The sequence below is a fragment of the Xiphias gladius genome, chromosome 21 (genome assembly GCF_016859285.1).
Source record: "Xiphias gladius isolate SHS-SW01 ecotype Sanya breed wild chromosome 21, ASM1685928v1, whole genome shotgun sequence".
Classification (NCBI taxonomy): domain Eukaryota; kingdom Metazoa; phylum Chordata; class Actinopteri; order Istiophoriformes; family Xiphiidae; genus Xiphias; species Xiphias gladius.
This window is the reverse complement of record NC_053420.1, coordinates 9,399,200-9,543,378: the sequence shown is the minus strand read 5'-3', so window position 1 is coordinate 9,543,378 and position 144,179 is coordinate 9,399,200. Positions and strand designations below refer to the sequence as shown.

Here is a 144,179-nt window from a genome sequence, read left to right as displayed (position 1 = left end):
TATTAATGAAAACCAATAAATAACAATGAAAGCAGTTTATTTGCTTTTAGGACCAGTGTTCAGTGCTTTAGTAGTTTAGCTTTGTCTTGGGGCTGTGAAATGTTTATTAGAGATACATAGTAATCAGTTACACTATAAAAACAGGTGCAACAAAGTCATTGCTTTGGGAGTTACAAGTTAAGTCTTAAGTCTTAGCACTGAAGTCCAAAGTGAAGTCTTAAACTATGGTTTTGAAGTCCTAAACAAGTCCTTACTGTATGTGCTACTCACCACATTAACTATCATTATTACATTTCTGCAAAGGACTATTAATAATGGCAGTGATTAAAGTGATAGTATATTAATACCCTCTGACCCATGATAAGAGACCCTGTTTAACAACTTAATTTTTTAGCGGACTGAATAATATTCACTGAAACTACATAACGTTTTGCATTTAGTTTCTTTCTTTTTCCTTTCATTATCAAAGCACTTGTTCTTTGTAGACTTGAAAAGTGGCCATTTGAAAGTTGGCCTTAGGCATTATGTTTTCAGGTTGCCCGTCCGTCTGCCCGTCCCATTCTCATGAATGTGATATCTCAGGAATGCCTTGAGGGAATTCCTTCAAATTTGGCACAAACTCAAGGATGAACAGATTAGATTTTGGAGGTCAAACGTCATGGTCACTGTGACCTCACAAAACACGTTTTTGGCCATAACTCAAGAATTCATACGTTAATTATGATAATTGCAACTTGACTGATTGGAGGAGGCATACAACTGTGAAGTGGTAATTCTAGTTTCCTTTAGAGAACAGCAGCTGTGGTCAGTTTCAATTCCTGTCAGTTATAATTTACTCCAAAGGTAACAATTCATCACTGCAGAAAAAAAATCTCCAACCACCACTGCAGGATAAACCTTTACTTTGCTACTCAGCGTCATACTCGGTACGTTCCTCACAGTCATATTTTGCCAAAATATCGTTGCAGAGATCGGTTGTGTTTGTTGCTCACTAAAGGTCATTTGAGTTGTAAGTCTTTTTTTTAATTTTGTTGAGTAAAAATTCATTTGAGTCTCACTTGATTTCAATGGATGAAAAATACAGAACACAGACTGTGACAATCAAAGACATTATGTTTGAATGGTATCCATCCATTCAGTAACGGTGTCTTTGCAGATGTGTTCTAACTTTGCTTCACAGTATCGTCTCATTAGAGATGACACATTAGTGAAGTTGAGATCTGCTGTTGATCTGGGCATTATCCTGGATTCATCAGGCTGAAAAATGACAGGGCATTTCACATTTATAAGGAAAGGTGCAGAAGGGCAGCACCGTTACACCTGCAGAGGTGGATCTACTACGCATTCAGATTGTCCAGCTGTGCAAGCCCAAACAAAGCCCACTTCATCATAATGGCGCTCTGTCACAGTGGATTGAAGGCCCTTGTAATGAATAATTATAGCTTGGTGGAATACGAAAACAAAGAGGGACTGTGTATTTGTGTGTGTGTGTGAGGGGGGTTTTGCTGTCGAGAAAACAGGTGTATGCCATGAATTATACATCTGGAGAAATGCCACCATACTTCAGATGAATGCATTTCATATTGGCTTGTGGTTGCTTGTGTTTGCAGTCACAAACTGCCTCTTATTAGGTAGATGAATCCAAGACACGTAAAAAGGTAAATGAGGAAAAAAGATATATTGTAGTGGTTGTTTTCGAGGAACAAAGCACATTTTTAGATTCAAGCTAGTGATGCAGTCCACCTTTGGGGTATTTTGTTAATTATGCTACATAGAGAGATTAATTAGAGAGGACACATGCACTGCATGCACATGCTGCCTTGCCTGTGCAGTGACACTCACTAGACACAAACACAAACCACCAGCAATCCTACACACACACACACACACACACACACACGCGCGCGCGCGCGCACAGGCTCTGTCTGGTGTCCTTCCTCGAAGCCATGCTCCCTGTGCTTTGGGTCACAGAGGTGGGAGCAACAAGCTATGAAGCTGGGACCTTCTAGCTCAACAGTTCCACAGGCCCCTGACATCTCCCTCAGGCCCCGGTAATAAACCAAGGGGCACCTGGGCCAACTTATAAAGAATAATGATGCCACAATGCTTTCTGTGCTACAAGTCTTGCTATAAAAAGCAGCCAGATTAAATTCCTGAACTGTGTGAATCATGCCAGGTGATGCCAAGATACAGTCCCTCTGGCTACATGGCACCACTTTTCACTTTCAATGGCCCTACCTTTTCAATGTCCACTGTGGTACAGGGATGGTTTGCAGGCACATCAGTCACATTATTGTAAAAACAATGATAAAGAATAACTTGGTATCAACATCATACTTACAACTCAGCTCATCTCCCCAGTACAGCAAAGGATCTGGTGAAATTTATGGGAAATGAGGGAATAAATGTGCATGTTTTAGAAAAAGTAATCTTCTTAATTTCCCTACACATTTGGGTTTTTTTTTTACCCTAAAGTCAAACGGTTAAATTTAAATTGATGATTTCCTGGAATTACTCTGGATTTTTTTTTTTTTTTTTAAATACAATGATCGCTGGAAAAAGAAAATGCTATTTTTCATTCCATAATTATAACAATAATTTGTGCTATTTGGAATTCGCTTCAGAAACTGCACGTTTAGTTCTGGATTTCAGAAGTTCAGAATTTTAAGACAATTTGCTGAATGAGTAACATAACATATCGTGCAGAGATGTCTTGATATAGGAAAATAGTTAATGAGGTAGAGCAGAAGCTTTTTACAATGCAATAAAAGACTTCTGTCCACCAGGGCCATTGGTTTCATCTATCAGGCCATCTCGAAATGGTTAGCAAGCCTTGTTCTGAACAGGTTGTGTCTTACAGAATGTGACTCTTGCCAAGGAAACAATGCCGTGTTTGAGGACACATGATTTATTGAAGACGTACTAGAGCTTCATTGATATATTGGCCGACATCCCCATAAACAGATATGTCTGTATTGGTATGTACTGTATGCCGTGCCATTAAGTAACAAGTAATCACAGTATTTAAAAACCTCAAAGCTTCAAGATCACTTAGTTACACTGTAGCCATTTCCTAGTTTGTCCTCCAGACAGCACTGATAAATTCATTTTTCAATAACTAACCTTTGCGGATTTTTGTCATAAAAGTTTATTTAGGTAATTTTTTTATGTTATAAGCAAATATTGTTAGATGCAGCATTAGTAGATTCTTTTTTTCTTTTTTTCTTTTTTTTTTTTCTTAATTTTCAAGTATCTATTACAGTATCAGCCTTACAGATTACTATTGGTCTGTACCGGCTTGACCAAGCTAGTTTGTTATCTCCATAGTAGACAGGGCATAACAGACCATCTGGCTAATGGCAAGCTAGCTCAGTTATCTAACTGATTAGCGCAGCTACCGTTAGTCCTGCTCCCATGAGCTGGCTGTCTGACTACTAGTACCTTTTACTAGGTACGAGCATTTAAATAAAGATATATTTTAATAGTGTGATGAAAATGAGTGGGCTGAGCAGAATTATTACAGAACCTAAAAGCGTAGTTGACAAGCAAATGGTAGCTAGTGAGCATAGCTGAGGTTATAGTCAGGCTAGAACAACAAGTCTGTCTCTGATAATACTGGAAAAATTAATTAATTAATTAAAGAAATTATTCAAAAGAAGCTTAAAGCAAAACTTGGAAAAAAACATTTTCATTCAACCAAAAGATATTAGTTCTAAAACATAGCTCCAGGCAGTTTACACTGTTTTTTTTTGTGGCCTTTTTACACTCATAGCATGTTCTACTGATGTCTGCAGTGAATGTAAGTTTTATCCTCTGCATTTATTGTGTGCTACAGCATACGTACACTTTATCTATTCTGTAAATCACTTGTCTCTGTTCTCTTTTGAGAACAAATTAGAAACCAAAAGGGTGAAATTTGTATTTTTTGGTTCCATGATGGTTACTCCTAGTTTTGAAACCTACCCACATTAGATTTCCTGCTAAAGTCTCCTTCATGTTTGCAACTAACTTGCAAACATGAACACACGCACCTTAGCTTGTGAGAGGAACTGCCAAAAAAAACATTCACTGGGGAAAAGTGCACCGACAGCATCAGTTTGCACGTAGCAAAATCGTTGTTGCCACTACTCGGGCCACATATTGGGTTTCATCTGGCTCAATATATGCCCATTTCCTCAGCCAAAGTCCGGCCCACATACAGCATGACTGTCGATGCTACTTCCACATCTGGACCAATTCTGGTGCAAACACAGAAAATCTTGCTGGCTGTCAGCCAATGCTTGAGGATAACAGCTGGAATCATCCCAGATGTGGAAGTACATGGGCCTGACTCGGGCCGAGGACCAAGGGATATGTTGGGCCAGAGGTTTCTTTCTGCTACCTGGGTAATAATTCTGCTCAGCTGCAGCACATTGAACAGCATGTAAACTTAACCTGCAAGTTTAATTTTAGTCCAGTATGATGCTGCTGTTGTCCTCTCTCTTCAATATCACTGACAACACACTGTCTGCCTACGTAACCTTGTCTCCTACAAATTATGTATTTATACAACTAAAATGCAACGGCAAATACGTTTTGTACAAAATGTAATTACACTAACCTTTTCAATTAAAATAATGAGTAAATGTGTTCATTTATGTATCTGGAAGTCACAAATACGTTGATACTGAAAAAATCAGTAAAATGTTGACTGTATTTGTTTTCCACCAAAAAAAAAGATCTTATTCTACAATATCCACTTGACATGACAACAGCATTATTAAACTTTTTTTAAGGTTACGTTTAGGCACTCAAAGCATTTGGTTAACGTTAGGGAAAGATCGTGGTCTGGTTTAATACAGATGTTCACAGTGACTTCAGACACAACAATACATTTAAGCAAAACCACGATCTTTCGTGGAGATGAGTAAATGTTATTTGAATTGGACTTAAATACCATGTGTCCATGGTAGAAGACAAACCCAGCAGACAACGGTGTGGGGGAGTGCAATGAATCATGTTTCTTATTTTTGCTACCTGCACAGAAAAGGGTCGAATGTTAAATCGACAGTGTCAGTAATTGGTTGCCTTTCAGTTGTTCTTGTGCTGTGATTTGAATATGATCATCCATTCACAATCCAGAATGAATGTAATAGAATTGAAATCCCACTCAGGTAATGACATGGGGTTTACAGGATGGAGGTCTTTAATCCCTCTTTTTGTTGAATTGTGCAAAAACTTAAAGATTGGTGTACGTATATATGTGTGTGTGTGTGTGTGTGTGTGTGTGTGTGTGTGTGTGTGTGTGTGTGTGTGTGTGTGTGTTTATGTATTTATGCACATATACACCCACAAAAGACATCTCCTGCCTGTCTCCTGCCTTACCTTCGCCATCCTCTGCCCGTCCTTGACAGATCGCATGGATATGGGCTGCCTGCTTAAGAAATAACACCTCCCATCAAGTTGATAAAGGAGCTCTGAGGAGCCAGCTTCTCTTACTCTCTCTCTGGGATGTTTACATTCAGTCCTCCAGGTCGCCGTCTAAGCAATGATCGTGTATTCAGTGGGGATTTTGGGGGGGATAGTGGAGCGAGACAGGATGTAAGTGCTCCTACGGGAAATAAGGGTCACCTCTTTAATCTCCGATTCGGGGGATCTATCTAGCCTGTTTACGAAATGTGAGTGTGTTGTTATTTGGCACGTTGTATGGCCTACCTGCCAGCCGTTCTGTTTATACATTACACATGCGTTGTGTGTAATCTTACTGTTTGTATTGGTTCTCTTGTTGATGGAATAATAAGGGAGGTCACAGGCTGTTGTTGTGTAATACAGGCTTTGTTGATTACTCTGTGGATTACTGGAGGCATAATGGGAGACTCACTTCAGACTTGAATAAGGAAACTTGCTGCCCACATCTAATTATTGTGAATTTATTTGTCCAAGTGACTGAGAGATTTGCTTGGATGGGATCAAAGTAGTAACTGACTCAATAAAAGAGCTAACTAGTGACTAACAGTCAGGAAATAGGCAGTTTTGGCTCATTTATTGTATTCCACCTGGTGTTTTGTGGAGACTGTCTTCACCTGAAAAAGTATTTTTTTTTTTGAAATGGCAAAAAATTACCTATGTTAACGTTCAGTAACGAGCAGGAAGTAATTTGCCTTATACGTAATGAGGCGGATTATAAGGTGTGGAGGTTGGGGTGGTTGATGGGTGTGTAGCGAGTCTGACTTTCGTGCATGATGCAGGTGATTAACCTCAATCTTTACCTAATGTCAAAGTGGCTATAACCGATATTTCAGAGCAATCAGAGCAAAACTAAAGTGATATTGGACTTCCATTTGCCGGCTAGACAGAAAAATTACTTCAAATGAAAATGTTTCTCTGTAACTGCTCAATGTGTAAATAAGCAACTGTTTACAAAATCTTCATATCAACAAGGTGATGATACAATGACAGCAAAAACATAATGACAACCCGCCTACTATGCAGTTGGTCCCCTATGTGCTGCCAAAACAGCACCGACTAGCCAAGGCATGGACTCTATAACACCTCTGAAGGTGCCCTGTGGAATCTGGCACCAAGACATTAACAGTAGATCGTTTAAGTCCTGTAAGTTGTGACATGGAGCCACCATGGATCTGACTTGTTCCAGCACATCACCATGTCGTCAGTTTGTGGTTTGACCCACCTGGATCGTAGTTGGTAGGAATTCACAAGTGCTGACCAGGAGCACCCCACGAGCCTTCCTCTTTCAGATATGCTCCAACCCAGTCGTCTGGCCAAAACATTTTGACCCCTGTCAAAGTCACTCTTTACTCCTGCACATTTCTCCTGCATCCATCACATTGACTATGACGACTGACTGTTCACCTACTGTCTAATATACAGTATCTCAGACCTTGACATGGGCCAATGTTACAAGATAATCAACATTACTTGCTTCATCTGTGAGTTGTCATAATGTTTTGGCTCATAAGTGTGTGTTTGCAAGGTGGACAGAAACATGAGTCCGAATTAATCATAATGGTTTTTCCATAACTGCTGGATGTATAAATAAGCACTGTTTACAGGTTCTCCATATCAACAAGGTGATGTCCATGTAGTATTCATAACTTGTTCCCGCTACTCTTGAGTGGCCAAAAAAATCAGTTACTGCAGGTTTAACCATACCGTAGCTGCCATGTCCAGATATGGTAAAACGGGAGAACTTAAAAAACATTGGGACTAAACGATTTGTCCAATACTGATGTTCTTGTCTGGAAATAGGGGTGGCAAAGTATACATAGCATGTGAGTATTGTATTAAGATTTAAAAAAAACAGAACCTTTCCTTTAAGCAAGTAATTTTAGTTGTTTTAACTTAACATACCATATCCCTAATTGACTTCACATAACTAAAATCCTCCCATAACCATAACCAAATTGACTTGATTACCTAAATATGGAAGAAAGGCACTGCTGATTTGTCTTTGCCATAGTTATTAAGGCACCAGATCATCAAAATTCAAGTGTATGTAATGGCTTATTGGCTTATGGATCGCTATAATTTGGGCCAAGGTCTATTTTTGAAAAAACAGTGCAGTACTCAGAGTGGTTTTTGTTTGACGCATGTGTTTATAGGTGAAATTTTCAACTGCTCCTGTTGAGTTGATTACCTCAACCGCCACTTACCTACCAACTGACAGAGAAAAATGATCCCTGAAGAAAAAGGAGGGTACATTTAATAAATGGACACATTTTTAGATGATGGGTCCAAATGGCAGAAGAGGAAAACATGAGTATATTCCATTATACATTGATAAGTAGTGATGTGTCAGGGAAAGTGGATGAGAGACTACAGAGAGAATCAATGCACTCAGCAACACTGGTATTTTTCCTCCTATAATATTTCTAAATTTCTTTACAGACAACATTTCCACTAATGCTGTATAGCGATGCAAACAAGCAGCTGTAATATGAATGTATGTCTTTATTGCACTCTCTTTGGCTGACTTTTCATGCTTATTGGATGCTATTGGAACAGGAAGTCTAACTCACTGAAAGTATGGACTGTTATTTCTGACTTCACTCCCTCAGCTGCTTTGGCAGCTTTAGTGTAAAATCCTCAGGGAGTAGTTTCTACAAGAGTCACCAGCTTTTTAGGGTCAAAGCTCTTAATTATGCCGGGTGTAAATGAGAGGACTGAAGAGGGAGCTGGCGAGGCTAGCCAGGGGCCCCCATGTGAGGGTGACAAAGCTTGTAGCAGCACGGTGGCACTCTCAGCCTTAGGCTCTGCACAGATGAAACGAGGACAGAAAAAGAGACAGAACATAAGGCATGAACAGTATGCTAATGTGTCAACTCAGTAAGCTGGCAAGAGGATGAACAAAGCTGCTTCATCTCAAGCACTGCAGCGCAAAGCGGATACATTTTACAAATTAAATGCTGTATGTCTGCTTTTAGATTTATATGTTGTCTCTGATTTTGACATTGAATTTTACTTAGACCGACCGTATTGTAGATTTCGATTACCTATTACAACGAATACTGGCTGCAGACAAAGCCAGACACTCAGCTCGAAGTTGTTCCAGCTGCATGGGAATTCAAAGTTTCTGAATAATACAGTTAAACAGAAGAACCGAGAAAAATTTAAAGTATAATTCATTCAACAGTATGTCTCTTTTGTGAGTGATGCAGCCATATTGCATATCCATCTTTCTCACTGTGCCAAGTGCAGAAAAACGGTAAAAGCAATGTGGCTACAGTGAGCATTTAGATATAGTAAAGCCAGAGGGAAATTATACAGAAGCATAATAAAATAGACAACACATATTTAACCTTGTATGCCTGTTTATACATTACATCAGTGGCAGTGTATCATAAAAGACCCATCGCATCCCATCATCACACACACTCATGGAGGAGTGTTTTTTTTAATCAGTATTTAATCAGCTGAAATACAAAATAATTATGGAGTGAAGAGAATGAGCAGTGCTACACATTTGTATTGAAAACTGATCAGTGCCTTTATGTTTGCTCATGTTATTATTATTCCAAGCTTTTTCTCAAATACACAGAATGTGATGCAGCAGTCAGGATGAGTCTTCATACAGAAGCCAAAATGACATGTTAAAGGAATATTGTGACATTTGGGAATTACGCTCATTTGCGCTCTTGCTGAGAGTTCGATAAAAAGATTGACACCAGTCTTATATTTGGTAGCTAAATATGAAGCTACAGCCAGCAACCGGTTAGCTTATCTTAGCATAAAGACTGGAAGTGGGGAAACCGCTAGCCTTGTTCTGTCACAGGGTAACAAAATCTGACTACCAGAACCTCTAAAGCTCACAAATTTAATCTATCTAATTTTATCTAGCTCAAAATCATCTATTGTTTATTAAATCAAAAATTACAAATTAAAATGACAAGTTGTGTGTTAATGGGGGATATGTGCCTGACTATATCTTGGCCAGGAGCAGTGAAAAAACAGGAAAAAGAATGATGCACAGAGAGCCTTGGTAGCCAAATGGTTATAGCCCATGCCTCATAAATGGCTGTTGCATGTCACACTCCCCTCTCTCTCCCCTTGTTTCTTGTCTGCCTCTTTAGTATGACCTCCCTGATAAAGGCAGAAATGCCAATAGAAAGAAACAAAAAAAGAATATGCACTAACCCATGTAACAAACATTACAGCAAAATGACAATAATAAAAACAAATATGTTTTATGTTTTCTGTGAAAGCATTTGGGATGAATGGGGTTTGGACTGGGCCTTTTATAAGATACTGTAGCTATGATTTGATTAAACTGATGTCCAATTTATGCCTAACCAAAAATCTTGGAAATCTGCATTTCTCTTCCTACTAAATTGTCCCTCTGGTTCTAGGCGCCATTATACGCAAGCAATAAATTTCCCTACTTGAGTTTTCTTAGACAAATAAGTCTGAATGAGTGGACTCCATTAGTTATGTCATTTATTATTAATGTAATAAATGGATTGGGTGGGTTATAGTTTTTACAGGTATACTTCAGGGGTCTGGATGTCTCATTTTTCAGGTTTGTTTTAGAGCTCTGGGTGTCAAAACACTGAGCCAGACCAGCAAACACAAAGTCTGCGGGTTACAAATTCTTTCAGATAAATGCTTCACAAGGCTAAAGGATGTGGGGAGAAGGAGTCAGTCAGTGAGTGGGTGACGAAAAGGGAGGAAAATGCGGTAGAGAGGCACAAAGACAGAGAGAGTAAGAGATGGAGCAAGAGATAGACATAGAGATGCAAGAGAGACGGCGAGAAAGAGACTGAGAAGTTGAGAGAAAATGTGATTTGGTCTGGGTGTTTTGGGCTGCATGCTCCATTTGCCCTCCCTGACAGAGAGGGAGAGTGACGGGCATTGGCAGGAATTGAATCAGTAGATTAAACAACCCCTCCTCGTCCTCCTCCACCCCCTCCTCCTCTCTCTTCCTATCTTCTCTCCCCTCTCACCCCTCTTACCTCCTCTCCTATCCCCTCTCCACCTATTCTTCTGTTCCATTGAGGGCTGAAATGTGGTGGAGATTGCAGGCAGAGATGTTCTTGCCAAGCGTAGCTAAAGAACCTTTGTCACAGGTAAGATTGATTGGGTGATTAAATATCCAGCAGTAGAGTATTAGTAGCCACTCTTGACCATTAGTGCAAGGCGGCAGCAAAGATGCATTAAGAAAGTGTCTGTGGCAAAGGCAGAACCTCTACTCCAACTTATCAAATCCTCTGTGCTATCATGATTCACTTAAGCTCTGTAGCAGCAAAATCAGGATAGTCAGGATAATAAAAGCATAGTCCATACATCAAGGCCATCTGTGAAGGAAACTGATAACCCTCAGCACATACAGCAACTATACAACAAATTTTTTTTATTTTTTATTTTTTTTCTAAATATAAGACCATAGATCTGTATGTATGGTGAGTTGATTCAGATATGCTAACAGCCAGTCAGCAGAGATGCCTGTGGTTGAAACCTGTAGGCCAACTTCTTGTTGGACCACTCTTACGCCACAACATTGTGTTTCAAATTTGGCTGTTCAAAAGAATTTATTCCAATAGTCCCTCATTTTCAGAGGTCCCAGAAATAATTGGACAGGTGACTGACAATCAGTTTCATGGCCATGTGTCCCTCGTTATTTCATGACAAATTAAGCAGATAAAAGATCTGGAGTTGATTCAAAGTGTTGAATTTGTATTTGGTAGCTTTTCTTGGGAACTCTCAATATGCTGTCCAAAGAGTTGTTGATGCAAATGAAGGATGCCATCATTAGGCTGAAAAAACAAAACAAAAAGATTCAGATTCAGCCAAATGCTGCAAAACTCATAGGATGGTGCTTCGCAGTACAGATGGATAATGCCCCTAAGCATACTGCGATACTGCGAAAGCAACCCAAGAGCTTCTCAAGGCAAAGAAATTCTTCAATGGCCAAGTCAGTCACCTGACTTCAACCCAGCTGAGCATGCTTTTCACTCACTGAAGCCAAAACTTGAGTTAGACAGACCCACAAACAGACCTACAAACCCCTCCCACCCCACCTTCTTACAGCTGAAAGTCTACACTTCAATCTCATCTTGATGGCTTCATTTCTAATCCACTGTGATGGTGTAAAGTGGTAAAATAGTGAAAATTGTATCACTGTCCAAATACTTAAATATTACTAGTACCAGTATTTGTAAGAGGGTACATTATATTGTACTTACTTACAATTATTTACATACTGTACATTGGTGTTTAGTCCAATGACTGTCTTGTATCTATGTATGAGGGGAAAAGGAAATAATCCGGTGGAAACCCACTGTAAATCACTCAAGGAGAACATTCCAATTTATGTATGTATGTATGTATGTATTTATTAATGTTATGATGTCTCCGATGCCCAAAGTATTTCTTTGAACAACAAATATTTTGGGCATCAAAACACGAACTCTAAAGAGTTGGTAAATCTTCAACAAATTCTCTTCCCTCATATGCTCAATCATTTTTATAATGATTTCTTTGTAATGTAGACAACCCACAGAACTTGTAAAGCCCACCTTATTACCTTACACAAACACTTTTTACTACATCTCAATTCTAATTGAACTGACATAGCCATTACATCCTGCTCTTCTCATTGCTCAGCCTATTCATTTCATCACTCATGCTGTGATTGAACAATGTAAAAGAAATGACTTGTAACAGGATTTTCTTTTCCAGATCCTTTGGTGGTCCTCCTGAAAGATTAAAATTTTTGTCAGCCTGCTTTACTGTAACAGAAAAATGTTTACATTTTGAATTACATGCCAGTATGCTCACAAATGATATAGTGTTGTAAATGGCTAAAAGTTTTCATTTGTTTTCCTCTGAAGGTTTGAATCACTGTTGAATAATGACTGTAATTAAATGCCAAAATCCACTCTTGATAACCTCTCTTGAAAGTCCACTCTTGTGGTTTCTAAGGTAAAAATGTGTGATAAATGACATGTTTATAATGAGGAGCACAATGAACACTGTTTAGTCAAGCTTTTGTGTTGTCTTATTCTCTGCTGATTGCAATTTGTAGGTTTTTTTTTGTTTGTTTGTTTTGGTTAGCTGAACGTATTGTCACTAAGTAAAATCTGACAAAATTATTAGAATTACTTTTCTCTGGGGTAAAGCTATTGCCGACTTTAATCTTGCATTAAATGTCTTTTTTTAATTTTTTCATTGAACAATAAGAAAAAAACTTTTTGTAAAGCAGGTACAGCTGATGGACGAATGGACTTAGCATATTTGTATTTATTTTTCACTGTATATACTGTAACTGCACAGCTCTGTTCTAAATTTTCAGTAAGCGAAGTGGTGGTGGATGAAATTTAACAACATTCAGTAGACTGTGTTTCCCATCTGCCCTCTGATATCAGTGCATTGATCTCTGTATCTGTGAGGTGAAGTAAAAGACTCCAGATAAACAACTATTGTTGGAAATCAATGCGGCCATGCTGGAGGGGTTGAGCCAAAGAGTTGCATTGTCTAGTTTTTTAACCCTTATTTCACAGCCCTTAGTTCAGAAACAATCACATTTGTAGCTGTGGCCTTGTGGAGTTGTTCCACATGGAGGGGGCGTTATCTAAGCCAGCAGTACACTTCAAATGGATTCAAAATGTCTGTTTTAATATGACAGGAATTTTTTTTTTCTTTTTCTTTTTTTGCACCCAACGCAGGCCTCCAGCAAGAATTTTTAGACTTGTTAACTTGTTAATTGTCACCTGCAAATGGAAAAAAAAAAAAGAGAGATTAGTTTGCAACTTGGATCTGGGCTTGGATGGGGCATATTTCCAATTAATATGTTTATATAACTGAGCAGATAAATGGATAGTGACGCCTAGATGAATAAATCTGAGGCAACTTAGAAATCCATCTTCTGAATCAGGTCCCTAAATGTAAAACATCTTCCAACACCACTTTCTTGTTTTCCACACTGCGAGGCTTTACTTTCTTTTCTTTAACAGAAGGCGGCAATAATGCTGTGAGAAGTGGCAGTGTAGCAGTAAATGGGAGTTTAGTAAATATTATCCATATTTATTTGAAGAAAACACAGAGGATGGAGACAGTTTTGTTTATACCTAGCTAGTATTGGTCCCAGTCCTAAAATGAGTATTGTTCAACTATCACACTATCAATACTTTTAGTATGGATCCATCCGTCACAATTAACAAGGTGCTTTTTTCTGTAGCCTGCACAATGTGTATCAGTACAATCTGAGTTAAGTGTGACATTTTCTAAACCAGGACTTTTTTGAGATAAAAAGCCTTTTTTCTGCAGCCAGTAGTAGTCCTACAGCTGACTAAAGTGGACTTAAGCCACAATGCGGTAATATGTGATTTGCCAGGTAGATAACCCTCTTCACCATGCACTGGTTATCAGGGGGTTCTTGATGCTCCATACTGACCTTTACTTTGAGGTTGTTACGCTGACCCGGAAATTCCACTGTGCTGATTGGTTTAGAGGCTGGAGATGCAATCTGCTGATGAATACTGAAAAGGTCAAGGCAGCCTCTCTCAAGCAAAGCCGTTCCATTGGGTTACATGCTGTCCAGAATGCATCTGATAACGCCTCTTCCCCTGTCTGTGTCTTTCTCTCTCATTTATTTCCTTTCTGTCCGTTTGTTGAACATCGTGTCCTAGGTGCAACTTGTCCTCTGGTGACTACTAGTTAGTCTCTTAAATGATATTCGGTAAACAGAGAATACACTGTGCCCTCTGAGCATATCTATCAATCTATCTATCTACAAAGACCAGAGTTTGTATTTTGATACAGAATGATGAAATACTACTGTAATTATGAGCATAAATGTGCACTTCATGTTTGAATTTTTGTTTATATAGTTTGTCTTTATATAGTTTGTCTTATTTAGTAAATGTTCAGGCAGAACGTTTACTTAAAAGTAAAATTAAGCCTCACTCAGTATTTTTTTAATAACATGGACGCAAATGACTTACGTGTGCGGGTTCGCTCGTAGTGATGAACACAGAATTACCAACAAACGCTGCAGCTCTGAAGTCGATTTTTAGCTGACAGTTTGACCAAGCAAGCAGCTATTATAGAACTTTTGCAGGCTAAAGACCCAGAATGTTTTCTCAGGAGTTGTTTTTGGATCAAAAGGAGGCATAAGTAGATTGAACGCTGGACTTAATGTTTGCCAGGTGCCAATTTCAAATGTTGCTCTATGTCTGCTGGATGTGTAGTGATAGGCAACTGCTAATCGTCAGTGTCAGGGTTGCTCGTCTGTCAGCTTGTTTTAAAAAACGTTTAATTATTCCTCACTTAAAATTGTCTCCCCACTCTGTGCCAGTACAAAATGTCAAAGAATGAATTAAATAGATATAAAATAAAAATCATGTGTTCTTTATTTTTGCATATCTACTCACCTGACACCCACTCTGTGTTTTCTTAACATTTCAATAAAGGCAGAAAATATATCGGTCCCCATTTGCAGCATGTAATGTTGATACAGTATATCTCACTCAGAGCTTAAATGTCACTCCAGGAAAGTCAAGGCATTTTTGGTAATGGCATATGGTTGCAAATGTCAGGAAAAGTGCATTGCTGATGAGTGACTGTTGTCTGGCCAACAACATGACTCTGATGCAGCAACACAGAATGTCTTTGATATGGGAAAAATACTGGCTCCTTAATGTGAACTGGACGCGTATCAAGATCAAAGTTGGACAGGATCTATCTGATATGTGATCTTCATCATATACATAGGCAGGTGTTCCGTGTGTACCGTTTCTCTTCGACTCTAAAAATGGGATAATTTGAAGGTTAGGTATTAAACTTTCGGAAAAATCCTGAACTCAGATCACATGAACAGTGCACATCCCCTGCATATATCAGATTGCTGCAGACTTTGCAGCTGTGTTCTCACGTTGTATCTGTACAGCATTTTATGATTTCATATGGTCTTGTAAAATAACGTACCAGCCAAATGAATTCACAGTGAGTCTAAAGTGATTATTGTATCTAGCTTTATTACTTCAGCATTATTTATTTAGTCCCTGAAAATGTGGTTTATGTCTAAATGAGCAGTCACGTTTGAAGTTTGGAAAAACATCTGTATTATTCGTCTAATAAGATCTGTATTATTTATTAAGAGATTAAAAGTCCTTAAGCATGTAGTGACTATATGTGCAGGGCTAGTTTGTGAACTGTTGTAGCTGGCAAGCTAACCGCTAAAAATTTAGTGCACTTTACTCTGTAGATGAAGATTTCTGAACCGTTGTTCTTTTACTGTTCTTAAGCCCTACCACCTTGACACTGAACAAGATAAGGTGCTGTAATGCTGCTCAAATCATCTTTCACATGTATTGGGTCCCATCTGCCTCCTTTTTTGTACAAGTCAAGCCTCAGCTTTTTTTTTCCTACTGCTGAATGAAATTCCATAGGAGCCAAGATTATTATCTATATAGGAGGAATGATTTTTCTCTCTTATTCCCCCTCGACTTATCTGTCTCTCTCCTCAGTAGTTGACTTGCCTTCCAAGGCCTGAGAATGATTCTGACTTCAGAGGGATATCTCCCCCTCACATCCGTGGCTCGCACCCTGCCAATGCAGAGTTAGCCTTTCCTTTCATGCTGTGCCCCTGGGATTATCATATCAATCTGCGTGACCTGATTACCAGGCTGTGGTTGGCTGCCAGAGCTCCGGATCAAGCGATCCCTCCATTGCTGCCATCTAATTAACACTAGCGTGTCATTGCTGCACTCCCTCGCTGAATCCTCCTCAAAACGAAGTTTGGCAGCTAGTCTTGCCTCATCTGGAGGGTTGCGATTGGTCAGTGCTCACAGGACTAATAGAGAATGTGCTATGTGCAATAGAGTTGATGACTTTTCCTGTGGATTTGTACTATGTGCTGCTGTGTAGTAGAGCTGAAATGATTAGTCGATTATTTTGTAAGTCGATTGACATAAAATTAATAAGCAAAAATGTTGATAATCACTTAATCGTAGAACCGAAACGATTTCTCGGTTACTCAATTACTAGGCTGAGAGAAAATTAATAACATTTATTTTGAAAATTAACTAATCATTTAAGTCATGTAATAACCAAAAACTTCATTATAGCTTCTTCGGTATGAGGATTTGTTGCTTTTCTGTTTTCATCATTGTAAATTTGGGTTTTGGAAAACTGTGATAGAAATTTTTCATTTTTCCTGACATTTTATTCACCAAACGATTAATAGATAAATCAAGGAAATCATCTTCAGGTAATTTGCTGCTTTTATTGTGTTTTATATTGTAAATTTAATCTCAAGTAGGGCACCAACTAATAATGATTTTCATTATTGATTAATTTGCTGGTAATTTTCTTGATTAATTGCTTAAGTGTTTGGTCTATAAAGTGTCAGAAAATACTGAGATGTCAGAAAAGTTTCCAGTTTTCAAGACCACAAGGTGACATTCAAAACCCAAAGATACTTAGTTTACTATCCTAGAAGACTATTTGAGAAAGTAAAGTTAAGGTTCCACCTCAGCCTTTGAAACTTTGTGATGGGCATTTTTGCAAAGTTTTCTTTCATTTTAAAGACTAACCAGTTAATTGGTAAAATGATAAACAGATTAATTGACAGTGTAAATAACCGTTGTGTAGCTTAGTGGGTAGATGGCCGTGCTGTTGCTGTGCTTATGAGTGGTCTGATTCCCTGCTGGAGCATCCATGCTGAAAATGTAGTCATGCTACTGTGGTGCTTTAGATCAAAGCATCTGCAGAAACGGCATATGTTGCGGTAGTTAGCGTGATCATAGGCACATTGGTGTGTTTTGATTATGAGAAGTAACTACTGCCATAACACCACACCCAGATGGATATTAGAGGGAACTGTTCCAGTGGCCTGTCATTAACAGGTGTGTAATTAATTCCCCATGATGGGCCAGTGTGACATTAATGCGGGTCGACTGTGTGGTGGTCCGCTCTGTGGGACTTAAATGACGCTAGCCAGCCAGACGTGTCCTTGTCATCCTTGTGTCTGTGTGGCCTCATTACTTCTCTGGCCACTGACACTTCTCCTCCTCCTCCTACTCCTCCTCTGCTGCGCTCCTCTTCTTCCCTGGCACATTGTACCCCTCTCGTTGTTGCGTCGATCTGTGCCACCGGATGGGGGTTTATTTGTGGAGTTAGATTTAGTTTGAAGCGTTTGAGGACAGACGGTCTGGCCCCTTTTATTAGTATTGAACTAGGTAAAGGTAAATCAGTGTCTGTGTGTGGAAAAAAGGACAATCAGACATCACCTCATTAGGTTGCATAGGTTATGCATTGTACTAAAGACAAAGTTGTTTGAGATGTCTACCTATGCCAATAAATATTTGAATTATTCATAACAAAGGGAGAAATTCATAATGTCCCTGATCAGCATTTTAGCATAATTGATTCTCAAGAAAAGATGGAATAATAAATCAATGCCGGTCTCCTTTTACATGAATGATGCACCTACATTATCCACCCAACCCTTCTCCCCTTCTCAGCAATGCTTTTTTCATTTGCCATTTGTATGCTTTTCATTACCTATCTGCTCCCTCATGACACACCAGTAATAGCCTTGGAGGCATGCTGGTAAACAGTTTTGACAAATTAAAATCACCCAGCTCAAGTGAAAAGACCAAAACAGTAAACCAAGGGAAGGAGGAGGGCAGCAGCTCGGTTCTCGTGCAACAAGGCAAGCTCAAGTACACATTGTGTAGTTACCGACTGTGCTCACAGCTTTACTCAGTGAGCTGTGGCCACACAGTCATTCATTTCACTCAATCTACAGTGTAAGCCTAAAACAATTGCCCACTCAAATGTGTCATTGACGAGGATGCTAAGATGACAGAGTGGCATTAAAAATATTAAACTGTCTTAATGAATCTTGTCCTCTCCTACTGTGTGCTTCTGTTTGTGCAGGAGTTCCCCCTAGTCCCCCCCCCCCCCCGAGAGTCCTGGGCTTTCATAATGGGTAGAAATGAATGTGACGGTGACAGGCATGTAACACAGATTGAAGAGTAATCAATGAAGGATGAAAAACATTATTAATCCTGTGAATATAAAAACATGTTTTTGACAGGTGTTTTAAACCTAAAGCAGCCTTATTAATCTTCAGACCACTGTCAATTATTTTCTTCTCATATAGCTCTATCTTTAAAACACTCTTCTTTCTGCTCATTTTACAGTGTATATATATATATATATATCTAAACTGGGAACTGCAATCTAAACATAAATGCAAGCTGTTTATATGCAAACATATCAATGGCAAAAAAATAGAAATACATATGGTCACTAAAGTATAAAGCTATGGAAAACATTAACAATTGTTAAAAAATCAAAATGAAAGTATATTTGACTTTAAAAATGTTATCTAGAATTTATATCCTCAGTACCTCAAAATTCTGCACTGCAGGCGGTTATTGTGCAAGATTATTACTACAAAAACGTTCATAACTTCCTGCTCGACAAAATCACTTCTTATCCAAGACACTATCCATCTTCATTTCCTATCATGGATCACTGACAGGGGTTTCCATCATGTGTCATTATTGGTGCATGAGGCAACTCAGCGGAACAATCCGCCACTCTGGGAAATACATCAATCACCGACTCCTTGTCCCACCCTGACAGCTCAGCTCAGAGACAACAGTAGCTGTGTCCCACCGTAAGGACGCACTTGAACCTGAGCCGGATTGGCCCGAGCAGGCTCAGGCTGTGTACAGTTAGTAATTAAGATTGGTGGCTGAATACATGACAGCAATAATATGTGACTGAATGACCGTCAGGCTTTACCTCGTGACAGTGTCGATAGAAGAAGTAGGCATAACTGTCAGAGCAAAGCCTGAGCAGAGACAGGTCTTAGGACCCGCAATGGGGGAGGAAAACATTGGCGTAATAGATGAATAAGTCTGTACACAACATAAAGGCTGCCCAGTGATACAGCAGAGGATACAAGAGATCTCTTGCAACCTACAACCTAAATTGCAAAAATAAGCCATCAGTTGAGGAAACAGTAAAAGGCATGGAAGCATAGTCTTCCTCAAGCAAATGCATATTACTGCATTCATGGTTATGTATTTCCTAGAAAGAATCACAATGCCTTGAAATGATCAAAAAAGGTTTGATTTGAAAGGGCTATTGGGTTAAGCTTAAAGGATTTTTTGTCAAAAGTAGTACTACCCAGAATGTAAGAATAATAGTATATCTTCTACAGCTCCAGAGAGAGTTCTTAAAAGTCTGTGTTACAGACAAGGGGCATCGAATTAGGCTGTAGCACCACGTCTTCCAAACTTGGTCTGCTCTGGTATGACCAGTAGCTGTAATGTTAGCAAAGGTTTGTAAACTTTAGACCAGCAGTTCCTGAAAAGGATGCTGCGAAACCCTGGGATGCCTTGAGGGTGTGCGTTATATCATTTTTTTTTTTTTGGGCTTTTTACTGTATGTTCATAATACTTTTTCATTCCATAAAAAACAATGCAAAATTTACATTTGCTACATTTTTATATTACTTTCTAATAAATATCAAAAGCAAGTAAATAAATATCTAAGAGTACTACAAAGCCTGTTACATATGCAGTTATGCTACAGCTTAGACTGCTGATAACAGCTCACAGTTGCAGGAATTAAGGGTTTCCAAGGAAAAACAAATCATTATAAAAGAGTGTTGCGGTTTGAAAAAGTTGAACATGAATGCTATTTACAAGTCGGAAACTGGTAAATATGGTAACACTGACGTGACATGATCCCAGCTGTCTTTCCCAGGTCCGTCAGATTTACTGAATCTCAACTCCAGTACACTTTTAGGATGCGTTTACTGCATTCTCAAATTCGTAAGTTATATATTCACATGGAAGCTCAATTAAAACAGCAAAACTCAACATGCTGCACAAAAACAGTGGACTTTTATTGTTACTTGAGTTCCCAATCAACGGTGAGGCAGAACAAGCAGGTGGCTGCAGCCAACGGGGAGTCCTGGATGACATTCAAACTGATTTCACTGACATTGTGTATTTCAATAAATAAACAAATAAAAGTATGGGGAGGGTAGGTAGAGGCATACTGGTAAAAAATAGAGAATAAAAATTGAGTGTTACTTAGGTCATCCTTTAGATCTAAGATGATGTGACTTGGTTTGACTTCAATTAAATCCTGGGGGAGGCTTCCCAGTCAATCTGTGATCTTTATCAAGGCGCTGCCTCTCAGATCACTATCTCTCACTGCGACCCATGGGAAATGGAGACGACTTTCATGACAATGGTTTGGACTCCATGCTATTTCTGGCTGGCTCCTCTCCCTCCTCTCCCTCCGCTGCCTAACAATGCTGTGACTCTATTGACAACCTCAACCTTGAGCACCAGTCCCAAATCTGACCTGGGAAATTTAGCTGCACCGTATTTGATTATTCATGACTTAGAGGAAAAATATTTTAGCCCTTGAAATAGATTTTCAGTTGAGCATTGAAAAAGGATTCATATACTCTAAATCTCATACTCTGCTCTAAAAACAAGCCAAGTTAGAATTGAAGAAAAAACACAGACGCACACACATGAACCTAGTAAAGAAGCAGCTGCAGAGTGCCTTGCTTTTCACGCAGCCATGATCGACACAGTCCTTACTCACCCCCTTAATCTCTGGCTCTCCTCCCTCACTGGAAACTGTCCTCTGATGGTTAATTACATGCTTTGATCTGGGTTTGTTCCATCTGCATGATATTTCACGTTCTCTAATTGTGCTGAATATTCAGGGGGCCTGTCATCTGTGTCCGCTGAGTCCTAGATTTGCCGACTGGCACTGGGTGTCTTCGTTTACGTATACAGGCTGTTTGAATTTAAGGCTGATGGTAGTAGTTTGACTGTAAAATGCATAGGGAGGTGCTGAATGCTGTGAAATGCACCGCATTCACTAAACAGTGCTTAGATAGCAGGGCTTGAAGCAGGATGAGAGAATCTCCTCGATGGACTCAGAATGTTGAATTCACTATGGAAAAATCAATTCCTTAAACTTCTCCCTCAACACTCGAACCACATGCATTTATTGGACACATGAGAGGAATATGAATTTTCCAATACACTCAGCATACAGTGCAGTAACACAACATTCTTGCTTTGTAATCATTTCACACAATTGAAAGGAAACTGATATATATCTTTGTACAGTACTAATATGTCTCAGTATCAGTAAAAACAGCAAATAAATCAGACTAAGTGGTATCTAATGAGAGTAATTATTATAAAAAGTATGAAGATGTTCCTCTGTGTAATTTCAATTTATTTTAATTTAATGCGTCTGTACAAAGGGACTCTGAATACAAGAACTGACAAAACGTGACGATGAGGTGAGATCATCTATTACTGTATGCCTGTTTTCATAAACTGTGAATTGTGGTTATTTCTGAGGGTGTTATTAGAGGTGATTGTTGCCCCTAATGTATGCATAGGAAATTGGTTTGGAAAAAACACAAGAAATACTTTGCAATATAGTTCAACCTAACACAAATAAACTAACAGCAGCCTGAAAAATGACCTCACAGTTTCAGCAAAAACTCAACATAATGGGAGAGGATGTAATTAACAATTATTGTCCTTATCAATTAATCAACTGATGTTTTTCTTAATTAATTGATTAATCGTTTGCTCTACTAAATGTTTAGAAAAAAGTAAAAGTGCCTTTCAGCATCTCCTAAAGCCCAAGGTAAGACTTTCAAATTCAGTGTTTTCTTCTACCAACAGTCCCAAACCAAAGATATTCAGTTTACCTTAACACGAGACAGCTTTTTGTTTCTTATCCTTGAGAAGCTGAAATGAGGGGATATTTGGTGTTTTTGTGAGGGGAAAAATCACTTGAACCATTCATGGATGATCAAAATAGTTGCAGAAAAATTCTCTGTTCATGAAATATAATTGATTAATTTCATCTTAAATTGTGAGCATTGCAAATATAAGAATTGTTGGAGGGCTGTCGTATTGGGTGTTCTTATTCTTGTCATTTTCTTGTTACATTTAAGGAGTAAAGAGGCTACAAACCTTGTCGATGCAGTTGAATCTTATATAGTACTGTATTACCTAATGCCATGTTACTGACTTTTTTTTTTTTTTTTTTTCCCCCAGATAGCATGTACAGTATACTAGAGAGGATATTTCACTTTATCTTTACACACTGTGCTACAGCAGTGCAAGAGAAAGGTCTAGCAAAGCTCATTGGTGATACAAAGGTTGTGTGATTGTCAGAACATCTTGTACAGGTTAACTGCCTTTGCCAAATCGTACATAACAAGTGCAGAAGACCTACTGTAGAAGATACTGAGGTAAATACTGGTCTTTGGGCCACAAAGCACAAATTTTCGGCCTCAGAAAACTTTAATTTATGCTGAAATGTTGATTGTGGAGTTAATTATTCCCATAACAGGTCAATCTGACTGCTTAAATGATTGAAATGTGAATTGTAGCCTACACTGTATGTTAGAGATGTTGCAGCACAGACCAAAGCCAAAGCTAAAATGTATTTTGAAAATTCACACACTTCAAACACACATTAATATGGATTGCTTTTTTCTGTTTGGGTTGGAAAAATTGGAAGTTATTCAGTGTAAGCAAATGTACACTATTCATTAATTATTTCTCCTGAAATTGTGCCACGAGCTATGAAATCCCAAATCAGTCACATGTTGCTGCTTGAGAGACAGTGGCTCCTCTCTATCAACGCTCATTCGTAGCTGGCACATGATGGATTTCAGAGCATTGCTCTTTCCATCTCCTGACTACAGAGATTGCCTGGGGATGCTGGTAGGTCCCTGACAAACAGGGCCTCCTCCATGCCTCACCTTGATCAACATTCAGCGTTGCCCCCTGAATCCATCATGGGCTGTGACAACACGCCCCATTCTGGGCTTTTTATATCATAGTGGATAATGTGGCTGCTGCTGGTAGCTGCTGGTGGTGGTGGTGATGATTATGATGTAGTGCTGTTCTCAAAAATGGATAGAGAACCTTTTTTTTTTTTTTAAGTCCAATGTATGCATAGTATTTTTGATTAATAAATAAATAGATGTGCTCATCATTTAGATCCGTGTCAGGGTTGTAGCGGGATGAATAATGCATTATACAAGACAATGCAATGTCCTTAAGCGACCACAAAAGCAAGTTGAACCTTTTCTTTTTTTTATTGTTAAATTTACTGCTCTGAGGAATAATCATTATAAGAGATGGTTGAACAGGAAATCTCATGTCCTTCCTGTGTCCTGCCGGGAACCATGTGATTTCTCATATTACATTTTACCGACGTAAAATTGATTCAGACATAAAACCACAATACAGCACATAAAACAAAAACTTTAACAGAGAGCAGAATTTGAAACGGTGACAGTGGTATAAAAACACAATACAGCAGCTTTTAAACATTTCAGACTGCACAGCCTTTAAAAGTCTTAGCTGACACGGTTATAGATGTGCAGTAGTACTGGGAGAGATTGAGTCAAGTAAGTTCAAAAAATGAATTCTTTTCTTCATTATCGTTGCTAATAAGTGCTCTGAAATCAATTCAAGACAGATGACCCCAAAAACTAATGATATTTCTTTGATAATCACTTGTTTGATCTGATGTAATTATTGATTCTAATCTGTTCATCTGCATGAACCCATCTTGTGCAAATGTTTTTGTACAGATTAACTGCCACGGTTTACCTCATTAAACCCGACTTGTCAGATGGCTTTGTCATCAGCGGGACACTTTGCGAACGAGGCTGCTAGACAATTAAATATAAATCCACATCATGCAAATGCAATTCGTAATTGTGATCGTATGCCAAAAAAATAATTTGCATGTTATTTGATCAAACCCCCACAGACTGGACTGCTGCGGTGATGGAATGAATGATACCGCAGTGGTAAACAAAGATCTGACGGCTGACACAAGTTGTCATTAGTCAAGCACTACTTTGGAATAATGCTTTAACAATTATATTTCATGAGGGACGCCGTGGTGTACTTGTAAATCACCTCCCCATTAATATGTTGTACACAGCGCCGGATGTGAAAAACGTATTTATGATGAATGAAGTGTGTCGTGGTGAACAGAGTGTCATTGTTTCTTTAGAAGGAGAAATGACAGTCTTGTTTTGGTATAGAGAAAAAAACAAAACAAAACAAAAGTGCAATGGCTACAGGTTACAACCTGAAACGAGCATGACGTTGCCGCTACCTTATCCAGCACCTTTGAAGCTCATTTTCGCAAGAATACATATGCTGCCTTCTCGGGACGAAAACAGCTTGAAACAGCCCAAAATTTCCTCTGTGACTACCATTGACTTCAAAGACAAATTTCACTCTCCCTGTGTCTTGTGTTCCCTCACTGCAGTGTCGGTGCCATTCCCTCCAGATTACTGCTTTTATTTGATATTAGACTAATGAGATTTCCATTCTGAAAGCATATCCTTTCGCTCCCCAGTCTTAGAGAAGATTCCATTTATGTATATACCCTGGAATGTTATTTGTTTTTTGCATATTTACATAGACATATCCATCCTATGTTTTCCAAATGCCAATGTTTTATTCATGTATTTCTCTATAATTTGCTTTTCATATCCTCTGCCACTTAAACTGCATAAACTGTCAAAAAGAGTGATATGTATTATTGGTGTATTGAACATATAATTTAGTTTGCAGCTTATGTGGGTGAAAGCTTATATACTTGAATATACAGGCTCTCAATCAAATAGAGAAATTATAATTGATACTTTTTGAATAGAGGTTATATAAAAATTATTTTGTTCAGTGCTTTTCCAGGAAGCCTGTTTTCTTTGTCTTTGCTTAGAGGAATCATAAATTAAAACTGCCATAATTAATAGCACAATATGCAGTTATCATTTAATGCTGCTGCCTATTGTACTGTACCGTATTTGGAATAGAAACGAAATGAAAATGAAGAACATGTCTTCAGAGCTCCACTGACAGTCAGTGAGCACAGTGAACTTATACATCGAGAGTGATTGACATCCCAGCCAAGAACATGACAGTGTACGCTCAGCCAAGCTGGCAGACAGCGCCTCCTGTCTCGCTGAGGAAAACATCCGTTTGTGAGCGACAGGAATCATCTTTAATATTCATCTGTCTTTGGCCGTACACACACGCACGCACACACACACACACACACACACACAGGAATAGTCTTACATCAACAGACAGAATGACAGTGAAGTGATCAAAAATCCAAGTATAAAATATGTCCTCCATATCTGCTGGAATATGTCCAGGTTTTACTCTCCGCCTCACTTTGTCTCCCTCCATACGTCTCCTTTCCTTGGCACATCATACCCTCTCTGTTTTTACACATAGACAAACACAAAAAAAGCACAGAAGCACTGAATTATGGATAAACCTTGTGACACTGTGATGATACATTTGTCAGATCTATACAAAGTCATTCTTTAAAAGGATGTCCCTCCTAATGCCTCCTAGAGTTCACATTTTGGCACTTGACATTTACGGAGAGGCTTACGACGGCCCTAAGCATTGATGTCTCACTGCTGCTGACACTGAATCCAGACTCTGTGGACACCGACACAGACAGCACCTGAGGGCCTGAAATGGTGCAGAAGGCAAGTTCCATATTTGGACTCAGCTTTGAGGTCCAACTGAGCATTTGTTTTGTAAAGCAACAATACACTATTTTAAAACGAGACACCAGCCTAAACTAAATTTGGATTATAGAACTTCCTTAATGTTTATCTACATAGGAGCAATCATATTTAAAGATGCTCTCCAACGATTTCAAGCAAGAAGTTCAGTTTACTCTTTAGTAGTACCATTCAGCCTGTGAAAGCAGTTTTATGACGCTATCTGTGGCTCTGGAGGGAGCTTTCAAAATTCTAAAAAAATCACTTATTGGGCTTGAAACGTTTATTTGAAAGCCTTTCCTATAAACTGGGGTCGTAGGGTTTGAAAGAAGTGGGAATTTAGGAGGCAGGGTGAGTCTAATGAACTAATGCACCACTGAGTTACATTATGGGAAATGTAGGATCCAATGTTTCTGAGCCTTGACCCGTAGTAGGGGCAAAAAGTCAACATATCTTACTCTCTGCTACTCTGATTATAACCATCCTTCCCTTTTTTCTGTCTCTTATGAGTCACCCAAATATTAAATTTGTTTTTGTTTTTTTTAAATGAATAGCCAGACCTAAATGCTGACACAAATATGGAAAATACAGTATAAAAAGGTGTTTACTTCCATGGCTGATTATACAAATCAGCATAAAAAAACAAAATGAGCTAGGACTGGAATGTCATTGCAGCAAAGTGCATCAACATGCAAAGATTACTGTTGGCTTTTTGGAGTAACCTGATTTGTTAAACATCATGTTAACAAGGAACCAGTTTCTTCAAATTACAGAAGGGGATTACAGAAACCTGTTAAACATTTCTGATGAAAACAACCTGCTTTCTTGGGAATGTGTACACTTAACTGGGTTTCTAATGGGGTTTTTATACATTTGCAGGGACACCAGACAGGGAAAATGATCAGTTACAGCAGTGTGGCAGGATGAAAGGAAAAATCACTAAATTCTAAATAACTAAATCTAAACTAAAGTTGTACTATAACTGAATAACGTCTCTAAAATCAAGAACTGTAGCTTCTAGAAGTCTAAAAAAGACTATTTCCACAGCTGACGATCATAAATTCGGACAAATTTACACTGAGAAAACAGAGAGAATAGACTGTAGTGAGAGAGTGCACAATCGTTGTGCTCTGAGCAAGAAAAACAAATCTTCACAAAGGAAAATCAAATCAAATTTAACTTTATTATCTTAACAGGGAATTTCATTGAAGCAGAAAAAACACACACAACACACAATCAATCTAAAGTAACAATTCCTAGAAAGACAGCTATGTATATCACTAATACACTCATAACACTTGAATATGCCAGACTTTGTTCAACAATATGGTTGGGCCTAGAAATGAAATATGAAATATGAGTACTAATTTGCTGCAGTAATCAGGTCATTGCAGTGCAGTTAAACCAGATCTCCAGCCTTGAGGTTTTATCTTTTGTGCATGTAAAAAAAAAAAAAAAAAAAATCAATGTGACGTAGTGAGCCAAAGTCTGTATATACTGTACTGCATAGGCTAAATGATGAGGCCAGGTAGGTAGTATTATTAGCTAACTGGCTGAAATGGGTGACTAGCGGACAAGGTCCGGTATGACAGGGCCTGACAGGACAGGAAAAGATAAGTAAAACGCAGGAAAAGCACTGATACAAACACTAGGGTAGGTCAGCAGGAGAAGTGGAGGCCGACGAGGATGGAGCAGCTGTCGCCATGACAGAGTGGTTAAATTTAAAGTAATCACATTTTCAAACATCCATCCTTTTTAGCTCAGACCAGCATCCAGTATAAGTCACTGTGTGGGTTTGTCTGGCACATAAATTTTACTTACTGCGCATGTTCTTTTGCAGGGCACAGCTGCAAAGAGTGTACAGATCCTGTCTGTGACATCATTGTCTCGAGTTTAGTTTGTCATAAATAACGCGCTTGGCCTGACTAAAAAATCGATTAAATGCTTCCTAAATATTTTACCTCGGAAACCGGTATCTGATCTCTCTGCCAGTAAGAACATCAGACATTTAGGACTTTTTTGCCAAATAACACAAACGTTAATCTGATGCTGAGCCGCTGTGTTTAAAGCAATATCCCTTGGGAGTTCAGTCCTGGTTGATTACTGGCAGTAACAGGTCCCTGAATTAGGGGGGGGCAGTAGTTTTCCACAACAACAGGACACGGTAAAGTTGGTTACCTTGCCGACGAGTTCGTCTGCAGTAACCTTCATCTGACAGCTCACTGTGGCTGCTCCCTCTTGTTCTCTTACACTCTGCACTATTTAAAATCTATCCGCTGTCAAACAATGGTCCAAAATGACCATTTTTTTTTTTTTTGTAGACGATCCAACCAATGATCCATGTAGCAAAATACATTAGGTTTCCTATGTTTCACAAATTTTAATGTGAAGCAGTTGCAGTGGGAAACGTTCAGTTTGAGTGACATGATATAGCTCTGACTGTAGGAGAGTGAAGAGCAAACAGTGAGGCTATTAATAATTAGATAACATGTTTAATTGTTTTCCTGTGAATCCCTTGCACATGCAAAGGCATTACTAACAATAAAAACTACTTTATAAAGAGCTAATTACAGAATAAATATAATAGAATAAATATTTTAGCTTTAAAAACATGCCATAAAACTTGATTATACATTTACCTTCACTGCTCTTTATGCTGTAGCATCTCACTTCACATATCTCAGTCTTTACTTTGAAGGCTTAGTGCCGTCTTTGACAGTTTAAAAATGTATCTAAAATCTGCAATCCCATCATTTCCATGTGTTACTAAACACAAGTGCTGTAACACTGGTATATTTCCCTTGTTTGACAGGGTTATCGTCCTAACGCTTTTGCTAATCTAAAAAAAAGCTAAGAGATCTAAGATTTGACTGTACAAGTTTCTCTCAATAGAATTTGCTCCCTAGAGGTGATGTAGCTAATATGTCATTCTGTCCACCCACTAATACCCTGACATAATCTCTGTGCATGGGGGGGATCACATTGTTGTACGGGAACACAACAACAATTATATTGTATTAAATATTAAATTATGAAAAATTAATTATACTGAGATTTCTAGTAATAGTCAAACTGGTCAGAAACTGTGATGAGGAAACAGCCCACGAACCTGGAAATGGGCAATGAGACCTGTTTTCAGATCTTCATGCTTGGAGAATGTTTGTATTAAGAAGTTTTTCATTTTGCCAAATGGTGCCGGTCCCCGGGTCTCCTGTCTCACAGATGGCCAGTATGGCTCCCGACTGGCTCTGGGAAGGTGCGTTGATTCAAATGAATTTCCATTACAGAAAACTGGCTGGCTAGAATAAATCATAATAAAAATGGAACTTGTGGCCTGTCATCTCTCAGAGATCGGCTACCTTGGGACACTGCTGAAACCTCTCCCATCATATGCCCCAGTGAAGCAGAGACGATGGGAAAGGGTATGGAGAGGATTTCTGTGCCAGAGGGAAAGATTTTCAAAAGAGATTAAAATACAGTTCACTTTTTAAAGCCTTCCTCTTCTTCCAAGTATGTAGCCTTCTAGATACATCTGTGAATGTTGCTGTTTTCCTGGGAAAGGACAGTGCGTTCACTTGCGTGTGCTACTTTTTGCTATATTATTGTGACCATGACATCTGAATTAGTCTGATAAATCATCCATGTCATATGGGAACAGTCTCATACGCTGGAAGGTTTGAATGGTTTTTTTTTTGTTTTGTTTTTTTCACGATTGGTCACAAACCACAGACATGTCAGCTGTTGTCTGGAAACAGAATAAGGGTGTATGCCCCACTGAAATGCTTAGCAATTAGAAGGGATGGAGAAATGTCAGGCAGAGAAACCGTCGGTCCCTTAGAGCACTTGTGTGAATGTTGTATGTCACTTCTCACAGACATTAAGCTTGTCAGCGTGTCACACTGCAACCCTCTGCTTCTTCAAAATTGATCCTCTGGGAACGGGTGTAATGCACATTTTTTTTCCTTTTTCCAAATGTTGAGACAGTGGCCAAAATTCATCAAAAAAACTACATCCATCTTCCCTTACACCGCTCGCGGGATCTTTATGAGACAGAGGAATCCGATCCGCAGTTCCTTCCTTTAGTTTTACACAAGCTGATGCTGTTGTACAGTATTATAAGCAGTGGTTTAGTAAGCTTAAGGAGTAACTTTACACCCCATTTTAGTTTGACCATGCTCCCTTCACAAACTCTGAAAGCTGTCATATCGTTGTTCAAGTGTCTCTCAGTCTTTCCTTGACTTTTTACGTTCAGCATATATCTAGAGAGCAGAATTACTGAATTTTCTCTGGAAGAAGGGAGATCACATTTGTTGTAATGGATACTATAAAATGGCTGGGCTCTGTAACGTGTTGTTTGCAAAGTGTTACTATCTGAACTACTAACAACCCATACATCCAATTCATTATTGTACTGATATTTCAGTAGTACATGCACACGGCAGGTTATCTAAATAGTTCCTCATTTAAGTTCAGCTTTCCATCTGGTGGACTCCTCTGGCTGTGTTCAGATTATTTTGATCTTATTAGATCCCTTATTTTCTTTGTTATCATTGATTTATCATATGTTTATTATAGATTCACTAATGCTTACACAGTAGCTATGAGATCTAAAATTATTTACGTAGTTGTGGGTACTATAGTTTAAATGTGCAGTTTTGGTTTTTATTATACTGTGTGTATTGACAGCTGCAAGGTATGCTTTTGCTCCAAGAAATTTTATTTGTGGAAAATGTTTTACCTTGACGAAACAGCTGCAACATATTTTCATTCAAGTAGCTATATCATTATATCTGGATTCTGTTCTGACATTATGAGATTTCTTTCCAACTGCGGCTCTCACACACACACACACACACACACACACACACACACACACACACACACACACACACACACACACACACACACACACACACACACACACAGTCTGTGCTGCTATCCTTGTTAGGACATTGCATTGACTTCCATTCATTGTGCACAACCTAACATTAACCTCTAACCCTAACCTTAACCAGGATGTCAGAAATGATGTTTTGCCTTGTTAGAATTGGGCTTTGGTCCACATGAGGACCACTGGTCCCGACAAGGTTGGTGTTGATACCAGAAAAATTCACAAAGAGGTAAAGAAAATGCATACACGCACATGCACACACTTGTACTTCTATCTCTGTAAGGGCGTTCATTGACATAATGCATTCCTTAGCCCCTTATCCTAATCTGAACTATCACAACTAAATGCCTAATACCAACACTTACCCTGAACTTAATCTAAACTTAATTCTAACCCTAACCCTAAAACCAAGTCTTAACCTTCAAACGGCCCTTTGAATGTGTGTCAGAAAAAGAGGACTGGCCAAAATATCCTCACTCTGTAAGGTCTATAGCTCCCATTGGTCCTTCCAAAGATTAAAGTACAAGTACACACACACACACACACACACACACACACACACACACACACACACACACACACACACACAAACACACACAGGAGCTATTCCTTTTCCCTCCAAGAAACTTAAGGTTCCACAAATGACAAAAAATCTAAATGAACTGTATTGAAAAGGCACAGTTCTCTGGAGCAGCCTTAGTCAATTTAGTCAAGTAATAATGGAACTTTTTTGACTTGACTCAGCAAGGTATACTGCCAGTACCCAGCTCAATAACTTCAGTTGGACAAGTTTATGCCCCCAAAATTGTCACTCTATCTTGATGAGGAGTCTACATTGAAACATCTAGCCTGAGGCTTAGCATAAAAAAATCTGATCTCAGGAGATGAAGGAGCAGATGGCTGGCCTAAGATGCTGTTCAGTCCCACGGTGCAACTGTAGTTTAAGTACTGATATTCCTGGAATATTCAAGACAACGATGTCAGTCACCAATTTACAATATTATCAAGAAAAATACATTCACTACTCATCTCGGTTAGGTTTTATTAACTAAAGACAAAGTGACCTCTCTTTTTTGCATTTGTTTCTGCTGTTAGACGTTGTTGTTGCTGTCACTTTGTTTTTCCTTTATAGCCACAACCCAGCTCAACTCTGTGGCATTAAATTTGTCTCAATTCTGGGTGCACTATGGGACATTTTCAGCACAGAAAAAGATAGAGAAATTATTATCGCACTAAAAAGAATTTCATTTTTTAGCAGACAAAATCTACAGTTTAAGACATGTTACAATAATTATCTTTCTCACTCAGTTTTACTCATTTCTGCGCTCTCAAACCCTTGCAGACTTGCTTGCAGTGTGGCTCTTAAACCCTTAACATCCTTGCTGTGCTTCTTTCGAGTTTGCCTGTGCAATTGTCTCTACAAATATGTAAAAAATCTTTTTATGTGGTCACAACATTCCATCATGTACTCAGAATTGAGACAAAAAATTTAATTCCATACACTGCTGACTGACTGTTCACTACACCAAAAGATACTGTAAATACTCAAAAATACTTTCAGCAAGGTGAAAGCCAGCAAGGTCTATTAACAATGTATACAGAGTCTCTATTCACAAAGTGGAAAACCCCTAACAATTTATTTATTAACAGCTCTCCCTTCTTTATTGTAAGAGTGAAAATCACCCATGGGTGGACGTCCCTTGCGGCAGCAGCTTGAAGTCGATTTACAGAAACAGAGCAGTGATAGACAGGTGCAGGTGTTACTTACAAGCTGCCACACTACTGTGGCCACCGATGCCACAGGAGAGGTGAGAGAAGCAGACAGACAGAGACACAGAGAGGGATATCTTCCCATCCCTCTCGTCAGGGTACTTCCAGACCGAATGTGGCAAGATTTAAATTTATCTACATTGAATCCATGACCGAGTTCAGTGGTGACTGGTCACCGATTGGTGCCAGTTTCCACCCCTTCCAGCTGCAACACTTCATGTGTATAAACTTTGCCCTCAGAGCTGCCTCACCACCTCAGTCCGGCTGTAATCCCATCATGCTCATTACAAACACTTTGGCAGAAAATGAAAGGGAAAATATGGGGGGAAATATATGTAAATGTGTCGAAAAATACCACACATATTTCAAAATACATGCTGAATTATATTTCAAACTAAAAATGTATGATATTTCCATTGCTTTTCTCTGACCAAATGATCTTTAAATTTTGACATTCAGAGTATTTTTCATGGTAATGGTGTGAATATTGGCCAGTGAATGTTGAGGAATTTTTACAAAGTGGCATGACTTAACTGTCTTAAAATGGACAGAGTGGATTGCTAATAGATAGCTCTGGTTAGCATTTTTTGACTTCTGTTTAATTTAGCTATAATGATAATTTTGTCACCTGACAGTCATGAGAGATGTATTAAAAAATCATTACACTACTTGTACAATATAATTAGGAAAAGCTCCTTGGGACCCATGTTTTTTAATGGAATATTTAGTTCACTTTGGTCATTGGCCATTTTACATGTGGTATCATTGTCTCCATCAGTGTGAAAATTTAAAAAATGATACATCAGTTATCTTAGTTAACACTTGTACATTGGATTCACTTGTGTATAATGGCTTCCACAGAGAGAGGAAGCGAGAGAGAGACTGTGTTGAGTTGATGGGAACAGAGTTTCCTCTGAGTAGATCAGCCTTTTCTTATTGAACTCTACCATGAGAAGAGGAGATCATCTATCTCTGAGAAAGACAGAGTGCTATTACTTGTAGATGGACTGATTGTGATGGTGTTTACAAGTACAGCAGCTCATTCAATACCAGTTTCACTGATACAGTGTGTTTCTGCGCATACACAAGTGTGCTGATCATAAATGCTCACTTAGCACAATTGAAAATAAGATTAAATTAGTACATGTGATAGCCCTGATGTTATTTTTGGCCACTTGCATCATTTTATATATGCTTGGCAGGATGTCCCTAACCTGTCTAAATTACATCCCGAGAGCTGGTTCTTTTTGTCTGTAGCCCTCTATGAAGAATCGTTACTTCTTTCTTTAGAGAGCCCTCACTCTCACATGGTCTCCTGCCCTTAGGCCAGTGAAACCCAAGTACAGTCAGAGTACACCCACATCACATGTGCAGCCTTGGCTCCTGGATTTTCTCTGCGGTATACCCATTTTGCAGCAAGAAAATGTACACCTTTATGATCATTTTGAATATATGGAATTTGGAGACATCGGGATTCTTCCGTTCTCAGAATAGCTTTGTGAAACTTAAAGGGGAACTCCAGCAGTATCTCAGTTCTGACCTCATTTTGATGAGATCTCAATACGAGCAATACTGGTCAAAAAACATCTTGTGGCTCAAGGGAAACGGGGAAGCTGTACTTAGTCTTTCCTTGCAGAGGAAGTAGCCGTTTTTGCTGGACTTGCTTGACATAGCAGGAAGAGGCGGAGTTAGGTGGCCTCTGAACTTGTTGATTTTTTTCCTGTTTTAAAGAATGTGGCCAAACTGTATAGATTAAAGTTTTATTGTCATCTGTACAGAAACCACAAGGAACCTGTGCAATGTTTGACCATGGCACTCTCAATATAAAACTTAGCAATTCAGAATAAAAAAAATATAACATATATATAGTCTTTATTGACATACTGTATGAACCATTTAAAAAAAGAAAAAAAAAAAGAGGAATAGCCAGACCTCATCTGCCTGACAGCATTCAGATTGCAATTGAGGGCCCTATTTTACCCGTCAAGCGCAGCGACAAGTGTAAATCGGTAGGTTGTGGGCGCACAGACTGTGTGGACGCCTCCAAATGCTCCTGCTTAATATCTGTGGAGCAGTGCAAAGTAAAAAAAGGCTGGCCTAGGTGGATTATGACTGTAAATTGGAGGATGTGTTGTTTAATAAATTCACTCTTAGCCAGTCACATAATTTATCTCATTGCTTTGAAACAGCTGTGCCAATTACAGTGATGTATGATGACAACAGATCAACAAATGTAACGAGTCTTCTCCAGGAAATCATGTCGTGTCTGGATGTTGCAGAGCGGCACAACCTGAGCACATAGCAGCTCAAATCTGCAGCCAGAGGCAGACGGTGCGGGTTTTTATTTAACTTGTACAATGATGGTAGAAATAAGTAATAAAAAATGATGATGAGACCCTTTATATAACCACATCAATCCAAGGCTGTTTCAGTTTTATTTCTATTGTATCTCGCGTCAAAAATGGTCACATCACACTGTAAAATGTGACACAAAAGAATTTGCACCATAATGCATTTCGAAAATAAAACATTAAATTCGACATTTGCTAAAAAGAAAGCAGAGGCAATGAAGCAGGATTCATGAGCCAATGTAATCCGACATCTCCCACTTAAACAACAGAATACCGAGTCATAATGGACCAGTCTGATGTGTGTAGTATTGTCTGGGGGTTACTTTTTAGCAGCCTGGTGTCATTTTCATGGGATTTAATAAGGGCAAACAGAGTGGACAGCCATGCGTAATGGCACTGTGCTCTAGCATGGCACTTCTCAAATCAGAGGCTGCAGATTTATCAACATGTGTGTCCTGCTGCCTTCATGATGGCTGCAGGGATTTGATGAAATGACGGAGAAGCGTTTTTCCAAATATAAAGCAGGTGTGGACAGCAGATACTAGAAGAATCATCCATATTAATTTATAGAAGAATGCAGACTGATTTATTGACGTCTCTGCTTTAAATACGATAAATGTTAATTTTAAAAAAAAATGCGGATTGAAGCGCCTCTACTGGGTGGGCAGCGCAATGCCTAAGACATGTTTCCACCAAAAAACCTACACCACGCTTTGCACTGCCTCATTTGAATCAACCTCCCACCTGTATATACCACTCCTCGCATCCGGGGCCCTGTGTGCTCTGTGCATGGCACTAAAATACCACACAGACAGGCAAAGTGAATGTCAGGAATTTATCAGACTGTCAGAGCGCTGCTTGCGCTGGTCTTTGTGCTGCCATGAAAATAAGGTCTGCACAGCGCATTTACACCTGCATTTTCCTTATCCAAATGAGAGATCCAGATACAGACTGCATGTTAATACAAGGAGTCGTAGTCCCTAGTATGCATCAAGCTCTAACAACACTGGGTCCTACTTTTCCTAAAATGCAATCATATGAAGGTTTTCATCACACACTTCCCGCCTGGGCTTAGGTTAGGTTGTAGTTGTAGGCAGGGGGGAGGATAGGGTTCAGGTTGACACAAGAGACACTAACTGATTCGGAATATCAGACTTTGACACATCACCACTTTAAAGGTGTAGCTGAGCCAGGATCACCAGTTTGGGCTTTACTAACACACTCTCCGAACACTTTCTCTTAAACAGAGGCAAAGCAGCACTGAAACAGCGTCTCTGTTGGTTTACGAAAATAACCATAGAGAGGACCGTATCTGTGTAGCTGTAATTTGTCAAAGCTGGACGCATAATGTAGGTTCATTCAGCTGCGTAGATTAAAGGACATCAAGATGCATTCTGTTCAGAAATACCACCAAACAATCAGGTCCTGCCCTTTTTAACATGCATGGTACATAATGCAACAAAATTAATGATCTTATTATCTTAATGGCCATAATTTCATGCACAGCCGGTTGCTAATGCTGATCTGATGATTCCCCTTTTGGTAAATCATTTGACCATGAAGGAAGTTCATCCAAAACCAGTCGTCGCACATGTTATATCATTGTAAATATTCTCTATGTTTGTCATTCACAAATCACTTACACTCAATTATATGATTCCCAGCAGCAGAGAAGCGAAGGGACAGCAGCTCTCGCAGGAGGCCGCTGACCACATGGGCCTGTGGCCAAGATGTATCATTCTGTGGCATCATGGATAATTGAACAACAAAATTGTAATTTCAGGGACCAGTGCTCAATGTCCACCCTGTTCCCTTTCAAAGTGAGCAGCTGATTATACACATCTGATGTGGTTTCAGATTACCGTCTGACTCACTGTTGAGTTTAAAAGTATTCTCAAAGAGCTGCAGGGAAAAGACAACAGATCATGGACAAAAATTAACAGTTGAGGTCAATGACACTCCCGCACTGCGTGGCTTATTTTGCAGGTACATCCTCTGCTGCTCTTTCTCACAACAACTTAAAAAAAAGATACCCTAAAACAATGAAATAGAGAAAGTAAGTTGAACATTTTTGTTGTAGGTTTATTTAGTTTTTTTTGCGATTTGCTACAGCTCAATGTTCATAACAGTTCAAATCCTTTCAAGTGCAAAGCACAAGTGCAGATCTCTTTTATCCTCTTAGCACAAGCCTAAAATCACTTATAGCATGCAAAATAAAAACAAAACAAGTATGTCAAGTGAGGTACCATAGTGCGTCATATAGTAGGTTTACCCTGTTATCGCATACCGCTACAACACTGGACTTTCTACTTGAATTATAGTCTGTGCTGCATTCGAAAATGAAATGGGCATTGTGCAACTATGCGCAAACCGTGCCGACAATAAAAAAAAATCGTTTGAAAATATAATATACAGTGTTGGTTTCCTGACATTTCGATTATCCAAGCATAAATAAGAAATTTTGTTGAGTTATTTAAAATTGTTTAAATTAGTATATCCTGGGATATTAAGAACCTTTTTAACTATAATGATGTTCTCATTACTTGTACAAGACAAAATCTTTTCATGTCCATCAGGATCTAAGGAAAGGTTCAAAGAGACAGACTGTGCATTTTGAATCATACAAAAATTGTGCACTTAGAGCTTTAATGCATATAGATGTACCAAATCTGTTGGCTGTAATACCAATAAATTATTTCTTGAGACAACAGTGACCTAAGATGAAAAAAGCATTCGTTTTTGAATGTGTGGGGTTATACAGAGGGTAAAGCTGCTGTAAACTCTACAGACAACATATATTTAATATTTAATCTGAGCTTTAAATGGACTGTGTTCAGTTACCTATCTTGTTAGTTACATTGTTCTTTGTAAGAGGGGGCAATATGGGTAAAATTAAAATCCTCAATCACTTTACTAGATTTTATACTGTGATATCTACATACTGTATATCATGCAATAGGAACTTTATATCATTTGTAAAATCAAATGAGTAACAGTAGATAAATGGATAATGGATAAAAAAAAGCAGAAAGAAATATCTGGTATAATAAATGTGTTGCGTGGTCTTCCAGGCCTTTTGGTGTTGCTGCGCTCGCCAGTGCATTCCTTCTTTTTAAGAATGTACCAAATTTTTGATTTTGCCTCTCCTAAAGTTTCTGCTGTCTGTTTGATAGGTTTGTTTTGTTTTTCAGCCTAAGGATGGCCTCCTTCAGACTTTTTACTTGCTTAATTTGTCGTTAACAAGAAAAAACACATCAGGAATTCAGCCAAGGTCATTTGAGTCGTATTTCTCTGAGTCTTCATACATGCAGCATATTATTTCAGTTTAACAGTTTGTTGCCCTGCCACACAGGGTGCAGTGGAGTGCAGGCTGGGCCAGCTGGTAACTGAGAGTTACATAATGTTACTCTTGTACTATTCAGCACCTTAAAAGGCCTGTGAGAAACAGAGTGAGTCTTCTCTCTGCTGCAGCAGCAGCAATCTAGGATAAGCCAGTTTAATACCAGCTTCTTCAAACATAGTGCCAGTACGAGTCAAAGGTTAATGAAAGGGCACCTGGTTGGGAGGATGAAGACATAGCAGCAGCCAGAACTAGAGGGATTAGCCCTGTTCTCATATCAAAGAGATCCCTAGCCAGTGAGGCTCAATCTGGATTTTATGTAGAAATCTGTCTCCATTGCAGATATACTGGGTCCAAGAGCAGGCTAGCTGGGCTCTTGATCTTCTTTCACACCCTCCACTCTCATATATATATATATGTCTGTGTGTGTGTGTGTGTGTGTGTGTGTGTGTGTGTGTGTGTGTATTCATATATACAGAAAAAAAATGTATACTCACATTCACTATGTTAATGCTATAACCCATTAGGCTGCGGATTAATTTTTTTCAATTTTGACAATATTTCAGAGTTTTTCTACGAGTGTACAAAACATTTAATGCAGTACAAACACTTCAGCTGTACAGCAAAAAGGTTTGAAAACACAATCTGCAAATCGCTGTTAGAAAATCTGTCTAAATTAACAACAGCAAAATGTATTCACTGCTGGTAACCACACTTTTTATGAGTGAGTCTTGTGCTGTGTACAGCTTTATTTGCTCATTTTCAGTGGAGCCAGTTTCACTTTGTCAAAACCAAAACACTGTATCCAATAGATCTGTATGTGTCCTTTAGGGCTGCAAAGAACAGTTATTTTCATTATCAACTTTTAATCTGCAGATTATTTTCTCAGTTAATTGACAGGTTTATTTAAATCACAATATCCTAGAGCCCAAGCTGACATCTTCAAATAGCTTGTTTTTGTTAGATCAACACCCCAAAGTCCAAATATATCAGTTTGCTTTCAAACACAGTTACAAAATACAACAAAAAACACATTTGATAGACTTGAAGCAGTGGATGTTTTGTATAAAACAATCCTTAAATGATAATTGGTGAAAATTTTTCTCTTGATTAACTAATACATTAACTGAATAATCTTTTTAGCTCTACTTCCTGGTAAACACAAGAACCTAGAGTGCTAAGTGTGATTGAATGAACCATGTAGGAATTGTAGCCCTTTTAAATTATGCATATTATCCTGTCAATGACTGAGGTCTAAAGCCCATAAACATCGGCAGACACTCAGAATCAGCCCTGGCGATGCCAGCCCTCTCGTTGCTTGTTTCAGATTAATGCCTTCACTCTGGTCTTTGGCGAGTGAAATACACATTCAAGTGGAGATCAGGTGACTGATGGCCAGTCAGGAATATTCCTCTGTTTGGCACAGAGTTTTAAGCAGGTACATAGTCTGGCTGCTTATTCTGTGTATTTAGGATCGTTGTCCTGCTGCAAGAAGAAGCATCCAGAGTTTTGATGCATTTCTTTGAATCTGAGTCCAACAGATGTCTCTGTATACTTTCAACGAACATCGTCCTGCTGCCGTCAGCAGTGATCTGATCAAAAAAAGTGAACCGGTTCTACCTTGCAGTCTACATGGTCAAGCCAAAACACCACGGCCAGTAAGTCTGACCTGGGGTACGTTCAATCTGAAAACGGTGCGCCCCGTGTTGCTACGGTTTCCAGGTTGAACGACATGTTTCCTCGAAATTGTGTGAAACCGCGTCCAGTCGGCTTCGAGGTACGTTTGCTCTTTTTTGGTGGGTGTGTCAGACATGTTACCCAATCAGCAGGGGACGTACGTGAACCCCACCGCGTACAAAAGGCAGTGCGCATGCGTAACACAACAGGGTGTTCAACTCACCACCTTTTCCATTTATCTAAACATTTTGTTAATTTTTTACAGGGCTGAACATGCCACCGATCACCCAGTGTGCCTCAAATCAAGAGCTGTTCCTTTTTTTCTCTATTTTTTCATCTCTTTGGGACAGTTTGATCTTTGTCAGATTTTTTTCCAGGGGGAGGCATCTTGACGTTTGCCTCGGGTTAAGCTGGAGTAGTCTTCTTGTCCATAGTTCTACATCTTTAGAACAGTTGGAGAGGAGTTTTTCTTCACCACCCTGTATCATAACCAATACTGGTCTTCTGTAGCTTAGCGGGTCATTCACAATTGCTGAGCTCAGCAGTGCATTCTTGCAAAAACTTGATTTCATCCCACTTACTATTTTGACTGTGTCTCTGATTTTGGCAGAATCTGATTTTTTTTATCCTCATCGTACTCATCCTGCTTTACATGTTTTAACACTTTTGTGGCCCTCAAGTTGAGAGACAAGATTAGAGAATTACTCAAAACAAAAAATGTCACAACTCTAAACATATTGTTCAGCTCTTTTACATGAGGTAACAAGTAAACTTAACACACCTGCCCAACAAATATTTGAGCAGCCAATCTTCCAGTTAGTTTTGGTATAAAAACTGCTACAATTCCTACATTGTTTGCCCAATATTGAACGTAATGTCCATTAAATTAAAGATGAAAGTCAGACTTTTAACCTCGCATAGCACATCTCTGTGTGTTTGTTGGTATAAATAAAAGTAAATATTTATTTCTGTGTGTAGAGACATAAGGGAGCTGTTGTGGCAGAGATGGATCTGCTGTTCTATAGCCGTCCTTATAAATTGGATATAGCAGCGTAATATCGAGCTACTTAAACACTTTGCAGTCGCTCCCTGTGGTCTCACTGTGTGACAGCTTTTCTCGAATATGCTCTTTAGAGATAGGCCTACTGCACTTTCCTAAAAAAAGAGCCCAGTTGTTATGAGGAGATTTTAATGGATTTACAGCAAGTCATTAACATTACGCTTCAGTGTTTTTATAAGGTGCAATTGTCATGGGATGTCAACAGAATGAATAATTTTGAAAGTCTTTCTTAGTTATCTCTCTGTTCAGTGTCTTGTGAAAAGCTGTAAAACACACAGAAATGTGTATTTTTATCCTATGTCTCAGATGCATTGGCTATTTTGTGACAGTTTAAATTGGTCACGCTCGTACATATATATCGACAGATTAGTTGTGTAACACTGGGACTTAATCAAACTAAATTCTTCATTAATTTGCAGTAGCCTATTCGACTGTAATCCTTAGGCAGCAATCAAATGAACATTAACGTAAATGGATGGAGGGATGATACAGTTTGTGGAAATGAATTACTGGAACGATAAATTCCTCCATGGAAAAACAAGTGACGGCACAAGAAATTGGACACACCTATTTTCTTCTTTTCATGTGGAAAAGTGAAGCGAAGTTTGCACAAAGTTGAAGCAAACGTTTTTTCCCTTTAACCTTTTTGTTCAAGGCTCAAAGAAAGGGACATTTAAAGGGTCATTTTACTCCAAATAAAAATACCTATCTGCATGGGTAAGTACCACTGGAGCTAAATTGGAAAATATTTTTGTGATTTTGTGACTATGTATTTTTCTTATTGTCAACAAATCCTCTGAAAAGACCAAAGCTATGTATATAAACATATACTACTATGTGTTTGTCTGTCTGAGTACTTTCCAGCATCCTTACCCATTCTGTTGCACCCAGCCCTAAGCCTGTTCATCCCTTCTGATAAAGGGATGGTTTGGCTTTGGTTTGGTTTTTTAACACCATTCTAATACATTTATAGAATACAACAAGCCAATAGAACCATAGAGTGGTAGGTCCAGATCTATAAACAATGTGTTGTCTGGTGTTTTCATGGTAGAAAGCTTCTTAGCCAGGGTTGAGTTTTAAAGCTTTACTGTCAAAGTTGACAGGCTGGTTGGAAAGTAACATTACACAAATTCAGATTTTACATTGTCTTTTTCGAAAACGTGGTTGTGAAAATAGGTGGATACACTCTGAAGACATGGAAATATGTTTAAATTTGAAGAGGGTTTGAGCTGAACAAGTTATTTTCACTGTAGATCAAGATTGCAAGTAAGTTTTTACTCCCATCAGCCTGCCCACACATTTCAGAAAGGTTATGTGGCAGCCCACAGCAACAGAGGAAGTTGTTATCAAGTAAAACTATTATGTAAATGCTTCAGCCAAGTTTTCTTTTGATGTGTAACTCAGTCAATTTGTTACAGGATTATTACACCTGACCCTTCCTAGACGTAGGTGTGAGTAAAATCTCTGGAGAGCAGACAACAGGGAAAAATTTTGATCAACGCTATTCTACATTTCTTTTCCAATATGGTACGGCATGGTAGTGATTAATACAGTACCTTTTTATAATGAGTGGGAATTCTAATCACCTCACTGTGTAATATGCCTCAGAAGTCTAGAAGCAGGAGAGAAAATCCTTTCAGTTCTTCAAAGTGCTTCTGCTTCCCACCCTTTGACAATTTGTGAGGTAAATTTTTATCTAGTCAAGGTGTTTTAAATTTCTTTGCTGGCTCCCATTGCACCAATACTGCTGTTCTGGTTCAGCCCTTAATGTTGGTGGACCTGACTCTTCTACTGTGTACGTGGTCTTACGGTTCCTATTTGTGGACACATCCATCCACCCTAATCTCCCCCCAACACAGACTTTGCTGCTCCATAATAACATTACATGATTTCCTCATTTCTACAGATGCTAGAGGGCTTTGTCAATTGAACGTAAACATATGTTGTTTTGTGGCACTTTTTGAAATGACAGATGCTGTGGTTTTTCTTGGAAGGACAGTGTCCTTTCTTTAAGGCTGTCACAGGTGTTGCTTTTCGCTAAATATCATAAAAATATGTACTAAATGACTAAGATTATCATTTTATTATTACATTCATTACCTTTGAGTTCTGTGCTGTGTTAAAGCTCGTGGTCATATACAGCGTGAAATGAACCAGAAGCCAAAATACTCTTCAGAAAAGGGAATTTAGTGTGATTTAAACTAGCTGGAGGCAATTTATTACAGTGCATTTGTCAGCTCTGTAGACATATCATATTTAGGTCTCCACGGTGTTTTGCTTAGTTTTGTTCAGGTTTGTAGTTTTATCTCTATGTTCGCTTGTGAGACTGATTTATAAGAAAATAGTAAAAAGTGATTTAGAGCTTGGAGACTTTATTGTAGCGCTGCTATTAGAGTTACCATAAGTCTGTAAGGAGAGCAGAAAATATGTGTTTTCTGAGTTGGTGAAGATAAGAAACCAGTCAGTCTCACACCATGCATCTCAATCATGCCGTGTGCCAAAAGGTAATCTGTGATTCACGTCCTACCTGCTTCTCTTCACATTCTGCCATTAGGCATCTTAAACCCTCTGTCTCTTCTCATTCTCTGTCTGTAGTTGTCACACAGTGTAGAAGTTGTCTCCTTGGAAGGGTGCAACATATAAGGGCTTAGCCTGGAGGACTAAAGGCTTTTTCAAACTAAACACAAAACAAATTTCAGGAGTGGAAGTTGCATATAGAGTCAATGTAAAGACACGAGTTAAGATGCTAATCACTGCAAATTTGACCAGGGTGGAAAAAGGGCAGTGAAGAGCAGCTGCATGAATTTTAAAATGTTTCGACTTGAGACAAAAATTCACTCTTGTCCTGAGGCTGCATGCCTCCACTTTATTAATGTACAAACATAAGAAGAAAAAAGAAGGAAGAAACAGGAGGAAGAGTTTGAGTTGAGTCTGAGACCACTCAGTTTCTGAGCTGCCATGCAAACATAACAGACACACAGTCCAAAGTGATTAGTGCATAAATTAATAGCTAGATACTTACATTTGCACAGTCAGCACACTGGCTGTTATCAGAATCAGAATCAAGAATCACAATCAGAAAAACTTTAATGACCCCCGAAGGGAAATTGCTCTTTTTGCTGTTAGGGCCAAATTAAAACAGTCTGCAAAAACTATGTGATAAAATTTTCATAAAAATGGAAGTTTAGTTCAGATTACATTACAGATGAATGTTCTTGCTGAGAAGAACAGTGGAGTTTATTGACACCAGTCGTTTTTTAATTGGTCCACTTCATCTCATGAAGGACCTTCTGAAAGCACCAAACAAGTGACTTGCAGTTGTGGTTTTGGGATACTGAGGGTCACAAAAAGATACACTGGTTGGGTCCACCGAGTTTGGCTGCATTTCTCAGGCACATTCGAAGGAGCGTTTAAAACGGGACAACACTTTCGACTCGTTACAGCGTATTCTGTCTTCATACGTGGATTTCGAAGGAGACAGCTCTGAAATTGGGACACAGTTATCTCTCCCTCTCACTATTCTCTCCCACACTGGATCTCAGTGACACCACATACATGGATGCATTGTAGTAGTCCACCGAAATGCAGGGGGAAAGTTTGAAGAATGTGCAGATAGGAGACACTTTGAAACTGTGGAGGAGGTACACCTGTTATATCACCCTGCAAAGTCGTTCTTGGAGGGCATCTGTAACATAGACTGAATTTCTCTTTCTAGATTTTCGATTCGAGTGCTAAAACTTACTCTAATAATTGCTTGATGGCTTGAAGTAAAGGCAGTTTTTCACTGGCCCCCTACAGAACATAGAGGGGTGGATGGAGAACAGGTATTAGCCCCATAGATCATGTAAAATTAGCAGCAGGAACCGCTGTCAGCCCAGACATTGGCACTTAATCTTGGACTTTTGGCAGACTGTTGCCTTAACAGGTCAAATGATATCTATAAATCAAGGATCCCCTGGTGGAGAGTGAGAGGGAGCCAGGGAGAGAGGGGAAATGCATAGAGCTGGCACTGAAACTCCAAGGGAATTAAATCCCGGTCATAAAGCCTAACCCAAGGAAATAATCTAGTCTATTTCATAAAGGATTAAAACCTTTAAAGAAGATTGATTGCCTCTTTTTCCTTTTCTATGCGATATAATCCTAGATTATGGAGACCACTTGGGGTTAGATTTTAAAGAAATTTGCACAGGATTAATGGTGAAGGGGGCATTCGTTCTAGCTGGTCTGTCATAGAAAAAGATGCTTTTTTAGGTTCTCATCCTCCCCTCTGTCATAAGAGAATAATGTTTCTAAACTAAGGGAACAGAAAAAGGAGTAATCTTTTCCTTCTTTACCCCTATTTCTTTTATTGTGTCCAATTTTTCAAGGTCCAACATTGCATTGGTTGATAATAAGTAACTTTATTTAATCAGGTTGTCTCATTTAGATCAAAATGCCTTTTCCAAGAGAGAACCTGAGAAAAAGTCGTCATCAAACAATCCCCCAGCCAGCATACAAGAACATGTCTAAAGCAAGACAACTAACCATCAAGTGACAAAACAGAATTATTGAAAACAATAAGAAGAGTAATTTAAAAGATAAAACATAGTAAAACTTTAAAATCTCCAAGGGGAGTGAAAGAGTCCAGCTTGAGAGAAGTTCGTAGTTCCTTCCATTTCCAGGTACATAGCACTGTGAAAGTAGCTCTGCTAAGATTAGTGTGTACATATGGGACATCTGAGGCTAAAGGTGTAGTTTGACATATTTGCTTTCTTGCCCAGAGTTAGATGAGAAGATTGATACCACTTTCATATCTGTCAGTTAAATTACTACTACTACTACTACTACTATTTCTTTGAAACTTATAATTAAATTGTGGTCAAAGAAATCCATGCAAACAGGCCTGGAAAGATATGACAGGGAAAATTCAAACCATGGAACAAATACTTCCAAGTTAAGACGGAAATTACAATTACGTGAGAGAAGGTGGAGAAATGCTGTCATCGTGACAAACAAATAAATACTTGATTTTGAATTTGTAGAAATAGATAGACATACAATATTTTAATAAATGAATGTGCATTGTGTGCATCTGTTTTATTTTCGTTTTTGGTCGTTGCATTGTATCTCTATTATTTTTTCCATCCCATTTATCTTAATGAAGGGCAGACTAAACAAAAAACACCTCTCTGTATAATGCAATACAGTTCAACAGCACCACAAACTGCAGCCTCCAAAAATGATCATAAAGTTGAGAAGAGATGTGAGGTACAAATTGCCCTTCATACCAAATCATTCGGCCGCATGACAAAATTAGGTTGTCTTTCTGATACCGAACATAGTCGTGGATCTCGGGTGAGCAGAGCGTGTGGTGTCCACATTGGGACGGGAGAGGCACCGTGACAGACAGGCTGGAATATCAGGTGAAGAGAGACATTAGCGATTTGTAATCACAGAGTCTGGTTGGCAGCGGCAGTCGTAGTAAAGGAACGGGAGGTGGTGATGGAAATAGGGGTTTCTGGAGTGTGTGTGTGTGAGTGAGAGAGTGGAGAGAGAGCGGACCTCAAGCGAAATGCTCCACCACCCATGGAACTAATTTAAAGTCCTCGTTTAGAGGCTGTCACACGAAGGGCTCTGACGACCACTGATCTCTGCACATTTAACGGCACAGGCAGCTGTCAGGGAGTTGACAGACAGGCCCCACCACTGACTGATTACATACAGGCCCAGAGTGAACTGTGATCTGGCGAACTTTATTTTCCCTGGCAGGCCCAACGTGCGGTGCATGCCTCAGCTCGGAGGCCATTCGCAAGCCCGCTCCGCGTCAGACAGACGCTCCATCTCCTCCATTAACACCACATTCCCGTATAAATAATCCCCGAGAGGTTATGATTTATTAAATTTGTGGATGGAGACCCTGTAACACCTTTGAAAACTAAAATGAAAAAATAAACACTTGGACAGTTTTAGTGGAAGCCTAATAAAAGCACAAAAACTCTTCTCCATGCTCTTCTCCAGGGTTTTATGGAGAGGACTGGAAATTATCTGAACACCTCTCTTATCCTAAAGTCTGCATATTTTATTCCATGACACAGACATCCGAGTATTAAATAGGTTTCAACTTTCACAGAAACCATGTGTCAGGAAATTGCAAATGAAAGAATCGTGCCAATCCGTTCACCTGCTGCAAGTGCTGCCAGTCTGTCTGTGTGAGTGAGTGAGTGAGGCTGTAAGAAAGCTGTTTAAAGTATACTCAGGCACAGATTTATCCGCAACCACTGGGGATAGAATAATCTGAACTAATTTTAAGATTAGTCAGTAATTACCTCAAAACTGCACATTTCCCAGGTGGGACCACATTAGCAGATTCTCTAAAATTGTTGAATTGATTTCAAAGAGGCAGCCTTCTGAGTCTGACGTTTAAAAAAAAAAAAAAAAAACCCAACCAGGAATGTCTTTCTCTTTTTTAGAGTAAAAAACACATAAAAGTTGTTATTTTATGTGTCTATAATTGGTTTCATAAAATTCAGGTTTTAAACTCTATGTTGACAGTTAGTTTAAACCTTAAATGCATGGGTATATTACTTAAATCCCTGCATACTGTACCTCAGGTCTGTGGAGATCAGTTACTCATAAAATACAGCTTGAATTATGAATCAAAATAACTGCGTGTAAACATTTTAGTACTTTGTATCCTCAGTAATAAACCCCCAAACCATACTTCTCCCTTTCATTTGTGTTTTTACAATCACTTAGAACACTTTTTGTCATCTATATGTAGCCTCTTATATTTTAACTTATATACGTATTAAAGTCTGTTACACATTGACACAAGTTCAACTTGCCAAACAAAAATTAGTCAGTGCAGTAATCAGTAATCACACTGCCTTGCAGTCACTGCAACATGTTTTTAAACCCTGTCCCAGGTCTTGTTTGGTGGGTAAAGCCCCTGAAAACATGATTTTAAATCATTTGATCTCAGAATCTTATTGGTATTGAAAATAAACATAGTTGCAGATCTAGCATACACACAAAACAACAACATTCCCAAATTTGGATCTGTGTATTTTCACAGCTTTTTCAGGACTTTTCACATAACTCCACAGAGTTATGTGAAAACAAATCTTGAACGTGTTGACATATAATAACAGATCCTCTGTAAACTCTATTCTCTACTAACACTTGAGGTCAAATACAAACACAGAAGCAGGTTTCTTCATCTGTCACTATGCAAAAGGAGGCTGTTGACATCTCTCTTTGCCTGGAAAAAGAAAGCCATCAAATAAGAATTCCAGCCTCTCTACCTGCAAATCTCCCTCCATCTGTGGATTAGATTTAAGTCCTTCAAAATCTTGGGCTGGTGCTACATCAGAGAATGTGCGGTGCCGGGGAAGTTACGTAACTCATTAAGACCTCACTGCTCTCTCCTGGGTTGGTTCCTCATCCCTCTAAACTTGCAGCCTTTGAGAAAATAAAGCCATATAAGAAGGTTGAACTGTAAGACACCCGCAAACTCTGTAAAACTTTCTGATCTAACAGCTTGAATTCAACTTGAGGGCAGCACATTTGAACTGCGTCATTAAGCATCATTATGCCCATTGCTTTGCCCCATGCTTTGCTTTCTAATCAGTGGTGTTATTCCCATCCTGCGCAATATAGATTAACAATCCTACAAGAACCAATAGCACAAGGTTGGTCATGTTTTTAATTACAAGCAATAAATTATAATGCTCAGGTCTTGAACAACGTAGGGAAATGTGATTCTACAAGTATACGTAAGGACTATGCGACAGCTAGTTGTATTATTCTTCAGATTTTGTTGCAGAAGTGTGACAAAAATGTTTTTAATGGATATTTTCTCTTCCACAATCCACTTCTGTCAGCCTTTCTCTCCTAATAACTTCTTTGTCCTTCAGGAGGATCGTGCTTCCAGGCTTCCATTACCTGTCTTTCATACGGCACATTTGAAGAACATTGCTATGATTGGCATCCCCCATTAGCAATCCCCTCCCAAGCCCTTTTCCTATTGTCATTCTGCAGCAGTGCTGGGCTGCACTGTTCTCCCTCACTCTCTCTGAACTGCCATGACAACGTGCTGGAAAAGCCTGACGGAGCCCGAAGGCCTCGTCAGTCAAGAGGGCTCTGCTCGCCTCTGCAGATGACTGCACTGTTTCATTTACTTGCATGAAGGAAAACAAAAGGCAAGATTGAACAGGGGATAAAGCGGCCAAGCTAAACACGCCGGAGACACTGACCGCACATACTGTAGTTAGCGGCACACAATTTGCCACAGGAGTCTGTGCTGTCTGTAGAGACCAGATATGATAGTAATATTTCAGTGTGGGTTTAATTACAGCCTCTGCTCTGACTACTGCAAAAATGTTGGAGCTTTCAGCTTGAAGTTCATATGCTAAAAATTATTGTTGAAGATCAAAACTACAAAATTGATCTTTTTCCTAATGATAAGATATTTTATCACTGGCACATTATTGATGGATGATAGCTTTGGTTGAAATTCAGAGGAATAGATCAACATTTTGGGAAATGGACTTCTTTGCTTTCTCGTTGTGAGTCAGATGAGAACATTGATACCACTCCCATGTCTGTACAGAAAATATGAAGCTGCAGGGAGCGGCTCGTTGGCTTAGTTTTGCATAAAAACTGGAAACGGGCAACGAGCCGGGACAGCTAGCCTGGCTCTGTCCAAAGGTAACTAAATATGCCTACCATCATTTACACAGCTCACTAATCAACACGTTATATCTTGCTAGTTTAATCTGTACAAAAACCAAATTATAAAAACAACACGTTGTGGTTCTACAGAGAGTTACGTACTGGACTTTTTCTTGGCTGGGAGAATGACTTCCTGTGCGTCTTGCCATCACTGGCTCATTTTTACATTTATGATACATATGATGTATGTTTGTTTTATTTATTTTAATTTAGAGCTTCTGGCCGGGCGATTTTCTTTTTTTTATGCCATGGAGCTGGAGCCAACAGACTTTAGATTGATACCAATCTTCTCAAACTAACTCTTGACAAGAAAGCGAATGAGTGTTGTTAACTACCCCTTTGATCCACTGGAGGTCAGCAAAAACAAACTTCTGTTATGATGCTTTTACATGAATGATGAAGGGTGGGAGAGCTTTACTGGTTGTATTTTTTAGTACATTATCCGTTTTCATGGTGAACTAATCACTGGACATCTTTTAGCATGGATCTAAATCTAATTCCTGATACTTTCTGAGTCTGCACTCGACACTCAAATGGGTCGGGTACCCCCGCTCCAACCGGGTGGCCAGGTATAAAGATAAATGGAATAAAAGGGAGGCACATGAGAGCTGTTTTGTCTGTTTTGTGTTACACCACACAGTTACAAAAATCGATGTTTTTCAGCTAATGCAAAGATCTGCTACCCCTGTTAGCAGCACGTTATCATTGATCAGTGTCATTACAAATGATTGTGAACTTTACAGATGCTTCAAGTGACCTTTTGTTCACCCACCTTTATGCCTGGGTTTTACTCAGGTTAGAAAACTAGAACTACCCTTGGTTAAGGGTTAGGGGAAGATGTTGACTGTTGCGGAGACAAGACACACAGTAACACAAATTTCATTATTTGCACAGCCACGAGAAATGACCAAAATTGCAGTTTTTCTGATGAGGACAGTCTCGATAAGCAAAGGTCAGATACCTTGGGCTCTACTGTAGCAGGTAACTCTCACTGGCTCAAGGACACCAGCACACATTATAACTGCAGCCCCAGTGAAGAACCAAAAAAGAGAGGAAGTTGCAGTTGGTAGCCTGCTCTCCTTTGGAAGCCTTCATCCATGCCCACTTCCTAATGCTTTGAAATAGCTGCATCTGCCCGACCATCAGAGGAAGCGTGCCGTGGAGGCCTCATCTCTATGAGATCCCTCGCTGCTTTGATGCCTCAATAGACCTGCGGCCAATAAGACACAAGAAGAGGTGGAGAGATTACTGATGCAACTTATCTGAGTTTACACCTGGATGAGTCACTTCGGAGGAAAGTCAGACACTCGGACTGAGAAGAACTTTTTTTGTAGCTGCATCATATAATCACTCTTCACCTCAGTGGTGGTGGTGGTGAGATTTTATTGGCTGGTAATGACTAAAGACACAGCTTTCTGTTTGTTTTTATTTGCTAAATTGTAGCTGCCATGAAACATATCACAAAAACTTGGCCAAACCAAAAGGATTGGGGTAAAATATTTGGTCGAGTGAACTGTATTAAAACTTTAAAGTAAAATTGCTCTCAAAATCATCTAATTTGCATGCACATGAATTATGTTCGATTATTTGTCTTGTATGAACAAGGTTATGCTCGGAATTATTTAGAATCGGTTATGAGCAGCATCAGCAGATCTCACTACATATTTCGTTCATTATGCACCTTTAATTTGCTTTTCTGCTTGGATTTCTTATATTTCATTCACTAAGATTTTATTTTGCAACAAAAATGTTCATTTAAGTTTAAAATAAAATTAACTTCTGAAAACAAAGATGGGAGATGCAGAAGATGTCTGGGTGTTACTGTAGATAATCTCGGGGATATGATTGTGGATGTGCTTTTAGCCAATGTACCCTCTGCCTCAACCTTGCCCGGAGCTAGTGTAGAGTTAGGGCAGCATGCCTGAGGCCTGGTCATGTCTGAGTGATTAGATAAAGCAGGAGAGGCCAAGCGGTGGGAGCCAGAGCCAAGTTTATGCTGCAGTGGCCACTCTGCGACCGACATCACATCAGCGAGCACGACAGGAGGCTGTCACCGCTTTTATTCATTCACGACACCTTCAAAGGAAGTAAACACCGCAAGCGACCGTCTTGATTCACGTAAACATTTTCAGCGCTGATTAATTTTCCGAAAGGAAACCTTTTTATGCTCATTTGTGGCACTTTTCATGCCTCAACCGTGAGCTATGACAGCACAGTTGGCTGGGGGACACTGTTATATATTGCATGCTGCGTTAGTGCGCCTTTTTCTCTACCCTTCTTTATGGTAATGAGACTCTCTGAGGTCTCAAATACTGCTCTGGGCATATTCCCATCTCCCAGTTCAGGTCAGAAGACACCAACACTTTGACAGCGGCAGATTTAGCCATATCATGTTTGACATGACGGTGAGGATTGAAAATGCTGCAGCAAAACACTTTAGCCCTTTCCTATGCAAATAGGCTGTCCTTTTAAGTCCAGAATGCAAAATAATCTGAAAATTAGACAGATTTTTATATGCATATGAATCTATCACAGCCACATTTTCTATCCATTAAATCAAACCCCCGGGTGCTGAAATGCATTTGGGAAAAATGTGAAAATCTGTGAAATGACAAAAAAAGTGGTTCTGTTGCGAGCCCTATTTTATTTTCCTGAATGCTGACCATTAAGCAGAAAGGAATGTTTTTTAATGGGATTCACTGCACCAGACCAGCAGTCATGGACCTCAGAGTTGTCCCCCGCCACGATTCCTGTCTCTGCAATCAGATAGTTTTAGTTCAAATCTTTGACGAGAGCTACATGACTAATTTCACTGGATAAATCTATAGCTTCAAACAGTGTCACAGCACTGTGCATGTGCAGTGTCACAACCAAGATGTATGCAAAATCCTGCATCTCACGTGTTGCAGATCCAAACCAATAGTCAAGATTTTCCTAGGAGAAGAGAAGCTTATAGGAAAAGTAAGAATAAAGAATATGCAGCTTTCTTTGATGCAATAGCGTTTTCTTCTCCCTCTTTTTTTCTTTTTTGCTGTTGTCCCACAAGGATTCATGAAAAATGGATAACAAGGTGAATGATCTTTCTGGAAAAACATCTACAGATACGAATCACAGCATGTGTAAATGTACAAAATGATGACAATTTCGAAAAACATTTGTCACACAGATGCACGGCTATTTCTGAGCTAATTGACAAGATATAATGATAGAAAGTTATTTTTCTGAATTCCAGCCAAAGTGCTTGCACGCTCTGATGCCCACAGGAAAAGCACCATCTGTACAGCATTCCATAAACGTTTTGCCATTCTCATTTTTAGACAAATGCATTCTTGATGAGCAGGTTTTGTTTCATTATCTGCCGTAATGAGTCAGAGGTTTTGTCCCACAGCTTTATTGACATGTTTATAGAGAGCTGTTGGTTCTGTTTTGGACTGGAAAATGTATAAATTATAATAATATGATATGAGGCCTTCTGTTAGTCTGATTGATGGCTTTGTTAGTGTTTTACATCGTCTGGTTATGGAGTGGAGGTTTTTCTTTATCAAACAAAAGAAATTAGCAATATAGAAATCCAAGCCTCTCCAGTCCCAGTTCTTTTATTCTGCAAACGCTTCCTTTTGGACTATGGGTAGCTACATTCTTTTTAATCCCGTTACACTGTTCCCTGGCAGGTGTCTGCTTAATTTTTTGGCTTGCATGGTAGTAATTTACTTACTGTAGAAGCCGTAATAGCACAGAGCAGGTAAACAACAACTGCCTGTTATTGAAATTGTAAACATGAGTTGATATAGGGTCTAAAGGTGGGTCAGTGGTCAGACTTTTGACTGGAGCAGGCAGTATCTATACTGTACAGTAATATATTCCCGTGTATGTTTGTCATTGCATGCCACTGTGCCCGCTCAGTCCCCATGGGAACCATAGCATGGACAGTGCTCCCTACACTTCACAGATGGAGTTTGCAATTGCATACCTCCAGTGAATAATCTTCTCATTACTTATCATGATGAACTGTGGCATGCAAATATCAATAAGGGACTGTGGTGAAGCAATCCAATTAAGGCCTAAAACCAGGAGTCTCATTAGTAGTGAGTCTCTGAAAATGCAAATGACACCCTAGTAGTAATCAACCTTGAATGTTAATGGCCCCGGCAATTCCACCACTACATGATACAGGTGATGTCTACCTGGATATGATTAAAGACTCGAGACTTTAACACTGCTCTCTTTAAGATTTTGGAAGAGAAATTAGCATCCACCCCCTTCTGTGTAGATACAAAGGCCAGAAAACAGCGCCCTAAAGGAAAATGTGCTTGAAATATCACCTGCTTATCTGTGGCCTCTGCTCAGGTTTTGGCTCATTACTATCACGATTGTCATGAAACGTTTGCATGCAGATATTTGGTTTGCACAAGCTAAACTCACTCAGCTCTTGTCGCCTTGTCATCTTCAACCCTATCAGCGGACAGAAACGTCATCCGACGATTCCGCTCAATGCCAAGGTTTTTGATATTCTCATTTTCTTCAAAATCTGTGCACGGCAACTACAGTATGGTGCTGATTAGGGGAGGATCGTAGCTGTGGCTAGTAAACTATAGTTAAAGTTTGTTGTATTTTTTGTAACTTATTGTCCAGTGTCGAAACCAAATCCGATCGGAAAAGGACTGAGGCATTCTACGATGAAAAATCTCACAAGATCACAAACAATACTTGGATAAAGTTAGGGAAAGACTGTGGTTACACATAACATTAAGATGAATATTTAATTGGAGGTTTCTGACTGGAAGCAAACTCTGGTGTCCTGCATTAAAGGCTGACTTGCTACACATCCATCCATCTCCGTTTACTTTCACACTATATGGGGCACTGTGTTGGCACTGAACAATAACACTGGGCATACATTTTTATTGTGGTCTCATCCAATACGGAGGCAATTCCTACGATACTGAGATTCATCCTCAATTTACACGTAATAGCTTTCATTCTCACTCATCTAGCATGAGTTCTGGAGGTAAGGAAAGTAAACTGCAACGGGGTTAATAACAGCTGCTCACTTCAAGGGTCATCGCACACGTTTGGCTACACGGCAGACACCTCAGTATTCACATTTAAAGCAATGCTCCTTTGAGAAAACAGTTGAAATATCTCTTCAGTTTTCATTGGCTTTGAGATCGTTAATGACGTCTTTTTTTTTTTTTTTTGTAATGCAGTAGGCAGGATGGGTCAGCACAAGCAGCCTATCAGACCGCGACGGAAGAGAGAGATGATGCAACAAAAATGCAACCTGACAGAGAAATCCCTCAGAGATATTAAAGTCTGTCTGGTGCTCCTGTGACCATATCAGACCAGCGGTGAGGGCCTCTGCACATAGAGAGACATGGCGGTTTGTTTCCAGACTGTTAAATGGTTAAATGGTTTACAAGTTATATACGGCAGAGTCTTAAAGATGTTTTGAAATCAATAACATCAAGCTCACTAATTAACATGTTTTATCTCTGTTTAATGCTTATAAGATCAATTTGTTGTTTTTATACTTGTTTTTCTACAGATTGAAAAAATGAGATACAGCGTGTTAATTAGTGAGTTTAGTCTCTTTGCATATTTTAAGATTTAAAATCCTTCAGAAAACTCAGCCACACTAGCTGCAGTATGGGGCTTCTGGCCAACGTGCCACAGTTCTGCCCATCAAAGCTAAGAGGAAATTTCTTGAATCTCCCTGGTTTTCCTTGTCATCTGCTGGATGCTCCGTCAGACCCTGACCTCTGCCCAAGCGCTTAGGCCCAGATGACACCAGTCTCAGCAGAACAACTTTTCAGACTTTTCGTCATTCAGTCCAGTCTGGCAGCGCAGGCTTGCGTCAGTTGAAGTTCTCCAGGATTTGACAAGAGTGCAAAAAAAAGTCATACTTAACAACTTCCCACTCAGAAATTACACATCAATAGAGACTGCCAAAACTAACTGCTCCACTCTTGATTTTAGTTTTATTCAGAAGGAAAAAGGGAGAAAACATATTCGCCAATGGCAGAGGTATCTAAGTTTGATGTCTTTTGCCCATTTTCTTCTAAATTTAAACATCTGCTGCTCTCTCTGAGTTTGATTCGGTAGCCCTTGTATAAATGTAATAAAGCACAAGTTTGAGAGGCCACCGCTGTGTGATTTAACATTGCTGTAATAGTGCTCCATGTGTTGCACCATTACAGCAATTTTCAAAGCGCTTCAGACTGGTAGCACTTCAGAGTAGATCTACATTCTTCCATAACTGCAGAACTCCCATCTGCTTAGACATCAGCAACATCTAGCAAAGGTATGAGGCAGCTTGAAACACCCTCTTTTCACGAAAGCACATGAACATCCATCAGACCTTCACAAAACTTTGACAGTTACATGGCGAGAAATTGCAACATACTGTAAGCATTAGAATTTAGCATAAAAGTGCTGCGATTGAGTTTTAGGAAACTGGAGCACTGTTAAAGTGTAAAGGGACAAAATTAGCATTATAAAAATAATGAGATGAAATCAATATGTTCCATCAATACACACGAGGTCGTAAATTCCTGATCCTTTGTATAAGCCTTGTGAAAATTTCATTCATTCTAGTTTATAGTGCTACAATACAGAAAATGACTCCTTTAATGAATTATTAATCACAGGTGTTGGGCGAAGTGTTTACTGTTCATTACTGCCTTAAGGCAAACAGAAAAACATCTTTCACACAGATATAAGGCACAACGTGCAAAAGTGTACATTGTACAGGAAGAAATTTATCCTGAAAACTGCACATCTGTCTTACCTCACATCATCCAGCAGCTTGATTAAAACAGCTGCCAGTGTCAGAATGTAACCAGATTACTAAATTATTCTTTATACTAAACTGGGATGTTCTGTGAAGTGCTCCAGCTGAGAGCCTTTCAACACGTTAGAAGTGAAGTGGAGCTCATTAAGCAGGATGTATTCTGAGAACAGGGAATTGAAGTGTCAGCTTCCTAAAAACTATAGGTGTTAACTTCTCCGGGTCTTCATGTTTCATACAACCTGTGATCCTCCGCCGATCTGCCGGAGCTTTACTGTTTTTCTCTTGTGGATCTGCTTGGCAGTTTCCTGTTGCTGACCGTTGGCTAAGCCCCAACCCCCTTAGTTATTGCCTGTCACGCCATCCATTCTCCCACGCCGCACTTGATATTTACAGTGATAACAATGGCAGATTGAACACTTCAACTTCTTAGTAATTTTTTTATTTAACAATGTGTGCTTGATTTCAAATAGAGTTAGACAAAAGCAGGTTTCTCATTTCTAGCCAGTGACTCTCGATTTCTGGCAAATTTTATCAGCTGTTGCTAGCTAGCTAGGACAATGCAAAGGGAGTGTTAAATATGCACCTGATGGCTACATAAATGATATTATGCTAAAAAAAAAAAAACTGAGACTAAAGCTGCATGTCACAGGCAAAAAGTTGGTATTTTCATTTCCATGTAGAAGACATAGAAATAAAGAAAAAGCATTTTTCTTGTTTTGCAGTGTGGAGCTAGTTAGTCCCAGTAGTATGATGAGGAAAAATGTAAGATGAGTCTGTTACATGATAGTAACATAACCCTATTTGACAGCTCAGCTTACTCTTTCCTATTGTCAAATCATTTCTTTAAGTTCAATATTACAAGGATAAAGGCTTTCAGGATGAGGATTATCCCACAATTTAGCAAGTGTGTTATATTTTACTTAAGAATAAACCAATTTTGTCATAGATTTTTCACTTTGTGGTAAAATAATTTTTCTCCTCCTCCTACTCCTCCCTTCTTCTTTCTCCTCTTTCACATATACTCAGTGTATAGTGTAAGTACTGTGAATCCATTTGAATTGTAGGAACTCTTGGGAGGGTTTTCTGTGATAGCAAATTCACCGCAATCTGACTTAAATTATAGGCGGGGACCTGTAGAGGAGGCCATTTTTCACCAAGCTCACTCTCAAGCTCAGTTGGCTTACAATCATTAATATGATAGTGGGCTGAGACTCTGAAAAGCTTTGAGCAGCCTTGAAGAAAATCCAATTATGATCTTTGATTCCTCTCCAGAAACAGATTACCTATCTCACTAATGACATTTTCCTTCCTATTCATGCCCTCTCTAAATGAGACGATTGAGAGACCGTATGGGTGTTCCAAATGTGCTGGGATGGTGATGACTATCTATTCCTATCAGATGGACAGCTCGCATTATGTATAAATGCTTTTCTTGAGATTCCCAGCTGCACGAGATGAACTTTATAAGGATTATTCGAAATCCTCCATATATTAAGTAAAGGCAAAGAGAGGAAAGAGAGGATGTTTTTTTTTTTTTGTTTGTTTGTTTTTGGGGTTTTTTTTGTTCAAATGAAATGAAGGCAGATTGACGTCCAGAAAACTTCTGGGCCCTTCATCAGCTGTGACAGACGGGGCAAAGTCTGTCAGTTCCATGAATTTCTCTGCAACCAGTTTAAAAAAAAGATTTGGTTTATAGCATTATTTAACCACCCTGTAAAATATCTTTAATATTATGGTGCCTTTGCAACAAGGCTTAACTTTTTCACAGTGTCAGCTTTTTTTGGCCACTGTCATTGTAGTAGCTACAATTTACCATTTTTCTTTGAACATATATATATATATATATATATATATATATATATATATATATATACACTGTCTTTTGAAGTGATGAATAATTCCATGATTCATCCGTGCAGCTTACTACAGCTATTAACACTTTCAAACCCCTGCAGGCGTCACATTGATAATTAAAACCTGGAGAGCTTTCTTTACGGGGATCATGCTGGGATCATGCATTTTCATGAATTAACCATGCTTTATGTGCTGGGCAGCTACAATATGCACATCCAATCAGCTTGGGTCGTGTCCAGCCAGTTGCTAATCACAGGTAGGACATGACTACTCCCTCTTCAGGTCAACATTAGAGCTAGCATTGACAAGGCAGGGGTATTGGAAATTACATATTGGGGAGATTTCTTTTAAAAATCCTGCAAATACTGAACCTAGAGAAATTTTTTAAAGGTTCCTTTCCGACTTCTGGGATTGAGTGTCTTTTCACACAGTATTGCTGGAGGATAGCGTTTCATTCTCTCTGTAGTACACCAAAGTTTAAATACAGCACCTGCACAAATATTCCTGCCAGTGTGCCTCTGATACTACCTCCAAAGCTCGCTCTGGCAACATTACGGGTACATTGGCACTCAGATGGAGTTTTTGCTGCCAACCATTAGAGCTCCACACCTGAGGCTAAATGAACAGCAGTCACACAAGCCCCAAAAGAACCAGCTCAGCTATGTTGTTGTGTTTTCTTTCTTTTTCTTAATCTTTTTTACCTTCAGACCACATTGAACAAGGGGTTCTTCCTAATTCCAGGGCTCGCCGTCTGCTTACGTGCGCCACAACGTGTAAACATTAGTGTTGCAGAACAAAGAGCTTTGTGTATGTCTCTGCTGATTTCTTATAGTAAATGTCAGTAGACTTTCATCTTAAGCTTTTCATTTTTAAGGGGCGCCCTGGATTCAGCAATCTTTCTAAGAAGGAAGTGAACACGAAGGCAGATAAGTTGTACATTCAATGAGAGAAGCAGACTGATGGTCAGTTAGAAAGATGGACGGATCAACAGTCAGAGGGCACGGTTGACTCCTCTTTTTCTTCCTTGTCTTGAATGATCAGAATCTTCATTGGAATTCGTCAACATACACTGCCGGGTAGTTAGCATGTCTCCAAGGTTAACATTTTTAATGCAAGACTGAGGGATTCAGAGAAGCGCTCCTTTGAAGTTTCTTGTTGGAGTCAGAAGCGAGGCTGCGAGGCTGCTGAAGACTGTCTGCAATATTGACATTAAAACTCAACACATAGAATGATGCCAATTGAAATTTCATAGTGCTCCCCTTCGGGAAGCTGGGGAGTTGGGCATGCCAGTGTGAGATGAATAATGAAACTTCCCTTGCTTTGCTCATTTTTTATTTAATGTGGAACTCTCCTTTGTTGCTCCCTGAAGCTCCACGGGAGCCGGTGTGCACATAATACAGGTGTAGAGTCAAAAGAAAAGAGTCAAGTTCTTATTTTTTATATATGCATGAAACTGGGCATGAAGGTTAAATGATTATGAATAGTCTTTTGTTGTGGATTTATGGATCACTGCTGGCTTTCACTCTTGTTTGTCATCACATGCTGAATGTGTAAAGCAGGCTTTTGTAATGAGTTTGGGCTGCGTTTTGAATCAGTTATTTATTTCTTTTTTTCACCTCAAGGATTGACAAAGACACCTCAGGTTATAATTGAATCATACCACTGAATATACACACACACAAAATGTGGCAAGCAGTTTTCCCTCATCTTCTCGCACATTCAAAATGAACCAAATATAGGTGTGGTGTCACTTGAGGTAACCTGCAGTAGCAAAGATGTCACCAGTCCAAGGATGACTGTTGTATCTAGACTTTGAACTGCTGCTTCTTTGCCTACCTGGAGTCAGCAGGAGGCAGCGTTGCCACATATAAATGATGTAAGAGCATAGCGATATCATGACGTACAAAACAGTAAATGTGCATCAGTCTGCAGCTGAAAGTAGCCCCCAACAAATGCACAGTACACTAGTGTTTAGGTAACTTTTGCTCAAAACTAGTTTTAGGAAATTACCGATCCTTTTTAAAAATGAAACTTTATAGTTTTGATTCATTCTTCTTTTGTATGAAGAACTTGGGTTGGAGCTTGGAAAGGATAGGTAATGTTGTAAAGTAAAGATAGGCAAAGTCACTATTGATTTATTGACAATAAGAAGAATATAAAGTGACACCAGCCTTATTCTTTATGCTAGACATCTTTAGTCCATGTACTGCAGCTTTACAGTAAAAATCATTTTGTGTCAGCCTGAGAGCACAATCTATTGCATTGTCATTTGACCCTCATGAAAAAAAGAACATATATTTTATATATATATATATATATATATAAATATAAATAAAACAAACACACACACACAACACGGGATGTAGACTTGACATAGCAAAGCTAACCCTCCGGGTAAAATGTACAAGCTCTTTGCTGCATTAGAAGCCAGGCTGTAGTTCCCCTGCAGGACTTCTATCCAACCAGTAATACATGACACTAGTATCTAGCCAGACAAAATAGCACATTTGTTGTTTTTCATTCCTTTGTGAGAAATAGTTGTAGGCTTTATGCATTCAGGCCGTGAAACTGGGACTCAACACAACAAGACTTTTTAAACATCTGTAGTTTTCCTTTTGTAAGAAAACACCTGCCCTACCTTCTATCCCCTCATCCACCTTTCCCTCTCTTTCTTGTTACAGCTCATCTCTTCTCTTTGCCTGAGTCATCTGATAGTGTTGTAGCTCGGCCTCCAGGGACTCCGTGCTCACCTCTGAATCATAGCTCAGCTCCCGAAAGGTTAATAACCTAATGAAAAGTCAAGGGCATCTGTTTGAGCCATGCCGAAGCTAAGTGCTGGGGAAGCAAAAAAACAAGAGAGAAACTGCCAGGGGAGTGTATTGGATTTTGATTTAAGTAAACAAAGGTGCTCACCTATTTCAAACCCCAGAAGGAGTGACAGTAAGTGCAGTTGAGCTTTGAACTTTATGCTTTTGGCTTTTTTATGAGACTATGAGGTCAAGGGGCAAGAGGGTTGTTTGTGTCTCCCATTATGATATTGTCTCTGAAGTATTTGATGGAGATGGTGTGTGCTGCCAAATATTAAGAAAAATAGCGTCTGAGACCACACACCGTCAAAAGAAGAATGATTCCGTAAACCTTTTATGATATGAATTGAATCTTTTGCTCTGTCTGGTGCGTGCGTGGCGCTGCATCGTGAGTCACATCTCATTTCACTGAGAGGAAGTTATCCCCACAAAGAAGAGCGGCGGCTTTCACATTTAGGAAAGTTGGTTTTAATCTAATGGCTTTGTTCATGGGGTTTCCTGGCTTTTAAAATCCCCTGAGAGTGAAAATGATCTACCTGTGAGTCTGTAGAATCAGTGAGTCATGCTAATTAGCAATTACATCCACAATCACCCATGTTAATTCACTTAGATGGAGTTCACTGTAATTCATTCTCATTTTCAGGAACTAGGACTGACGTTAAGTTAATAACCTAAAATAAGTGGCATTTAAGAAGCAGAGTCCTCCAGTCACAGCGGCAGCCACGGGCACACACAGTTACCTCTGTACTATTTTATTCTTTTACTCATCCCCTACACACATTCAATCACACACACACACACACGTTCTTTTTGAATCTTTAGCTCTCTCGGGTTCTGTTTGAAATCTAATTTTTCCTTGGAACAAAGATTCTATCTCCGTCCAACACACATGTCAATACATGGACAGTGTCTTGTGGGAGAGCTTACTTGATTTTCCATTTGTTTCTCCTCAAAGACGTGTCCTGACCTTTGGCATTTACATCAAACGCAATCTCCAGCAGAGGACAGATTCAATATTAGGAGTTATCTGAAAAAGTCAGCAGCTTACACAGTCATGCAAACTATAATCCTATGCATGACATGATTATGAGGTATTTGTGGCAGAGTTGAAAAACATCCAATAATATATCAGCTGACATTCTTTTTTTCCACACAAACACATAACATAAACATTTTTGATGAGGAGCCCCTAAGCTTTTTTTTTTTTTTTTTTTTTAAATAAATAATAATGTAATGCAATTTCTTGTTTTTTTAGCCTGGTCAATTTATCAGTTTGGCTCTGATGCAAACACAATGCTAAATTTGGTGGGGGTAGTATAGAAACCTATTTAGTTTTGGGCATGGTACTTAAGTGGCAAATACACCTTCAGGGTCTAGAGCATGCGCTTCTTTTATTAGACGTAAAGAAACATCTATATACCACATCTGATATGCATAAAGAGCAGCACACACAGCTAGAAACCTTACAACAAATTTGAATAAAAATATCTTTGGGGAAACAGAACATCTATTAATATGTCTTTTCTTTGGCAATACCTAATTTTAATGAGCAATTAAGAATACATTTCAGGGTAAAAGACAGCGCACAATCCATCACACTGTTCAGATGCCCTATCAAGAGATTGCTTGATAAGTTGCCCTGCCTAATCAAGTTAACTTGGTAATTTTTCATGTTTTAACAATCCATTTCCCTGACAAAATCCTGTCTATGGAAACTCCTAAATGGGAGAGCCAGCCACACTGATTGTGTTGAAATACAAATTGTTCCTCTTGTGTTTTTTGGGGGGTTTTTTCCTGAGTGCATTGTAGCTGGAGAAACAGCTCCTTAATACCAATTCTCAAATTTAACTCTATTCAATGTTTTCTAACCAGTGAGCATAATTAGCTGAAGGACCCTGGACCCTGTACACCACACAAATCCTATGAATTTTCCCATCTGCATGTGCAGATAAACAAGAAATCCAATCCACAGGCTTCGCTGTTTAAGACCAGAGTTCAATTCCAGCTGACAGATTCAGAGGAGATTTTCTTTGTAACCTGTGCTTTCACCATTAACCACAGAATGTGAACCAGCAACCCTGGACATAGAGTAAATTGCATCAGTTGCTATCATCAATCTCTATCTGTTGGCAGCATGTCTTATAAACTTACCAGGGCCAAGGAGCTGTGGTCGGCTGGATTGTACTGTATCTCAGTCACACAGGTCTGTTCAGAAAGTCCTGTGTGACAGGCCATGAAAGACCTCCTTGATGGACATCCTGTGCCCTCGGGATTTTCAATTTATCCTGAATAAAAAACAAACAGGCAATTATTAGAGAGCGGCTGAAGTTTTTGCAAAACTGTGCTCATATTTGGCAACTAATCTTTGTAAGTGATGTAATGATTATAATTGTATTTTAGACATGGTAGTGGCATTGGTCTAGGGATGGCAATGTTGGTCTGTCAGTCAGTCAGTCAATCCACCACTTTGCTCCACACTCAAATATCTCCACCACTATCAGACGGATTATCATCCGTGATGCCCAGAAGATGTATTCTACTGACTTCAGTGATCTTCTGACTTTTCACGTCCACGAGGTCGTCATTTGTGGTTCGGAGTGAAGTGTCTCGTCGCTTATTGGATGGATTGTCTGAAAATGTGGTGCACACATTCACGCTCTCCACAGTTTTAATTGTAATAAATCTGGTGATCCCTTAACTCTTCATTTAGCGCCATCAGCTGATCAAATTTAAACTTTTTCCGTACTTTGGTTAACAACCAAATAATGGCAAAATGAATGACAGTACTTTGTGTTTAGTGCTAATTAGCACATTTTAGCTTGCTAACACACTAAACTTGGATAGAAACAGTGTGAAACATAAATGAAAATACTGACAGTCTTTAAGCTGTACTAAAATGATTACCAGTACCGTAGATATTATAGATACCTTAATGCCTAAATGTTCATAAATAAATAAAGACTGTATTTCTTACTCCTTTCTATCACAACGTGATAAACTCTTCTGATATACAGTAGGTCCGACGTAATACCTTCATTTTGACATCACCCTCTGAAAATGTAATGTTAAAGACAAAAAACAAACAAAAAAACAGGTCTTTACAATGAGCATTATTTAACACATAACAAGCTGCTAGCTTGACTATAGACTGTTAATCTTGTTAATGATATAGTAGGGTTTTTTTTCTATTGTTGATTTACTTTTGTCGCACTCTGATTGTGAGAGTCTCTAACATTTGTCATAGTCCTAGATTCATAAATATCTGCATTTTTTCTTCCTTTACGCATTCATAATACATCACCAACCATGTTTGGGGAAAAAAAGAGCTAGAGCAACTCCATATGTAAATCACTATTTGTTTAAGTTACCACAATAGCTATTATCAGTCATAGATTAAAGACATCGTGCAAAGAACTGAGACTTTCCCAGGCGGAACTTTTTCCGAAGCGTTAACTGTCCCCGTACTTGACAAATTGCAGCCTAAGACCCTCAGGCAAGATACTGTTAGTCTAAATTCTTTTAAATTAATCATTTAGTGTTAATTTTGGAATCATTTCTGTAAAGACTACTTTAAATTTCACATGACAGTTTTGGGTGAGAGATCTTAATTTGTTTAAAGTGAGGCTAAATCTGCTGTCCTGTGCCAGCATGCTGTGATTTGAGCAGCGACCAGTTTAGGTACTCAGACGACTGTATGAATTTCACCCAGATTGCCGTGGTACTCGCTCTCAGTGAAAGGGGGAGCAGGTCGGCGCTTACTACCAGCTTCACACTGTTACCCCGAGAGGATCAATATCCAATTCAGACTACACTGGATTTCGCCAATAAACACCGTATAGACTCAATCGGTTGGCCTGAAAATCTGTTGCACCTCGACTGCCTTTGTCCGCTTCTGTCTCTGGCCTAATGAGATGTCTCAATGACCAACAACCACTCATGCCAATGTCACCGTCACCATCATCACCCTGCCTGTAAAACTCCAGTCTGGTGATATTTCTGACACAAACTCAGTGGTACAACTGTAAATCAAATGAGATCCAATACAAAAGCTCAACCATAAATTCAACCTTTACAAAGATAATAGTGTTTAGTTTTGATTAACACTGTCAGAGAGCTATTGATTTTACTTGATGTTTGTTACTGAGGATGTTGTTAATAGTGCTGTTGAACTGGACTACATTATGTTGAGAGGGGTTCCTAATATTTTGCCCACCTCATTTACAAACATGCATTCCAATACAACACAGTTCAGCTCAACACCACTTCAAACTACAACCTCATGTATGACCTGGCTGGATCACCATACATTTAAACAGAGTGGGACTTGGTAGAATACATTAAATTACATTAAAAAATTGAATACTTAAATTATCAGTGGTAGTCATTTTCAAGTCAACTTTTATTTGTATACTGTTCCATTATGGAAAAATGGAGCATGTGAGGAAGAAAAAAGAACACAACACAAACTTCACAAACAATTGGTTTTAAGTATTGCTACATGAAGATCACTTAGACGAAATGCTGACAATGCAAGTGTTAAGCTGTAATAAGAACTGTGGCAGAGGTGAAGAAATAAATCATTTGATCTGAAAGTGAAAAGAAACAACAATGCCCCCGGAAGGAGGCAGAGTACTACTGAAGTGGTAACCATAAACATTCATACACATCCAGTATGTAGAAAATCTCTTTAACACCACAATTGAATTTAGTCAAATCAGGACAAATGTATTGCATGGTGTCAGAGTTAGCAGGGATATCCTGGTAAGGTGTTGGTGCATGTTTACGTGAAAATCTTGCCTGGTGCAGCTTTTAATAAAATATTGACTTTGTTGAGTTGTTAGTTTCCCTGCATTAAAATCCATTCAGTCCACAAACTACTTAATAAATGCTCCTGACTGTCATCCTTACTAAAAGAAGCCATAATTGTTGTGCACTTGTCAACATATGTGATTTGTAGAGAGAGAACTTTATTGCAGCAATGAGCAAACAAGCAGTACTTGTTTTGTCAGCACCGGATTCATGAGAATTGCAATTGCAGGACAATATGCAATTTTTGCATCAGTGCTGATATATCTGGCCAGCAGCACATCGCCTTTTTAAATGAAGCGTCTTTGCTCCTAAACAAAGCAATGGAACGGAAGATTGCCTATAGATCATGTAAATTATCACAAGGGTCTCAAATGCAGAGCTTTTCTCCGCAGCAATTCCCCATTTCTTTGCAAAGATAGGAAGTTTCATAGTTTATACATTTTTTAGAAAGGGTAGTAAGACTGGAATCATCTTCAGTTTCAAAAAACGTAATTTAAAAGCAATAGTAGGTATCAAGAAGTGCATTTTTAATAACAACATCCAATATGAGGCAAGGTAATGTAGTCAAGGCAGAAATACTTTATTATAAAAATCCCCGTGGAGTTGTTTCTCCTTTTCAGAAAAAACAGTGAGTTATTGACTCACTTTGACACTTACGAGCGCAGGCCATCATAAAGTTTTTGGGCCACAACGTGCTGCCTGAACAGCTTCAGTGCTTCTTGGCATTGATTCTACAAGTCCCTGGAACTCTACCGGAGGTATAAACACCATTGTTCCAAAAGATGGTCCCTCGTTTGGTATTTTAAAGATGGTGGTGGAGAGCGCTGTCTAACACATTGGTCCAAAATCTCCCTTGGGTGCTCAAAGGCCACTGACTGCAAAGGCCACAGCATATGATTCGAATAATTTTCATACTCCTCAAACCATTCAGTGACCCCCTTGTGCACTATGGATGGGGGCATTGTCAGCCTGGAAGGACCACTCCCATCAGGATAGAAATGTTTAATCATAGGGTAAAGGTGATTAGTCAGAAAAACTTTGTATTGATTTGCAGTGATCCTTTCCTCTAAGGGGGCAAGTGGGCCCAAACCATGCCAGCAAAATGCCCCCCACAGCATAACAGAGCCACAGGATCCCCTCACTGCAGGGGTCAAGCATTCAGGCCTACTGAGCGTTCATGCCGACTTCTTGAGAATATGGTGAAGGATGATTCATCTGACCATGTCGCTTCTTTCCACATCTCTGTAGACCAGGGCCTATGGTTTTTGCGCCACTGAACTGTGCACTCATCTTTGTAATGAGGTGTTTATGCACTGCAACCCCACTGTAATATCCCTTTCTGTGTAATTGTCGATGGACTGCTCTTGCTGACAGTCTGCATTGACGTTCTCAGTCCCCCGAGGAAGAGTCGGTCCTCTGCTTTTCTTTACATTTCGCACTAATGCACGAGCACCACGGTTATCAAATGTGCCCTGTCGTCCACAGTTTCTGACCCTGTTTACCGACGTCTTTCCCACTGATCTAAATGCAGATGTCACTTTAGTTACTGTTCCTATTGAAACATTAGCCGGTTGAGCAGTCTTTGTGACCAAAGCTCCTGCCATCCAAGCTCCAACAGTGAACACTCTTTCATCGTTACTTGGATATTTTCTTCTTGCCATCTTGATACAAAATCCGAATCAACTGGGCCTGCTCAGCATTTTTATACATGGCACAGAGCATGATGGGATGTTAATTGCTTAATTGTACCATGCAGTGCACCCATGTGGAAGCATCTGTGTTCGTAATGTTTTTCCACTCACTGTGTATTGTTGTAATGTTTTTGAAAGGCTATGATGATGTAGTGAGATCATGATTTCTTTTGGAATAAAATCACTTCTTGAGGAATAAAATTGTTCCCAATTCAAGGTCTGCCCACTAGCTTTTTCCAGAGCTTTCAATCATATTGCAGGGTCTTCATCAGTTGACATGGAGTCCTAAAAGTGCCACAGTTATATGCAAAAATTTGGGCACCCCGGGCAAAAGATGTATTTTGTTTATTTTTGAAGTGAAAAGAATTAAATACAACCCCTGTATCAAACAGACATTTAAAAATTAGCCCTTTTTCCAATGTTAATGCACAAACAGAAAAAAAGTAAACAGTAATTCTGGCATGTGTAAAAGTTTTGGAGCCCTATTAAGTTGGTCCTTAATAACGCCCCCTTTGCCTCCTTTTTTAAGCATTGGGGTGGAAATATTCTGCTTTGGATTTTTGTGGCAGTCGGTCGCACAGGAAACAGTGCACAGATTTAGAGAAGAATGGATTCCAGTAAATATCAGCAAACTCTGGATTCAGATGTCATTGAGTCAGTCAAGAAAGTGAAACTGAAAAGAGGCTGGCTTCTACAACAGGACAATGATCCAAAGCATACCTCAAAACCCACCATGAACTACTTCCAGAAACACAAGCTGAAGCTTTTGAATGGCCCTCCCTGTCCACTTACTTGAACGCCATTGAAAATCTATGTGTACATAGCACTTAAACATGCTGTATGTGCAAGACAGCCTAAAAATATCTCATAACTTCAAGTGATCTGCAGGAAGAGTGGGGGAAAATTCCTAAATCAAGAATAGAAAAACTCTTAGCTGGGTACCAAATGCATTTGCGAGCTCTGATATCTGCAAAAGGAAGAGTTACTAAGATATGACAGTAGGGTGCCCAAACTTTTCCACATTTTTTTTCCTTTCGATTTTTTTTAAAGTCATGAAATACAACTAACAGTGCATTAGCATTTGAATACATGTAATTTCCCCAAAACTGTTGCACAAAGCTGTATGGACGAACTCATAACAGCTACTGAGCTGTTATGTCAACAGATTAATCCCCATGAAAACTAAGCAAACGCTGTCCACAGATGGAGACCATATCCTCTGTCAGTATTATTTCCAAGGTCCAAGGGCCTCCAATGTTTTTTTTTGTGTGTGTCTTGTGTGTGTGTTGTGTGTGTGTCTCTCTGTGTCAGAGTTATTGTTTTGTTGTTGTATTTGGAGTCAGAGTCTAGTCACCGACAGATGATATTGAAGCTAATGTTTAACTCACGTTTCTTTCTCAGTGTAAACTGTTTATAACAACCTGACCTTTAAAAATGAATACATCAGGCATTGAGGCATCATGGAATACCTACAGTATCAGACGTCTATCAGGATGGTCAGTGTTTTTAGAAAACTGAGGTAACCTTATATCTAGATTTAAATTCATCCTGTTGTTTGCTGACATCAGAAATTGAATGGATTAAAGGTAGGCAGTGTATTTGGATATTTGGATTTAAGTACAGAGTATAATTTTTTATTGCTGTATGAAAACGATCCCCTACATGGTATATCTGAAAGAGAAAAAATCCGTAATACAACAAGTGCATAAAATCTGCATTTTTTTTTTTACAGTGACCTTTTGTGTTCCAAGTTCAATCAAATTCAATCCGCAGGTCCTCAGCCACCTGACCTCAGCAAGTTGTGAAAAGCAGGAGTCATCATCTAACACCAGCAGCAGAAAGACCCTGACATTTAAATAAAAGATGATGCCATTCAAAAGAAACGCCAGGCCTCGTAGAAAATCTGATAACACAGAATAGCTTTTATCCCGATTTCATAAAGAGGTCCTTACTTGAAGGAAGCATTATTTTTATCTTCTGTGCTACATTGCCAGGAAATTAAATATTCATGGGCTGCTTTCCCCATATTTACATACAATGTGTTTTTTCTCTGTAGGTGAGCCTTATTTCAAGGGCAGTGTTTTTATCACTATGGTTCACTAACCTCTCATTTAATTGTGCCGTTGTGTTTTGAGTATCTTCTTCGCTTTGGCATTTGAGCTCTAAATTAAACAAGCAGTAATTGTGTAAGGTAAGTTCCCTTTAGGATTTGTGCACCTAAGACATTTGAAAGTGAGACCATTGTCATGTAGCTTCACTGTCAAAAGACGGCAGCTGATAAATATTTCATCCCTCCTGCCTACCGAACCTTTCCTGCCTGCTTACAGATGTTCACAGCATTAAAATACTGTTGTGGCCCATGGTGATTCTTGTATGGAGGGTTTGGATCACTCACTTGTGCAAGTCAGTCATGAAGCTGCATTTGGTCATTTTATCTCACTAAATAAAATTCTGGATATTAATTTACAGATCAAAATAAACAATGGGCTTTTGATTAAAATTTCACCACTGATCTGAATTTGGAAAAAAAAAAAAAACTTTGGGCACCTCTGCCTTTTCACTCCATCAGAGGAGATATGATAAACTTTACTGATCCCATGCAGGGATATTGAAGCTAGTTTGGGTAGAGGAAGAAAAATGAAAGTTAAGAGTTAATGATGCAGTATTATTGAAGTATTATTAATGTTAGTGTAGTTGTTGTTATCATAGAGGAACTAAGATATTAAAACTTTTTGGTAACAGTTCTGTGGGGTATATTATTATGTAAATTGGAGAAGCCAGATAGTTCATACAACCCCAGCTGGGTACTATTGCCAGACAAAAGCAGTGTCATTCAATGTAAAAACATTAGTCTGCATAATAAGCTGTGCAAGTTCCCAAGTATTTAATTAGGCAAAGTGTTGACCAACAAAGTGTTCGAGAGAGAAATGGTCTAAGATGATAACTTCCACTGCAATTAGGGAATAAGATCATCGAAAAAAACCTCCTATAAGCCAAAAATGATCCACTATATATATATAAAACTGCATGGCAATTGTCCTAAAATAGTCTGGTGCTATAAAGAAACAAATATGCAATGAAGGAAATATGTGCGATGGTGTGATGATACATGAGAGAATAACTTTGTGAATAGCCTAAATTATCCACCGGGGGAGACAAACCTTGAAGAGGTCAAGTTGAAATTGATTTATTTATTGCATGTACTAATCTCATCCAGCTCATACTTGACTAAGTATCTTTGCTTTAGCTCTGGTGGTAGAATGGGTCCTTAATGTAAAGGGGTTAGTGGTTTGATCCCTGGCTCATCCTGTCCACATGTCGCAGTGTCCTCGAGCAGGACACTGAATCCCAAATTGGCCCAAGTGTGTGTGCTTGTAACTTAGTTACCGTGAGCTAATTTTGCCTTTTTAATCTTTCAAAAGACGATCAAAGACAAAGTTTTTAAAACGTTAACTTTTATGCTGTTTCATCTAACAAAACTAAATGGCTAATGTTTCAAAGGGAGTTAGGGTCCACAGTAAGGCTTTACTCATGCAAACCTGATTGTTGTCTTTGATGTAAATATAGGGGCATGACAAATGAGGGCACGGAGGCCCCTGAAAACTGGGATTAAAATCTGAAATACCTCGCTGTAACATTAAATATCGGCGATAAAATAAGCAAAGTTAAAGTTAAAAAACAATCGAAAGTATCATCAACGGTTAAAGTGGCTGTTACCAATATTTTACTCTAACAATGCATCAAATTACGGTGTGAAAACAATGTGACAATGTGAAAGGGTCATTTGTAAGGAAGAACCTACAGAGAATTATCCCCTGAATCTGCAGCCCCGCACAGCGTTATTGAGCTTTATAGTGAATTTCAGCACATTGTTTAGCTGTTCGGACCATAAATTTACTGTTTTCTGTTCATAACTTTTTTTTGCTGACCCCAAGTGGCCAAAAACACCCTAAAACATTTATTGCAGGTTTAAGCAGAGAGACTAATCTGCTTCATCACGACTGTGTGCGCTTGGTCTAATCAGGTTGGATCGACAGTGGTCTGGCAACTTAAGCAAACAGCTCCACAACTGTCTATAGAGTTTGAGTGAAACCAGTGAAAAGACAAAACAGAAAAAAAGTCCCAACTTAGGCAGATAATTGTGTGGTCATGTAGGAAGAAGCTGATTGCGAAAATATGTTCTCAGGGCCTGTTTTAGCTCAGTGAACACAATGTACCAACAGTCGAGACAAAAAAAGTAAGGAGAGGGTGCTTTCTCTCATTATGGACCATAAACTGCGGAACAGCCTTCCCATAAATATCCAACCTTACACTTTTGTGAATTCCTGTGAAAAGCGTGTTTGGACTCATCTTTTTAATCTCCCTTGTAAAGATGCTGTCTAAACATTTTTTTTAAATATATGTAGGTACGTTTTGTTTTATTTCACATTTTATTGTAGTTTAGTGTTTGTCTGCAACCTTTGACTTCCTAAGTGCCTTTGAGTAATAAGTATTTGTAATTAGTGTGGTCTACTAATACTAATACTACTAATGATAAATTATCATTAGTATTAGTAGCAGAAGCAGCCGCGTTCAAGTACTGAATGTGTAAAAATGTCCAGGGTAACTGTTAACTTCTTGGCTCATACAGTATGTACTGCACATTCAGGACAGCATGGTAGTGTGTTCACTGCTCCCCTTGCCCTGCACCACCATTCTCCTTCCTTATTCCCAGGAGGCCGCTGTGGCATTATGAGGTATGAGAACAGTTCCTCTCAAACCATTTGGCCTCCTGCAGAAAGGTTGCGACAAATCCGCCACGCACAGGCTGGCAGAAGCTATGGAGCATGCCAGGCTTTTTGAACAGGTTGGGATTTGTTGATGTCATTATTGTTTTTTTTTCCGAATAAATCCTCAGGCTATGAGCTGTTGTCCCATGCATCTTTTCAGTGATGAATATTGCATGGATTCTAACTTGACTGGCCAGCCAGCCCCGGTCCTTAATAAAATCACTGAAATGGTGAGGTAAATTATGCCCTAACTGCAGTGGCACCAATTAATTATTCATTAGGAGCTTTTCAAACAGTCCAGGCCGACATACCTTTACTGACAAAGCCTCTGATGGCAAGGCAGAATTAGCATTCAGAGAAAGTTCTGTAAGGCAGAAATAAAGGATTGTATATGCCTGTCATGGAAACAGATGTATGAAATGCAAATGGAATTGTATTACAGGTTTCTTCACTTCCTCAGAACTTTGTTTACTCTATATTTGTCTTGGAATTACCATTTTTATTCACTGAAAAATCTGAAATTATTATGATGGATGTGGCTGTGTTGCAAAATACCACTCGTAAGCTATTGAGGACAAGCACAACACATTGCACAAGGAACTGGTACATATTGATATAGTGGTGTCTAGATGCATCCAGGGTTTTAATCAAATTACTATGCTGACTGCTGCAGTCTAGTTTAAAAAGACTCTACAAATAAAGTGCAACATGGGAGTTTGTTGAATATATCTAGATTAGGTTTTACATCAAAAGAACTACACCTACATGTGCAGGAAAAGGACAACCTTCAAACTTCAATTCAGAAAGAAACCAAGGTAGCACTTTGGTTGCATAATCTATTATTTTACTCAAGCATACACAGCATTTTTTTATGTGCCTCCACGGGAAAGAAGCTGCATCCCAAATTCCTCTACACACTTCATGACATTAATGAGAGTGCAAGTGCTGATGGTTTTTATTTGCAGCTTGGACGCTCAAGGTCTCTTGCGTTGTTGAAAACCAGGCATACCTGCGCCACACTCTAATGCCCTGTGTCCAACCCTGTGAGTGGCAAATGCAGCTACTTTGCATGGGGCAATTCTAAGTCAATTTTCCCAACTTCCTCAAGCGGAAAATGAGCAGAGCACAGATAAGATGTGAAAGTGCATTGTCGACTGTGTAGTATATCTGCTTTATGACGGCATACAGTGAAAATCCTGTAGACTATCAGCAGGGAACCAACTGTAACTCTAATCACATTGCATAAATATTCTCCCATGGTCTCCATGGTAATGTACCCAGCTCATCCAACCATTTCTGGCTCTTATTCTGTTTTGTTATGCTTTCATTAGGTGTTCGCCAGTATATATACTTCACTCCTCAAGCTGACAAAGCTATGTAGTTATGAATTCATGGATAAACGGATTTACTAAACCCGGGATAAATGCTTGTGATGCAGCCATGGCATTGCCAAGACACTAATGAATGCAGCTGATACCAACACATAACTAGAATTAATGAGTCATTGACCCAAGCAGTCACACAATGATGAGATTTGAATTATAATAAGAAAATGTTTAAAACTGTACGGCACTTGGATAGACACTCCACCACAAAAATAGCTGCTGGGAAATGTAAAACGTAGTCATGTTTAAAAAAAAATCTTATTTTATTTTATTTTAAGCACACTATCAGCATGGCTGATGTATGGCGATGTTGGTTGGTGGACTGCTATGAAATTTTGCACAAGCATTCGCGTTTTTCTGACCTACTGAGTTTGGTGATCCCCTGACCTTTCACCTACTGCCTCCTTCCTCCATTTTCTAGTTTGATAACCCCCTTAATTTTTCATTTAGCACCATCATCAGGCCAATATTTTAAATTTCCAACATTTTGGTTTATGACCAAATACCTGCAAAACTAATGACATTCCATCAGCCTCAGCCATACTTGCGTAATGATTTAGCATTGACTACTAAATGTTTGCATGCTGACACGCTAAACTAAGATGGTGAACATGGTAAACATCCGCTAAAGCATTTAGCTCCAAGCGCTGCTGTGCCTAAGTACAATCTCACAGAGCTATATGGCTGTAGACATTTGGTCTTCTCCTTTGTGTCTTAAAACTAAATGGAACATGGGTCAAAAGCATGTCTCCCTTTGATCCGCTACAATACATAACTGGAATAATGATGCATCCTTCCCAATATATATTAATGTCCACCTCCAGTGTTTGTTCATAGCTTGTGCAGGAGTAGAAAGAACACAAATCAATACATGCAGACAGATGGCATACAGTCTTATTTGAAATTATTGGCACCCCTGAATTTTTAGTACAAAATTTAGAATATCTTCAGGAATAAATGCAAATCAACCAATTTTGTATAATCAAAATATTTTAATAAAATGCAAGAGGTTATCGAATAAAACATAATTAAAAAACAAAACTTGGATGATAGTGAAATAATACAAACATAAAATGTACCAAACACAATTATTGGCACCCTTCACTAATATTTGGTTGCAAAGCCTTTGACAACATGGCAGCCTCTAAACGTTTCTTGAAGCCATGTAGAAGCTTCTTGCACCTGTCTGTTGGTAGTTTCTCCCATTCTTCCATTGCTAAGTGTTCAAGCTCTTTTAAGTTTGCAGGAGTCCTTTTTGCAGTGGCAGATTTCATTCATTTCACTGTCCAGCTTTGCTTTCCTACCGTTCTGTTGTGTTGCTGGATGTTTGTTTTGGGTGGTTGTCCTGCTGAAAGACACAAGACGTTCACCTCAAACCTAGATTTCCTGAAACTGGGTAACACATTTTGCTCTAAAATGCCTTGGTAATCTTCTGATTTCATCATTCCTTTGACATATTCACTGCCTTTTGTTTCATCTGTCCATAGAACATTTTCTCAGAAAGACTATGGCTTGTCTATGAAAGTTTTTGCAAACACTAGTCTTGCCCTTTTGTGCCTTTCGCTCATTAGTGGTGTCCTCTTTGGTCTTTACCCATGGAGCCCTACGTAGTTTAGTGAATTGCGTATGGTACGGGCTGAAACCACTACTCCAGATTGCTCCAGGTCAGCCTGAAGCTCTTTAGATGTCTTGCGTGGTGTTTTTTCCAAACTCCACTTTAACCTTTGTTCGTAATCTCTCATTGGGTTTTTTCTTAGCACAACGTCCTGGACTTCACAGTGTTATGACTGTGAAACTTCTTGATGACATTACGAACTGTTGAAACAGAAATTTCAAGATCTTGCCAACTGCTTTATAGCCTTTGGAATTGTTATGTTTTTTGATAATAGCATTTCTGATGCTTTCAGACAGCTCTCCTGTCTTTGCCATTGCGAAAAAGAAACTGGAAACAATCAGCCTCTTTTAATGCAGTAAAACCATCATTCATTGGTTAATTCAGGTCATGTGAACACTTAAATTAAGCATAGGTGAGTCTTATTTGTTTGTTATTTTGTTTAAGGACGTAATTAAAATTCATTAAAAGGGTACAAATAATTGTGTCAAGCGAACATTTTATGTCTGTATTTTTATTTCACTATATGAAAGTATTTTTGTGTTGTTGTTCAGCAACTTAAATAGTCTGATTATACAAAATTGGTTGATTTGCATTTATTCCTGAAGATATTCTAAATTCTGTATTTAAAATTCAGGGGTGCCTATGATTTCAACCGGGACTGTACATACCGTATAGTGAGACTATCCTGACCATAGGTGGTTTGTGCAAGCAGCTTATTACGACCGGTAGTTAGGTTTCTTTTTAGGCGACTTCTAGCGGTCAGTCTACATTAGGAGGTTGGCGTGGATGGATGAGTCGACAAAACACAAGACTTTCACACAGGAAACAAATAGAGGTCTCCCGTGTAGAGTTGACGTCAGTCCTTTTATCCATGACCGTTCCACAACCATAACTGCATGTTTATTATTGTTACCAGTTTCGGTACACCTGGCTCTGGTATGCTCCTATGGGTTTGTATCCGAGGGTAGGAACTTGTTGGAGGACTTGTGGTGAGTAGTACGTGCGAATGACAAGTGAAAGAAAAATACAAATAAGTACAAAACATAAAAATAATAATACAAAGCAAAATTCCTTTAAGTGTGTCAGAGAGAATTATTAGATAAAGCTGTTGACTTGTAGTTGACCAGGTCCTCCCCCACCACGCACCACTTCCCACCCCTTACGTCACACCCTTGCCAACATTGAAGGAACCCAAGGAGGTTCAATGCAGCCTCCCGGAATTCTTGTTACAGATTTTTATCATTTTGTTATGTTGTGTTTGCTCTGCTGTGCCCTGCTTTGCTTTTTGGCGCAGAGCTTTCAAGAAATGAATCTACTGTATCTATACTATGTAGGAATGAAAGCAGCCATTCTTGCTTAATGCGTGTTGTGAGACCGGGTAGCCACAGACACTGCTTCGGTAGGGAAAGTTCCAAATTGGGGCTATCATTTATGAATTTAACAACACTACCCTACCCATCTTTACGAATGTAGTGTCGTGTGTAATTTTGAAATATTCAAACTGCATTTCACGTAGAATTTTAAAGCCTCTGGTGGTCACTCATAGTTTCGCAGTGGGAACATCAACATGGTGCAAAATAAACTTTGTCCACAAGGTGTCCCCACTCATTAATATATTATTGAGGTTATGAGTCACAAATTTTGCTTTACAAAGGATTTTATTTTAGGAACATCTCAGCTTTTGCACAATGGTCCATTCACTTTGAAACAAATAGCATGTGGATGTCCTAAATAACTTAATCATCTTCATTACGTTGTCTTGCCACTCCGTAAAAACTGAAGAGCATCTGAACAGGGGCTCAGTCTGTTGGCTGCACAGGCGGTGAAGATAATGAAGGGGAATTCAAATGTTGTGCTGGAGTTATATGCTCGTTGCGGCCTCGGCTGGAGCTGGGGCCCGAGCCAGAGAGTCTCATGGTGTAACAGTGTTCTTGTCTCTCAAATTTTATCACTCAATAGATCTGCCATCTGGCCAGTCTCGGAGATGCAAAGAGACAGTGATTCAAAATAGAAGCAGTAATAGAAAAGGTCAGACACAGAGTAAAGGCATCTGTAAAATTACTCTCCCTTTTGAATCGCAGTGTAACACAGTGACAGATTTAGTACAGATCTTCGATGCCTTCTCTATACTGAGGGGGAATATGCTCTGGTCACAAATAAGGGTATTCATTTTTATCGCTGATAATAATAATAACATTAATGCCTGTATCCTCTAGATAATAGCCTGTCCCACGTCCTTGATATGTAATAATTGAAGGGAACATTGTGAAATTACCTCTTAAAACAGATTCCAGTTGGACCGGAGCCAGAACGGCAAGGCCACAAATAGCAGGAGATAAATCTGCTGATGCACGTTTTCCTGCATCACAAATCCTCATGATTACCCCACTCTTCTGTGTTTTGTGTGAATGATTTGCTGGGGCTTGATCAGTGGCACAGTCATTCAAAAATGGATCTATCCTAACCTCTCCCCATGAAGGCACGCTCAGGCTTGAAAACTCTGATCTATGCTACCGCAGAAGGAATTGACCCTCATCGGATAAACCGCTCCAAATTGCCTCCCTGATATATAGCCGGCCCTTGTTACCGCTCTCCCCCCTGTCAATTTTCCCTTCCCCTCAAGGTCAGCTCTCCGTGCTGTTGGACAAAGTAGCAGAACAGCTCTACTGTTATTGCCTGCCTACCTCACTTCCAGCTCCCCAGCCCTCGTGCCTCCACCCCTTTGCCCCTGTGGTCCAATCACATTTCAGATACATTAATGACTACAACCACCTTCATGCAGCACCACAGGGGTTAGAGAGGAAAAAACATGTTGACAACAGAAAATGGCTCCAAATCAAGGAGATACAAGGTTAGGAATACTATTAAAGCCTTAAGACATTCAGCTACCTTTAAAATACATGTGGTGCCTCAAAGGTGTTTTGATCATATTAGCAAGTCCCAAAAGAAAAACTACAATAACTTTATCAGTTGATAAGGATTTGGATGGGCTGCAAACAATGATTGCTTCATTATTGATCAATTTTGTAATTTAGTTTTTAAGTAATTAAATTATTAGAATTGAATAATTATTATTATCATTATTATTAAATTATTGAATTAATTTTTCTATAAAATGTTCATAAATAGTGAAAAAAGTCACGGTTTCTGAGAGCCCAAGGTGACATCTTCAAATGTCTTGTTTTGTCTGACCATGACTCCAAAACACAAAGATATTGGGTACCGATCCATTAAATGTCTAATTTGTTTCAGCTCTGGAAAGCTCCAACAAGTGGTTAAGTTGAGGCAATGACAACTAAGACTGTGGTCATGGTCTTAAAAATACAAAATGTCGACTGACGCTTTGTACACTCACCCATCTACCAAACCATGACTACCTCCCTATGATGTTATACACTGTCAAAAGAATATCAAGCTTCTTTACTGCCACCTTTGCTGACACCTTTATTCACTCAACCACAAGAAATCCTTATCAGGAAAACATAGGTTGTTTTTCTAGGTTTTAGTATGAAAACCTATTAAAAAAAGAGACTTAAATAATTAAAGAGCAGTTCCAGCAGTTTTTTTCCCTCTTTCTCTCTCACTTTTTCCCTCTGAAGTATTCTCCTACAAACCCAGAACACATCAGACAAAACATATACTGTGGTATAATACATTTATATCTAATTCACCTGTGTAGGCTTCTGTTCTGATCTAAACATCAAGGTTCCAAATATGAAGAAAAAATATGAAAAAGAAAAAAGGACAAGGGACAATGTCACAAAAAAACAAAACAAAGCAAAGATCAACAAAATTGGTAATATTTAATTCCTTTGTTGTATATCCTGGAATAACCACTTTAGGATTATCCACAGAAGGACTACAAAGATAGAATTTAGAACTAGAGAATTAATTGACTGGTCGATCAACAGATAATCAATCACCTACTACTCTTAAGTGATTTTTTTTCCCAAAAAAAAAAAAAAAAAAAAGCCAAACATTCCCTAGTTTTTGTCAGTGTTTGACTAAACAAGCAATTATGTTATTTGGTTACTGAGGGCAGTGTCCACTGTATCACTTTGTTCATACTTTAAAGCGAATCTATTTTGTTGACAGCAGCCACTGTGGCCCCCACTCAAGGTCAAGATACTCACATCATTTCCTAAAATCAAACAATGGGACCCCTGTGATGACGGAACACATCCCGCCATAGGTGCTTTGTCTGTGTACACAGGAACCTACTCTGCTGTGTGTTTGATGTGTTACTAATCTCCACTAGGCTATGCATTGTCCACCGAGGAAGAAAGATATGTTACATACATTTCTTTTAAGTCAAAATAACTCTAATTTTTTTCCCTTTTTTAGATTAGCTGAATCTGTAATGATCCCATAGGAAAACTGGACTTTTGGAGCTACAGGGAAACCAGTTGTAGATAAGGCTGGAGCGAGAGCAGAGAATATTTACGATACTACAAAAAGACAACCACAACAAAAGAACATACTGAAGATAAAACCGCTATTCGTTAAACAAAAACACAGGGTCCTCGTTGCAGATTTAGGTAGGAAAGAGGGAATTTTTATTAATTTAAAAATTGCATTCGATAATATTAAATATTAACAGCTACAAAAATGTTTGCATCAGAGGTACTCTATCTTGTGTATATGCATTAAAAAACAAATGAACCACAAGAACTCTGCTGCTGGACATTTTCCTTGACACAGAAAATTGCATTTTATAATGCAACACTTTTGATTTCATTTCAGCAAATCTGTACTCCAAGCTATTCACATGATCATTATTTCAGGTCAGATTTTGCTGTTGGCTGAAAATTGTTTCAGAATGTAAATGTTTCATAAAAATAAATCGAAAAACTGTCTTTTGATATTCAAAGTTAATTCCTGACCTTGGAAACAATAGTTGACAAAACAGTCTCACCACAAGGTTCATGTAGCAGCTGTTCTGGAGCATTCAATTGTATCACATGATCTTCCTCAGCAGATGGAGCTGTTCAGATTTTCATTTTTCTGAACACTGTAAGATGGAAAGAACATGTTGTCCTTTTTTCTTTTCTTTTCTATTTTTTTTTAAGTCTTTGAACACTGGTAGCACTATAAACAATATTTTTATGAGTCTGAGTTTTGTGGGCACACAGGAGACGCAAGATACACATTCCTGCCCCTGGTTTTACACTTTCTCACTATAGGACAGTTGGTGGCGGTAACATGAAAAGAAGCGTAGAAATGCATCGCTAATGGAGATGAGGAAGAACACTGCAAGCTAGCAAGCTTGAATGTAAAGCATGGATAACTTAAAATATTCCAAAAATTGTCTTTGGAAATGTTTTATGTGGAAGAAATTGCATGTAACACATTTGTTAGACCTCAAGGATGCATACAATGTGTTTTGCTGAGAAACAACGAATATAAACCCAAACACTGTTTACAAGAAAACTCCAAAGGGCAACTTAAATTTGGTATGAAAATAAAAATATCTGCAAAATTTTAATTCTCTCTGTAACATGAAAAGTTGCATTTCTGATTGTTTTCTAAGATGGGAGTATCCTGATATTCTTTAGGTTCATAAAAACATACCAGCTCCCACAAACAGCACAGCAAAACTGTGCAAGTATGGCAGGTGTCTTGGTCCAGAGCAAAAGAGTGGGGGAGGAGAAATTCAGTCCAGGGTTGTAAATGGGTGCAGGCTCAACCCTCAGTTCAACAAAACCTATATGGGGCCAAGACTGAAGCCTTTATGGCCGGAAGTATTGTATAGCCGGACGTCTGTCAGCATAAAAGGAGTGCTTGAAGGGCTCCATAAGAGAGGGAGAGAGTTTTCATTGTGTGTGTGTGTGTGTGTGTGTGTGTGTGTGTGTGTGTGTGTGTGTGTGTGTGTGTGTGTGTGTGTGTGTGTGTGTGTGTGTGTGTGTGTGTGTGTGTGTGTGTGTGTGTGTGTGTGTGTGTGTGTGTGTGTGTGTGTGTGTGTGTGTGTCAGATGGAAGGGGAAGAGGCTTGTAAACAAACCGAAGATCAAAACAAAGCTTGTGTAACGTAGGTATTTATCAGAAAACTCTCAAGTTGTAGTTTCCGATCCTTTCAATGACCACTTTGAGCGGCGCCCATTGGTGTGCATCGCTGTGCACCATGTGTGCCTCAAAATCTGTGCGATAACATTGAAATGTGCTCTGACGTGTAACAATACATTCAAATACCCCCCGTCCTTTGTAATTTAATGAAATACATCTGTGCACGCTGCCAAAGCCCTGGCACAGACCTGTAAGCTCGTCTGTTTGTTCACATTGGGACGCACAGTCACCCTTGTGTTTAGCCACATAACACGGTTCAAATTCGAACGATCAAATTGTGTAATGGCATTATTGCACTCGGGTCTGTTTAAAAAATAACTGAGTGTCGTAGCTGGTGTAATTATTATCCAGCATGCACTCCACCACATTTAGACACAGCTGGCAGTTATGATACATGATCGGGTTAATTTTCAAATTGCCGTGGACACCAGGTTTTTTTTATGTTAACATGAAATTTAAAGTTTGAAGATGAGAATAAATCATTTGGAATCCGGTTCTGTATTGTCAGCCCTGATGACACTATCAACACCTTCACTTAGACACTTCCAATGTTTCTCAACCTCGGTCATCTTCTCATAATAGTGGCCATTCTGGGTCATGCTAACGTTGCACTATATTTTAGGGCAAGCATCAGAAGCCTTTTAAGGCGTTCCAAAAAAAACTTAAGTAGAAATTATAAATACTTTTATATTTACAATGGATAACATGACTACGTGTGATGTGAACACACCCAATATGACCCAACTTTGCAGGTTCCATTTCACTTGAATGGATAAGCATTGTCAGACTCTTGGACCCCACTGCATTTCCTTTAATCAGGAAGTATCTCAATGTGTAAACAAGACCTGACAAAGCAATCAGTGCTATCTTTTGGTACTTGACAGTCTTCAATCAGATGGTACTTAAAAAGTACTTAAGTTTGATACACGGCCACAGTTCTGTATTAAACTCTAGACTGGGTCTTCTGAGATAAGACAGACCATACTTTTGAGATCCAAAAAGTGCATCGTATCCCCGTGTGATAAGCGTGTTGCCTCAAGTCTCAAGGATCTAATAAGAGCATTAAATCCTTCTGTAAACCGTTCAAGATACCAATATCCCCTGTGTTGCTTTCCTGCGCAAATGCTATCGAAGCCAGAGCTGGACAGACCTTGAGTCACTTTCAGGCTCAGTGTCTCAGTGACTCTGTTGCCTGGCCTTGTTCCACAGTAGAAAATGTCTGCCAAAAAACGGCTTTTCTCTCCTGAGAGGACCAGAGACAAACACACAAAGAGTTTATGTGTGATTGAGGTGGCGGCGCAGTAGGGCCTTTTTATACATTGTACCAGGTGAAAGCTCTCCTGCCACTGCAGCCACTAAATGAAATGGATGTTTTCCTACTTGTACGAGTGAGTTAATTGGCTTTTGCAACACTCTGCCCTCACCCTGACCCTTATGAATACCGCGCTCTTTCTCGGTTCAGCAAGCCGGGATTTACTCCACTTTCATCTGTACCACCATGCCTGGGCAAAAGGTAATTGCCACTGACCTTTGACCTGTGAGTGTCACCTCTGTGGGCCACGGGGCAATTACATTCAATCCAGATGTAGCTGGAGGTGGTGCAATGTTTATTCGATTCCTGGTTACACTGGTGGTGTTGTTTTTGTAAAGCAACTAACCTTACGATACATCCCATGTTCTTATTATATGGCAGATCATATTTATTTTGTAATATCTGAGTAAAAAGAAGAGGTACATGCAGTACACTTGATGAGGTGGGGCATACAGTCCAGCAAAGTATGAGAACAAGGCACATCAGTCACAGTAATGAACAAAGAACACTGGTGGTGTTGACAGAGAGAACGTTGATTGAGAATGTATGGCACTCTTACTATAGCTTATTATACTGTATATGAGCTGTGGTTCACATGGCTGAGCTAATCAATTTTAATCCCTCTGACAATATTAAAAGGTCTATTACAACAGCGGTTCCTAGCCACTGAGCTGCAGGCCAGTACTAGGCAGAAAGGAAACATGTTTCATAAAAAAAAGAAAAAGCCGAATGATAATTCTGTACCTATATATACTGCTGTCTTTACTCATCACTCCCTTTATTACCCACAACAACAGATTAGTTGAACTTAAGTAGTGCATTATTACATGTGGTCAGTCCATCATCATTCACTTAGATGCTTCAACTACTTGTTGAAGGTTTTGTGTTCTTTAAGATGCATTATGCTACATTATGTACACTATTATGATGCATAATTCCCCCCCCCAAACACAGACACACACACACACACACACACATGCCTTTTGCCAGGATTTTTTTACCGTTTCGTCTGACAATTTCTGAAAATTTCCAAAAGAACAATTTGACAATCTTGCCCACTTCACGCAGCAGGGGTTCAGAGGTGCAAAAAGCAAGCAGAGTTTTAACCGCTCTCTCAAGCACTGTTTTTTCGCTGTTTACGCAAAAATTTCTGTTGCATTTTGCTGTTTACAAACGACTGCATCAATACAAATGCCTTTCCAGGAAAATTGTCTTAAAGTGTGCACCATTATTACCATATTTAAACAGTCATTGCGTCTCCCCCCTCTCTATTAAGGCTAGCTTTTGAGCTCAACTTTGAGTGTGACTAAAAAAATGTTTTTCTTCCAATGTGGTTGAACAACATGTTGTACAAAGTAGTTAATTTTGAACATACCAATGCCTTTGGCCAAGAATGTTAAAACTCACAAAGAATTTGACTCCAGTTGTCAGTAGCACACAGTAGCACTTATGCACAATGATGAGAACTGATTTACAGGGCGATATACAGCTTTAAAAAAAAAAAAGGCAATAAGCTAAACAAATATAAATAAATAGTAACAGATAGATAGTGTATTAGGCAAAGTATGAAAATATGTTTTTTTGAAAGCTGGAGAATATACAGTATCCACTGTGTATACAGACTGTTACTGTATGCTGCAGATACTGAGATGTGTTCTGGTTGTTACTTTCCAGTGCATAAGCTCGCTTCAACAGACAGCTAGCTGTAGCTATCTGTAGAACCTGCAGCCTGATTATTAGACATAAACCCCTCCCTAAGCAAGCCCCCCCCCCAATGGTCAGAAACTTCTCTGGTTCCTGACTGCTCATACAATAGGACTAGAACAATTAACTTCCAGGGAAACGACAGGTCTGATACGTAGGCCACAGACACTCAGACATTATGGGATGGGATGGGAGGAAGGATGATGTCATAGTTCCTGAGTCTCTGTGTTGTGATTTGGCACACTCAGATTGATTACGCTGATAAAGCCGGCAGGTTTTCTACCTCCACTGATCAGCTGTGTGACCGCAAATTTTTCTTCAGAGGGACTGCACAGGTAGTCAAAGATAGAAAAACAGCGAGGATCAGACTTTACAGACCCTCACAGTTCACACGAAAGATACAATCACAGAAACAAGAGGAAGGGCGTGCTGTGGTGATTGGTGTGGTTTAATCTGACAGAAACACTGGAGTCCTTTTCAGATTTAAAGCAGAAAATGGCAGCAAACAGTAACTGTGCATGCAGGAATAAGACTAAAATTCTACAGCCACGCTAGTGGCTCTTTGAGGGCGTGGAGGATCTGTGGATCCTGTCAGTCAAGACCCATCTTATTAGACTTGCCTTTGAGTAGAGCTTAACCTATTTTTTTTTATGTCTTTGTGTTTGTTATTTTTATACTGTGTCTCTATTTGCTTTGTCCTTCTTTAATCTTTATTGTGCAGCACTTTGTGATGTCTGAACTAGAAAGTTGCAATATAAATGGGTCAAAGTTATTCCAATTCATCCTCCTTGGAACCATGAATGTCTGTACCCAATTTCATGGCAATCCATCCAATAGTAGTTGTTGCGATATTTTCATAAAAAAAAAAAATGTGAGCCTCATAGTGGTTCTAGTGGATAATTCATTGGATCGCCACAGGCATTAGAATACATTGTCTTGGAATCATAAATGTCTGAACAACATTTCGTGCCAATCTATTCTGAAGATATTGAAATATTTCACTGAATAAGGAAAATCTTTGACCTCCTGGTGCCACCACAGGAAAAGTCAGAGAATCATCAAAGTCATTAGAATTTATGTTCTAGAGACTGTGACTATCTGTGGCAAATTTAATGGCCTCCAAGTGATCACCAAGGTCATTGGGGGGTACCACGAATATCTGCTCCATCCAATCCATCCAGTAGTTGTTGAGATATTTCAGTGGTGGACCAACTAATCAACAGTCCAACGTTTTCATCCCTAGAGCAGTGCCACTGGCATGGCTAAAAAAACAAGGAGGATGCAGTTAGAGGCTAAACAAAATAAGTGTGTTCAGGATTTTAAAGCATGAATTCAAAGTTTGTGGGAAATTGTAGATTGCATACACACGTGTATGTATATACGCATGTGTGTGCGTGTGTGTGTGCGTGTGTGTATGTGTTTGCGTGCGTGTTTGCGTGCGTGCGTGCGTGCGTGTGTGTCTGTCTGTCTCTGTGTATGTGTGTTTGTCTTTCTGACATAGGGTACTTTTGGGGACAAATTTCAGACTTAAGACCAGTTAATTAAGGATGGCTTATCAGACTGGGGACAAAAGCTGTGTCCCCAGTTGGGAAAAAGCTGAGTTTTGGGTCCGTTTTTAAGGTGAGGTTAAGGCTAGGATAAGGGTTAGGGTTAGGCAAGTAGTGGTCGTGTTAGGGTAAGGATATGTCTCCAGGAAATGAGCACAAGTCTATGTAATGTCCCCAAAAGTGACCTAGGTCAACGTCTGTGTGTGTGTGTGCGTGTGTGCGTGCGTGTGTGCGTGCGTGCGTGTGTGAGTGTGTGTGTGTGTGTGTGTGTGCGCGCAAATACAAAAGTTTTTGTCCCAAATCCATTTACATTCCTCATACTTGTGAATAAATGCCAGCCCAGAAGAAAAACAATGAATTGCAGGTGGTGCTCTATTGCATCCTCAGTTTGAAAATCAATAAAAGTTCTTGTTGGAGTGAAAAAATGAAGGGGAAGGACATAAAACAAGGCAACAAAGAGAAATAATGTATCAAGGGTGTCATGAATGTGAAGGCACAAGTACACGCTGTTTCAATAACCTCCTGTACTCGGGCCTTTCCTTTCTCAAGCCCTTAGACAGAGTCATTAACAGCTCCTCAGGGAGTTTGGGAGAAAGGCTCAACCAGGACTGACCCCTGAAGGGTCCAGAAATCTTTCTTTCACGTGGTTTAGGTAAACAATGTCTGTTGTTTAAATAAACTGGATTTCTTATACCTTCAACTTCAATATTCAATTGAATAACACTGATAAATCAGCTAATGCAGGAAATCAGCGTCTTAGAAAGCATCTTATCTCTTAGAGTGCAGACATTATTCGATATCCTCTTAGGTCACGCACACTATAGGGCCATGCAGTGAATTACTCTAACCTTGTGTGTGAGCTCAGCACATGACAGAGGGGTGGAGAAAGTATTGTAGGGGCACGGCACTAAGCCTCCCACAGCCAATAAGAACTTGACTGACCTCACCATTTAGCACCATAGTGTCCAGATTATCCAGCTGTTTGATCTGGGCACTGAATGAACTCAAATTTTCAACTTCACTTTAGTCACTGGAAACTGAGGCTGGGGTGCCACTGGAAACTTCTGGACTGCCACAGTGGATACAGACCCACTGATCACTTCTGGAGTATCTGTGGAACAAATGCAGTGATTTATTTTTTATTTTTTATTTTTTATTCATATTCAGAGACGCTCAGTCCCATTTAATGATGTCTGCAGCGTGTTAATGTGCCTCAAAGACTGCTGTTTATCTGCAGAGCTCATCTGGCCTTGTTCGAGAGCTCCTGTCAAGGTAAGATGTTTGACAAAGACACTGTGCACATTCAACATTTGCCAGACATCACTTTAAAACTAATAACTTGCACAAGTAGTCTATTTTCAACTGGATATTCATGACAGATGTATTGCTTTTGTCAGTGTTACAACAATACTAATTTTGTGAGTGTGCGATTTCCCTGAGAAAGTATTTAACACACTATTCTCATCTATAATTAATCAGACAAATTTGCCAGATCTAATAAGTGGTATTGGAAACCTGAGGTCAAAACAGGCCCAGAGCATGAATGAAAACTCTTTTGCCAGAAGCACAGACACAAAAAATTTGCTTAAAGTGTAAAACTTCATGTTCATTCAACATTATTCCAGCTACTTTCTTGTCAATCTAACCAACCTATTGATACCCCCAAAAAGTAGATAAATAAATACATTTTAAAATATCCTAATTTAATAAACTAAGGAGAAATGTTGGATCTTTAGGGGCACTTGAATGGAGCATATGGATAATTTTTCTATATGACCAGGTGCTTTGACTCAGTTGCCCCTCTGCTACTGCCGGTCAAGTCCAACAACAGTGTATCACTGCTTCACAAACCACCACCAGGGTCTTGACAGTGCTGCGACTAAGTGACCCACATTAGTCAAATTACTTCCAAGAAAGATTCAGCTTTGCGTTCTTTATGCATTGACTTCAAGTACTGTTGTCCCTCTGCCAATGCCCTCCGCTGAGCCCACCCTGCTTTGTGCTGATATCTGTGTGTTGTCAAGTGGCGCTTTGAGGCCAGCCACTTTGACTGCTTTATTTAGACCCTTACAGTATGAGGGGGGTAAGCATTGATGCCTCTGCCCATTTGACTACTTATGCCGTTCTCCTACCTGTTGTAAATGAATCACAACTGTATTTTTCACGGAATGTTTGATACTTTTCTCATTATTTTACGACCCAAATGATCAATCCTTGCTATTTAATTATCGGTTTTGTTCATTATTTCTGCACCTTTGCCATTTTATCAGGCGTCCTGTCAGTCTTAACTCGTTTCTCTATTCATCCTGCAATGTCAACCACTGAATTTTTCGTACTTCCAAAATGCCATCAACGCTGTCTCTGCTGGCAGTACAGAACATTTCCCGAGCATACTGTGCTATTTGAGAGGCCAGCGTGTGGATGTTTGGTGGCTGCTTTAATACAGTGAAAATCTTTCAACTGACCTTTCTAGTAATTGGGCAAAACCTTTCATTTTGAAAGGGGAAAAGGTGACGGGTGTGAAGTGAAATCCAGTACATTCAACTCTTCTATTTATCAGAGGTTGCTACAGTTTCATAACTAAACCGCCACATGACAAAAATCTTCTCTGTAGCCCACATTTAACGACACTGGTATCAAGTAAAAGAAGCAACCGCACAAAAGTTCCTCCAATATCCAAGACAAAATATCCTCCAAACAATGACAGAGGAATGTTTGTTGTTTCAAGGTTTTCAGTTTTACTTTAAAGCCATCAGAAAGTAGAGGAACAACAAATCCATTGTGTGCAAGATGATTGCTAAGTAGGCCTAACGTCAGTTAGGCAAATGGTGTCAGCAGCCTAGACACTGGTGATATTTAAGACAGTACTGGAGGATTGAAGCCACTTTACAGTGAAATATCTGGGCGGCGATGATTATGATGGTGTTAAGTTTAACTCAGCATAAGCACTGGGAGTGTGGGGAACAGCTGACTGCAAGGAAATAGTTCCAGCATATAGCTTTTAGATCCCATTCCTGTTTACGTACCGGTTAAATAAAAAAATAAATAAAATACACGTCAATTTGTATTGTTTTGTTTTTTTATTTTGGACAGAGCCGTGCGAGCTGTTTCTCCATGCCTCCAGTCTTAGTGCTAGGTTAGGTTAATTAAACCCGCCCCCAAAATTATTCTGTGTTTTTCCATTAGTAGGTGTAAAAGGTGGTGAAAAAAACCTCTAAAGAAATCAAGTTGCTCACATAATGCTGTGTGTTAAGTGCTGACATGGGATGGGCTGTCTCAAAAATCAGGCACTGTGTTAGCCTGTTACACCCATCTGTTACTTAACAGTGAGATGATCTGCTGTTTCTAATATTTCTACCTCCTCCTGATGATGGCATCAAACCAATAGCTTAAAAACAGCATACATGCTTCTGTCACTGTTCAACTTTACTCATAGTATCACACACGGACAAATCCTTGGTTATCGAGTGTAGAATACACACAGCACTTTATGCTCAAATATGTTAAGTTTACTTGTTACCCATATGTAAGTTTAATTTGTCACACCCAAGTGCTCATTATTTAATCATTCCAAGTGACCCATAATGACTGAATGGATAAAGAAGAGACACAAGTTCCTGTTTCTCTTCCATTACCTATCGTGTCTGTAGAATAATGCAGGAGGTACATTTACAACTGCATAGCAGCAGCTAAAATCCCAGCTCAATAACAAAAGTTCTTTAACACATTAAATATTCACTACCGGCTGCACGCAACTGGCTTATCCAATAAGTTTTCAGGGCACTAAACCAATTCATCAACCAAATCAAGTCCTCGTGGGCTGAAAAACACTAAATCATCACCCACTCCCGAGCATAGCCCTGAGCTATTGAGTAGTGTAAATTCAACCTGTACTCACGGTCTGATCGATGTTCTCTCTGGATAGTCTCCCCTGTGTAAACAATACAGTAAGTTGTTTGACTCTGCAGATAGACTCTTATTCATCACCTCTAAAGTGAGACTGTGGAAGATCAGCGGCTGGGAGCTCAGTGAATACATGCAGAGAGCAATTGAAAGCAAAGCAAGGCCAGAGATGGTAACCTAAATCTTAAAATCTGTTATCGAGTGAGGGAAATTATTTTTGACAAATCTGATCTTTTGAAATGCACACGAGGCATCAGCAAAAGCAGAGGTACTTATTGGTCAGTATACTGATTGTGTAGTGTATGTTGCACATTTTGATGGTGAACTCATACAGTGAAAGAAGCAAAGGGGCTTTTGCCAACAGAGAATAAAAAGGCCTTGTTTGGTTTGTTAGTACTGAAGATGAGACAAATGGGAGAAAAAAGAGTCACTTGGCATAAGACAGATAAAGAGAGAAAAAGATCAATACTGTCACACAACAATAAACATGAATATCTTCTACTGTATTATCAGATGTGACAAGCATTTAACGGTTGTTAAAAAGATTAGACAAAACATGGCAATAATTGTATACTTAAAGGGTGAAAAGGGTTGCACTTTTGTGATAGCATTTTTGTGTGTTTTGCATCTTCCGTTGTCTGACGTGAACACAATGTTTTGGCCTCGGCTGTGAAACATTTGTCACCAACGCCTCGGAACAGTTTTGCATCAAATTTGCAAATGAAAACCTTCAGCAACAGTTAAACTGCACCAACATCTACCCACATTCCAGCCATCAGAAATGTTTCCATTATAATTAAGTAAAACCTGCATAAAAAGTGGAGTTAGAAAATCAGTTTGACAAACGGGTTTCAAAGGAGAAACTAAAGGGAAGAATCATGGAAATTTGAAAAGGGCAAACATGAGTTTCTGAACCAGACATCGTTCACATCACACATCAACATTCGTTTCTGGCTTCATTGAATGTTCAAAGATGAACATGCCGGTGATAACCAATCAGAGTTCCAGTTATACTATATCCCCAAGTAGTAACAATGTTATCAACAGAAAACACCCTGTTAAGTGCCTGTTAATGATACAGAGTAGGCAAATGGAGGAGTAACTGGGGAAGCAAACTGACAAAAAAAAAGTCATATTTGTATTTTGTTTTCTGAAACCTGTATAAAATGTCGTGAATCTATGTTAAAATTGTCATAAAACTGATTTACATTTATGACATATTTCCACTTGAAATCCTCTTTTTATTGTTCAATTAGATACTGGTTGATGGAATACTTTAGAAGTATTTGCAATGCTCCTTACAAGACTGTGCGTTGTTGCTGATATTTTACATTCACAGAGGCGATACAAAAATGTTCAGAGATGCTGATATGAACTATATCAAAGCTGAAAATAAAACATCACTTTCAAGTCAAAATAGCTATCAAAATGAACAACTTATCACCATGTACCACAAACAGCAGCGGAGATATATTTTATCTCTTTATATTTATCTTTTTATACTTATCTCTTTTACTGTTACTTGTAACTATTTTCAACAATGACAACATAACAAAGTTCTTCTGGCTCATAAATGGTTAACAGAAATTTGAAAGAATCTGGAAAAATCTCATATTCCAACAACTAATCAAGCAATTTTCTGTGCTGCTTTGTTCTCTCCTGAACAGGTCCTCTTATTCGTAAAACGTGTTGAATTGGAAGAGGAGTTCTGTGAGGAAAAATGCCGGCTGCCATCGGTGGTGCTCAAGGATACACACCACCTGAAGGTGGCTGGGGATGGATGGTGGTGATTGGGGCTTTCATTTCTATCGGTTTCTCCTATGCATTTCCAAAGTCCATCACAGTCTTCTTCAAAGAGATTGAGGTGATCTTCAATGTGACCAGCAGCCAGGTGTCCTGGATCTCCTCCATCATGTTAGCAGTCATGTACGGCGGAGGTGAGCTACAAGCCAAAATACCACCTGCCAGTCGTGGGTTTGTCGACACTTGACATTAAGCACATCAAGACGATTTACAGATTGAATCAGTTTCTGGTTCTTAGCACAACTGTGAAATATTTATTCCTGCAGTGTTCAGGTAAAAGCCGAACAAAAAGCGAATGCTTTTTGCTGTAATACAGATCTGTATACTGTAGCCTTTCAGCCTCGGTTTGTCCACAAAGAGGCCACAGATTCTCAGAATTATAGTGCAGCTTCAATTAAACATTTCATACTAAGATAAAAACAATATTGTAACTCCTCCATTGAAGCGTTGTTAATAAAAGTGAAACATCATCGGTCTCTGGAGCACATGAATGGGTTTTAGCTCTGTATACTCCCTGATTGTTTTCACCCGCGCTTTGAGAGTGAAAGACCACAAGGGGTTTGGCTGTGTTCCTGCACCGATGAGATGAATGAGACGCTGGGTGATGTCACACAGGTCTGGCCAGTCCAGTGGTGATAAGGCTCTATTCTTGTGCATTATATTCAACAGGGAGAGAACAAAGTTCAAAGGAGCTCTCCTCGTTCCCTCAAGACCGTCTGCTCTGAAATCAAAACACTGCAGCCCTCTTTACTCTAATGTGAGATAAACTGGAAAAATTATGACAAAGGCATCTTTTTTTTTTTAATCTCAGGGAAGTTTCAGGAAAGTTGCTTTAGTGTGCCAAACTGATGTGAAGTGGAAACTCTAACACCATATAAAAACACTTAATATCAAATCTTCCCCAATGAATGTAGAATATATTTGCAAAATCTGCAAGCAATGAAATAAAAGTGGACATAATATTTTCTTGCTAGGCAAGCATTTCATCCATTTTATGGTGGTGAATATTACTTCAAAACTTACCTTTATTACCTCCACCAAGCAGGTTATGTTTTCACCCGTGTCTGTTTGTTTGTTGGTTTATTTGTCGGCAGGATTACACAAAAAGTACTGAACCGATTTGCAACGAATTAGGTGGAGGGATGGGGCATGGGCCAGGGAACAACCCATTTAATTTTGGGGCAGAATCAGATCATTTACTATGGATTTGAATTCTTTTCACTGAAGTCTGGTGTATGCTGTTTGACATTGGCTTTGGCGGAGGGCTGCGCTCTCCCAGTGCCAATCCACTATTATATTTTTGCTACATATATTCCGTAAAAGCAAGTTTCCATATATTTCATGTGTACTGAGAACAGTATTACATGTCAAAGGCAAGCAAAACATCACATCCAAGTTAAGCCCTCATTACTGTACAACAGAAGTACCGTGTTCCCCGTAAAGGAATCAATGCTGCTTATTGTTCAGCAACACATTCCCTTAACAAATAGCTGCAGGGTTGCATTCAAGCAGCACAAGTGATTAAAGGTTACCGAGTTACACTGTGAATTTGTCTTTCATTGTACATAGTGTTATGTAATATTTCTTATCAGAAGCAACACATAAGGGATCTAAGCTTGTTTGGGTTTACCCCCTTTTTTCATGGCTGCAGAAGTGAGATCTGCACCCGTCCTAACAGGTTCTGAGCCACAGTGGACTCAATATCTCTCAATGTTCAGGTGTAACATTGTTAATTAATGCAAATGTTTAGATGTGAATATACACAGATGAATGGAAGCTTTGCATGATAATTGAAAGTGAAAAAGTGTTTGTCAGTGCTGTGAGTAGATGACAGCTGACTTTGTTACTGTCTGTATGTTAAACATTCTGAGCACATCAGCAGGAGAAGTTCATTAACAACCCACTCTTGCGTACCTCTGTACTCCTTCAATTTATGATTCATTACATTCATAATATTCTACATTGGTTTGTCTCCAACCTTTTTATCCTGAGCAACTCTCCCTGCAAGGCAGCAGGAAAGAACTCATTGTTAGTGTGGAGACTCCCTGTATTACAATTTAAAAACCCTTTGTCTTGAACCGTGCTGGCAAATGAGTCTGGACAACCTCTAAACAAAAACTGTCAGTTTCTATTTAGGTTCATCGGGTAGCGCAGGGATTTGGCAGGGAGGCAGAAGTGTCGTCCATGTGGATCCTCATACTCATTTAGGCCAGTTGTTGTAAGCCATAGATGGAGATGGTGTTTTGCGACCTGAACCCTCCTCACATTTTGGGCACTTGTTTACAAGTCTTAGTGATTTTCTGGAATTGATTATGAATCCAAGGTGCATGCATATGAATAAGCTGATTTACTGTTGCCTGATTCAGTCAGTCTTTCTTTGGAACTAGTGCAATAGGTGCGTTAACTGCAAAAAAAAAAAGAAAAAAAAAAAGACATAGACAAAAACAGGAAAAAAGATTTTCAGTTGTTATTGTTCAGTTGTTCAGTAACCCCCACACACACACACACACACACACACACACACACACATACACTCACGCAGACACAGTAATACCCCCATCCACTTGTCTGAAGTGATGTACCTCCATCTAATCATTTCAATTGCGCTTAGAGTCTATTTAAGAAGAATTCACAAACAAATTATTCCTCTGTCAATTTTGCATGAATACCTGAACCAAATAAATTATTATTTCATTACAGCTTTCATTGTTTTTCTGACAGATCACATTATTAATGGCATGAGAACACATCTACTGCAGTGCAGCACTGACAAAAATGAATGCAGAAGTTGTTTGAATTTGCTGAAGCACAGCTATGGTACCAGGGCCCTCTGGTGGTTAAATATAGAACTATGGCTTGATGATTCAATAGAAATCACTATTTCTCAGCTTTTATTGTGGATGTGTCTGTTTTTGCATTGTTTTTTCCTCTCTAGGTCCTATCAGCAGCATCCTGGTTAATAAATATGGGAGTCGTCCTGTTATGATGGCAGGAGGATGCCTGTCTGCATTGGGCCTTGTTTCTGCCTCTTTCTGCAATTCCGTTGAAGCTCTGTACTTCTGTATTGGTGTGGTGGGAGGTACTTAATTTCCTTTCTTTATTTTTAAGTTTAGTCTTGACTCGCCCAATTTTTTTTTTTCCTGTGCACTGTTGCCATCTAGTGTTCCTAAAAAATAAAAACAACAAGAAAGGCCAAAAATCTCCAAACGTTGTTTTAAGCTTAAATCCTCATTTTAAGGCTCATATATATACACATATGTATATATATGTATATATATGTATATATATATATATATATAAATATATAAATAACGTTAACACAAATTTTTTTTTAATTGATTCTTTTAGGTTTGGGATTAGCCTTCAACCTCAACCCAGCCCTCACCATGATTGGAAAGTACTTCTACAAGAGGCGGCCTATTGCTAATGGGATTGCCATGGCTGGCAGCCCGGTCTTTCTATCCACTCTGGCGCCTTTAAACACCTGGCTCTTTGACCAGTTTGGCTGGAGAGGAAGTTTCATGATTCTCGGTGGCCTGGTCTTCAATTGCTGTGTTGCTGGTTCCCTTATGCGGCCTATAGGACCAAAACCCAAACCTGCAGAGAAGACCACAGAGAGGAGGACTGTTTTGCAGACCATTAACAGCTTCATTGACCTCTCTTTGTTCAAGCACCGTGGCTTTTTACTTTACATTGTGGGCAATATTATCATGTTGTTTGGCCTCTTTGCACCACTGGTGTTCCTCAGTAATTATGCCAAGAGTAAAGATATCCCTAAAGAAAAGGCAGCTTTCTTACTGTCTGTGCTGGCTTTTGTGGACATGGTTGCCCGGCCCTCAATGGGCATTGTGGCTAACACCAAATGGGTGCGGCCCAGAGTACAGTACTTCTTTGCTGCCTCTGTGCTGTACAACGGTGTGTGCCACGTTCTAGCTCCATTATCAGTAGACTACAAAGGCTTTGTTATTTATGCAATCTTCTTTGGGTTTGCGTTTGGCTGGCTAAGTTCAGTGCTTTTTGAGACCTTAATGGACCTGGTGGGAGCTCAGCGCTTCTCCAGTGCTGTTGGGCTGGTCACAATTGTGGAGTGTGGTCCGGTATTGTTGGGGCCCCCTTTGCTTGGTGAGTACATCATCCACTATGTGAACCTTCAAGTTGACTGACATTATTAATAATTTATTTGTGTGTTTTTAACCACATCGGAATCGTGACTGTGATTAAAAAATTCTGAAACATGGCCCTTTTTGTCTTCACAGGGAAGTTCAAAGACATCTATCACGATTACAAGTACACCTACCAGGGCTGTGGGATCCTCCTCATCGTCTCCAGTTTCTTCCTGTTTGCAGGGATGGGACTCAACTATCGACTGCTGGAAAAAGAGAAAAAAGAGGAGGAGAGGAGCGCCAGGGTGGGAGGTAGAGAACAAAAGTACAAAAGGGACAACGCTGCCAAGGAAGTGGCAGAGGCTAGAAACACAGAAGACACTGTCTAACATCCTGTACAATGTTAAGTTACATTTTTGTTCAATTTAATGTTGTCTGTGAGATGTATATTCATGAAAAACAGATGCTTGTGTGAAACAGTATGGATAAACATTATTCTGTTTCATTTGTGACTCCTCTTCTGTTTCATAATGCATTGTTTTTTAGAGACCAATCATTTGCAATTCGATGTAAAATATTTACACACCTATTTACACACCGATTAAATCCCTTTAAATTCCAATGAACAATCCCAAATAAATAACTTTAATATTCTTATAGGGACTGGTATATGTGTTTGGTAGACTATTCAAGTTTGCTTAGCTTTTTACGTCACTACTTTTTAGTCTCAGATGGTATCACTATAGCTCTTCTGTAACTTTACTGAAGCACATTATATATAGTATATTAACCTTCTAAATTGTGCCCTCAGATTATGCAGACTGCAAACATTCTCTGTAAAAGTGCATAATTATAGTATTCACCTCACTTTGCTTGTCACACCGTCTATCAAACACTTTTATAAAGAATTTCCCCTGTTTACCAGGAACCGAGAGCACTGTGCAGTTTTTGAAGGTTTGAAAACATCATCGGTGCCACCGTTGTATATTCCTCAAATATATTCATACTTATTCTCGATTTCTCTTTGAAACATGTTTTCCTGGTCCATTTTTGATGATGGATGATGGGAATTATCAGTAGTTCTGAGGGAATTAAACCTTGTTGCATAGCTTTGTGTATTCACATGATGGGAAAATGTGTCACTGACTACAAGTTACTATATATGAAACACATGTCAGAAAAATCAAATAAACTGTCATTTGACAAGAATATAAAAGTCCTCTGTATTCTATGCTTCACATAAAGCTTAGATGAGAAAAACGTTTGTTCTTTTGAAATGCACTAACACTATTTTTCTCAGAAAATACACCTGTATCATAGTATCCTTTATTAAACTGACTGGATGACGGAAGTACATTATTAAATTTACGGTATAGCCATTTTTGACACATATTTTATAAGATAAATGCCTCCACAACCCTGAGTCATTTTATCAAATTATGTTCTTGCCATTGGCTATGCTATAATAATAAGTGATGATAAATGATTTTCTTACTGGTTGAACATTGCACAGTTAACATGTTCAAAACTGTTTATGTACTGAAGGTAGTTACAAAGATACAAATCAGTGCAATACTGCACTTCTCATTAAACAGAATGACATTCAACCTGCAGAGCTATAGCTTCTCTTGGTACTGAAGGCCAGCTTATAAAATAAGTGGCAGAATCATGATACTTAAAAAAAAAAAAAAATCTAGGAAAATGTAGGATATGACAAAAATAATTATACTATAACAAACAAAGAGAAGAATCACCTTCCTATTCCACTTTTAAACACGTGTCAATTTTTGATGTTACTATAATGAGAAATGTTTTTAGAGAGGGATAATATAGTAATAGTAGTAGTAGTTGTAGTATTAGTAGTAGTAGTATCTTGCTTTGGACAAGACTGAAGTAATGTGAAAGGACGTGAGTATCATCCTGGACTTGGTCCCCTGGGTCAAAATATGACATTTGAAAGCCTCTAAAAATTAAATCTGAAGCAATGTTCTTTACAGAGCTCCCCCCCCATCTGAGAAGTTTTCAAAAATTAGATCTGTACCAAAATTCAGAGACACAGAGAGGACTGCAGATGTTTTCTTTTCTTTGTGCCTTGCATTATGCATGTCCTGTTCATATGCCGAGGAGACCCGATGTGTTGAATGAGAGCGTCTAAACCCTCTGGAACTTCTTCATTTTTTTTTTTTTCTTTCAAAATTTACTTAAGGCTTTATTGATCAGTTTCTACCTGCGTGGCCCGAGTCCCAGTCCTTCCTGAACTTATGATTCCTTAATGAACCTGCAACACTCGCAGAATGTTTGGCCGACGGCCTAAAGGAGGCTCGGGGTTGGCAGAGGCAGTGGCAAGAGCTTTTACTTTACTTAATCTTCCAGGTTTTATTAAACAACGCGTTTGGAGGTAATGATGGAAAATACATATGCATAATGCATATTATTTAGTAGCAGGAAATGGATCCGCTAAGATACAAGTACCTCAAAGATTGTATTCACTTGAATAAATGAATGTTACTTTCCACCACCGTAGGTGAGTAGTTCAAAGATAACTTCGGTGTTTTGTTAGTAAGAAAAGCGTGTGCATGTCAATTTAAAATCTATCGTTGTCCGATAATGGATGCAGTCTTCCAGGTGACCGTTTTAGCGAAATTTGAAATAAACCGTTAACGAACCGGAGAGTTGTTGCTAGTGCTCGACTACTTCGTCACGTTGAAAAACCGTTAACAGTTAACATTTTACCAGTCAGACTGAATATTTGACATTTAACATTACCAGCCATAGGTAGGTATGACTCGACTGTCGTTTGCCAAAATAATGTGGCGACAATTTTACTTGTTATGTCTTTGCGTGGTTGCTTTTTTTTGGTCAGTGTTTTTGTTGGAATAAATGAATTTGGCTACCTAGCTATTTCAGTAAGCTACCATCAAGTGGCACCGGTTAACTTGCCAGATAAACTTAATTAGCAATAGCAAGCTAATTAGATAACCGAGCCAACGACTACGTTAATTTCAGGTCATTGGGTGAAATTAAATAATGTGCAGGTTATCTGACATTATCTGTAATACTTTATTCCCGCAAAAAATGTTTTCCTCTTGATAAAGTCTAAGTAAGCCATTAACAGTTAACGTTAAAGCTCAGTGAACTACTTCAGTGGTGGAAAGTTAAGTAGCGTTACTCAAATTAATTTTACTTCAAGTACAATTTTGAGGTACTTGTACTTTACTTTAGTATTTCTGTTTTATGCGACTTTATACTTCTACTCCACTACATCTCAGGGGGAAATATACTGTTAACTGTACTCCATTTATTTGACAGATGTAGTTACTTGACGTTACTCTACTCTACTCTTACTCTCACTTTTCAGATGTATCCAAGGAGACATAGCAGGTGGCTTCATTGAAATTACCGTTGGATGCCAAAGATGTAACATTATCTAATAATTCACAAAAAAGCAAAGATTAGACAAAAGTCGGAAAAATAAATACAAATTTGTGTAGCAGAACATTGTTTTTCCGCTTTCCTCTCATTAATCATCCTAGAACACATCAGATTTATCTTAGGTTGGGAACCACTATGTTAAACTAGCTAACTGCATATAATGTAGGTAAAACTAACTAAAACTTTGGGCAGCTACAACAGTAAAATTTTGCTTACACATTGATGTATCAGTATTCACAATCTAATAAAGTCACACACACACCCATCAGCCACAACACTAAAACCGGTAACTGGTTTCAATGTAGTGGCTGATTGGTAACGCTCACAGGGGCTATTTTTCTGTGGAAAGAGTTCTTTTACCTTTGATAAAAGTAAAATGTACCGATAATTTTACAGATAAAACTGTAAGTCTGTACTTAAGTAGGATATTCAATGACAAACCTTTACTTTGAATGACGTATTTTTACATCGTTGTACTCAAACTTTTTCATACGTAAAAGATTTGCATACCTCTTCCACCACTGCTGTACTGTATGCTTGATAATAACAGCTGTATCTAACTACGTGGTCATTTCAGGATGGAGAGAGACCGGGGTTTTAACTTCAAACTGTTGGTGCCCCCCAGGGTCAATAACAGTCAGGTATCTGCTGTTAAACCTCAGGAAATCATTAAGAACTGTGGTGATTCCATGAATACATTGCAGCAGGTAAGTTAAATTAGTCAATAGTTAACCAACAGTAACTAACAGTGATTACTAATGAATAACATAAAGGCAAAACACTTTGATGCTAGCTCAGCACTCACACAGTCCTTCAGCACAATAATTACCCAACTTTTTTACCAGCAATGAAAGTTTTAAACATAGAGTATGTACTCTTGTGGGCATTGTTTTCCTTGTTGTAAGCTGAAAGCATTAATGAATCGACACAGTAATCATTAATGCCTATGATGACTACACATAATTGCTTTTTTCTTCTAGGGTCACAGTATGTGTTTTGACAAAGAGCAAAACATGCCTTTCCCCAATACAAGCGTGGTTACACCACCTAAACCAACCAGACAAGGTATTTTCTGTTAAACAACACTGGCTACACCATTTCAATGCAAAGAACTGGCAAGTATCATACATGTTATAATAAATTCATTATTCTCTCTCCTCTAAAGGCTTACCCAAGATGAAAGTTGTGCCCCCAATGGAAAAAGATGAGGTAATATTTTCATTGTACAAAAATGCGAACCATAAATAGAATATACTTGGCCTTTGCAACATGTTTATTCTAAAATGCCTCAGTTTACTTCCCATCATTGTGACTATTCCTCAGAATAATTGCAATCCTGCACAGCTTTATTCCAAACTGTTTGATGAAGTTGAGAAAATTAAGTGTTGGAAGGTCAAAGTTGACTCTGACACTGTGCAAAAGGAGAGAAGACTCCAAGAGAACAAAAGAACAATTGAAACTCAGCGCAAAGCCATTCAAGAATTGCAGGTATGTCTCTTTGACAAGTTTCCTTTCTCTGTCTTTCTGTCTCTCTCTAACCACATATATCCAGTATTCTCTTTTTTATAAAAAGATCATTGACAATCAAGAAAGTGCTCACCTTTGAGATCTATGGTGTTAACTGTTCTGTGTGTTCTGTCTTTCCAGTTTGGAAATGAAAGTCTCAGCATAAAGCTGGAGGAACAGATCAGTGAAAATCAAGATTTGAGGAACAAGTATGGGTTTTGTTTGAAAAATACTGTTAGAAACACTAGCCATGCTCTGTAAAAGCCAGATAAATGTGACAACCTGATTTATAAATACAAATGTTTTGTTTATATAAAATGTTTTGTTTATATAAAATTCCAAACTTTTAATATAGAAACAACGCAACCAGGAACTTGTGTAACATACTCAAAGATACTTTTCAGCGGTCAGCTGAGAGAATGCATTTATGTAAGTAAAAATTGCTTTAAATTTTTCTGCCCATATACGTGTTAGCCATATTATTAAAGTGAAGAAAATATTGATACATTGATGCATATTTTATAGTGAAATTTTACATTTCATAGTTGAATCTGAAAGAGAGGAAACACATCACGTCTTTATGGAAAATAGTGAGAGTATTCAGGTAAAACGCTTAAGTCTGTCACAAAGAATTTTTTTTTATTAGTATTTATTTGTTGGACAGTAGTAAAACAATAGGACATGAGCTTTGATGGTCAGTTTACAAGTAACTTTTTTCTATAGAAACTGATTACAGCATTCGAAAACCTTCGTATTCAAGCAGAAGCTGATCAACAAGAGATGCAGAAAGGTATATTTTTTTCTTTGTATGTCTATTAGACTTTTAACTACAGTAACTCCAAATATTAAGACATTTTAATCCTTCAGAAATAACATCAAGGACAAAATCCATTTTAAATGACACAGGATGAATTATTTATATTATTATTATTTATCTATATTATTTAGATTGACAAGCAAGATAACGTGTCCAACAGCAGGAGAACTAATTATTTTATCTTCTTCCAGTGAAAGAGGGCTTGCTGCAATTTGAAGAACTAAAAGAGAAATATTATCAAGACTATAACATGAAGGAGAAAGAGGTTAGTTTTAAGAAGAAGTTCATTTAGAAATATATAACCACACGTTTTGAAACAAAACTCAAGGACTGACGCTGCATTCACAGGTTGCAGGGCTTCAAACAAAACTTAAGAATAAGGAAAGTGAACTACAAAATATCCTGCTTGACTTCCATGAAACCCAGAAGCACTGCATACAACTCCAAGAGGCAACAAGTAAGATCATGATTAGATTTTAAAATAAGGTGTTTGTAGCTTAGATGCCAAATTATACAGAAGAGGTTTTGTTAAACGTTGTTTTGTAAAACAAGTTTTTTACCAAAATTGTTTTGTTAACATTTACATTGTTAACAATGAAAATTGTATTTTTATGCAAAAATATTGTGTTAAGCGTCAGTAGTTCTCTAAAGCAACATTCAGGGTTTTGTCAACGATGTTTTGATAAGCATTACCTTTAAAAAAGTGAGAGAGAAGCCACTAACCATTGTAATAAAAACAATGCAGATGTTCAGTGACCAATTAGGTTTAATTGAATAACAACCAAGTGACAGTGATATTCAGATAATTCTCTGGTAAGCAGTATGATTAAATTAACAGTGTGACCCTTGAACTGGAATCACAGGTTTGCGTTTATCCCATATTTCACAACAGCCTTGACTAAACATCAATGAACTTTTAAATACCTGAACTCAGAATTAAATTCTGAATGATCCATGCTATAACATTTCTTATTTTTTTTGTGCACTGTCTCAGTACTCTGGGATAACTGCTTATGAAAATGACAAAAAATTATAACATCCTTGTAATTTTTATCCACATTTCAGTTCAAGTTCAGTGAGCATTATTATTTGATATTTTGAGGATACAAGAGATTATATCATATATTTACTACCTTTACAGATCAACAATATGAACTTCTCAAAAGCTCAAAAACTGAACAGGAATCCCTTCTTCAAAAACTACACACTGCTGAGCAGCACTGCAAAGAAACTCAGGTGAGTGTGTTGAGATTCTTGACATTTTCAGTGAAACTGGGCTCTGTTGTGTTCTGTCTGCTTTGACTGAGACGTTATCACTCCATCAAAGAAAAATTGCGAAGCTATTGCCGCATCCCTGGAACAAAGTAAAGAAGAATATGCACAGATCATCCAAAGCAAAGACTTAAACTTGCAGGAGCTCAGCAGAGTTAAAAATCAACAAGCAGAGAAACTGGAGCAGATTCAGACAACCATTCAGGAGCTACAGAATTCATTAGCCCTGGAGATACAGAGGTATTATTAACTCCTGTAAATTCACAGTATTTTCCAGACTAACTACAATTTTCCCTCATGTCATTACATTCTTCTTTTGACTCATTTTCAAGGGCCAGAGAACTTAAGGATAAACTCATGGCAAACAACAAGGAACTTGAAAGGAGAAGCACACTTTTACGTAAGCCTCACTGTGTGAAATATGTAGATATTTTTATTTGATTCTCTGTCAAGCTGAAAGAAAATGTTTTACTTAACAAGGAGAGACCATGGAGCAGATTGCAAAGAAAGATGGGCAGATCAGAATCCTTGAAGATGAACTGGTAAAGTGTGTTTTAAATTAGAGGAAGAGAGGATTCATTGTAATCTAAACACTGCAGAAAATGGACTGAAGACAATCTCTGTATGTTGTTGTTGTTCCTAGGACAAAAAATCAAAATCCATAGAGTCCATGAAGACTAAGATTGACGTAACTGAAGTCAGAGTAGAGGAACTCACAGCTAAGCTTTCAAGGAAAACTGAAGAAGTCCAGCTATTTAAGGTGTTACATAAAGATACTTAATCTCAGAAAAAAGGATGTTTTATTTGATAGTCTAATACAGATACCTAAAAATATACACAGTGGGGTTATAAAGTCTGAGACCACTCTCAGACTTTATAACCCCACTTTATATAAATATATGCCCTTTTTATTGATGCAGAATGAAACACAGATGGCTTTTGCTGAAAATGATCTACTGAAGAAAGCTTGTGACGCTGCTGAAAAAGCACAAGAAGATTTAAAGGAGAAGTCCACTGTGACTGAGGTTTTAACATGGTTTTCAATTTCTTGCATTTCATCTCTTACCCAATGAGGAAATCTTCTTTGGGAAATTTGTTTTATAATGAAAAAATATACAGTGAGATGGTGTATTTGTTTTTTATACCCTCAGATCAAGGTGCAGGAGCTAGAAGGACAATTGCTGACTGAAATGAAGAAAAATGAAGAACATACCTTTCAGATGGAGCAAATGAGGAAAGACATCATGCTTCATACGTGAGTTCTTAATAGCCAGCCATTCCACAATATTGGTTTATAGAATATCATATTAAACTTTTCTATCTAAATGTCTAATGTTTAATTTATGTCATTTTAAAGAGTAAAATATGAAGAGCTATTATCCAACTTTAATGAGCTTCAGTCTGAAAAGATGGCCATTCAACGGCAGTCTGAGAGTGGATCCGCTAATGTGAAAGCTATTGAGGCAAATATGAAGGTCTGAATTATCCAATCGAATGTTATTTTCATCAGACCATTTTCATGTGTAGAGTAGCTGTTTGTGTTAGGTGTCACTTTGTTTTATTTATTCGTTACTTACTGTATCATATGAATAACAAATTCTGAAAACTGTTGTGACTGATTAGGCAAGTGAGGAGAAGGCTGTGAAGCTCACAAGAGAAATTCAAAGACTCGAAGAAGAAAACCAATCTTTACGGTAAGTTTGCAGGTTAGAGACCTAGATTTTTGGCATTGTGTAGTTTTCAAGATTTAGATTTCTATATTTTATTAAACAGAGAGGAAGTAAACTCCATTAAAACCAAAATCCAAGGGAAATGTCAAGACACTGAGACTCTGCAGAAGAAAATTGAAGAAAATGTAAGAATGCCATCCAAACCAATTATCAATAGGCCGGCACTGATTCATAAAGATACCTGTCGTTCTGAAAGTAGTAAACAATGATTTCTTTGTGCTTTCTTTGTATAGTGTGGACATCTGCAGGAAAGAATTAAAGAGAAAGAAAAACAGATCAAAACTGTGGAAACAAAGGTGATTTAAAAAACTGAAAATTGAAAATTCTGTTACTGTTATTGTTGACCATTTTCTGGAACTAACAAGAAATGTTTGGTTTTCAGCTGTGCAATCTCAGGAAAAAATTTGAAATTAAATTTAAATCCCAGGAGGAATACCAGAGGGAGGTTTGTGATGACTATGAAACTGTAGATATACATTACTTCAGATGGCTTTGTTATTTATTTAGCTAAACAGTTCACTTGTATATTTTCAGAATAAAAAACTTAAGAAACAAATAGCAAAGGAGATTGTGAAATCCAGTCAACTTGAAAATGTGGTATGATGATGGTTTTTTTATCTTCCACTTTTTAATATTAATATAAAACATTTAAAATAATAAGTGATACCCTGTTTAATATAGATGCTTGTTTTTGTCCTTAGATCAACAGTCTTCAGGAGGAGTTCCAGAGCCTTAAAAGATTGAACGAGGAAGACTGTCAGAAATTGTTTAAAGATATTGAGTACAAATCAAACTTCGCAGCAGAGCTTGAGAATGAGGTTACTTAAATAATGTAGAGTTATTTGCCACATTTTTAGCTCTTCAGAATGAAAAAAAATAAAATATAATAGCATCTTGTGTTACAGGTACAGAAACTCAGATTAACAGCAGCAGAGGCCATGAAGAACAAGGAAGATGCAGAACTCAAGTGTCAACACAAGATAGCAGATATGGTCGCACTGATGGAGAAACATAAGGTAAGGTCATCATGAAATATGTTCTGTCTGAAAATGGTCTTGTACAGCACGAATGTCAGTCCAGATACTTGTTGCATTGGCGGGAACTTGAGTTGTCATTACTAGAGCCAGTATGACCGGATGGTTGAAGAAAAGGATGCAGAGCTTGATGAGAACAAGAAGAAAGAGATTGAGGCTGTTGCCCATAGGAAATCATTGGTATGAAGCTAAAAAATTATAAATGAATATTTATCACCATTTAATAACAATCGGATAACGAATCAGCTCTATCATAAAATTTCCAAAATTAAATTCTTAAAATCAGGAGTTGGATCTATCGAAGCATAGGACAAAAAATGATCAGCTTAAGCAACAGCTGAAGACAGAAACCACAAAGAAGGTATGTCCTAGTTTGAATCAGTTATAGTTTTATTTTTGACTTTTTATTGACACAGAATGTGCTTTACATTTTGAGAGACAGTTCATTTTTTGAGAAACACTTTCATTGTTATTAGGAAAACCTACAGAAGGAGCTAACTGATTTGAAAAAAGAAATGTCATCAATGAAAATTACTAAGCTGTCAGAAGCAAGGAACAAGAAGGTACAAAGTCTGTACATGAGCAAATTTACAACCACTGATGACATGGTTTGTCATCACTTAACCAGTAATTCATTTTTCAAATTCTAGTCACCTACCTCATACTATAAACAAGGAAGATGTTCAGAGACGCCAAAAGAAAGTGCATCAAGGAGACATGTGTTTGACTTCTCCAAGACCAGGAAAACTCCCTCCTACAGCCAAGATGATGGAAGAACTGCAGTTATGAAGAGCACTGTGAGTTTAATCTACCAAAATTTTTTTTAAATAGGTGAAACAAATTTTCTCATTTCAGGTACATTCTTAATTGTTGAGGTGAGTTGGAAAATAAATCATCAAGCTGTCATAACTAAGTAAAAATACTGCATATTAACTCACCTGTTAATCATATTCAGACCATCATTACATTTTATGTCTTCTGTGGTCAAGGAATCTGACACTGAATCCATCAGAACGTCGTGCGGAACAACACCAAAGACCAAGGTAGATTACAGTTTAATCTGTCCATAAAGTAAATGTTAACTGGCTGTGATGATAGAGACAACTCTAACAATTACTTTAATCTATGTATCTCTGTTTACTGTAGCATTCATAATAATTGAAAATGACATTGACTTTGCATCATAGGACCTTCACAATGAAGACCTGAATACCCCAAGAAGTATTACAAACAGGGTTGGCAGAACGTCAAAGATCAAAGTAATGTACAGTATCATTCTGATATTTTCCAAAATGAATAAAAATATCAGTGACTTTTGCTGAAATTTCATCTTTGAATTCCCTTACAGTCCTACAGAATAGGGACACCACCTTCTCCTGAAAAAGCTGCACGCTGGGGGAAGAGCACCATTGAGCTTGACCCCAAATCTGACAGCTCTGATCAAAATGATCTCTTGGTGAGTATTGTTTTTTTTGGTTGATGGTTTATTTGCCAGAAGTATACAGTACCAACTCTCTTGATTTTGTGAATTGTATTTGATTATTTGTTTAAGATCACCAGAAGAGCTGATTTGGTTTTCTGTTTGTCTTCTTTATAGACCTTTGCAAATGCACCCACACCCATTTTTTCTGCTCCACACTCAAAACTCAGCACTTTCAAAAAGGTAACATACTGCCCTAGTGGGCGTTATGTTATTTTAAAATGATCTTTAAGCATTTTATGCACAAACAAAAATGAAATAAGCCCTGTAAATGTTATTTAAAAAACGCTCAACATTTTTTCAGATCCAGAGCCCTTTCACTCATAAATCACCAGGGAATTCCTTGAAGCTAGCTGCAATGAAAAGGATGAGGGATGCTGGTTGGACTGCGGTTACTGGCTGTGACAAGAAAAAAAAGAAGAACAATGAGAAGATCTTTGCTTAAGTATTGCTCTTACAGGTCAGATGAACAGTATTAACAACAATATTACACAGCTTTAAATGTTCATATTCCCAATTTCTTAACATGCATAGATAGTACTGTTATGGCTCAAATAGACATTAATAATAATAACAGGCAATTTTATTTCTTAATATGCATAGAAAGTATTGTTATGGATCAGCTAAATTGTATTGTTTATGACAGGTGAATTTAGGTGTCTGAGGTCGATTTTGAGTGGAGTCACCCTCTATGTTTTTAAGTACTTTGCAAAAAATTCTGTTCCATGAAAGAATTTCTGGATGTTCACATGAAATGTCATTTATTTTGCACAAGTTTATATTGTTGGTGTGGGAAAAGGTATAGTTGTTATGTATTACTATCTTAATATATATATATCTATCCTAGTATTGACAGTGACAGTGACAGTAAAAGTAATGTTCAAATCAATCAGTTTTGCTCTTGTTTAAATGTTCTTCCCATCATCATTTTCCCTTTCTCTCTGCCTTTAGCTTCTCATGAAGAACTTGGTTGTGAAGAAAAATTGGTTGTGTCCATGTCTGTTTTATATCAAAGGTGACATCTCAAACTGCAGTTAACTGTCTGTCCTCAATGAAGGAACTCGAGGTGAAATTGGGATTGGTCTTCTGGGGCTGTAGGTACATTATCGTAGAGCTGATGGCCATCATAAAGTCCTCCAGAAATTATGAGTGTATCATCATCTGCTGCAAATCCATCTGTTGAAAATTAAATAGGTATTTTTAACTGCTAATAATAAGTAAAATAATTTGTATTGATTGTTTGATGACTGGAGAGCTACTTACCTGTGTAATTAGTGTCGTTAAGAGGCTGATGCAAGTATTGGATTTTCTGTTTACATCTTTGAAACATGAACATAACCAGTGCCACAGCGAACACTCCCAGTGCAACACTGAAGACAATAGTCAAATTCTTTTCTGAAATGTTTAGTCCAAAACCTAGAAGCATAGGAAAAAAGGAAGTAATTGACAGAAGTTAAATAAAAGCATAAAATGAGCAATTGAATTATTAATAGAACTTTGCAAATTAGAAAATGGAGCCTGATGCTAACCTTGTGGGATTCTGTTCACTGAATCTAAAGTTGTATTGAGAGTGTGAGATGAATTTTCAGTTGTAATGACTGTAGTATCAGCGGTACCAATGTTACCTGCTGAGGTCTGGATTGCTGGCACTGTCAGCACAGTAAATGTTGGAGCGTGAGTGCCAGGTGTGGCAGTTGTCAGTGAGGGACTATTTGTTAGGGGAGTCAAGATGGTTGTTGACTGAGGAGTCTGGGGGTGACTTGTGGTTTCGTTGAATGTTTCATTGTCCCAGGTTGTGATGGTAAATGGAGTTGTGTCATCAGTCACATTTGAGATAACAGTTGCATGTACAGTGGAGTTAGAAGATGTTAGAAATGTAGTTGTGTTTGTCACGTTTAAGCCAGGGGTTGCTGTTGCCGGTGCGATAATCAAATTCCCTTTTTCTTTTTGTGCCACAGCAAAAGAAATGGCCAGAAGGTAACAAGGCAGAGTAGCAAAGATGGTATCCATGGCACTAGATGCTGTACTGGAAAACAAAACATGGGTTGAAAAACACTTGTGTAAAATAAAAACTGTAAACACTGCCCTGATAAATACATCTCTTTCCATTAACTTTGCAATATTCAGTTTAAAATCAAAGTCTGAGTTTTGTAAGTCCCTGACAATGTTATGCAGTGTAAACAATACCTTAAACATGGTGCCTTGTGTAAGTAGGACTTATGCAATACATTTTCAGTTTATATTAACATACTTGCAGCAGGAAATGACTGTACACACTAGACATGACTTTGTACATTCTAAGAAAATACATAATAGCCTACCAACTCTCTGATCTTTTGTAGCTACATTGATGGAAACATTTTCTAATCTCCCTCTCATGCGAAAGCTTGACTAAGTCCAAACTTTGATTAAAAAGTAAATGACTTTTACAGAATTCATTTTTGTATACTGATTTAGAAAAAAAACAAAAAACGGCTCACCTTGTTTTGTTGGTATGACTGAAAACAGTAACTTAGTTCACTTCCCTGGCAGTGAGTCAGCCTCCATGTCACGGCTGACTCTCCACTTCCTACAAACTTGGAAGAGCTAAAGAGTTTATTTGCTGATATAGCAGCAGGTAAAAGTGGGCAGGTCAGAGCTCTGTACACTTTCTATTGTATGTTGCCAAGGAGACAAAGGACACGGTTGTTACCTAGACCAAAGCTCAATCTCTCTCTTTCTCTCTGTCTCTCCCTCTCACGCAGTTCAAATAAATTTTACAGCCTAGAATAGAACTGGAGCTGCATTGCAAAAACATTAACTACACAGTAAATGTATTTTTCTTCACTTCACTGCTCTGTATTTTCTCTCACATACGAAGATCATGCACTTGCTGTAGTTCCTTGCGCTGACTTTGTATACCTGTTTATATGTGTGTTTTCAGTCAACATTGTTGAATTTTGTGCAAAATATTTATTAAAGGGTTGTTTTGTGTTTAATTTGTACAGGTAATTCATAAAGATTGAACTAATTCCTTATCAAAATAACCGGGCAATAAACAAATACCCAAAAACAAATGGGCAACAACAATATTCCAGTGGGCCATTCTGTGTAAGAATAAAATGAGGAAGTACAGGGTTCAGGCAGAATATAGAGCTAGGAGTCGGTATAAGAGAGAACAACTGAACAAAGGGAAATAAAAGTAAAACAATTTTGCCACATCACTGCTGGACAGGAAATGGGGGTAGAACAATCTGTGGAGCAAAAGATGTGGTAACCTTGTGCTACTTTAAGTGCCCTTTTCCCTATTGTGATAAAGATTACAACAGCATTAATGTCTTTATTTAATTAAAGAATTATGTAATAGAAGAAGAACATTTTCGTACTATTTCTTTTTTTTTCTGCCGTTTAAGCACCTCAGTTTGGTAGCGACATAAGTCGTCAAGTTTTTAAATTTAAATTACATTCTTTGTAAGTTCAGTTTTACGTTTTCTGAGCCTTATTACTACATGTCAAGCTCCTTCTTAATACAAAATATAAGTAATAATGTATTTTTAGCAACATTGTTAAAATATCTCATAAGTCGTATTAACATACATACACACATCCAGGTAATAGAGTTCATTTTTTTTCTTTTTCTTTTCCAAATGCACAACTCAAATCAAATGCACCACATCGATGTAGCAGCAAAATAATTGTGGCTTGTCATTCATCTGTTTATAAAATAAAAATAAGAATGTCTCCACGAGGAGTGGTGCATTGATACTGCAGCATTACAGTTTGGTTGCTTTTTCAACATCGTTGCTCATCACATCAAATTCTGAGAATGTTGAGTTGTCAGCTCCAATGTGAATCTCTTTTGCAGCCTTTTCTGGGGCATCTGATACCTGTAGTGGGATAAGAACATAAATAGCATATTAATAACATAACAAAATCTTGCTTGGTTTAGTGAGTAATATTGGTATATCCTTACTTTTTTACCCGTTACCTGACAAAAGGGTCAAAATCTTACCTTTGATTTACTAAAGCGGCTGAAGCAGATCAGGTCGCTCTTCTTTACAAACAGATCAGAGCTCAGCTTCTGTTGTTTGCATCCACCTAAAACACAGCTCCATATTCCCATAACAGTTTTACACGTTCTAATATGAAACATTGACACTTTTCCAGCATTGTTGTGTCTCTGCAGTGGAAGTAGGGGTTAGAGAAGGGTGTCTTACCTGTGACAATGCTCACCAGCAGGCCAGACACGATTGTCGTCAGTGCGCCCAACAGAGAGAAGTAGAGATAGGACAGAGAGTACCAGGAGTCTGCCAAAGCTGGTCTGACACTGATACACACAGGAAATCATTTTACTGATCCAAGTCAAACTATTCCTTTAACACGTGGTGTTAAACTGCTTGGTGATATTAACACTACCAAAAACCCTCAAGATTGGAAGATATTAAAATATTTCTACCACCAACGTGCTACGTTCGATCACATAGAGTCACAACTACATCAAGTCTTACAGCCACATAAGGCCTTTATGGGATGGCACTATACACAATGTGAGAGTAGATTTGAGTACTTTTGACTATGACTTCACTAGGAAGCTCTTGTACAACACAAGCTTCTATTCTGATGATCCACCTTTTACTATACACTTGATACACCAAAATCCGTGACACCTTTTTCTGATGACACAGTTTTATAAAGTAGGGCTTTGACTTAACGGTTAGCTTCATCATCACTTCATCTGTTGATTATTTCCTCGATTAATCATTTGGTCTAAAGAAGGTCATAAAATATTCTAAGGGGATCTTCAGATGTTTTATCCAGCTAACATGTATTTTAGAATTTTTGGAATAAATGTACAGCCTAGACAAAAATTTATTTCAGAAATGTAGTCCAGAAAAGTAGCGGGTGCAACATATTTGCTTAATCAAATTTGTGGACCAAGACCATGATAATGTAGCACCTGTTTTTTGTTGCATACATATGGGAACATTGCCTCTGAGCTGGGATACAGTGATGAAAGCTGTAAGGCTAAAATGTTTTCGGAGATGTTTTTACTTTTCATGATGAATTGCCAATGAAATTAAGTCTTTTAGGCTTTGGATTGGTTTTTTCCTAATGATTCAGTTTTATTCAACTTGTTTTCAGTAGAATCGGTGTTTGAATATTAAGTCAGCATTAATTTTAGTGACCACCAGTATTACTACATATTACTGTGACCAAGTCATGTGCTTGAGTATCATCAAATGGACCTTTATTTTACGTAACATGACTCACTCAGGCTGCGGGGTCAGAGTCATTGGACTGGTCCAGGGAGCTGTCGTTGTGTAGTTCTGGCTCATGGTGCTATTGCAGCCCACAGTGCTGAGATGCAGAGGATTTGTCTTCTCATGTGTTGGTGGGTAGATCTGGCCTCCAATCCCCACCCACAGAGTCAACGCTAGACCAATAATCATTCCCAGTAGTCCTCCCTGCAAAGTAAATATGACTGGAGTCAAACATTTCATGGATGTGTCACAAGATTTTTTGTTTTGTGTTGTCAGAGGGTGCAGTTGTTCTAGTAAAGGTTCCAGTAATAGAAAATACTCACTATTGAATTTGTTGTGCGGAAAAACATGCCTAACAGGTAAAGACCGAGAAGAGGCCCGCTGATCATGCCAAATATGGACAGAGCAGCCTGAAAATTAGAAAATTGGAAGGAGGCTTGTAGTTTTTAATATGCAGCTCATGGTGGTGCTGTAGAGCAGTGAATGGCTACAGTAGTGCGTGTTAGTGCAGGGTGTTGGGATAGGTTTACCTGCAGAATGCTTCCCATCGCTGAAGCAATTCCAGCCATCCCGATACAAAGGGCCCCAAAGAACACACCTGGGAGATGTTAAATCAGCGTTATTAAACTAAAAGAAAAGGTGTCCTCGCAACTTCCAAAAATACAGATACAAATGTTTAAGGCAGATGAGCTAAATTCTTACACACAGATTTTACAGGAAAGCTACATCTGGGTCGTACAACTTTAAATTTTCTCATCAAACTTTTGTGATAAATGTCACTGATGTATGAATTTTCAGCAGGTCTGCAAACCCTAATCCTAAACCTAATCCATTGAAAGGTCTTGAATTGAATTTAGCAAAAGTCCTAAATATTTTTATCTTGCCTGCCATAGGCAGTAATGTTATTTATGAGCATTTTTTTGTATCCAATTGTGGGTTGTCAGGAGACGTTTCATGCTTAGAAACTAGAAGCGGGATTGTTTTGACAGAGGATTGTGTGCGCAGCAAGCTGTAATCCTTTTTGTGGAGTTTCACTGCCAAAAAGAAAAAAAACAGTGAAATAATAATAAGTAATTCTGGGTCATATCATCCCTACTGGTTTTTTTATTCATACTTCTGCTGGCATGATTATGAAAGAGATATTAAATTTCATTTTATGTGGTATGAAAAAGGTCTTAAAAATCCTGAATTTAACTTTGTGAACCCTTCAGAAACCCTGTTTTCTGTCTGTTTCACTCCTATAAATAACAGCTCTAATCAGCACCTTCCAGTGCACTGCAAGGAACAGGAACATTGTAACATTGTGTAAAAATAGCACACAGATCCATACTAACCAATGTCTTGAATTATTCTCCTGTTGCAGCGTTCCCAGGGAAAATGAGATAGTGGAGCCGCACCCTTGACCTTAACCTTCCCAAAAGAAGCTCACGAGTTCCTGCCTGTGCATGTTTTTCTCATTAAATCTCCTGAAGAAATCCTGCACATTATTGTAACATTAACCAATGTTTGTGCATCGTGTCCTGTGAAATCTTCTTTTCTTCACAAATCATAATGACGTAATTAAAATAAACTCGATTTTGTATGCCTTTAACACATTTATGGTAACGTCATAACTTGCACAGTGGAGCTGGTAACATGTTTAGCTATCTCTTAACAGTAACAGAATGAGATAGCTGTCATCTTGGTGTCTACTGGCATCTAGTGAGTTTCTTGGAGTGAGAGGGTGATAGGAGTCCTACTGTATAGTGATTACTGGGGTATTCATAATAAGAATCTGCTTTAAACTCATACTAGGTTATGAAGTGTTTGAGGACCTTTTTGCTCCAGGCATGTTTTAATAATTGACAAAGGTCTTAAGGAAAACATTTTCTTCTGAACATTTTTTTTTCTGTAAATCACAAAAAATTGGCTTCACTCACTCTTTTCCTTCCACATTTCTATCGTACGTGATCATTCGTGGGCTAGCACGACAGTATTTTTTGACACAACTTACTCAGGCCCATGTTCATCCAGGTCACTTGTCTCTCTGTGAGGTTTTTGCACACAGGGAGAATAAAGTCTTCCACGGTGACAGCGACCAGGGCATTAATGCTGGACGACACCGTGCTGAGAAATAAGCAACAGTAAGTTTTTGTCACCGAAAAAAAAAAACAGTAAGGCTGACGCATTTAAATGGTAGATTAGCATTTAGATAAGATTAGTCTCGGGTAGCAGGGAGATGGTGGGTTGCTTGCATAATGTGTAAATAAAAGGACTGGAAATGTAAATGCAACAGTAACAATGATGTGGACTTTTTCTCAGGAAGCAACATGATCCAGGTATCGCTAGCTCATTATTTCCTCACCGCTGTACCTTTCCTTATCAATACAGCATTCCTGACTCTGATGCAAAATAGTACATTTTTCCTTGTTTTTCAGGCCTCACCTAAGGGTCCCACTGTATGCAGCAGCCACAAACAAGCCAGGGATTCCTGGGTAGTCTGCCAGAATATCCATCACAAGGTAGGGCAGCAGCTGGTTTACAAATATAGACCATTTTTACTGTTGACTCTAAAATTTGTTGGGTAAGACACAGTATGACGGCCGTGTGATGGCGGAGTTGGGAGACAACTGCAGCTGCAGTTACCTGGTCAGATGTGCTCAAATCACCGTTTGTTAGTGGGTCACAGTTCTTGTAAATTGAGTACATGGTGAGGCCAGAAAACATAGCCAGGCTCACAGTTACCCACAAGCCAACCATGTTCACATACAAAGATCTGAAAGATAAGAGAAGATTTGTCAGTGCATGAACCTTGGCTCACAGTCAATAGAACAGTTTGCTGTTGCACTGCCTTGCAGGAACACTCACATCTTGGCATGTCCCAGGGTTTTGCAGGAGATGTAGCGCTGCACCTGGGACTGATTGATAGAGTAGATAGAGATCCACATCACGCTACCACCGACTATAATGGTCCAGAAAGTATGTCGCTTCAGAGGATCTGGGTCAAAACTTTGATAGAATATCAATGATACAGAAGAATACTGAAGGTACCGTTTGGGGACATCACAGTACAGACTTCCAAAAATGTAGGGTGTCACTTTTAAGTTAGTAAGAGGTCTGTCAATCACTGATATAATCAGTTTTTTTTGACTGAGTGCAGAACAGTTTCCAGTGAAGCTTCCTTCTGTAGATACGATAGCAATTAGGGGTAGCAGGAAATTATAAGAATGTTGATCTAGTTTCTTTCCCTGTGGCTGCAAACTTAGAAGAAGCTCATTCAATTGCTCTGATCCAGGAAGCCCCACCTATCTGGTAGCGTTATCAGTTTAAAACACACTCTTACAACAAACACTAGTCTGCTGGTGTACTTACTCAAAGGCCTTTAGTCGGCCTCCTTGGCCTGCATCTTCCCAAATCTTCGTCAGGCCTCCCTGCAGTACAGCTCCTCTAGCTATAACAGCCACAAAACCTGCCAGCATGATCACCATCTGAAGCACATCTGTCCAGATTACTGCTTTCAGACCGCCCTGAAACAAAATTCTAGGGATAGCTGAACATTTCCATGTGCTTTTGTGTATTCTTTCCCATTTAATGCTGAGTTGAGGCTTACTGAAATGTTCGAATGTTTACAACGATACATTGTCATGCAGTTTCAATTTTATGAACCACAAACTAAAATAGGTGTATGATGGTGCCAAAGTGTAAAATTGTTCATAAAAACCATAATGAACCAGACTGTTTTTGGTCTGACTCTTTAAAATAGAAACACACTTGGACTTGAGGATCTTAGTCCATGTTTTTTTACATTACACACTTTTTGTATACTGTTGGGTACACAGATCGTTAATTCAGTACAATTTATAATACTTTTTGAAATGTACAGTACGAACCAAAGTGCAGTAGAGGATGCACACCACTCCTGTAGCCACTAGCACTCCCCACAGATCAAGTCCAGTGACTAGTATGGAAATAAAAGCTCCATGATGATTCATAGGTTAAAATGATATAAGTATCCATCTCTGTAACTTGACACTCAATTTGGGTTTTCCCTTTATTTATAACAAGAACACGTGTGACACACAAGAGAGAAAGAAAAACTAATGTCATAACAGTGATATGAGTAGTACATAAACTATTTTGTCCTGAAAATATAGATCATTGTAAGGAGATTAGACAGAACACTGTATCTGTATTATAGTTTAGTAAGGCTAAAACCTAAAAAAATACTTATCTACCCTAGTTTTGTGAGCTTTTTGTGTTTCGGCTTACTTTGATTTAGTGCAAGAGCTGGAGCATAGATGACCAAACCGGTGTACAGAGCCTGAGAAAAGATCCCACCATTAGTTGATTAGATTGAAGCATAACAACCATGGGATTCATATTGATGTATTCTTGGAATTGGCATCAAGAATCAATTTTACATAAAGTCAAAAAGAAAAAAGGCAGGTGCTGTTTACCTTGTTAGATTCATCATTTTAATCAAGGGCATTTGTTCAACTCTTCATTGTTTTGTAGTTTTGTTTTTAATTATCTAATTACAAAAAGTGACTGAATATTCCTCTTTCTTTTTCAGTAAAAGCATAGTTTTATTTACCGTCTGCACAATGTACATTGATGTGCCAATTATCCGAATGGGCTTGCTGAAGCGCATCTCCAGGTACTAGAAATAAAAGGGAAACTTAAACCGTCAAACGTCAGTAAACTGATGGATTGGATTGCTCACACATAATGGCTTATTATACACATCCATATTTACAGAATATTAAAAGTGTTTGTTTGTTTTTGTTTCTTTATGTTTTACTCCCAACTTATACTCACCTTTTGGAGGACATTCTTTTATACCAGTTGGATACAGTACAGCCTTATGAACCACTGATCATTTTAAACAAGACACTGCCAACTATAGTGGATGAATCAATAGAAACATCAACTATAGAAGTGTTGTATTTCTATAGCCTACAAATAAAGCATGCTTGCCTTATTGGTCGTTAATTGTAAGTTATTTACTGCTGCACCTGTCGGCAAGCTCTTGTACCATTAAAATGATTCAGATGCCTGTGACACCTCACCTCATAGGCACTGGTGATCCCCAGTCGGTAGAAAAGTGGGACAAAGATCTCAGCAGTGACAGCAGACATGATAGCATAGGAAAAGCCAAAAATCCAGAAGGCAGTTCCAAACTGGTAGGCCTCGGCCGGGGTGCCAATGACCGTGATGCCAGACATGAAGCTGGCAGTGAGGGACATGGCAACCGGCACCGCTGTCATTTGCCGTCCGCCCAACAAGAACTCAGCGCTGCTGGTCTCCTTGCGGCCTCGAACGGCCTGGAAGAGCCCAATACCAGCTGCCCCCAAAATCGTTCCAGCGAATACCACATAATCCCACACAGAGAAAGTGGCCACTGGACCACCTGTACCAACCATGGTTAGTTCAGCAGATGGAGCGTCCTCGTACCTTTTTCTTCGAGCTGTAGTTAAGAAGGCTTAGATTCAGCAGGATTTCTGTATTATGGTATCTTGCCAATATTTAATGTTCTTCCCTATAATTATCCCGAAATTGCCCTTAGGTCCAGGGGTACATATACCAATGCCAAAAGCAAAAATACACTCTAAAGATAGCAAAAAAAGCTTTTCAGCACTTTTCAGAATCTGTCAACTGTCAAAAAGATTAAAAATCAGCTGCATTCATATTAAAAGTTTCTCTTCAGACCTTCAGCAAAGAATGGAAAAATCCTCAGATTTCCAGGTTTTAGTTGCCTGTTGTGTTCCGCTTTGCCAGTAGAACACTCAGATACCTCAACTATTTCTGCTCTGGTCCACTCTAAAGCATTCAGCAGACTATAAAGATTTCTTCACTTTAGTTAATAATCCATCAAGGACACATTGTACTGAAGTCAGCCATAATTTTAGTGATGGTAAAAGGTCAGTATCCTGTGATGTGCCTGAAACAAGAGACTTTCTCTTTTGAAGATGACAGCTCCAGGTTACTCAGTAGTCATTGGTTATGTCAGGAATTTCAGGAGGCAAGGCAGGGTTAAATCATTAAGGTTGGGTCACTACTACTGTCGTATAATATTTTTATGTGATTACCATTGTTTTACTTAGAACATCTTTATCTTTGATTATCATCCCTTGATAGATAGATAAACACATCATTTCGAACATAACAACGCAGAGGGGTCACACGAAAAACGTTACAACTACAGTAAAACAATAATGCAGATGCGAGAGAAAAAAGTAGGCGTAAAGCTGCTGACAGAGATGTTTAGGCCAGCACAAGGCATATCAAGCCACAAGATTAAAACTGGTTAATGTCAAATGGCACATACTGTTAATGGTTGTAAAGGTGAGCAGTAGAGCGAGAAAGAGCAGCTAAGATGAACACTGAATTTTCATTGGACTGTTTCTCTGCCAAGTTTTGTGGTTTTCTGTTTTGTTTATTTGTCAGCAGGATTACGCACAAAGTACCGAACCAATTTGCACCGAAGTTGCTGGAGGGATGGGGCATGGGCCATGGAAGAACCTCTTCAATTTTGGGGCAGATCCGGATCATTTAATATGATTATTATATATTTATTTGAATTTTTTTCCCGGCCTTGGCATAGGCCCGCGCTCTATTGAGTGCCATTCTAGTGTTTTATTGTAATAATAAATGTGTAATAAGTGTGTGAGCAAATGACACAAAGTTAGCTACGTGCATTGTAAAATATAACTTTTAGTAGATGAGGACTTCAATTCAGTAAGAGGTACTGTGTACTGTGGTACTGAAATTAAAAAGAAGTTAATCAGACTTTTTGGTGTATATACAATTTAATATATTAAGTCTAATTTACTGCACAGCGCAGGATGTGTGATTGTCTGTAGGAATCCCAGTATACTATTAACTAATAAAAGTGATTTTAAAAACAACCGTATACTTTACAATGTTACCTTAATGTATCAAAGAGACTTCGGCTATCTTGACAGTCATTAAAGAAAAAGGAAAGTTAAGGAAGTCCCTGCACTCTGGAGGTGTTGGGTGGATAATTCTAATTGTATTATCACTTTTTAAGTCGAGGTACTGACTTGTCAGTAGTTTGTGGTCCACATCTGAAATATTCGACATTTGGACATTAATGTTGGTGTTTACTGCGGCAGTTTTTATTTTTTACCAGGAGAAAAGATTAGATAAACCCTCTCTGCATGTTTTTCTACCCATGTTCTGCACACGTTTTAACTGTAACAGTTTGTTTATTGAGCTGTGCACATTGCCTACTGTTCTTTAGTGTTAATTTCTTTAACCCACAATACACAAAGCATGATCTGTGCATGCACATTCAGTGTATTGAAATACTTTGCATTAAAAGAAGCTTCAGTTAATTTTTGCTCAAATGAGAGACAGATTAGGTTTGTTTTGGAAAAGGATCTAAAACTCGGGTTAAAATTTGAATGGTGATTAACAAATGATACATTCTTTCAAGCGGAAAAAAAGCTTTTCAGCATTTTGTGACACCTAGTCGACACTGCTTCAGGCCACTTTGGACAAAATTAGATACAGAGTTGCACAGACGCTTTCAGCTAGTGCATGATCCATTGCACCATTCTCCCTGATTACTGCATGAACTCTCTCCATTAAGGAAATAATTAATGCATGTCATTCACATAATGGCCAAAAAGTTCAGTTCTTCCTTTTCGTCACAGATAGATGATAAGGGCTAGCTTGGAGAAAGGTGGATTATATATTGCTCGCATAAATAATGTTCGGACTCACAGCATCACCAGGACGGCGGTTGACCACATCTCTCAAGCAGGTGAGTTTCACGGGCAGAGCAGAACAAGGAATGCCATGTTTAAGATACCAAACATTTGATCATCTCTGTGATCTGGTTGTCAACTTGTCTCTCTATGTTTTCTTTCCCATGCAGGTCCAGAATTGACTGGAAAAAATAACGTTACTTAACATGGAGACTGCCGTTTTCAACTGCTGGTTCCTTTTCCTGCTGTTCAGCCCAACTGTTCCCATGTGTTTACCTACTGACTTCACCCTGTACGTGGAGAAGCCCCAGTGTGACTTCTGTGTGGCGATCAACACTACTATCTGCGTGGGATTTTGCTACTCAAGGGTATGTACTAAAAGTCCTTTGTGTCCAAAGAATAGACTGTCGTTACCTCTTCAGGATGAAAGAAGGAAAACTATCAAACGGCATTGGAAAAGTTATAGTTTAGACCATGGGCACTAAAAATTCTTGATTCTACTTAGCTGGAAGGTGTGGATCAACTTTGAAACTTTTTTTTTTTTTTTTTTTTTTCAAAAATCATTATCAATCAAAACACTTTTCCATTTTTATCATAGCCAAGCATCTAAGTGTGTAATCAAGTGTTAAACTGGAAACGGAAGGTAAGGTAGTTATATCAAAAAAGTGATAACATTAAATTCCGTATTTATTCTCTGTTTTTTATTAGATTTTGGGGAGCTTATCAAACATGTAAAATCGTGAAAGAAAACATTAAAACATACTTTAGGCAATCTTCTAGAAAAATGGCACTTGTAAATTCAAAAAATCCCATCAAAATAAAAAAATTGAAATACATTTATTTTAGAGTCTTTACATTCAAAATATATTATGAAGTCTTCAATAAATTTAGAATCTAGAATGTAGAAAATGGTTACTAAAATCTGACCAAACCTTTGTGTTTAAGTTCCAACTGTAAGAGATCGGTTTCATTTTACAAAAGGCCTTTTCCCGCTCATCATCCATTACAATTATGCAACTTGCAACTTGTTGTACCCTTACATAAGTACGACACGAGGTACGTTTATTTAAAAGATCCACTGTTTGACATTAGGTAAGGAAGTCACATTAAAATTAAACAATCATGGCACATCTTTTCCCAACTGCATCTGAAATCAAGCACACTAAATAATGAGCTCAAGGGGCAATGTATCACGAGATCATTCATGTGCTGTTACGCTTGTGTTTTTGTATGATGAGCAGGACAGCAACATGCGGGAAATACTCGGCCCACGCTTCCTAATCCAGAGAGGCTGCACCTATGACAAGGTGGAGTACCGTACAGCCATACTGCCTGGCTGTCCCTTCGACTCCGACCCTGTCTACACCTACCCTGTGGCTCTCAGCTGCCACTGTGGTGCCTGCAGGACTGACAGCGATGAGTGCACACACAGAGCCAGCGTGGACAGAGCTAAGTGTACCAAACCAGTTCGACGTATCTATCCGTACCCTGGCCAGAGCAATTACATGATCCCTTTCTGATTGTTTTGTTTTTGTTCTCATCGTGTCTGTTTTTGTTAAAATTACTGAGCTGGAACTGCATGAACCATGAATGTTTTTAAGAAAAAATAAACATCATCCTCTAGCTTGTGATGGATACAGTGATATCTGTACTGCCTTTACTGTTATCTATTGTACCAGCTGGTTTTATTGTGCCTTTGTTGCCCAACGTGTCTGTGCTGCAGCTCTGCTTCTCAGTTTACAATGAGGGTTTATCCTGGTGCGTATTTCTGACAGCTTCATTATTTATCCTCTTGTACACGCACATGTGTGACTCCCAGACTTATTATGTTTACTCTGAAAGGGGTACTCTAAATGCAACTCAATTAAAGCTGAAGTCTCTAAATTGCTCTCAGACTAAGCTGTGCTTGACTTAATCATATTCTGTGCTGGACCATAGCTTTCTGTTTACTACATAACAAACACAAGGCTATGAAGCTCCACAATGTCACCTCATGATACTATATTTGCCTCCACAGTCATTCTGGAAAGCACATGATTGTTGACACACCACTTATTATTATATGGATTACCAGTGACAATGTCAAACCAGAAACATTTGACACAATGCACACAGAAGAATCACCAATCACCAAACTTACATTGTGTTTATAAGCTGTTGAGTAATTTTGTTCTCATCTCAGGTAGAGTTTATGTGTAGTTTCCCATTCACAAAGGGGATTTGGGAGGACAGCTGGATCTTATTAATAGCTCAGCAGTTCAGAGTGGGAGAATGTGTGGTAAGTCCATCATGTGGACCTCTGTCACATCGATCTTTCCTCTCAATATTATATTATGTCACTTCTGTATATTATAGTGTCCTGTTAGTGACAGTTTTCTAATCAAAGTGTCTCATTGTTTATGAAAAAACTACTTTGTTAGGTTTAGACAGTTGTTGGATGTAACTGAGCCTTATTTGTCTTATTTGTTGGCTCTGCGGCTCTGACGGTGTATCGCATTTTTGATCAGAATAGCGTGAAATACAAAGTAGAATACAAACATGGTGACCTAAAGGCCAGCATATTGTATCATAGATTTAAAGGTATTTATGGCCAAGGAGAAATTTCCTCTGACAGAGAGAGAAGGTCTCACTTTCACAAGTCAAAAGGAGTGATCACCAACTGCATTACTCCCCATATCAAAAGGCCTGCATACCACTGATGCCTGACATAATTCATAAAATTATTAGCTTTGACTCCACCTTGGGGCAAGGTGTGTTTTGAGGGCAGAAGTGGAAGAAGCTAGATGTGGCCCAGTTAATTGTGTAAGGGGACACATGGATGGAAAACCAGTTCATAAAATGCTGACACTAGGAAACTTGTTTTCTTAGCCACTATAGCCTTGAGGAAGCTTGCACAACTTCTGACAATCTGACACTTTATTTAACCCTTGCAAACCGTCAGCTGACGGAATGACGGAGTATTAAGTCCATTAGGGGATTTGTAGTCCATTGCCTATGACTTTATCCTCTGAGTGCACGAAATACTGCACTGCTTCTTTCCTTTGACCTATATGCATTAAATGGTTAAAATCGGGTTACTTTTATTAGACAATTTGTTTTATTCTTGATCAAACCTTCATTGTAATTAGTAGGTAAGAGTATTTTTACTACTAAAACCAGTTACTAGTTTTGTTGTCGCTGAATGGTGTATATATACCATTTTCTCATTCACTTGAATGGTTTTAATGTTGTGGCTGATAGGTGCATGTATGCAATATAGAACAATTTGGTAGGTAAATATAGTTCCATCCATTTTCTGCCACTTATCCGGGGTCGGGTCGTGGTGGAAGCAGGTTGAGTAAGGTAGTCCAGGTTTCCCTCTCCCCAGCAACATTGTCCACCTCCTCCTGGGGTATCCCAAGACGTTCCTAGGCCAGATGATATACAGTATATAGTCTCTCCAGCATTTTGTTGGTCTACCGTGGAGTCTCCTGCCAGTTGGATGTGCCAAGACAACTTCCAATGGAAGGCGCCTAGGAAGCATAATATATATTTATATACAATATATAATATAGGTTTTTGTTAGGTCATGACTTTTCAAAAACACGTTCTGATTACAAATTATTGATATGGTCAAGAATGGCTCTACGTGTATATCCACATAACTGGAGGGTTATTTATGCTGTATGCTTTATATTAACAGTTGACCTGATATGACTCTAAAATCAATGGACTGATATGACACAATGGTTTGAATTGCCCAACCGAAATTCCCTTTGTAGAGGTGTTTTGAAAACCCTAATACCCTAATGGATAAAGCAGTGGATGAAATGGAATTTGCTTCCATCAGCACTTCAAGAGAACCAGCTATGTGGTGCACATACCGAACACTCTTTCATTCAGACAAACCATACAGTTTTGTTTGTGTTGTGTTTATTCAGCTAGAAAAAATGTGAGAATTTTTTTTAGCTATGCTAGTAGCATGGCTCTAGGGATGCCAGTGTCGGTCGGCCATTTGGTTGATCCGTCCACCACTTCGGTTTAGACTGAGATATCTCATCAACTACTGACTGCGATGATTCCCCTAACTTTTCCTTTTGCACCACCAGCAGGTAGACATTTTTGGTTTTTAGTGACCTGCCTTTACAACTATCGGATGGATTGCCATGAAATTTTGTACAAGATATCCATGGCGCAAGACAATGTGTTCTGATGATTTTGGTGATCCCCTGACTTTTTACGTAGTGCCCCCAGCTGGCCCCCCGCTGGAGGAATTTTTTCAGGCTTCTGAAGGAGGAGAAGGCCAGAAAAAAAACTGAGAACCACTGGCCTAAGGAGATCCTAACAGAGCAGCCAGCATGGCTGTAGATTCCTGTTTTGTAACAGTCTCCTGCACCCACTGTTACACAAGTTTTCAGCTTCAGTTATGCATCGGCAGTAAAAGACAAGCTCCTAATGCCTTGGAATGTGTCTGCACCTTTGAAACTCATACCTCAGATAAACCAGTTACCGCCAACAAGAGCCCTCTTGTCTTTGGCATCCACCCTGTAAGTTCTCATATTATGCAGCTATTACTAGGTACTGTGAACATCTGCAATTGGTTCACTTTGAGTAGAACTTACCAGATGGTCTGACTAAACCCAAGAAAAATCTACTTGAGTAATTCAGTAGGCTATCTTTTGTTCCTGAGTCACCCTAGATAAGACATAGGCAAAGCCTTACCACAAAAATAGATCGTTTTACCTTTATTCATCTAAGGTGGATTCAGTGAGCATGAAGTCTCCCTTTCAGTGAAATCCTGCTTCATATTCACACAGTGGCACAAAAGCACACTAGTGAATACCTGCCCAACAGATCCAGCAGTTTGAAATAAGAAGTGACTTGCTCAAGGGCAACTTAACAATGGGTAATGAGGGAGGGGTGAATCTCATCAAATAACCCGCCCCCATTTATCCTGCTGAAGGATAGCATGCAGGTGTTGTGTTGGAAGAAGTACTCAGATACTTTTCTTAAATAAAAGTAGCAATAACACAATTTAAAAATACTGCATTTCAAGTAAAAGTCCTGCTTTTAAAATCTTACTCTGGAATTAATTTTAGTATCAAAAGTAAAAGTGCTCCTAATACAGTAAAACAGCCCCTATCAGAGCTACATATGTTATAGATATTATATTGCCTATGCATTAACCCATAAGTAGCATATTAATGTAGCAGGTCACATCGGAGCTAACAACGAGTTTTAACAATGTATCATATTCTATAAACCGATATGTTTTGTAAAATCTTAATCTGTAAAGTAACTAGCAACTACAGCTGTCAGGTCAATGAAATGGAGTAAAAAGTATAATATTTCTCTCTCAAATGTAGCTGAGTAGAAGTACAGAGTAGCATAATGCAAGCACTCACGTCGAGTGCAGGTACCTCCAAAATTGACTTAAGTACAGTACTGTATTTTGCAATGTATTTTGTTACTGTCCACCACTGGGACCCACTTATAAAGCACCTGAGTAGAGTGGAAAAGACTAGAATACAATACAATGGGATGATGTCAGTCCACCGTTGGGGCCAGCGAGTCTGCCAGAGCATTCTTAATGCCATGGCGGTCTTAGCTCTCAGAGCTTACAATGGGACCAAGATCATATTAAGCCTTAGGATCCTTTTGGGATACGGTGTCTTGACCCCTTCGCCGAATTTAGACGTATCTCTGATCTCTAAAAACCTAGTTTAAATGTCTAACCTTAAACACTAGCGTCCATTTAGTTTAACTTTTAACCAATACGGTTGAACGAAGTGCTCGTCGAACAATGGTTTTCTCTCATCCTAACCCCCTTCGCTATCTTTGTAGCTGTATGATTGGTGGAGAAGGGTGATTGATCCGTCTATCCTGCAATGAAAGAAGGGGAATGACAAACGTAGCCAATCAAATCCCGGTATGCAAATGAGCTACGTGGTAGTTTGTTCTAATTCGCCGGTAACGGGGACCTTTTGTGTGCCAGTGCCATCCCCCCGGTTAAAACGCAGTGGAAATTTCCTGTCTCTCCACTTACAGCTATATTAACGGACGCTAACAGAAATTAACGTCTCGAAGCAATCTGAAAGAATTACTCCCAAGATAATATTTGGTAAGTTAAAGGCTGTTATTTATATTTAAATAACTTAGCATTTGTTTTAGCGTCATGAAGTTTCTTTCGGTAGCCAGCTTGTTCGCTTTTAGGAGCGGTATTCTCCTGAATGGGTATCTCCGCTAACGGGGCCTGCTAACCCACCGAGCCGAGCGTTCTGTACGGAATTAAAAGCGGCGGCTCTTAACTGTTTTGACACAACGCTTCACAGAGATTATGCTCGTTATTTCTAAAGGCTTCCTTTACTACAATGGAAGATACTTAATGTATCAATGCAGAACCTTTTATTTTCACGTATAGAAGGACCCGAAGCTCTGTCTCGTTGGTTTGCATTGACTTTACCCTCCCTAAAATCTACTTTACAAACGTACATGAGACCGGTAACTATTTGGAAATTACACCCTACATCAATACCAAGAATGTATGAAAGGCGGTAATGCCCATGTATGGTGCTCCGGTATGTGAACTAGGACACGCCCACGGGTTGTACTACTCAAATTGCAAGTAGCAGAGCTGCCACATCATGGTCTCATGACTCTGAGGTACCTAGATAAGCCTAAGCCTCTGTAGTGTACATATACCCTGCCCATATATTCCGAGTAACTGACGTCTGCCATTATCTCCCTCTCTAGGACTCCGTTCATTAATCTGACTGAAGGACAACTCGGATCTATATCACTTCGTTTCCACATCTTCTTTACTTATCGTCACTTATTGGAAAGTCAATATGTCTCAGCAGCAGATCAGGTAAGTCTCTTACATTCTCTTTTTTTTTCTCCATATAGTATAACTGGACAGGTGTAATCAGTTTTCACTATTGGCTCTGCAGCTGAAATGATTGGTACATTGAAAGAAGATGGTTGGCAGCTGTTTTCACAATCTTACAGTTAATTTTACATTAAAGTATCGGTCTTCCTTTTTGTCTTCTCCTTTCAGCCTCCCAGCCAAGCTCATTAATGGAGGTATTGCTGGCATTGTTGGGGTTACCTGTGTCTTCCCCATTGACTTGGCCAAGACCAGGTTACAGAATCAGAGACAAGGTCAGCAGGTCTACAGGAGCATGTGAGTATTTTTAGTTGCTGTTGTTTTACACGACATACACGGCAACACTCTGTTTGCCAAATCTCTTGGCATTATACCTACTACTTGCGTGTATAATCCAATATTATTCTTGGTAATCTCACAGTGACACATGGGGAGGCATTGGAATGAATGTGTATAATTAGGGAAATTCCTGACGTGATGGACCATGATGACTATTCATCCTTGTCATTCCTTTACAATAAGGGGGCCCGTATCCCTTAGACTTCCTTTTGGAGGGTGAAAATTCACTGCTCCATTTATCAGCTCAGCCCTGACTCTTGTTAAACACTGTGATAAATATCTGGCCTTGAATTTTTTTTTTTTTTTAAGATAATAAAGTTTCTGTAACCTATTTAAATTTTTCCTTTTCGGTCGGCTGCCTTAAATGGTCCATACAATAGAATTTCTTTGTTTTCTTCTCCTATAGGATGGACTGCCTTGTCAAGACAGTTCGATCAGAAGGCTACTTCGGCATGTACAGAGGTAAGATTTATACACGTCTGAATACTAAGAACCATTAGGCTAGAAGATGTACAGGAGTATTAGATGCAGGTGAGGGTAAGATCTTTCTGTGGTGAGGTTGAACATTGATATGATTACTATTGGGTACTCTTAATTTTTACTGAGGGTTCAAGATACAGTGTATGTTCAGTGCATGGGTTGCTTGATTTACTTACAAATATAGTTATGAGTTGAAATAACTTTTATAAAAGAGAAGTAGCCAAAGCTGTTCTCATGCAAAGTGCTTTTATAGATTTAAGCTCTGATGTTTTTAACTAGCACACATGCAGTCTGTAGGAAAACAAATGAAAACACTGTTTTTAATGATCAGTTCACTGATTTAATGTAGAGAAGGAAAAGTAACATCTTGTGGACATAGTTTAATATGAGGAAAATGGAGACCTTAAGTCTGGGTCTCTGCTTGTGTGAGGAATGCTGTTTGTTTGCATCTGTGTTTTTCATATTACAGACATGGGTCCCCCTGGGATATTGAAGGCTAGCCGATAAGGCGCAGCCACGCTGGAGGCAAATCATTAAATGGTTCTTACAATATTGCTCTATTTAAAACTATAGGCACAAGTTTTTGTTTTGCCATCTATTTGTTCTGTAATTTGACTACTTCTCAATAACTACTTGGCTGTCTCTTCACTGTCCTGTCAGTTTTTTCATGGATCCTCATTTTCTAGACTATTGGTTGTGACCTTTTAAGACTTTGGTTGACCTTCCAAATGTATCTGTGGTGAGCTAATAAGATTTTTCGTTTGAGATGGTCTCACAGATCAGTTTTTAAGTTTGACCAAAGTCTATGCACACAGAACATAGTCGGGATTCTGTCTGTCCTTTCACTAACATCTCTGCATTTCTGTTGTTGTTGTGATTTAACTAATTTACTGATTTGTAGTCTTTCTGTAGACACAGATATCCTTTTTTTTTTTTTTTTTTTCTCTCCACACAAAGTGGACCCTGTTGCCATAACCTGACACACTGTACTTGATCAACTTGATGTTTGCATCTTCCTCTGATATTCATTACCCTCCAAATTTCTTGTCTTGTGTTTTGCTTTTTTCTAATTTTCTAATTTTCTAATTTCCCTTCTGTAACTCATGATTATTTTTATTTATTTATTTTTATCGTGTAATTTCTCTTAACATAAACCCCCTCCATCATTATTACTGCAGCTACTGTTAACTGAACATTTGTCTTGTCTGTTTGTAGATTAGCTATAACAATGGACTAATTAAATTCTGACGTTGTAATGATAGTGGCGGGGAATGCTCTTGTATGTGCTGAATAAAAACACGATTGTGACTTCAGTGCTAACTGTGTGTTCATTTTTCCTCAGGTGCTGCCGTAAATCTGACACTGGTTACCCCAGAGAAGGCGATCAAGCTGGCTGCTAATGACTTATTTCGCCATCACCTTGCCAAGGATGGGTAAGTAAAAGCATCGTACAAAATCATTTAATTAAAATGTAGCATCCCATCATGTCTGTTACTGAGTACTTCTCCTATCTATGAACAGAAAGGGGCTGACATTGTTCAAAGAGATGCTGGCAGGTTGTGGTGCAGGCATGTGCCAGGTCATTGTCACCACCCCCATGGAAATGCTCAAGATACAGCTACAGGATGCAGGCAGACTCGGTAAGAGGACTACAAGTTTCATATTTACTGTTATCGATGTTAACTCATTTACTAGACTCACTGCCAACCTTAACCCCAGAGTCACTGTGTATATTAATATGTATTTTGTCTTTTGTCCAAAGTGGCCCAGCAGCAAAAACCTGTCATGATGTCCCCCACAAAGCTTGTGGCCACTAACACAATGCTCAGCCGCTCCTACAACTCTGGCACGGTGGTCTCAGCACGGCAAGCTGTGTCTGCCACGCAGATCGCAAAGGAACTTCTTCAAACCCAGGGCATCCAGGGGCTCTACAAAGGTCTAGGGGCAACACTGATGAGGTGAAACTCTTTTTCATTCCTGAAGAGGAAGCAGATGTGAACTCGTTAGACCAGTTGCTTTGTATGGGGGCTTCAGTCTGACACATCATTTTGTTTAATTTCTTTCAGGGATGTTCCCTTTTCTGTTGTTTACTTCCCATTGTTTGCCAACCTGAACCGCCTGGGCAAACCCAGTCCCGATGAATCGTCACCTTTCTATTGGGCTTTCCTCTCAGGCTGTTTAGCAGGATCTACTGCTGCAGTGGCTGTTAACCCCTGCGATGGTGAGGTTTGAGGCAAATGTCATTCATCTGTAGCGTTAGTAGCAGCTCTGTAATGTTTCTGGAAGGTTACCCAATTTTGTATTTGTTCTCCTTTCCAGTGGTGAAGACTAGACTGCAGTCACTGAACAAAGGGTCCAGTGAGGAGACTTACAATGGTGTTGTGGATTGTGTAAGGTGAGACAATTGAGTCATTTATTCTTACACAACTACCCGTCTTTTTTCTCTCCTTTATACTGGTGTTTAAATAAACCCATCCCTCTGTGTCTACCCAGTAAAATCCTGCGGAAGGAGGGACCGTCTGCCTTCCTGAAAGGCGCAGGCTGCCGAGCTCTGGTCATAGCTCCTCTGTTTGGTATTGCACAGGTTATGTACTTTGTTGGTGTTGGAGAATACATCCTGGAAAACTCACCTCTGAGCCTTCTGTCGGCTTGAGACTGAATCAGTTTTCTGGCTATGCAATGAACCCTCCGAATATGAATGAAGAACAAGTGGCAGCTACATACCAACAGTTTACAGCAAAAAAAAAAAGAGAAAAAAAAATGTACACAAGTCTTGTTTGACAAAGTCAGAAAGGCTTCAGTGTGTAAAGACCTGTGATTTCATCCTCTGTATGGTCTGACAGCTGTGTTGCACTTAAACACTTTTATGACTTATTCAGTGGGCTGTGGCCAATGTTTGATCAATGTGTTAGCCTTACTATGTTGAGGGACTCAAGAATTGCAGTGTTATTCTTTCTTTGTCCTGAGACGGTCCTGTTCTGTTTCCCTCTGTGAGGGAGGGGAGCTCACTCCATCAAAGAGACAGACATGTTTTTGTATTTTCTTCCATGTTATCACTTTTCATATTATATTGTATGTGTGAGCTAGTTTTATTTTGAATGGCTGAACAAAATAGCTTGAAGTACTTTGTTTGTATGTTTTTCTTCCTTTTCCGTTGCTGTCTCATGTTATAGAACTGGAACAAAGTATTAGAACAATGGCTTCAAATTGGGGGGGAAACAATGGGGTCCAATTTTTTTTTTTTTTTTTTTTTTCCTTTTTTAACATACATTTCATGCAATAACTGTGAGTGTACATGTTAAATTTGACTGATCATGAGCCTTCCAACTGACATGGGACCATACGGTTTGACAAACCATTAGCAGCATCTTGTTGTATACTTGATATTAACCCTACTGTTGTTTAGTAGTCTGTGAACCACTCGTCATATCGTATTATCTGCAAAAACTTGAGATACCTTCATGCACATTAAGTATGCATGTGTTTGTCCACACAACCTCAGTTTAGAGATTTGCATACGCATACCTACCATTTTACTCAAAAGGTAAATTTTGGTTTATGCCTTAACAGAGCAGATCTCTGAAGATGGAGCATTATTACTGTCACTGATCATGTGAAAAATGACTGTTACCGTACTTTACGTGTTTGTGATGTCTTTTTTTGTACATACTGTGTATATATGCATAAAAATTTGCAATGCACTCATTCTGTGTTGATTCATTGAATGAGTGGCCTAACGGGCTTCACAAATGTAGGGAAACCATTATCAGTTTACATGAAGGGGATAGACAAAAGAACTAATGCTGCATGAAGCTTTTTATTTATTAAACAACTACAGAGGGGGTCATAACTGATATTTACACATTGTGAACCATATTACATATATGAACACTTATGTTGCTTTGTCAGACACTTTGCTTAAACTTTAAACTGCAGTTAAGCTAATGACAGTGGAGCCCCCACAGCTGGCAGTATCCCGAAACATTTAATGCGTATTGGAAAAGAAATGACAAAGGACCATGCCATCAGTCAGCATTATGCCTTATATGTTTAGTAAACAATGTAAAAAATTTGATGACGGTAAATAAATATGTAGAAATTACAGTTGGAGAATTGTATAAAGATACTGAAGTCAATGTAATATTTACCCTCTAAAGGTTCATTCTTGACCTTTAACAGAAGACACTTCTTCAATATATCAACACAAACTCCACTTGTCAAACCGGTGCCATATTGTTTAAACAACCCTGAGTTACTGGGCCCTTTCTGACCGCATGGTCTGTATCTAACTGTTTCATTTGGGATTGAGTTTCCTGCAGTTGCTAGCACTGCTTCCCTCTGGTCGCGGCATTGTGCTGCCATTCTATACGCGGCTGCCATTTCTTGTCAGTAGGCCTACACAGAGCGCTGACGTGTTCAGGAACCTCACCAACCACAAAATTTACATTCATGAAACCACTCCTCTGCCGTCTGCTGCCTCGTTACAAAAAAAGCTCACACTTCAGAGGCAGGAAACAGAAAACGGTCAAACATATCAATGAAAGCACCCAGTATATATATTATTTTATTATGTTTAACAGTATGACATTTGCTATATTATTCTATAATTCACATCTTATTGGCACACCAACAAGATTAGCGTCCACAATAATTCACACAAAACGCAAACTAGATCACTTGTTACAAATCACACGTGCTCCAGAGGAGCTCAGGTCGTGCTGTTGCTCATTGCCTTTTACACGAGTTCGGAAATTTACAGAGCGTCAATTTATCATCCGACCTTTCTAACCCTTTGGGTTGATATCACGTCTACACTTCTATTGTGCTTGAAAGTAGCAATACTTTGGAGTGGTGGCAGGGAGCAAGCACAGTCTTCATGTACGTCGTCAGAGATCACAAGGAATAGGTAAATGGTACAGTAGCTGGAGGCTTGTATGTGTGACTAGATAGGCACATTATGGAAATGTACTCCGCAAAGGTAGGCTAGTCCTCAAAACACGTAAGCGCACAAAGTATGATTGGCATTAGGCATTTAAATTACATAAAAAGGGGCTACAAAGGTTACAGAATAAATAATGTTAACAGCAGATGCATAAAATAGGTGTCCATAGTTACAGCATATACTCCTCAGTCACAACATTCCTGTGTCAAAGAAGGCTTCGAGTGCCGCGCCGTGGCTACAGCGCGGCGGCGGCAGCAGTGTAACAAAAGGATGTTAGAACCAGGGAATGTCACAGAGTCGTGCCAGAAGTGGAGCAGGTGTTGTGGAGGAGGGCAGAGAGACAAATCAGTGTTGGAGTGCTGGTGGAGTCGAGGAGAAGTTGTGAAGATGGCGATCCAGCGTGTCGTGTTGAATGTGGCCCGTGGATGGCTGGGAAAAGTGGGATGTATTGTACTCGCCCACCAGATCAGTCTGGACTATGGGAAATGACATTGAAAAGTGACTTTGGTGGGTTCAGTGAGCTTGTAGTGGTCGGGCCGGCGGGGGTGGATGGGGGTCGGGGGTGGATGGGGGTCAACTCACCATCTATATGACCTCCCTGCTGTTCCTGATGGCACAACACAGCACCATACTGAAGATCATCCCTATGATCTGAAATCACACACATTTTTGGCACATGTTAAAGTAATTATGGTACTTCATGTAGGGTTGTATCAAGTACCACAAACCAGTGCAACTTGAGGATAAACAGAGAAAAATGGTCAAAAACTGAAACAATTGTTTCTGTTTTATGAAGTTCAATTTCAAGATCTTGTAAATTCTCACCATAACACCGGCAATACCAATCCCAATGTATCCAATGATATGCAGCTTTTCATTGAAGAAGTCTGTTATTGCAGACAGACAGTCCTGAAAGCAATCAATAAACCATTCATGTTGATCATACTGCACACAATCCCGCTGTGAATTATTCAGTGGTACACGTGTGATTAAAAAAAACGCCACATTGCAGCCAATCTTGTAATCCCGAGAGAGCGCTATACTGCCACCGTGTGTGTATACGGCGCCCCAGCAGGCGTGAGGGTTTACCTGGGTGTCACGGGGCGTGTCTGCACACAGCTCATTAGACAAGTCTGATGTGGATCCTCCACAACAGTTCAACTGCAAACGCAAAAAGTAGAGAGAGGGAAATTGTGATACCGGGGCATTAACTGTGAGAGTTATTTGAGGGAGGTTACTGAACACAGGGCAAGTTTTACTCACGGTCCTGTGGTAAATGACCGCGATTGCAGTGCTGTTTGAATTGGCGGCGTCAGCAATGGAGCTACTGTAAAACTTTTGGACTTCCTCAACAATCTTTTATTGAGAAGAGATAATAATAAATCATTTACTTGTGGTTTTGAAGACGTATTACAATCTGACTGAATAAAAACGAGTTGCTTAAGTCCGTACCTGCTCCTTGTTTATGAATCCAAAGACGCCCGCGGCAATCTCCGCGCCAAAGATTATCAGAAGGCAAGCGAAGAACTGCAGAACAGAGAAGAGGTTCAATATTGCCTTCTGGGAAGGGCGGTATATTTAATAGAAAAAGATCTGCTGGCTTGTGTTACGTGTGTCTTTGAAATGCCAGAAAAGGAACATCAGTACACAGTGCATGAATAGCGCCACGAGAGGCAGCACTTTTGAGCACCTTCACCCACCGATGCAAGAAGACACTGAGACTCACGTACGGCCCCGAAACAACCGAAGAACCCGACGATCATCATCAACCCCCCTGCGCCAAGAAGGATGTACACAGCTGAAAAGAGACAAAGGCAAATAGATTAGTGCCTTAAATTGTGTTACTCTGTGGAAGTACATCAGGAAATTGATCATCTAACTCTGTAATGTTCCTGATATAACAATTTACAGCCTCAGTAGACTGGAAGGCACGGATCCAATCGTGGTTTGTTAGTGCTCGGTCACATGGCTGCAGTTCGCAGCTTCAACTAAGGATGGCAGCATGATCCAACTGCTTTCGTGTCCCTTGAAGCAGAATTTCTAAAAGGACCCCTGTTGTGACCGACTACCAGAAGAAGTGTAGGTGGAAACGTCTTTATTAGCCTAAAGGCTCTGAAACGCTGATTATCCACCTACTCCTTCAGTGCAGCCACTTAAGAATTTTAAAGATTTGAGTTGAGATGAAAGGAAAAAGAAGAAGAAAGTCAAGTCTCTAACACAAGCCCCCGCCACTTTTTTGATGTTTGGTTTATTGCTTCTTTGATCACGTTTAAAAAAAAATCTCGTCGTTTTTTAGGGTTTTTTTTTGTTTTGGTTATTTTGTCTTCACTTGATAAATTAGCACAGTGAGTCTGTCAGATTAGGATTGATGTCAAAACCCAGAAAAATAAGATGGACCATTGCTTGTCGAGACAGTCCACCGACTGACACCTGTGAAAATAAATACCTGCAGCGGCCATCTGTCTTTCGCTGTCGGTGTGTCGAACAGAACTAGACCCTGGACTCTGTCCTGCTGCAGGCGAGCTGCAAATTACTGGGAGTCCTGCCCATCTACACGTCTCTCAGAGGCACGGGCAGACTCTCAAAACTGAATTAAAGCCGATGGAGCTGGCGGGTCTATTGAGAGACGAGGCTTCCGCTTTACTCTTCTAAAAACATTAGTGTTACTTCCAGTTTTCTCCGACTTTGTGCTTTCATGTTCCTGCAGGATAAAGCAGTGAAACAGATGCCATCTGTCTGGTAAAAAGGCAAATCAAATTTTCGGGGGTCTGACTGCTGCACAATTAGACTACAACCCCCCCACCACCACCATCCTAACCCTCTGTGAGTCTGGATGTCGTCACCGCCCTGGTCTGCTCCCCTGCTCCCAGGCCTCACTACTGAGCCCTTTAGACTGTAACTATACACCGGGCCGGTTCCCTGAGGTCCGTGCTGAGGGCCTAATCAGTGACACAGACGGCAACCACTGCAGCAATTTAATTAATCCACATGGGGGGAATGCAAGCTGTTGTTTTGCTGCTGTTGAACGAAAAAGGGAGGTGAAGACGAGGCGAATCAAACTGCTGCGCTGAAGGGAGCTGGGAGCGAGGGGTTAGACCACTTCAAAGCAGAGTGTCTGGGTTAGCTCTGGAAAATATAATGGGCCGAGACAGCTTCTACTGTATATACAAAGAGTCTACGCAGAAGTGATCTTGGCTGCTGATGTTTCCCATCACTTTAATATGCACTGCCTTACTGTAGCACTTCTTCTCAGTGAAGCCGCTGATATCTAGCAGACAGCCGCCAGCTGTACTTCCTCCTTGTTGAAGCCGCTGGCAGGGAGCTGGTGGCCATACAAATTAATGAAAATCCCTCGGGTGCACTGTCTCCATCCCGTGAACGCACATCACGGCTGTTTACTCGCTGGAACACGGAGCAGCAAAGGTGACGGGATGGAAAGTGAATCACCCGTAGGGAATGCTGCCACTTTGCCTTGTTATGGTATCAGCGTGTTTAGGCTCCCTGCTAGAGGGGCATGTGGGCAGCGACGCCCCGCCATTCTGCCTGCTCCGGAGGCTCATGATGATATCTCTTGTGTTGCTAAAGGCTCCTCTGTAAGATGATCGACCCTCTGCTGGATCGTCCCGATAGCTACGTAGATAAACTGATAACTGGCGGCCTGTAATCTCCTGCAGTCTGCTGTTGTCTAGAAATACTGCATCAGGAAAAGTACATAAGTATTACGGGCAAAATCTATTTAAAGGGCGTAAAGTAGAAGTATCCATTATGCAGGTCGGGCCCTTTTATTATTTCATTATAAATGATTGGATTATTATTACTGATGCACTGATGAGTAAGCATCATTTTAATGTTGTAACTGATCAAGACAGACGTTATTCTGTTAGCTTTACGCTGTTTTGTTAGTTTATATCAGTGCTCCCTTTGTTATGGGCCGTTCATATGTTTTGTACGTAAAAATCTCAAAGGGACAGTTCCGCATCTTGGCAAATACGTTTTATCCGCTCTCTTGCTGAGAGTTAGATGAGACCGATGCCACCCTCATGTCGGTGTGGTAAAAAGCGACAGCCCAGCCGGTTAGCGTAGCTTAGCGTAAAAACTCAAGCGGGGGGGAAGCAGTTAGCCTAGCTCTGTTTCAAAGGTAACTAAATCCGCCTATCATCTCATCACAAAGCTCACAAAAGAACACATTCTACCATTTGTTCAATCCGCACTCAAACTGCAGTGTAAAAACGACACGTTGTGGGAGCTGTGACTTCCTGAAGTCTCTGCCGGTTTTTTCCCGAGGCGACGACAAGACTTCAGGAAGTTACTTCACCCGGCCAAGAAATAGTCCTGTAAAATGTAGTGGGGTGAGAATATTTGCCTCTGAAATGTGGAGGAGTAGAAGTATAAATCAGAAAAAAAAATCTAAGTACTCCAGTAAATATTCACTAAAATACATTCAGGTACAGAACGTGAGTTAATGTACACGTAAAAAAAAAAACGTGTGAGACAAGTTGGACGTTATCGGAGAATTTGATATTTGCATGTCAATTTAACCGGCCCCAGAGCTGCCTCACCCAACCTGTTACTCATGTCCCGAGGGAGACAGCCAGTTCCATGAAAGCACTGCAGAGAGCTGATGAAGTGAAGTCACCATTTTAGGTCATGGTCTGAATGGGAGTAACAAGAGCAGGCTTCATTCTAATCATCCGCTCCTACGCAGAGCGAGAGAGTGGGAGAGAGGTAGAGAAGGAGAGAGAGAGAGAGAGAGAGAGAGGGCCTATTGTATGGAGTCTTGCAACACTACCACACACTGAAGGGTGCTTGTCTCGTCTACTGTATGTTTTAATAGTCCACTGTGTGTTTTAGCGGGAGCTTTGCAAAGGAGCTCTTCATTCACTATCGATCAAAAGCTGAGCGCAAAGCGCTTCAGACATATTTCAGCGAAGAGACAGAGCCGGTCCTCAATCAGCTGGTGGCTCAGGTCCATTTGTCACCATTTGTTGATGTCCGGTTGATCAATTTGCGCGATTCCAGCGGAAGGAAAATCAAACCACTGTCTCCATAACCCATAAACCGGCGCGCTGCCACTAATGCTGCATCTCAGCAGTCCTTCGACATGTCCGTTTTCACTGCCCCTCTGCACGCAGCACCGTGAGCCCCCGCTTGCTCGTGTTTGAGGATTTTGAAAACGGAAAACGCTTTCCCCCTTCGATCGGACGGGCCCGATTACCCGAGGGTCCAAGGGGAAGTGAAAGAAAAACATCACGACGCACTGAAGGTAAAATGTTAAACATTAATCATTGTTCAGTTAACACCTGCGGCCCCTGAAAGGTTTTTCGGTTAGAACGGTGACGAGAAGTCCCCAAGGAAGTTAACAAGGGCTTATTATATGATGCACCATAAAACTTGATGTCATCAGGTCTGGTGCTGCCCTGTGGAGGAGGCTGATTTGGTGGCACATATAAAATTTGTTTCTACACCCGAATGAGATTTTTTTTTTTTTTTTTTTTTTACACCTGAAAATGTGTATTCATCTCTGTTGAGCCTGCTCGATTACTCTTTTGTAGCTTCGCACTTTATTCTTGTTACATCAAGGTGTCAAACTGTTGGTTTGAACTGCTAGTTTCTGGCCTTGAGAGGAAATGAATCAGCACAATAGCATTCAAATCCTAAACCCACATGACTTCACTCCCTCCTGATGTTATGCATTACTTATGTAAAAAACAGCTAAAACCCATAAACCACATTTAAAATGACATCATTGGTTTATTTAAATGACCTTACTAAATAATTACTGTCCATCAGTTCATCACGAGAAAAGACATAAATAACTTAAATGATTTTACTCATGCATCTTGAGTCATATTTTATGATCTGTGGATGGAAGGTGAGGTGTGATCGGAGGCTGCAGAAACCGTGACGTACCTATAAAGAAGGTGTCAGGGGCGCCGGCGCCTGTCAAGAGCTCCACTGTTTCTGGGTCAAACCTGAGCCAGAGTCCCACAGCCAGCACCAACAAGCCCGACAGCTGAGGAATGATAAATTGTAAAATCGGTATTCATGTCATAGTCACATACTTTTGCAGAATAACAATGTGCAATTTTAGAAATTTCTTGAAACATGGCTCCTGTGTCAGGGCTTTAAGTGACGTCTTTGGCGATAAGCTCTCAGTGTTCTGGGACGTTTGCCCAGGAATCCCTTCACGTTTAGAAAAACTGAGCCCCATCCTCTTTTTGTCTTTGGGTCCTCAGCTGATGGGGGATTCTGCAGTTGGCGCTCTCGTTTTTGTCTCGTCTGTCAGCAAAGTGGCCATTGATGCTCACTGCCTGTTTTTTCTTCAGTTTATTCAGAACAAACCAGAAATGTTAATGCATCACCTCTTGAGCGACTAAAGGTTTTTCAAAAAAAACAACAACAACAACAAAAAAAAATCCAACAGTTTTAGACTTGTTTCGGCTCTCAAACAGATCACAAGCACTACTTGAAGTCAACTGTCTCCTCTGTGTAAGCTAATATCCCATGTAATAATCTCATTTTTCATGGTGATATGTGTAGGTATAGACTCGGACTCGTCAGGTGTGATGTGCCCGATGAGTTTGCCACAACACAGAGAGGACATAGTTGCTCCCTGGGCAATCTTGACCAGAAATAAACCAGTCGATTGAGACCAAGCTGTCCCCCTGAGAAAGTTAATCCTCCTGACCTGCTAGACGCACCTGGAAAACATTATTTGGTCGAAAACACCACTGTTATATTTAATTAAAAGACAGGTGAGGGGGTTTTAATACTAAATGTGCATAAGTGTGTTAGTGTGTACTGCTAAAGGATAATTAATTTTATATTCAACTAAACAGAAGTTCAGTTTTACAGCATGTTACACGTGAGTAAATAATTAACAGGTTAAAAACTAAATTACAGCCCACATTTCTTAATCTTCATCTTACAGTAACATTATCATGAGTATCATGGTAATCGACTGTAAGAAAAATATAAAATCACATCCGAGAAGGAAAATATCTGCTGTCAGAGAGCTAGAGTGAGAGCAAAAACGTTACGAAAAAGGAACAGGACACTCCGTGACAGCAGCACCTGTTTCCATATGGACCACCACAGTATCATATCTGAACGCCAGCATCGCCGCCGGCATCAGCGCTCCGTCTCCCGTGGTGCGTTTCAGCCACAGGCCGTGCCAGGCTCGCGGCGCCTGGGTGACGTAACTCACGCTGGCATCGGCTGCGCCTGCTTGCTTGGCTCCGCACCCCGAAGTGACGGCGTACTGTACACTCTCCGCTTTCAGTCCCCAGGACTGTTAAACAAAGAGGCCGCTGTCTGTTTGGGTGACACGAGTGATCGTCCTGGAGAGCACAAATGAGCCAACGCAGCCGCTTAAACCTGTATTTATACTGCATCATTTAGCAGTAAAACATCAGCATCCATTGGGGAGTTACAGGGGCTTATCATGGCTGAAACGATCAACACAAAAATCAATCTGCCCCCAACTGATCAATTGACGACTGATTCATTTCTATAGTCACTTTTCAAACCGGTATTGCCGAACATTATTTTAGCTGCAGTTTGTCAGTTGTGAGGACCTGACGCTTTTATTTGTCTTCTGTGGTGATGAGCTGAAAATCTTTCGGTGTTGGACTGTTGTCGGAAAAAACAAAGCCATTGGAAAACGTCACCCTGGACTAAAGGATCAACCAAGGAAATAATTGGCAGAATAATCACTTAGTTGCAGCCTAAGCGGCATCTTTAACTTACTGGTTACATTGAGAAACAACGTGTGTCATCTATTTGTTTTAACCCCTCACAGTTTGTGAAATGAAATGTCGCTCTTAACACAGGGCAGCATTTTTCACAAGGTGCACGTATGCCGACTTTGCAGTCTGAAGTGGCAGGATAAACAAATTCATTTGGCACCGATGTTGTTCTCTGAATCAGTGGTTCCCCACCTGGGAGTTGCAAGACAGGCACCAGAAACCTGTTTACATTTGCATACTTTCTTTTAACCTTTGCCTTTCTTCTTGTGGATGACTGACTTTTTTCTTTTTTAACTTCTTTGGGCCTCTTAAAATCAAATGAAGCGATCTGAAAAGGAAGCATCTCTTTTTCGCTCTTCGTGTGCACATGTCCACGGCCTGAGGGCAAGGGGTCACAAGCAGACAAACAGTACCGTAGCTTTGTTTTAGTGGGTTACCGGCCAAAACAGCTTCAAAGCCGCCGTTCGAGACCACGCTAACCCAATGCGGTACGCCCCCTCATCGAGACAGGTAATCACAAGACAAGTCCCTGCTCAGCAAGTCGAAAGCGAGGCAGCCTCTGCTGCAGCTGGAGCCACAGGTAACCCTATCTGAGCAGATCTGCTGCAGCATAACAGACCGAGACAAAACCCTGCACCCAAAACAGATTATCCCTGCCTGTCAAAAACACCCCCCCCACACACACACACCCAGACCTGCAGCAGGAAAGTCACAGCACAATGCCAAATCATGAGAGAGGACCTAAACAGTGGGTGTGTTGGAAAAGTGGCAACACACTGCAGCTCTGTGTGTGCTGCAGCGTGACCATGGTACATTACATACTACAGAAACCCTGTCAGTGGCTTGGTGGCTTGACTTGCTCATTAATTTTCTGAAAACATTTCATAGATCGGGGATGCTCCAAGGGCCCCGACGAGGTACAATGGACCTGATAATGTCATTCGGGATTGGGTTGACAGTGTAGGGCAAGAGAAGAGTGTCGGGCTGAGTCGGAGGGTAATAGGAAGGGAGCAGGTGGGCAGAGGGAATCTGCGGGATTACATTACCAGCACCGCTCCCCACTGGATCTCCAGTGAATAATGAGGCCAGGTGAAATACGAACCATATCTGGCGATATCAGCGTTGGCCACGCAAACACCGCAATAAGGTGGCGCACCGACAGGTTTTCCCACGGCAAAACAGAGCCGGATAATCACTTAAAACGCGTTAAGTCAAACCAGCAGGATATCGGCTCCTCTGACAGAGGTAAAAAAAAAAAACAACAACAACAAAACAAAACACGACGATTATCAGGCTGTTTGAACAGCGGGGGGGATTTTTGAAACGGTGTTCCCATGCAACGCGTTGGCTGAGCGGACTTACCCAGAAGATGAAGTTGAAGACGAAGAGCAGATATTTCACGCATCTCATTCCGCCCTGCACTTTGCTCATGATGTCGCCTGGTTCTATCGGTCTGCCTGACGGTGTGGTGTCTACGGCGCGGTTCCCCCTGCACACTGCTGCTTCGCAAACCCTCGCTTCTTCCAGCTGGACATCGGCCCCCCGTGCAATGATGCCGTCGAGCCGCACCGCGACACCGTCCAAACATCAAAACATGCGCACGAGCCGCGCGCACGGGGCTGGCTGCCGTTACGCCGCTTGCTTGCACCCGCCCCTGCGCGTGTGCGTGCGTGTGTACGCTGAGGTTCCCGAAGGTGGGATGGAGGGGGGGGGGTTCAGGGGCCGATGTGGGACTCCTGGGGGAGGCTCCAGGATGTCCCTCGACGGCAGGAGGCAGAGGCTGGTTTACGGTGGGTAATGGCCCTGCTTGGGGCTCAGCACGGCTCGGCACGGCTCGGCAAAAAAGTCATAGCAGAGGTACAACTCCCCAAACCAGAGCGCTGTTTCACCACACTTTGTCCAGTAAACCTTGATGTCTAAAGGAAAACTAGTCGGAGATTTGACTAAATACCAACTTGTATAACAGTCTGTTTGGGTGGGAGATGTGAAAGCAGTTACAGAAAACTGCCATCTGTCTGCACTCCCTATTTTTTGTGCTACTATTGAGCAAATATAATGAATTTAGACTGAGGACCTTCAATGGGTCTTTCGGGGGGCTGTAGGACACGAGTTAATCAGCTCAGTGACCATTCATATCTCACAGGCACGATTTCGGACCTGCCGGTCACCCGACATGCTGCCGCTGATATCAGTGTTTGTTGTGACAATAAGGGATCTTGTCCACAGCGCTGCACCCAAAGCGCAGTCACCGACGTGACTGTGGACCAAGGACGTGACCCCGCTCGTCTTTGATGGTAGTTGCCCGGAGCTGCGGCCTTTTCCCTCTGGCGTTACGTGTCACCGTGAACATCTGCAGTAATACCCGCCTGCTTCTGTGTGTGTGTGTGTTTTAATCCGGGCTGCAGCGAAACACCGGCCTCACTATCAATTAGTCTGCCCCATGACTTTCTCAAGTAGTCGTGAGGTCCGTAAAACGTCAGAAAGCTGCGGGAAATGTATGTTATAACCCCCCCACCCCCGGGCGACGTCTTCAGATGTCTTGCTATGGCCGAGCAACTGCCCTGAAGCCAAAGATACTCAGATTATTATCATGTTTTTACAAAGAAAAGGAGCAAAATCCTCGTATTTGAGGAGCTGGGACCGTGAAACCTCTGGCAAAAAAAGACTGAAATCGATGATCCAAATAGCTGACGATTAATTTAATGTCGATCGACTAACCGATTAATCGACTAATCCTTGCGGCTCCAGTGTTAAGGCACGAACTATCCTTTGTATCATGTATGAAGCCAGAGTCATTTGTTCATTTGCTTGATAACCAGTCATTTACCACTGTATGATCTGATGGTGGAGCCATGCGTGTTGCTTTCCCACGCTGAACTCAAACCAGCTCCCGTGAGTGACGGGCCGCATCACCAAAGCCCCTCCGTGTCTTCTGTCTCTCAGGGCCCCCGGCGGCGTCGGCCCGGGCCCGCCCACCCGCACATTCAAGCCTCTCGTGTTCGTGGGGCCTTTGTTTTGCTGCGCCGACGTGGGAGGGAAACAGCGTGTGTGTGTGTGTGTGTGTGTGTGTGTGTGTGCGCCCCCCCCCCTTGTTTGTCTGCCTGGGTATCAGTGAGAATCAGCCCGGGGTGGATCATGAGACACATCGCATCACTGCCCATTTCTTCTTCTATCAGACAACAACTCTGGCAAGAATATAAAGGGATTCGGTTGTGACAAAGTAGATAGATAGATAGATAGATAGATAGATAGATAGATAGATAGATAGATAGATTGATAGATAGATAGTGCCCCGTTGAATTACCAATGATTAATCGTTTCCATGTAAGCCTGAATAAGACCACTGAACTTCATCAATGTTAACCTAATTTCAGTTTGGTCATCCAATCCTGTCGTGAAGTCAGAGCTGTAATTATCACAGTGGAAGTCCACCCAAACTGAAACCGTATCCTCGGGGTTTAATGGAGTCGAAATCCCATTATCCCTCCTCGCCCTCGCTCTTCTGGGCTCGATGTGTAAATCTGGCGCAACGACGGAACCCGATCTCCACGCGGCT

General features: G+C 39.4%; 7 protein-coding genes across 12 annotated transcripts; 4 read left to right on the top strand and 3 right to left on the bottom strand.

The window, feature by feature from the left end:
* Window positions 1-87,181: 87,181 nt before the first annotated feature.
* slc16a1a (solute carrier family 16 member 1a) lies at window positions 87,182-97,218 on the top strand. Its single transcript, XM_040158460.1, has 5 exons — window positions 87,182-87,489; window positions 91,788-92,057; window positions 94,859-95,002; window positions 95,272-96,045; window positions 96,180-97,218. Exons 2-5 carry the CDS (start codon window positions 91,841-91,843, stop codon window positions 96,413-96,415), a joined length of 1,371 nt encoding a protein of 456 aa, XP_040014394.1. The 5' UTR covers window positions 87,182-87,489; window positions 91,788-91,840; the 3' UTR covers window positions 96,416-97,218.
* Window positions 97,219-98,526: 1,308 nt separating this feature from the next.
* On the top strand, window positions 98,527-108,259 carry sycp1 (synaptonemal complex protein 1). 4 transcript variants are annotated; one of them, XM_040116264.1, is made up of 35 exons: window positions 98,527-98,550; window positions 100,036-100,165; window positions 100,439-100,523; window positions 100,624-100,667; window positions 100,782-100,946; window positions 101,106-101,173; window positions 101,320-101,393; window positions 101,510-101,568; window positions 101,688-101,754; window positions 101,973-102,046; window positions 102,130-102,238; window positions 102,923-103,017; window positions 103,109-103,293; window positions 103,386-103,453; window positions 103,534-103,595; window positions 103,697-103,813; window positions 103,974-104,078; window positions 104,205-104,308; window positions 104,411-104,528; window positions 104,677-104,747; window positions 104,827-104,908; window positions 105,017-105,079; window positions 105,166-105,228; window positions 105,318-105,380; window positions 105,485-105,601; window positions 105,689-105,799; window positions 105,905-105,997; window positions 106,104-106,178; window positions 106,294-106,380; window positions 106,468-106,614; window positions 106,807-106,860; window positions 107,005-107,076; window positions 107,166-107,273; window positions 107,415-107,480; window positions 107,602-108,259. In XM_040116264.1, exons 2-35 carry the CDS (start codon window positions 100,037-100,039, stop codon window positions 107,740-107,742), a joined length of 3,141 nt encoding a protein of 1,046 aa, XP_039972198.1. In that variant the 5' UTR covers window positions 98,527-98,550; window position 100,036; the 3' UTR covers window positions 107,743-108,259. The 4 variants fall into 4 exon arrangements, with proteins under 4 accessions (XP_039972198.1, XP_039972199.1, XP_039972197.1 ...); XM_040116265.1 differs by lacking the exon at window positions 98,527-98,550 and adding an exon at window positions 98,708-98,801 and having other exon boundaries at window positions 105,911-105,997; XM_040116263.1 differs by lacking the exon at window positions 98,527-98,550 and adding an exon at window positions 98,708-98,801.
* On the bottom strand, window positions 107,731-110,202 carry si:ch211-105j21.9 (sialomucin core protein 24-like). Of its 2 annotated transcripts, none has more exons than XM_040116270.1 (4): window positions 109,778-110,202; window positions 108,827-109,318; window positions 108,561-108,713; window positions 107,731-108,473 (listed from the first exon to the last, which is right to left on the bottom strand). In XM_040116270.1, exons 2-4 carry the CDS (start codon window positions 109,305-109,307, stop codon window positions 108,346-108,348), a joined length of 762 nt encoding a protein of 253 aa, XP_039972204.1. In that variant the 5' UTR covers window positions 109,308-109,318; window positions 109,778-110,202; the 3' UTR covers window positions 107,731-108,345. The 2 variants fall into 2 exon arrangements, with proteins under 2 accessions (XP_039972204.1, XP_039972203.1); XM_040116269.1 differs by having other exon boundaries at window positions 108,827-109,323; window positions 109,778-110,201.
* On the bottom strand, window positions 110,200-118,343 carry slc5a8l (solute carrier family 5 member 8, like). Its single transcript, XM_040116268.1, is given in 15 exon segments — window positions 110,200-111,163; window positions 111,289-111,374; window positions 111,494-111,628; window positions 112,576-112,741; window positions 112,861-112,947; window positions 113,068-113,135; window positions 114,531-114,643; window positions 114,962-115,050; window positions 115,163-115,292; window positions 115,385-115,525; window positions 115,889-116,043; window positions 116,407-116,474; window positions 116,786-116,837; window positions 117,111-117,176; window positions 117,586-118,343. Coding segments are annotated over 15 exon segments (1,824 nt in total). The 5' UTR covers window positions 117,940-118,343; the 3' UTR covers window positions 110,200-111,049.
* Window positions 118,344-120,195: 1,852 nt separating this feature from the next.
* On the top strand, window positions 120,196-122,103 carry tshba (thyroid stimulating hormone subunit beta a). Its single transcript, XM_040115784.1, has 3 exons — window positions 120,196-120,305; window positions 120,420-120,617; window positions 121,491-122,103. Exons 2-3 carry the CDS (start codon window positions 120,456-120,458, stop codon window positions 121,767-121,769), a joined length of 441 nt encoding a protein of 146 aa, XP_039971718.1. The 5' UTR covers window positions 120,196-120,305; window positions 120,420-120,455; the 3' UTR covers window positions 121,770-122,103.
* Window positions 122,104-126,228: 4,125 nt separating this feature from the next.
* Window positions 126,229-131,634, top strand: slc25a55a (solute carrier family 25 member 55a). Its single transcript, XM_040115499.1, has 10 exons — window positions 126,229-126,349; window positions 126,982-127,096; window positions 127,286-127,411; window positions 127,860-127,915; window positions 129,276-129,366; window positions 129,455-129,573; window positions 129,696-129,891; window positions 130,000-130,154; window positions 130,253-130,328; window positions 130,427-131,634. Exons 2-10 carry the CDS (start codon window positions 127,077-127,079, stop codon window positions 130,584-130,586), a joined length of 999 nt encoding a protein of 332 aa, XP_039971433.1. The 5' UTR covers window positions 126,229-126,349; window positions 126,982-127,076; the 3' UTR covers window positions 130,587-131,634.
* Window positions 131,635-131,750: 116 nt separating this feature from the next.
* Window positions 131,751-142,202, bottom strand: tspan2a (tetraspanin 2a). Of its 2 annotated transcripts, none has more exons than XM_040115501.1 (9): window positions 141,986-142,202; window positions 138,786-138,888; window positions 134,576-134,673; window positions 134,328-134,402; window positions 134,139-134,231; window positions 133,965-134,036; window positions 133,701-133,784; window positions 133,458-133,526; window positions 131,751-133,351 (listed from the first exon to the last, which is right to left on the bottom strand). In XM_040115501.1, exons 1-8 carry the CDS (start codon window positions 142,052-142,054, stop codon window positions 133,461-133,463), a joined length of 660 nt encoding a protein of 219 aa, XP_039971435.1. In that variant the 5' UTR covers window positions 142,055-142,202; the 3' UTR covers window positions 131,751-133,351; window positions 133,458-133,460. The 2 variants fall into 2 exon arrangements, with proteins under 2 accessions (XP_039971435.1, XP_039971434.1); XM_040115500.1 differs by having other exon boundaries at window positions 131,751-133,346; window positions 141,986-142,158.
* Window positions 142,203-144,179: the final 1,977 nt, after the last annotated feature.

Excerpts from the sequence above, each read along its gene's own strand:
- slc16a1a (XM_040158460.1), top strand. The coding sequence starts at position 91,841 with ATGCCGGCTGCCATCGGTGGTGCTCAAGGATACACACCACCTGAAGGT. Across the intron at positions 92,058-94,858 it reads AGCAGTCATGTACGGCGGAG|GTCCTATCAGCAGCATCCTG; the intron begins GTGAGCTACAAG and ends TTTCCTCTCTAG. Across the intron at positions 96,046-96,179 it reads GTTGGGGCCCCCTTTGCTTG|GGAAGTTCAAAGACATCTAT; the intron begins GTGAGTACATCA and ends TTGTCTTCACAG.
- sycp1 (XM_040116264.1), top strand. The coding sequence starts at position 100,037 with ATGGAGAGAGACCGGGGTTTTAACTTCAAACTGTTGGTGCCCCCCAGG. Across the intron at positions 100,947-101,105 it reads AAGCCATTCAAGAATTGCAG|TTTGGAAATGAAAGTCTCAG; the intron begins GTATGTCTCTTT and ends CTGTCTTTCCAG. Across the intron at positions 105,080-105,165 it reads TCAAAACTGTGGAAACAAAG|CTGTGCAATCTCAGGAAAAA; the intron begins GTGATTTAAAAA and ends TTTGGTTTTCAG.
- si:ch211-105j21.9 (XM_040116270.1), bottom strand. The coding sequence starts at position 109,307 with ATGGATACCATCTTTGCTACTCTGCCTTGTTACCTTCTGGCCATTTCT. Across the intron at positions 108,714-108,826 it reads AGTGAACAGAATCCCACAAG|GTTTTGGACTAAACATTTCA; the intron begins GTTAGCATCAGG and ends CTATGCTTCTAG. Across the intron at positions 108,474-108,560 it reads TAACGACACTAATTACACAG|ATGGATTTGCAGCAGATGAT; the intron begins GTAAGTAGCTCT and ends AATTTTCAACAG.
- tshba (XM_040115784.1), top strand. The coding sequence starts at position 120,456 with ATGGAGACTGCCGTTTTCAACTGCTGGTTCCTTTTCCTGCTGTTCAGC. Across the intron at positions 120,618-121,490 it reads TGGGATTTTGCTACTCAAGG|GACAGCAACATGCGGGAAAT; the intron begins GTATGTACTAAA and ends TATGATGAGCAG.
- slc25a55a (XM_040115499.1), top strand. The coding sequence starts at position 127,077 with ATGTCTCAGCAGCAGATCAG. Across the intron at positions 127,412-127,859 it reads CAGCAGGTCTACAGGAGCAT|GATGGACTGCCTTGTCAAGA; the intron begins GTGAGTATTTTT and ends CTTCTCCTATAG. Across the intron at positions 127,916-129,275 it reads CTACTTCGGCATGTACAGAG|GTGCTGCCGTAAATCTGACA; the intron begins GTAAGATTTATA and ends ATTTTTCCTCAG.
- tspan2a (XM_040115501.1), bottom strand. The coding sequence starts at position 142,054 with ATGAGCAAAGTGCAGGGCGGAATGAGATGCGTGAAATATCTGCTCTTC. Across the intron at positions 134,232-134,327 it reads GATTCATAAACAAGGAGCAG|ATTGTTGAGGAAGTCCAAAA; the intron begins GTACGGACTTAA and ends TCTCAATAAAAG. Across the intron at positions 133,785-133,964 it reads ACACGCCCCGTGACACCCAG|GACTGTCTGTCTGCAATAAC; the intron begins GTAAACCCTCAC and ends GATTGCTTTCAG.